The sequence below is a fragment of the Mustela lutreola genome, chromosome 4 (genome assembly GCF_030435805.1).
Source record: "Mustela lutreola isolate mMusLut2 chromosome 4, mMusLut2.pri, whole genome shotgun sequence".
In the NCBI taxonomy this organism is placed as follows: domain Eukaryota; kingdom Metazoa; phylum Chordata; class Mammalia; order Carnivora; family Mustelidae; genus Mustela; species Mustela lutreola.
The window spans coordinates 140,515,115-140,659,293 of record NC_081293.1 but is presented as its reverse complement, the minus strand read 5'-3'; the positions used below and the strand labels follow the sequence as shown (position 1 = coordinate 140,659,293).

Here is a 144,179-nt window from a genome sequence, read left to right as displayed (position 1 = left end):
GAAATTCATAGGCTAAGAATGAAATTAGACTCTCATCTTTAAATACTAAGATGTTAAGACTTGAAACCTTGATAATTCTAGAAGAAAATATAGAAAAGAAGCTCCTTGACATTGGTTTTGGCAATGATTTTTTGAATATGACACAAAAGCATAGTAATAAAAGCAAAAATAAATGAGTGGGACTACATCAAACTAAAAAGCTTCTGTTCAGTTGGTTAAGCACCCAACTCTTCATTTTCTCAGGTCATGATCTAGGGGTTGTAAGATTGGGCCCTAGACTGAGCTCCATGTTGGGCATGGAGCCTACTTTGGCTTTTCTCTCTCTTCCTCTCCTTCTGCCCCTCCCCCCATAAAAAATTCATAAAAAATAAATAAAAGCCTTCTGCACAGCAAATGAAACAATCAACAAAATGAAAAGACAAACTATGGAATAAGAGAAAATATTTGCAAACCATCTACCTGATAACAGATAAATATCGGGTTCATACCCAAAATATATAAGGAATTTATACAACTCAATAGCCATAAATAAGTAAGTAAGTAAGTAAATAAAGAAATAAAATATAAACAAAATCCAATTAAAATGAGCAAAGGATCTGAATAGACATTTTTCCAAAGACACATTAATGGCTAGCTGATATACAAAAGGTTTTCAACATCACTAATCATGAGGGAAATGCAAATCAAAACCACAAGGAGATATCACTTCACACCTGTTAGAATGACTACCATCATGAAGACAAGAGATACCAGTAGAAAGGATGTGAAAAAAAGGAAATTCTTGTCCACTGTTGGTGGCAATGTAAATTGTTGCAACCACTGTGGACAACAATATGGAGGTGTCTCAAAAAATTAAAAAATAGAGCTATTACATGATCCAGCAATAAACTGAAATCACTATCTTGAAGAAATAATCTGCAACCCTGCATTTACTGCAGTTTTCCTCACAATACTGTCTCTTGGTTAATGAATGGATAAAGAAAATGTGTTATATGTATATAATTGAATATTATTCAGCCATGAAAAAAGAAGGAAATTCTGCCAGTTGCAACAGGAATGAACTTGGAGGGCAATATGCTAAGTGAAGTAAGTCAGAGAAAGAAAAATACTCTATGCTATCATTTATCTGTGAATCTTAAAAAGTTGAACATAGAAACAGAATAGAATGGTAGTTGCCAAGGTTTGGCAGGAAGGAGGAATAGGGAGATATTGGTCAGGGGTACAAAGTTCCAGTTACAAGTTCTGAGAATCTAATCCATAGAATGGTGACTCTAGTTAACATACTGTATTGATACCTGAAAGGCGCTAAGAGAGATCTGAAATGTTACCAACACACACACACACACACACACACACACACATAAATGTGTGAGTGTGATGGATATTTTAATCTTATTGTACTCTCATTTCACTTCACAATATATCAAACCATCACACTGTACACATTAAGCTTACACAATGTTACCTGTCAATTACATCCCAATAAAGCTGGGGGGGTGGGGGGAGATAGGCCAGCCAAAGGGTATTTTTCTGAGCCCCAAATGATAAAAGTGGATGCATTTTATGTTTCCAAAGTGTATCAGTATCATTCATGTTATGGTAAATTATTCATGTTTCATAATCTTAGAGTCAGAAAGTTTTTTTGAGCTGGATTCCACTTCAAATTGTCTCTTGAATTCCTCTGCCAAAGACCCAGCATGTTCAAAGCTTCATTATCACTTCATTATCTCTCTTGCTGAACCATGGCCCTGCTCTTTTGGTCCCTGCTTTGGCTGGTGGTAGTTCATTTAATAGCCCCAAGTAGAATCACAGAGCCATTTAAAAAATTCCCTGATGTCCCACTCACAATTAGCTAACCATGTCTCTTTAATCCATTTCTTTCTTTATATTCCATTTCCAGTACTTACAGCTGGTTCTCATAATGTCTCCCCTAACCTAGTTAATTTACCTCCTAACTGATTTCTCAGTTAATAGGCAGTGGTGCTGGGATTTGTCCCCTATATCTGGCACCAGTGTCTGTTTTCTTCTTCATGACACTCTAGGGAGTTCACATTTAGGTAAACTCATTTTCAGCCAGTAAAGCATAAAGCCGAGGTACAATTGGACAAGACTTTACAAAGAAAATGTCAGTATGGAGTATAATCCCAAAGGTACATAGAATGACTCCTAGATAAGAAGTCACCAGTGGGGGGCGCCTGGGTGGCTCAGTAGGTTAAAGCCTCTGCCTTTGGCTCAGGTCATGATCTCAGGGTCCTGGGATCGAGCCCAGCATTGGGCTCTTTGCTCAGTGGGGAGCCTGCTTCCCCCTCTCTGTCTGCCTGCCTCTGTCCCTACTTGTGATCTCTCTCTCTGTCAAATAAATAAAATCTTAAAAAAAAAAAAAAGAATTCACCAGACCTATAAATCCTAAACCCTCCACATGAACTTCTTTTATGGGCAGGTTCAAACTACCTTCTCTGATTTTAAAGTCTCAGGACAATTGGTGCTTTCCTCTGAGAGGGCTGTCATAGGCCTCTGGATACTTGGTCATGCCCAGATGCCAAAAGACACATTGGTGGAAAAGTCTCTCCATACCAAACAAAGTCTACCTTTTTTTCCCCTTCAGTAAGGCAGCAGAAGAGATGATTTGTGTACATGTTACATTCAGCCACAAATAAAAGCAGAATTAGTCCCAGAAGTCACAGGTCCAGAGCAAAGGAGCAAAAGGGACTGTTTTGGTATGAACAAGTCAGGTCTCTCAGAGGTGGTCATTGTGATCTGATGGTGATGGATGGTCTAGATCCATTAAATCAAGCTCTAGAAAGTAGGCATGCAGTCCAAAAATTGGTACCAGTGTCCCTGGTCTCTGGTTTTCCTTATTTCTGCTCTTGTGGCTCCCTGGGTGCCCAAGCCAGTGGTTTACTTGGACCTCGGCCTCATCTTTCTTCTTTTATGCTTCAGTCTGTGCGTTCACTTCTTCCTCCTCATGGTGCAGAGGTTTCCAAGATGGCGGTAAGGCTGAGAACCAAGGTCTACTTTCTATGTCCCTATTTCCTGGCCTTGGGCCTGCCTCTTCATACATGATTGACAGTGAGAATGTTTAGTCCAACAGGACCCCAGTAAGACTATCACATCAGAACAGAAGAGTCCCAATTCTTCTTGTTTTAACAAGAACTGTGTGTTGAGGCACCTGGGTGGCTCAGTTGGTGATGCGTCTGCCTTCAGCTCAGGTCGTGATCCTGCAGGTCCTGTACTTGAGCCCCACAGCAGGGAGTCTGCTTGTCTCCACCGTCCCTCTCATGCTCTCACTCAAATAAATAAAATAAAATAGAAAAACAAGCCAGACCAAAACCAAAACAAAATCAAAACCAAACAAGCACTGTGGGTTATATTTGATTTCAACAGTCCTGTCCTGTCGTGTCCTTTCCAAGTTTCTATCTTCTATCATGAACATTGTAATCTTCCCCATCACGTTCATGTCTTCTCGTTGGAATGCTCCAAAAACCCTTTACTCTCCTAAATTTGTTTCCAAACTGGACCTATTCCCCAAACTCCACAACTAAGATGAATATACATATCTCAAACAATTCCTAAACCTACTCCTCAGACTCAGAATTTCCCATCCTATACATTAGCACCCAATTCACCTACTTACTCAGAGCAGGAACCTGGGAGCCGTCCTCATACACCACATCTAATCCATCCCATGGACACATACATCCACATTGAATTACTTCTTACCACCCTACTGCTGCCTTACCATGCCACACTTCAGTCTGTGTCCAGTGTGCCCCTGGTCCTCTCATGTGGTCTCTCTGCTTTTGGGGGAAAAGGGGAAAGCTTTTCCCTCAGGCTCAAATGTCACTCCTGGGAGAGGCCTTCCTGAACATTTTATCTAAAGTATCTGCCCTACGTCTGGGTGCTCAGTTGGTTAGGTGACTACTTTCAGCTCGGGTCGTGATCCTAGAGACCTGGGATCAAGTCCCCCATCTGGCTCCTTGCTCAGCGGGGAGCCTGCTTCTCCCTCTCCCTCTGCTGCTCCCTCTGTGCTCTCTCTGTCCCTCTCTCTCAAATAAGTATATAAAATCTTTAAAAAAAAATTAAAAAAAAAAGTATCTGCCCTAGGTCACCTGGGTGGCTCAGTCAGATAAAGCCTCACACTCTGGATCTCAGCTCAGGTCTGGATCTCAGGGTTGGGAATTCAACCCCGGTATGGAGCCCACTTAAAAAAAATTAAAAAATAAAGAATCTTCCCTGATCAACCTCCCATCCCCCTCACTACTTTCTATCCCTTACTCTGCTTTATTTCTTCTTCCTAGAATTTGTATTTGTTTATTGTGTGTTATGTCTGTCTCCTTTTCCATTACAGTTCTAGCAGGCAAACAGGATGTCAATGTCATGTGTCTATCCCCCAGTGTCTATGTAGTGTCTGGCACATAGTAGGAGGTCAGAATTTATTGAATGAATGTTTCATATCCTAAGAATAATCGCTCAAACAGGGACCAACTGATGTCCATAGAGACAAGTGATAACTTTAAAGGCGTAATTCTACACAGAGGAAAAAACCAACAAAACAACTTGTACCTGTCTATTACTGAATAGGCAACAGATCCTATAGAAACAGCTTTGAATGCACCATTATGACAAAATAGAATGCTTAGCTTCTCCATGTAAAATATCTTCATTAAGCTTAACTGTTATTTTACTACTCCTCAGGCTAGCCATCAGGTACTTACTGTTTTTTGTAACTAATGGATCCCTTCAAGTGGTTTTCTCCATCCCAAGAGCAGAGGGACCCAAAGCAGTGTTCAGATCTTTACAACTTTTGAGGCAGTAAATAATTATCATTCTAAGACGAAGAATTTCCCCTACCTTCAAACTATCCGTGTTTCCACTCTTTTAGCTCAAGTTTCAGCCTGACTTTTCTGTTTCCAGCTTTTTCATTTCTTTGTTCGCACCCAATATTTGTTGCTTTGTATAGTTAGCGGTAGTTATCCTGTGGTGGGGGTGGGAGCCCAGGTATCAGAGGGTACTCCATTAACACTGTCCACTGTTCCTCTGAGATAAGGGATAAAAAACACTTTTATTTTATTTTATTTATTTATTTGACAGAGAGAGTCAGCGAGAGTCGGAACACAACCAGGGGAAGTGGGAGAGGGAGAAGCAGGCTTCCTGCCGAGCAGGGAGCCTGATGTGGGGCTTGATCCCAGGACTATGCTATCATAATCTGAGCCGAGGGCAGATGCTTAACTTAACGACTGAGCCACCCAGGCACCCCAGGAATAAAAAACATTTTTACCACGAGTCAAGAATGGGCAGAAATTCCCCTTTTCAGTTTCTCTAAATGTGTCCTTACTCTTTAATGTCAAGGATTCATATGTGCCTTGTATAAAATACGTAAATGATGATTTAGAACCACTCTATATAATTGAGGTGCTCCCTCCTTTGTCAAACACAGAATAAAGGATTAGATAACTCATTTCAAATTCTCTAATCTAAACTGAACATCTAGGGGCTCCTGGCTGGCTTAGTCAGTGGACTGTCTGACTCTTGATCTCCGGGTTGTGAGTCTGAGCCCCATGTTGGGTATAGAGATTACTTAAAAATAAGATCTTTAAAAATAAAAAAAGAAATAAACTGAACATTTGTAGAGCTAGTGAGGGGAAATTAGATGTTACCCAAAATAGAATGAATATCATAGCATTTTGGGGTGTTTTAATTAACACAAAACAGCATTCTATGATCTGGTGAAAGGGTATGTAGTCAAAACAGTGCCTCAAATACTCCCCATTATTAAAGAAATCCTAACAGTTTAAGGTATCTTTATTTTTTTAATAAGATTTTTTTTGTTTTTTTTTCTTTGTTTGTTTGTTTGTTTTTGAGAGAGAGAGAGAGAAAGAGAGAGCACAAGCCAGGGAAGGGGCAGAGGGAGAGGGAGGAACAGGCTTTCCACTGAGCAGGGAGCCTGAAGAGGGGCTTGATCCCAGGACCCTGGGTTCACAACCCGAGCCGAAGGCAGACCCTTATCTGATTGAGCCACCCAGGTTCCCTTTAGGGTATCTTTAAATAAGCTTTATAAATATACATGAACAGTAGATTAGTTCTCTTTGCAAAAAACCACTTAGTAAGTAATTTTACTGGGACAATTTAGAAAAACTATGGCCTAATATCCTAGGAAAATAAGAAGAAAAAGTTCTGTTACATTACTCTTTAGCTCATTTTATGGATTTGTTAATTCACTTGCTTAAAAACAAATTTCACAAAGTTTTTGTAGAGCAGTAGCCTAGTCCTGGAACAGATATTTGGAAAACCACAAGTTGATTTTTGTCTTAATGTGTGTGTGTGTGTGTATGTGTGTGTGAGTGTGTGTATCTGTGTGAGTGTGTGTATCTGTGTGAGCGGCATTAGAGTAATTGACCAGGTGAGGCAGGTGATAATCTAGAAGGAAGACAAAGGATAAGTCAAGTAATTGAACATAATTTACTAATCATGATGAAGAAATAACTAGTTTATGATGACAAATAATAAAATAAACTACTTTTTTATTACCTTACATTTAGCATTTAAGAGCAGCTTGAGGTTTGGTTTATTTTAAAATTATAAGTCAAGTAGAATCTTCGCTTCCATTCTATGAGTTCTCATGTACCAATGGAAAACATCTTTTTTTGGGAGAATTGTTCTTGATAGATGAAAAGAAAAGTTTACTTAATCGAGAAAAAGAAGACAATTAAAATACATCACATGTGTTTGGATATCAACATCTCTCTCACTCTATAAATAATATATTTTGGTTGCCTATGGAGAATATTACAAAACCTAGGTGAGCTTTCTGTTGTGATACGGAAGTTATAATTAAACTCTAACCCAAAATAAAAGGGGCCTTCTATACTTTATTTTATTTTAATTTTATTTTATAAGATTTTATTTATTTATTTAACAGAGAGAAAGAGAGAGCACAAGCAAGGGGAGTGGCAGACAGAGGGAGAGGGAGAAACAGGCTTTCTGCTGAGCAGAGAGCCCAACCTGGGGCTCGATTCCAGGACCCCGGGGTCATGACCTGAATTGAAGGCAGACACTTAACCATTGAGCCACCCAGGCACCCCTGTACTTTTTTTTATTTTAAATTTTTACTCCTTACTTTATTTACATTTCAGTTGACATGGAGGAAATCTTTGATCACATCTGAGTGGCATACTGAATGCTTCTGTGCTGCCAAATATATGACATCAGGGACTGTTCATGCTGCTGAGCGTGGAGAACTCTTTTATGGTTAAAAATATAAGTGATGACTGACAAAAGGATATGTGTACAAAATACCATGGTTCCTCCTTTGAGATGATATTTTAATAGTAAGCCAATATAAAATGGTAAAATGATATAAAATGGATGTAAAACTAATATGAAAATTCAATGTCAGAAAAGATCAAGGCTGTAGCAGGGGTCCACATAATGTCATGAAAATGTCCGAAGACTTGGACTTACCTTCAGTCAGGAGGAGCAGGCACCCCTCACTGAGAAGTCGCTGTTGACGCCGAGTCCCACAGGAAGGCTCTGAGCTGCATGTGCTGCAGGAAGGTGGGGCGGAGGAACAGGCCAGGAGAAGGAGCTGTATTCCAGGAAGAAAGAAGGAACAGCATAAGCAAAGGCACTGGAAAGACTCAAAATGTGTTCCAAGGAAAGAGCAGGTAATTTATCAACAAACAAGAGCACAGGGCTCTGTGATATGAGGCAGATTCAGAAAGGGAAAAAAAAAACTGACCTTGATAGTAGAAAGTCTTGAATAATTTTGGTAATTTGGTAATTTTATGGGGATACATTTTTTAAATCTTTACATTAAAAATCTGTTTCGTTAGTAATAAGTGGAATTGTTTTACTGACACTTAATTGAATTTTTTTTTTCCCACCTCTACTGAAATTATTCTTTGGGAGGTCCTCAGTGACCTTCTGCATGGTAAGTAACTTTTGGAAAGTGACCAATGCATCCAAAAGTTTGTTCAGTCCCAGTCCAATATCTTTTTTTAAAAAGATTTTATTTATTATTATTTATTTATTTATAAATAAAATAATTTATTTATTATCACCACAAAGTATTTACAGATAAGGCTGGCTCTTTAAGTCCCCATGGTTATGGCATCATTCAGGCAGAGAGAGGAGGCTCCAGGAGACATATTTTATTTATTTGACAGAGAGAGAGATCACAAGTAGGCAGAGAGGCAGTTAGAGAGAGGGGGGAAGCAAGCTCCCCGCTGAGCAGACAGCCCAATGCATGGCTCGATCCCAGGACCCTGAGATCAGGACCTGAGCCAAAGGCAGAGGCTCAATCCACTGAGCCATGCAGGCACCCCCAGTATCTTTCTTTTATAACATCTTCCGCTCCTTCTTTTTTTTTTTTTTTTTTAAGATTTTATTTATTTATTTGACAGATAGAGATCACAAGTAGGCTGAGAGGCAGGCAGAGAGAGAGAGAAGGAAGCAGGCTCCCTGCTGAGCAGAGAGCCCGATGCGGGACTCGATCCCAGGACCCTGGGATCATGACCGGAGCCGAAGGCAGAGGCCCTAACCCACTGAGCCACACCGGTGCCCCTTCTGCTCCTTTTTTCTTTTTTATTCTTACTTTTTTTTTTTTTTCTCAAAAAGCATAAAATGCTTATAAAAAAGCACAGAAATCTTAAGTGTGTTGCTTGGTAACCTCTAAGAAAGTGAACACATCTTTGTAACAACTATCAAGAAATAGAATAATATCACTTCCCTTTAAGGAGTTACTACTCTGCTCAGGTACTCTACTAAGTCTTGGATGGAGATTTTGGAACTAACTTGGTGTAGGGTAATAATACCACAGAGTCATCAATGGCGGAAGCCCAACTTCCTTGGGGGTGCCTGGGTGGCTCAGTGGATTGAGCCTCTGCCTTCGGCTCAGGTCATGATCTCAGGGTCCTGGGATGGAGCCCTGCGTTGGGCTGTCTGCTCAGCGGGGAGCTTGCTTCCCCCCTCTCTCTAACTGCCTCTCTGCCTACTTGTGATCTTTCTCTCTGTCAAATAAATAAATAAAATCTTTTTTTAAAAAAGATATTGGACTGGGACTGAACAAATTTTTGGATGCATTGGTCACTTTCCAAAAATTACTTACCATGCAGAAGGTCACTGAGGACCTCCCAAAGAATAGTTTCAGTAGAGGGGTGCATGGGTGGCTCAGTAGGTTAAAGCCTCTGCCTTCGGCTCGGGTCATGATCCCAGGGTCCTGGGATCGAGCCCCACATCGGGCTCTCTGCTCCGCAGGGAGCCTGCTTCCTCCTCTCTCTCTCTCTACCTGCCTCTCTGCCTACTTGTGATCTCTGTCTGTCAAATAAATAAATAAAATCTTAAAAAAAAAAAAAAAAGAATAGTATCAGTAGAGGTGGGAAAAAACAAACAAACATTATTTAAGTGTCAATAAAACAACTCCAGTTATTACTAAAGAAACAGATTTTTAGTGTAAAGATTTTAAAAATGTATCCCCATAAAATTACCCTCCTCCGATCAGAAAGTAAAATTAATATTTCAGCAAAATGCACCACATTACACCACAGATTTGAATTCCCTCCGGACACCTCCATGTTTCCCCCAAGTTGTAATACTCCACTTTGTAGAGCTTTGATTACTGATTTTTTGACCCGCTTTCTACCTCATTGGCCACTCTTCCCTCTTCCCCACCTCCCCACCCTCATTCCTGAGCTCCATCCACATGGAGCTCCGACTTCTCTTAGGTATTCTGTAGCATACCACACTCATTCATGCCTCTGTCCTTTTAATACAGTGCCCACAATGTCCCCTGTCCATCCCCCTTCCAGCCCTGCATGAACCCTTGTCCCCTAGTCCCCTTGGAGATCTGTTTACTGTTCAATACAAGGTTCTGGAGCCTGTTCCTTGGTGAGGATTTTCTGTTTCCCAGTCAGAGTAAATCCCTCTTTCCCTTGTGCCACGTCAGTTTCGTGTACCTACCACCCCTTAAGCACCCATCACTTTGAAATTCTGTTTTCATGTCTAATTCTCCTGCTAGACTCTTTGATCTCCAATGCCTTGCACAATGCTGGTACAGAAGTTATCACAGCAAGGTGATTTATTAGGCTGATTATTTTTTTAACCCAGACACATCTGCCATGTAAAAGCTGCCAGCTGCCTCTCTGACTGGGAATGAGTGTAAGTTTCCTTGAGGCGTATCTTTGGTTGTAAAAAAAAAAAAAAGAAAAAAGGCAGTTTAAATGCCCTTTTTAGTGAAATAAATGCAACACAATTAGGTAAAGATTGCCTAGGGAATGAGACAGAATAGGGCCCTTTTTTGTAAACAGTATTGCCACTGCAAATGGAATTGTTACTTAGAGAAAGGTACAAAACAGTCTGAAGCCAAGGAATTTCTTGGGTGGAAAAGGAATAAAAGACCTTGTATGTTTCTGAATCTTCTTTTTTTCAGATTGACATGGTCTCAGTCAAAGGCTATAGCAGGAAGGGGCTTCAAGTGGGAACTTCTGAGAAGTGGGGCAAGGGTCTGCCGTGGGACCTGGACTCAACAGCGGGGTTTGAACGGAGATGGGAGAAAGGCCCAGTTCTGGTGCATGCTGTGGATGAATGCAAAAGTTTGTCCTCATCCTGCCTTCCGAGCAGGGTGGACTTCCTCCAGATGTAAGCTCACTCTTCCAAGACGTCAGAACTACTGCGGGCTGTGCAGAGATCTTGACCAATAATCACATTACGGAGAGTCGGTCTTGTCTGGAACAGTAACACTGCAGTACGGACCAAAACAAAGGGCTGAAAGGCCAATGGGGAGGCCACTCATATTATCCTTGACTCTATCATCACAAAGTATTTACAGATAAGGCTGGCTCTTTAAGTTCCCATGGTTATGGGATCATTCAGGCAGAGAGAGGAGGCCCCAGGAGACAAACAGTGGTCTTCGTGCTAACCTAATATTTGATTCTGAGGCAGTTGTTGAAAAATAAATTCTCTGACCTTCCTGTACCCTCAGCTCTTGAGGTAGGTTCCACCAATTGCAGAATGAATAGTCAAAGTTTTTTTTTTTTTTTTTTTTTTTAATTTGAAGACAACCAATTTCAGATCTGTGTTTTGAGATTACCCTGGCAAAAAATGGTTGAGAATAGCAGGGGGCATGGGGTGCCTGGGTGGCTATTTGGTTAGGCAACTGCCTTTGGCTCAGGTTACGGTCCTGGAGTCCTGGAATCAAGTATCGCATCAGGCTCCCTGCTCTGCAGGGAGTCTGCTTCTCTCTCTCTCTCTCCCATTCTCTCTCTCAAATAAATAAACAAAATCTAAGAAAAAAAAAAAAAATAGAGCAGGTAGGACTAGTCAGGCAGTTTGTTAGGTAACAGAAGTCCTAAATAAGGTAGCAGAGAAATGGCTTGACAGGAAAACAGGAGTTAAAATCATTTGGAGAGGAGACTGACATGTGCTAGAGACTGATACATGAGGTGAGAAGCGTGTCATAGGGCTCTAACGGATTTAGCAGAGCAACTAGACGCATACGACCCAAGCTAGGCTGCCTGAATATTGTGATGTTTGTGTGCAGAACTGAAAGAGGGCGTGGAAGTCCAGGAAGGAATTGCTACTGGTCAGCTACATAGAATCAACACGGATACACTAGTCTTCCTTTCATTTGATGGAAATGTAGGGCACGCCCTGCCGTGGGGCCAAAGTAGAACCAGTTTACAGTGGAGACCAGAGACAGGACTGAAATGGCGCCCTCTGTAGGTGGTACCAGATCGGAGGAAGACCCAAACAACCGTTCTTAAACATTCTTCTAGTCCCACACCTGTCATCTGATCCAGGCCTTAAGAAAATATTGGGAGAGTGAAAAAAATAAGCAAATTAAGTGTGCCTCGGGGTCTTCATTGTGCCTTATTTCCTCCTTGGCTTGTTTTTGGGGGCAATGAATGAAGTTAGTCTATGCATAACACCAACAATGCTAAATAAACTAGTACTTTATTTTATATGATTTCATACCTAAAAATAGTATTTTATTTGAACATGCTTACCTTTATTTTTAGGCTTCCTGAAGATCACAGAACTTATTACCTAAACCATTTTATTTTTTACTTTTAAAAAAATATTTTATTTATTTAACAGGTAACACAAGTAGGCACAGCGGCAAGCAGAGAGAGCGAGGGAGAAGCAGGCTCCCGGCTGAGCAGGGAGCCAGATGCAGGACTCAGTCCCAGGACCCTGGGATCATGATCTCAACTGAAGGCACATGCTTAACTGACTGAGCCACCCAGCAGCCCCTCCTGAAAGCATTTTAGTTATAAGTAATTAGAGTTAAAAATTATTCTAAACTGTTGAGATTTGGGGCATAAAAATGGTAGAATGAGCCAAGATGCAGCATCATGTCTGACCTACTAAAAGAGAGATAAAATTATTGGCTATTAGACACCTGGGTGGCTCAGTCATTAAGCATTTGCCTTCCACTCGGGTCATGATCCCAGGGTCCTGGGATCAAGCCCTGCACTGGGCACCACACTCAGCGGGAAACCTGCTTCTCCTTCTCCCACTCCCCCTGCTTCTGTTCCCTTTCTCGCTATGTCTTTCTGTCAAATAAATAAAATCTTTTAATAAAAATAAATGTTGGCTCAAAAAAAAAGTTACTCACCGGACATGGGGAAATAGAGAGGAGAAGGGAGTTGGGGGAAAATAGAAGGCGAGGTGAACCATGAGAGACTATGGACTCTGAAAAACAACCTGAGGGTTTTGAAGGGGCGGGGGGGGGGTGGGAGGTCGGGGTACCAGGTGGTGGGTATTATAGAGGGCACGGATTGCATGGAGCACTGGGTGTGGTGCAAAAATAATGAATACTGTTATGCTGAAAATAAAAAATAAATTTAAAAAAAGTTACTCACCAATGTGAGTAATTTAATGAACAAACTCTTTAATTTATCAGATTTGATATCTGATAAATTATTAACATTTATAAATATTAATTTGTTAAATAAACACATGAAGAGCAGTTACAGTCTACAAACTTATTTTTAAAAGGGGTTTTCCCCATTCATCAATTATCGTCCAAACTGCCTTATAAGAAAGATCTGTGTGATTTGTCCCAACTTTATAAATGAAGAACTTGAGGGTCTGTGAAGTTAAGTGATTTATTTGCCAAGGGTCACTAAACTAGTGTGTATGTGTTTTGTTTTTAAGATTTATTTACTTATTTTAGAGTGAACTTGCGAGGGAGGAACGGAGGGGCAGAGGGACAGGGGGAGAGAGAGAGAGAAGCAGACTCCCTACTGAGCCCAGAGTCCAACAGGGTTTGATCCTATGACCCTGATATCATAACCTGAGCCAAAATCAAGGGTGGGACTCTTAACTAACTGAGCCACCCAGGCGCTCCACTAAGCTAGTGTTTTGGAGTTGTAACTTAGCTAACTCCAGGTAAGAGCTCTCTCTGTGACCACTTTGCTGACTCAATTCTGGGATGGGGAGAAAATGGAAGGGAAGTTATTTCATAAAGTTTCCAGGGTAGCATATTAGGGCAGCAAAAAAATGAGGAAAGTCAATATGTGCTTGTTTTGAATGTATACTTTCTGTTTTTAGTACATTAATTCTTAGTATGCTTCATTTATCATGAACATAGAGTATTTGAGGATTAATAACTAGCAGTCTGGAATCTATTGAGAGTTGGTAGCAAATTTATGGTGTTCTCAATCCAAAAGGATTATATAGTCTTAAGGCATATCCAGATGTGGTTTCAATGAAATCAGAGGAATGCAATCAAGTTTAAAGGTTAATACTCATAGAGAAACAACTGTTGTTGACGGACTGTCCTGCTATCCTCTATTTTAAGATATAGCAGTCCTTTTAGTAGAAAATTGGGGCTTTCTTGATGCCACATGTATCACCAATTGGTCTTCAAAAGTTCTTTAGACTAATAACTCTCTGTGACATAAATTGAAAGTGTGTTGGATGGCTTATTAAACAGAATCAGGGGCACCTGACTGGCTCAGTCGTTAAGTGTCAGCCTTCAGCTCAGGTCAAGATCCCGGGGTCCTGGAATTGAGTCCTGCATCCTGCTTCCTGCCCAGGGGGAAGCCTGGTTCTCCCTTTTTTACTCCCTCTTATATTCCCTCTCTCCCTGCCTCTCTCTCTCTCTCTCTCTCTGTCAAATAAATAAATAAAACATTAAAAAAAAAAAACCCGAGAGTCAATATTCTTCAACAGAAATCTAAAAATTAAATCATCCTCATAAACTGAGAAATCACTTCTGTTATAACTTAAGACATTACACAGAAATAGTATAGTTCTCAAACATTTCTAAAATGCTGAAATTAAACTTGTCTCCATGATGCCTATATACTAAATTTAGTAGGACAATTCACAAAAGACCTGAAATATTAGAAAGCTGTGCATGTGAATTATTACAAAGATAAATAGTATTCAATTTGAAATCCTGCTTGTAATATAGAACAAAATAGAACCCAATCCTATCCTTTTTGTCTCAAACCAGAAAAAAATTTTTATTTCATTCTGAAACAGAGGTACAGAGAAAGTATAAATGATCCACCAAAATATGTTAACATTTGATTCTAACAATATTTGTCAAACTATTAGTATCAGAAGATCAACTTAAAATGTAATGTTTTGTATCTTAGAGTAAAATTAGACCTATTTTTAGTTCTGTTTATTCATATGTATAAATGGGAAATACACTTGGAAAATAATTTTACATATTCTATTTTATTTTATTTTATTTTATTTTTTTTAAGATTTTATTTATTTATTTGAAAGAGAGAGAGTGAGAGAGAATATGAGCAAGGAGAAGGTCAGAGGGAGAAGCAGACTCCCCATGGAGCTGGGAGCCTGATGTGGGACTCGATCCCAGGACTCCAGGATCATGACCTGAGCTGAAGGCAGTCGTCCAACCAACTGAGCCACCCAGGCGCCCCATATTCTATTTTAAAAGGAAATTATACACAATGAACATGGTTATTATTTTCTAATTTTTTCCTGCTTTTTATCAGTAAGTGGGGTTTCCATTTATTTAGTCAGAGGTTAGTGAAGGGCATTCGATTAGCTTGTAATGAAGGAATGAAAAGTATAATATAATGCAATCTTCTGAAGGTCATACACAACTTGTAAAATTGCAAAGTATAGTTATACATAATATAGCAAAAATACTGTTTCCCTCTTTGAAGAAATGGGTATTAAAATCAGGCTTCTAAAAATCAATTACCATTTAATATTTTGGATTTCAAATAACAATTTCCAATCAATTAAGACATTCTGTTTGCTTTTATTTTACTCAAACATTAAAGATTATATTATTGGATACAGAAGTTGAAAGTTTCAATGAATTCCTAAAATATGTAAATATTTGGAGATTAAAAAGTCATATGCAGCTGCTGCTAGGGACACACGACAGTGCAGCTGCTTTGGAAAACTCTGGCAGTTCCTCAAAAGGTTAAACAGAATATCCATAGGAGCCAGCAGTTCCAGCTCTGGGCAGATTCTCAAGAGAAATGAAAACACGTTCATGCAAAAATTTGTATATGAATGTTCCAAGCAGCCTTATTCATAATAGTCAAAAGGTGGAAACCACCCAAATGTCCATCAAAGGGTGAATGGATGAACTAAATGTAGTGTATCCACACAAAGGGATATTATTTGGCAATAAGAATAAAGAAATCCTGTTGCATACTATGTAACATGGATGAGCCTTGAAAACATGCCAGGTGAGAGAAGTGAGTCACAACACCTATTGTATGATTTCATTTATATGAAATATCCAGTTTGGGCAAATCTGTAGAGACAGAAAGTCTATTTCTGGTTGCCTAGGGGCTGGGAAGAGAGAGGGATGGGAAAAAATGGTATGGGACTGCTAATGGGTCTGGGGCTTCTCTCTATGGTGATAAAAATGTCCTAAAATTGATCTTGATGATGTTGTATAACTGAATATACCAAAAATTATTGAGCAGGTTTTTTAAAAAAGGAGGCCATTAGCAATCTCTCAAAAACTAATCAGCTCATGCAAGTAAATCAATTTCTTTTCTTTCTTTCTTTCTTTCTTTTTTTTTTTTTTTTTTTTTAAGATTTTACTTATTTATTTACCAGAGAGAGAGAGAGAGAAAGCAGGGGGAGTGGCAGGCAGAGGGAAAAGCAGGCTTCCTGCTGAGCAAGGAGCCAGATGTGGAGCTCCATCCCAGGACCTTAGGATCATGACCCCAGCTGAAGGCAGCTGCTTCACTGACTGACCCAGTCGACCCAATCATATTTCTTTTATGAAGATTTTCACACTCACCCATATACAAGGATATAGAAATCTAGCACATTCATAGTAGTAAAAACAAAACCGAAAACTTATACTCCCGCGCTCCAGGATATGCTACAATTCCTGGTGTGTTTGGAAGAACAGACATTTGACTGAATTTTTTACAGTTCTTCTACTTCAAAGGGCAAATACCATCAGGCTCTAACAGATCTTGAGTTTTGGTATCAAGATGTCAGGCCATCTGAAGAGTGATTGGTTGACAAGGAAATAAAGAACATGAGCTAGCTTCAGTTACATACGCAAGGCTCCCCAAAGCAACATGCCTTGTGGGTTTCAGTTTAGGACCGGGTCCACTATGTGTTTTCATCTCACAGATAATTCACTCCAAATAAAGTATAAAAATTGTGCTGCTGCAACATCAAAGAAGAGGACTAAACAAGGATGAAGCAAAGGTATTTGGCAATCCTCTGTGCCAGTAGACGGAGACAGAGATCTCAGTTTGGGCAGCTGTGTTTGTATACATTCTAATCCAGGCTGAAAATTCGGACTCCTTACCAAGCTGAACGCCCCTGTGACTGGTAAAACTTTGGCATAAACACAGACAGTGTTATGTATGTGAATTCCTTTTGCAGCCTGATATTTATGTCTTGGGAATTAAACATGAATGTGTACAAAGGCAGAGTATATCTGCACATATGTACAATATTTATAGAGTCTATTCTTGCCAGCACTGTGCTAGGCTCTGGAGAAATGAGATACATATTGATACCTATTTATAAAATAATGTAGAAAATGCAAAATGTTCTTTACCATTGTTACAATAGATCTCACTGCATGTTATCTTCCTTCATGCGGTGAGTGCTAAACACACTACAAATTATTTAATCAAATACATAGAACACTAAAATTTGAATTTGGTTGGTTTTCCCTGTGCATCTTCTATGCACATAACTTTGAGTGACTAAATGAAACCAGGACACCAGATTTCTCGTGTGCCATCCTGAGGAGCTCTGACAACAAAACATTTCACACATGGAAGGAGGAAACTTTTGGTTCTTTCTTAGATTTTTAAGATATAAGAAATTATCTACTAGAGGAACTCTGGGGATTGTCCTGAGATGATGGAACTTTCTGAGTGATCCACGATGTTCTGGAATCACAGCCCTCGCTGAGGTAAGAATTAAAGGTAATTGCATTAGAAAATCATATTTTTTCTTCCAGGAAACCCTCAATTTCAACACTTTGGTCTGCACATAGCAGTTGAGGTTTGAAGCTGCCAACAAATGAAATAAATCAGTTCCACTTAGTTAAGCAGAAAGGGAACATATAAAATGTCAAATAGCTCTTTGAATCTGCGAGAGAGCCAGAGACCCTGGCTTAGGGGCTGCACAGCCAAAACCCATGCCGAACTTCTTTCAGGAATTTCCTGTACTAGCTCTTTCTATGATGTCACCTCATGCTCCCTCCTCAGCCCCTGAGTTCCCACGGTAACTGCTCTCACAGAAGTCAGCAAAAGACTGTCAGAGCCGCATCTGACAGACAGTGCTTGGATTTTTATCTCCCTTGATCCCTCAGCAGCTGTGAGACTGAAGACTCTTCTTTCCCCCAGGTTTCTTAGATACCACAGTCCAGTCTTGTTTTCCTTTCCCTCCTTCTTTGGCCTTTTCTTCTGAGGGTCCTTGGAAGCTTTTATTTTCCAGTAGGGAAACTTTTTTTTTTTAAGATTTTATTTATTTATTTATTTTTTTGACAGAGAGAGAGAGATCACAAGTAGGCAGAGAGGCAGGCAGAGAGAGAGGGGGAACAGGCTCCCCGCTGAGCAAAGAGCCCGATGCAGGGCTCGATTCCAGGACCCTGGGATCATGACCTGAGCTGAAGGCAGAGGCTTAACCCACTGAGCCACCCAGGCGCCCCAAGTAGGGAAAATTTTTTAAGTGTTATTCTTTTGACCTTGACCTTCACCTTTTCTTTCTCTACAGACCTCTTAGGGCTTCCGCATTTCCTCTTACCATTCCGAATATCATCTCAAATATCATCTCAATGATGACGACTCCCAGATCTATATGGAGACACAGCCTAAGCTCCTGATCTGTGTTGCCAGCACTTAACGTTCGCATGAGCTCATGGACATCACAGACTCAGAACACTCAAAACCAAGCTCATGTTCCTCCCACAGAGCTTGTCTGTTTCCATACTCTCTCTCTCATGAAATGACACTACCGCTCGCTCAGCCGACTAAGCCAGAAAACTGCCATCACCTTTATTCATCTATTTGTCTCACCCTTTATATCCAGCCGTATGCAAAGTCCCTACTTCAGTATCTCTCAGGACTATTCACGTCTCTCCATCCTCGAGGCAGCTACTCTAGTTTTTACTGTTCCTGTCTGGATGGCTGCCAGCTTCAATGGTGGTTCTGCTTCCATTCTTACCCCTTCCAGTGCATTCTCTACCCTGCAGCCAAGGAAACTTTCTATTATGCAAATGTGATGACTGGCTTCTTTCCCTAAAATCTTTTAGTGGTATCCCTAAGGCTCCTAGGATAAAGTCCAAACTCTTTAACAGGTTTTAAGGTCTTCCACTGAACTTGTTTCTGCTTGCTTGTCAGCCTTAATCTTCACACACAATGCACCAAGCGTCTGTATAGATGAGATTACATCCAACTATATGTAACTAGTGACCCCAAATCACTGAAATTGGAGGGAGGGCCCATTATTACTTACCATATCAAGAAATTCAGGGGTAGGGCACCTGGGTGGCTCAGTGGGTTAAAGCCTCTGCCTTCAGCTCAGGTCATGATCTCAGGGTCCTAGGATCGAGTCCCACATCAGGCTCTCTGCTCGGCAGTGAGCCTGCTTCCCCTCCCTCTCTGTCTGCCTCTCTGCCTACTTGTGATCTCTGCCTGTCAAATAAATAAGTAAAATCTTAAAAAAATAAAAAAGAAATCCAGGAGTAGACAGTTCAGGGTTAGAACATTGGCTCATGATATCATCAACCTCCTAGGCTCCTTATTGTGTCTTTCAACCCTACCACCCACAGCTCAGGCTTTTCTCCTTATGGTTACTTCATGGTTTCAAGATGGCTGCTTCATCTCCATATTCCAGGTAGGAATCATACATATTCCAGATAGGCGAGAAAGGAGGAAGCAACAAGGAAAAGAGATAGAATCTGTAGCAGGAGAGTAAAACTTACCCAAATCACCTAAACATCTGCTTACGTCTCCCTGGCCAGAACTCTGCCAAATGGGCCTTAACTGTAAGTCAAGTGTTAGGGCCAATTTAATGTTAAAACCTCTTTAACTGTTAGGGCCTGCTTAGCCAGAGTGACTCCATATTGCCTAGGTAGCCATAGTGTTGTTTACATCTACGGACTTCATTCCGGGAATAAACGCCCCTGTAGTTCTTGGTATGGTTCCAGGTATCGATTCCGGGAGTAAACGCCTTAACAATATAAGCCACATACCTTGGGTCTGCGGTTATGCCCTATAAAACCAGCTTGTGAGATCGGGAGGGGGTCACTCTCTTTGGAGGCGGCCCTGGCCGGTCGGTCTCACTTCTAATGCTTGGTATACAATAAAGCTTCACATAACTTTCACTTAGTCTCAGTCTCGTTCCCCTGGTCGGTCAGTCTAACTTTTAAAGCTTGGCATAGAACAAGGCTTTGCATAACTTTCACTTTGTCTCAGTCTTGTTCCTTTGATAACGGACCCCAACATCAAGCAAAAACATGTAGTATTTTTTGTGTTTGTTTTTTTATCTTTTAACCTAGATGGTTTTCTCCTTTGAATAAAATCAGAATTCTGATTTTAAGAATAAGAAAAAGTAAAAAGAAAAAGTAATTTTTTTTTTTTACTTTTTAAAGTAAAAGTAAGAAAAAGTAAAAATTCCATATGGACTAGGGACACCTGGATGGCTCAGTGGTTCAGCGGCTGCCTTCAGCTCAGGTCATGTTCCCCGGGTCCCTTGCTCAGCGGAGAGCCTGCTTTTCCCTCTTCCTTCTTCTCCCCCTGCTTGTGCTCTCCCTCTCTCTCCTTCTCCCTCTGACAAATAAATAAAAAAAATTTTTTTTAATTACATATGGGCTAAATAATAGCATTTAGCACAGGAGCTTTCTCTGAATTCCTGAAATATGAAACATTTTCTGGAAAGACCTTTTGTCATTACCCCAGTTACTCTTTCCCCTGGAACAGTTTTTCATGACGCTTATTTGCCTGGATAACATCTACTTATTCTTCAGGTCTAGCTTAAATGTTACTTCTTGCAGAGCGTCTTCTGTGAGGCCCGCCTATCCTACTCTCCCTCAGATTTCAGACTAGCTTCCTTACTACTCTCAGTATGATTGACTGTTTGAAATGTGATATAATTTTCCTTTAATGTTCTGGCTTTTCCACTACACTCTGCCTATTTTGATCACCATTGTATGGTTTTTATTTTTATTTTTTTTAAGATTTTACTTATTTATTTGACAGATAGAGATCACAAGTAGGCGGAGAGGCAGGCAGTGGGGGGGGTGGGAAGCAGGCTCCCCGCTGAGCAGAGAGCCTGATGCAGGGCTCGGACTCCATCCAGGCTTTCACTCTGTGCACAGTTATACAAGGAAATTTGAGTTGTAGGGTTCCCTTGTACCTGTGAATGTGATCTCATTTCAAAAAAAAATTCTTGCCGATGTAACTATGGCTCTCGAAATCAGATCATCCTGCGTTAATGGGGCGTGCTCTAAATCCGGTGACAAGTGTCCTTCTAAGAAGAAAAGACAGTGAAGGAGGCCTAGTGAAGGATTGGCGATGAGCCAAGGAAGACCTCGAGCTTCCAGAATCTGAAAGAGCAGGAAAGAGTCTGCCCTCGAGTCTTCAGAGTGAATGTGACCCAGACGACACCTTGATTCTGGCTTTCTGCTTCCAGAGCTGTGAGAGAATAAATTTCTGTTGTTTTAAGCCACCAAGTTTGTGGTAATTTATGATGGCTGCCTTAGGAAACAGACAATTTATGAGAGCAATAAAATAACTACAACTAAATTATCTGATTCGCAATCCTCCGGACTCCCTCACCCTTCTGAGGAGGCAAGGCTCTCCCCTCAGCTCAGCCAGTTATCGCTTGCTTGTTTGCTTCTGTTGCTTTGGGGCTCGATCATGTTGAAGGGTGAAAAGGAGAGTAACAGTAAGAGCAGGAATTGGGCTGGAGGCTGGGAAGAGATGAAGGAGGAAATACAGCAGCTTCTGCGAAGAGGAGGTTTGGGGCAAGGCCTGCTCCGTGTTCTTCTATATTAAACCCCCTTTTGTTGCCTTCTCAAGAGAACTTCAACCAGCCCTGGAACTACTTCAGAGGCTTCCAGGAGCGGGGTCTCTTTCTCTTTAGTTTGCAGTATCAATTGAGATTAATGTGGTGGTGAGGGGCACGTAAATTAGGTTACATATATTTTTTTTTAGGTTTTATTTATTTATTTGACAGAGAGAGATCACAGTAGACAGAGAGGCAGGCAGAGAGAGAGAGAGAGAGAGAGAAGCAGGCTCCCTGCTGAGCAGAGAGCCCGATGCGGGACTCGATCCCAGGACCCTGGGATCATGACCTGAGCCGAAGGCAGCGGCTTAACCCACTGAGCCACCCAGGTGCCCCAGGTTACATTTTTATAACCAGAAAATAAAGGTGATTTCTCCGTGACAAAACAAAATGTGTGTGTGTGTGTGTGTGTGTGTGTGTGTGTGTACACCAAGATACTCTTGATATCTTGTATTCAGAGATGGCTACAGATGTTCAGGAAAAGCAAAGCTTCTTTTCCTTCTGCCCCGACCACATGGGCGCCTCGACCCACCCAGACGGACAGCGCCAGAATCTATGCCTCCAATTGGACAACAGATGTTTTCTGCTGGTCTGGAGAGCTTCTATCTCTGCATGATTTGCCTGGGAAACTGACCCCCCAAAGTATTATTCTCTTATCTAAAAATGGAAATTACGTGTCAAATCTGCCTTCTGGGCTCTGTAAGCACCAATCTAGCCATGATCTGCTGTAGCCTAGAGCACAGGCAGAGAGCCCCCAGACTCCTCCCTCTCTGGCCCCATAGCCTGCACATGTTAGCCTGCAAGTATGCCATGATCTACAGGCAGGGCGTCTCCCCAAAACAACAGCAGCAGCAGCATTAGCAGTCTGATGAAACCCCTTAAATCCCAGCAGCCCATGTAACGATGAGGCCCAAACCCGAGAATACCCCTGCTCTGAACACTTAGCTTTTGTTAATTCCCATCTGATTCTGAACACGTGAGATCATCGTGCATACCACATACTTACATACAGCAGGCTGCATCTATAAAAATTCCAAGGCTAAGTGTGGTGTGACCTGAGTAAAACCAGGGGCTGTATACTTCGCATGCACAGGGCAACCAATGGCCAGGATTTGCCACAGTGCCATTTTAGCCAACCACCGTGTTAAACACATTTAATGTGGTTTAGATTAGGGATAGTGGTTTGTATTGTGTTTACTCATGTTACCTGTCTCCAGGTCAAGTAGTAGTCAAATGGATTATTCAACCATTTTCTTCCCCTGGTGACCACAGAGACATTTCTTCTGGATTTTACTTCCTTCCTTAACACAAAGCTATCATGGTGGTGTTGTGTATTGATACCAAAATGGCCCATGGTCTCTAGCACACCTCTTACCTCCACCCCAGACCTCGCCAGGGAGGGCATCTCCTGACTCCATGGACAGGTCTCGCTATCGGACGTGTGGCTTCCGGTTTTTGAAGGTGGTGCTCCGACATGGTCAAGTCTATATTTGCCTGTCTACTGTTTACCATCCATAGAGAAGTGGGTTCAACCCGTAGACAGATGGGTCAGAAAATGTACTCTCAAAAACCACATGCAGCAGCCCTGAATTGAAAAACACAGCAGCTCCACCCAGAATGGGTCACACTTTCTAGCAACTCGTTCTGTTTTTCATATTCCACGAACTCTCCAACTTCACTGACACCTTGAGGTAATTTGTGTCTGAAAAAAATGATAACATTGATAATAAATACCTCGGGGACTCCTTCCATAGGCAGAGGGCAGGGAGAAGCAGCAAGCTAGAGACAGATCATACGAATGAGCCTTGGCATCAGCTTTCACCACGATCTCCCTTTCCAAGCATCGGATCCTTCTAAGATGAGGGAGACAGTCACAGTCCCCCTCACTTTAATTGCCCGCCTGCCTTTTTCATCTTATTCCCTGAACTCTATCTGACGTGAGCTCCGTGATGCATAATAAACACCCAAAACATTAAGCAAGACTGTTTTCCAGAAGATACAGTTGCTAAAGACTCCTTATTCAGCTGCTATTTCCAGTTCATTGGAAAAGGAAGAGGTCAGGAGGGATTTCCACCTGTTAGCATCTTTGGTGGGTCCATGTTCCAGTGACTACTTGTCCCCACTCATCTCTTCCTTTGACCATTCTAAGGAGCTGAGGGCCATCCCCTGTCTTTCTTGTTCCACTGAATCCAGGGATCATCAGTCCCCTGGGAGGAAAGATCTTATAAAATACATCCCAGCACACACTAATGCCGATGTTGGATAATTAGGAAATCTGAAATGATCTCATTCTTGTTTATTTGTTTACTTGGGAGTTGACATTAGCCAGAATAATTTGGATAACATCAACATTAATCTTAATTCATGAATTATTAAAACAGACTGTGTCACAGCAAATTTGCGGGAATAATATTTTAATTCAGTACTGTTCGTAATCAGTATGGAAATGCATTTTATGATCAAGCATTTTTAATAGTTTCATTTTTATCATAATAACCTTAAAAATAATCCCTCTAAAGAAAATGGACTTTGTCAAAGTAACTACATCAAAAGCCAGTTTTTTTCAGAGGTTCTAGAAAACATTATGACTACTGAATTCTCATGCTGGCATTAGGAAGAAAATGTATTGGAAATCATCATTCCGAAGAGATGAAGACAGGATGAAATATGTGCAAATATCATAGTCCATTCTGTGCTGAAAATGACATCTTAATTCGGGACTGGTGTTGTCAAATAAGTCAGCTGCCATTCACATCATAATGACAGAGAAAAACACAAGTTGCAAAGCACAAAGCAAATAATACCTCCAATTTGCTTTCCACTGATTGCATTATACAAGGAAATTGTAAATCAATATGTTCATTTCTTTGCCAATGCAAAAAAATAAATTTATCACTTAAAAATTGTCATATCTTTTGGTGCACTTTTGTATGCATATCTATTGGGTGTATACCATGGAGTGAAATTTCTGGATCGTGGGGTATGTATGGATGTATTCATTTTAATCAAAAGTGGAAGTTTTTCAAAACCAACCTATCAGTTGCAACTTGAACCAGCACTGGCTGAGACTTCCAGACACACCACACCCTCCCTAGGATTTTTACTTGGTATTGCCAAGTGAAATATTTTATTTTAGCCACTCCCTAAAGAAGACTGGAGTCCAAGCACTTTTTATAGGTGTAATGGCTTCCTTCGTATCATTTTTCATATAAAGTTATAAGCCTCTGGCCCCACCCCAGGTTGTTTTTCTTACTGGGGGACAACAGCCAGCTAGAATGAACGGTCATTCTAGGCTGGACATATGTGCCTTTGAATCCAAACCCTGTTCAAATGCATCAGGCTTAAAGTGCACGTTAGGGTTTTTCCCCTTCTAATTGAAAGTAAGTTTCAGCTTACTGCTTTGTAGTCAAAGAGCTGGTTGCTCTGCACAACAGTATCCATTCGGAGTGTGGAGCTTTGGGAAATGGCTGGTCGAGCTCCCGCGAGGTTGAATGATGAGCCTGTTGGACAGATGCTTAATGTTCAACTCTATAGCAGGCTTCTCACCATTACTGGAGGACAAACATTCCTAAAAATACAGTACAGAGGCCATTCTTTTTACCAGGACTGTTAGAGGAGTAGGTGGTGTGAAGAATAATTCAAGAAGCTACTAAGATAGGAGATAGGAATATCCAGAGTTATGCTGGAGTAAGTACAGTTGATCTCTAAATGGCTCTCCAGAGCACGTGGGTGGCTCACTGGGTTCAGCCTCTGCCTCCGGCTCAGGTCATGATCTCAGGGTCCTGGAATCGAGTCCTGCATCAGGCTCTCTGCTCAGCGGGGAGCCTGCTTCCCCCGTCTCTCTCTGCCTGCTTCTCTGCCTACCTGTGATTTCTCTTTCTGTGTGTCAAATAAGTAAATAAATTCTTTAAATGGCTCTCCAAGGCAGAGCACTTCTGACTGGCTGTATTTTCTTGTAGGGAAGCATATCATATTTTTTTTTCTTTGATGCCTTCTGAGAGCATATGTTACTGCTGTGATGCATTCAGAAATCATATTGCTATGCTTTCTTCTCTTCTCTTTCTTTTGGGCACAACCAAACTGAATAATCATTTTAGGCTTTCGCAAGCTTATAATCTTGCTGCCTATCCTGTCTGAGATTGCCATTCAAGAGAGGTTAACTGAGATCCTTCTATATGCCTAGAAATCAGAGATAAGAAAAAGCCACTAGATGAACTACAGAAACATAGTGAAATACAATTTACACTGAGTCACTAATCTTGCTCATTATTAATTCTATGAAAAAGTACTCTGATTCCTTCTCACCAGCTTTAAACAAAAGCTTGCCTGATCCTGACAAAAAAATTTTTATTATTTTTCATTCCACGATTCCTAGAAATAATGCTTTCCTATATTGTTTAGGTCTAATGTTCAAGTGCCATCTTCATTAGTATCCAGATTAAACTTCTGCAGTAAGAAGATTCCTTTTCAGGTAAACGCCTATTAGGTAAACATTAGTACTGAGTCACGTAGCCATGATGGGCTCCAAGTAAGGCTGAGAAATTTCAGTTTTACCTCATTAGTGACGTATTTGCTAAAATTTTGGTCGATTCTATGATTAGAAGGAATGAAGGGATGCTGAACACTAGGGTACCCTAAGTAGCTTCTACCATGATGTATTTGTATGATAACTCAGTTATCCCCTGTCTCTTTCATCCCACTCACGTCCTTTCCAAGAGTGAGCAACGCAGAGTTGACTGCCGTGCCTCCAGTCGCCAAGTCCCACACACAAATGCAAATATCTTGACATACAGCCAGGAAATAGAATCAGGAAAACCATAAGAAAGATTCCTACTTGGACATGCAAAGAATGGGAAACCTATAGAATCACTTGTCTAGAGCAGCGCTGAGATCTTGCTGGACAAAAAGGGCAAAGAGTATCTTCACTAGAGGTGGAAAAATTTCCTTAATGAAATCCTGCTTTTCTCTCTCTCTCTTTTTCAAAAAGATTTTGTTTATTTATTTATTTGACAGAGAGATACCCAGTGGGAGAGGGAACACAAGCAAGGGGAGTAAGAGACGGAGAAGCAGGCTTCCCTCCCGCAGGGCAGGGAGCCCAATGTGGGACTCGATCCCAGGACCTCTGGGATTATGACCTGAGCCAAAGGTGGATGCTTAACAACTGAGCCACCCAGGTGCCCCATCCTGCATTTTTCTCTGAAAAGCCCCTTGTCATTTTGGTCTCTGGGCTTTGCCCTTTGGGAAACTCTCCTCTTGCCAAAATCCCCAGGGACACAGCTCCTATGCATGTTGGAGAGCATCCCTTCTCTTCCATGCTAGATGGGATGATAGACAAGGAGTTCTATGTTTTGAGCAGAATTTAGCATGAGTTTCTCTCTGCTGAGAGGATCTCAGGCGGTGCTTTATGGCTAAATAATCACAGATATTTGTAGACTAAGTTCTTTAGTGGTATAATTGGCTCAAAATCAGAATTGACTCTTTGTCTACTTGTTCCTGGTAGTTGTATATGAAAGAAACCACAACTGGAGACTTTATCTGGATATCACTGTAACAATCATCCCTCTCTCCCTTAAATTAAGAGCAGCTACGATGAGAGGAAAAACACCCTTAATCTGATTTTGGATTGGCTCACATTCCTGGCTGAGAACACTTAAAGGAAGGCTCCTGAACAAGGTCCTGAGCTACAACTCTATCTACTGTTATTTTGTTTATAGAAACAGTTGGCTTTTCCAAGTTACTAATCTCTTAGTCAATTTAGATTAAAGGCCACCTGCTGAGAAGAGAGCAGCCTTAGATCCCCTTTCATCTTTGCTTTAAACTGATTAATTCCCGCCTGACTTCATCTCTCTCTTAGAGCACATTGCTAAAAGCTGCAAGGAACCCCCAGCACACATTAACATTCTGCACTTTCTCAACCTTAGCAGGCATCTAATCTGCCTTCTTAGTTACCACTGGTAACAGTTTTATTTACTGTTTTACCATATAAAGGATTATGAGTATCTCAGCCTGTAATACCTACTTACTCACTCGTAGCACGCCTGTCACTAAGTCAGGATGCCATATATTAGAACAATTTTAATTTATTTATATTTATTATTATTATTATTATCTTAAGATTTTATTTATTTATTTGAGAGAGAATGAGTGAGAGAGAGCATGAGAAGAAGGTCAGAGGGAGAAGCAGACTCCCCTGGGAGCTGGGAGTATTTCAAATCAGGAAGAGAGTTTCTGGCACTCGGGTTTCTTCCCCATTGCCCCACGCTCACCACCATTATTGTTTTATTGATTCTACTCAATCCTTGAGCTTCTCCCAACACTCCCTCCTCTTCCTGCCAAGGTAGCTATGAGTAGTGAATAATTAATTATGCTTAAAACTCCATTCCTCAGCGTATCCACTTTTTGACACGTCCATGAATTTTGGTTTCGTTCATGCAGTTTATCTTGTCGTCTCGGTATTCTGTACTTTGGAGACTGGCCATGCTCTTGTTCATTGTCTCCTTCTCTTGTCATTTGGCTTAGCCTGGGTGGCCTCCCATGACCTCCCCTGACTTCCGGTGTTTTCCCAGCATCCACACTCCCCAGTGAAAGCTGTCTCGTATGTGGATTGTAAAATGAGCAGGCAAGCAAATGTAGGCTTACCTATTAGAGAACCCGAGGTTAAAAAGTAATTAAGCAATTTACCTAATATCCCCGTCCCAACTAGTAATGATAGAGCCAGGGTCCTCCTGACGTTTCTTTTAGTTAAAGGACCTATGAAGACACCATGCAGTGTTTAGTGGGATGTTGGTGTTAGAACCGACTACACTGCTTTCTGACAAAACAAAGGAAGTCCAATCATCTGTCCATTGCATTTCTATTAGATGCCATCACAGGGATGCCCAGGAGGGACTCTTGTTCTGCTGAGACCAGAGCTGTTTCCTTTCTGTAGGAAAAACCATGCCTGGAATGAAATTACACCCTTTCCTTTTGGACTCAAAAAGTCCATAACTACTAAATACATTAAAAAAATAAAAACCAAGGCAGCTAGAAATTTTAGGATCATAGAATATTTTCACTAACTAAAGAGTACCTGTGATCCTTACCAGGAAATAGAACATAATAACTTTGCTATTGATGTTTTTTCATTAAAAGCTGTGGAATTATTATTCCGTGGCTATTTGTTCTTACACATTCTTCTGAGCTTGTGGCAGTTTGAGCTTGTGGCAGAATATGAAAGGATTTGCTCCTATGTATCATTTATAAAATTCCTTGAGAAATATATGGGTTTTGGCAGCAACTTCTTTTCCTAAGGAATCTCATCACGGGAACATAAAGCAGAGGGTTGTGTGGATTCTGGAGGGATGGTTAGGCTTTATATAAATTTTCTACTTTGAGTAACTGATGACCTCTTGGGGCCTAAAATATTACAAAGGCAAATATAAAATACAGACTTAAATGAGCCGCTGATTCAAGGATTGTAAAACCAGATGTTATCTGTACTGCCCTCATAAAGGTTCATGTAAAATAATACTTGACCGAATAAAAAATATGACCTTTTTTGAAGTACTTTTATATTCAGGAGTCAAAATTTCAAATAATGATTCCTCTCATTCAAACCCGGGTTGAATATTATGTACCATTAGAAGTCTGTTGGCTAACCTCACCGATGACCTGCTGAGACTATTATCATTCTAGTAATGTCTCTACTGTATCTAAAATACAGGCATTCACAGATATCCTGTACCTGAGAATAGAAAAAGGCCACTCTCAAAAACCAAAGCTCAAAAATCTCTTATCAAATTGGATCCTTCAAAATATTGTTGTTCAAAATATTTTCAAATTTTTGTTCAAAATATTTTGGTTTTGGCTAAAGCCCAGTGAAATATTATTGTACCTCCTCCCTTGTCCCCATAATTATCCCATATTTACTTTTGTCTTTTCAAGTAGTGCTACTATAATCGTACAGATAGCAAGGGCCCATGTCCGCCCAGGATGAAGGATTTCCTTCTGCCTCCTTCTCAGGTTGGAGCAAGAACAGCGACTTGGCAAGAACTGGGAAAGAGATGAAGTGCTGACCAGATTTCCCTCTAGCTACAATGATATTTGTCGTCTGTTTCAGAAATGAGGTTTTAAGGCTGAAGGTGGAATAGATGGAAAGAGTTGGAAAATCGTTTCTCAGCTTTCCCCCAATATGCCAACCACTAGAACACGGAGTTCACTATGTGCCTTTTTACCTTGTGTGGTAGGTAGAATTACAAACCCTCAAAGATAACCACAACTTGCCTGGAACCTGTGGGTGCATCACCTTACATGACAACCGTAGGAAGGAGTAGAGGTAGGAAAGCCAGCCAGAGAAGGAGGCATTACTAAGGGTCACACAGCAGAGGTCAGATAGGGAGAGAGAGAAAGATTTTTGAAAAATGCTACACTGCTGGCTTTATATACGGAAGAAGTGGCCACAGGCCAAGAAATGGAGGAGGCCACTAGGAGCTGGGAAAGGCAAGGAGAAGGATTCTTCCCCAAGAAACTCCAGAAAAATCCAATGCTGATAATCCATTTTATAATTCTGAGCTCCAGAACAGGAAGACAATATATTTGTCTTGTTTCAAGCCACTGAATTTAGGATAATCCGTAACAGCAGCAATAGGAAATGAGTATACATCATTGATGGTAAAATTGATCGTAAATTGATTGTAAAATTGATTCAACATCAATTTTAAATATAGCATCTCAAAATTGTAGTGATTAAAACTGAAAAAAAGGCTCCACATACACACACCATATATTTTAATATCTGTTAAATAACTAAGTCTTAGGTATAGGGTCCCTATTTCATGATGATAAGAATATGGCAAATTGAGTTAATCTGAAGATCTCATTTGTCCTTTATGTGAAATATCATGTTAAAAAACACAGCTGTCCTATCATGTGGTAATATCTCATTTTAGCTTCTCTCCTTAAAATTTCTCTGGGGGTAACGCACTACTTTTTTTTCCATTTTGAAATGCAGATCCTCTAGGTTTGGGATTCTTGGACTTGGTGATGTCGACTTGTTGGACGAAATAATCCTATGTCGCAAGGGGCCGTCCTGTGCTGTAGGATGTGACCCGGCATCCCTGGGTTCTACCCACTAGGTGCCAGCAACTCTTGATGTTCCTTAGTGTGGCAACCCAAAATGTCATCAGACATTGCCCAGTGTCCCCTGGGGAGCAAAATTCACTCTGGTGGAAAGTCACTGTTTTAGGGAATGCACAATTTGCTAAGAAATGCCCCTTAAGCATCTACTACAACATTCACAAGAGTATGATTATATTGTGGGAACGTTATCAGAAAGACGCAGGACGACTAAAGGAGGCAGACATCCTCACCGTCATGGATGCCCTTGGACTTCTTGCCTCACTTTGGTCTTTTTCTCATCTTTGCTGCTCCTCCCCACCTCTCGTGCGTCTCCACAGTGAAACATCCTGGGACTCAGTTATCCTGTCAGATGCCTTCTTTATCTACACTCACACCTCATGTCATCACGTCGGCTCGCACGTCTTTAAATGTAGCCATGTGCTGACTCATAGCAAATGTATGTCCCTGGCCATGAATTCTCTATTGAACTTGACTAGTCTACCTGACAACCTCCACTGACAGTCCAGTAGTAGGGTGAGCATCTCAAAAGGGAACATGCTCAACTCCTGTTTCCCAGTCAAACGCCTCCTCCCACAGCATTTCCCAGCTCAGTAAATGGCAATTCTTCTGAGAGTCAATTTCTCTCATTTTCTCACAGCCATTATCAAATCCATTATTCTCTTCCTGGCTTCATATTTCAAACATATCTGAATCCAGTCCCTCCTCACCAGCTCTGGCCTGGATTACTATCCAATCTCTTCACTGGCCTCTCCTTTCAGGTTTGCCATCCTCCGTCTCTTCTTGACTCAGCAGCCAAAGCTATCCTCTCAAAATGTGAGACAAATCATGTCACTTCACCGTATCTTACCCAGAGGAAAAATGAAAATACCACAATTTCTAGGCGATCTATGCTTCTACTACCTTTCTGCCTCATCTCCAGCACTTCTCCATTCCTCTCAATCCTCTCCAGCCACACTGGCCTCCTCACAAAGCCTTGAAAAAAAACCAAGCAGCTTCTTTTCCCTCTGGTTGAAGATTCTGCTAGATCTGTCCAGAGATACATCCAGGGTATTAGTCATTGGTCATGATTCTCCAGAGAAACAAATCCAGTAGGAGCTATGTGTGTGTGTTTGTGTGTGTGTGTTTGTGTATAATTGAGAATTATTTTTAAGAAATTTGCTCATATGATTCTGAAGGCTGAGGAGTCCCACAATACTCTGTCTATGAGCTGGGGACCCAGGAGAACCGGTGGTATAAATTCCCATCTGAGTACCAAGCCCTGAGAACCAAGAGAGCTGATGGTGTACATCACAATCCTAGGGCAGAAAACTGGTATTTCAATTTAAGTGGTTAGACAGAGAGAGCCAATTCAACCCGCCACCACGTTTTTGTTCTATTCAGGCCTTCTACAGATTGGATGAGGCCCACCCATGCCAGGGGGGGGGGGCAACTGCTTTACTCAGTCTACCGATTCAAATGCTAATCCCTGTGAGAAACAGCCCCACCAATAACGCAGAAACTATGTTGAACCAAGTATATGGGCATCTCATGGCTGGGTCAATGGGACACAAAGTTTACCATCACAGACTCAACCCCTTACTTACTTCCTTTCGATCTCTGACCAAATGTCAGCTTAGAGAGGCCTTTCCTGTTCCCTCCATCTAACATGGAATCCTTCATCTCACAAATACTATCCTCTCTGGCCTTAGTATTTTTTTTTTTTAAATTTTTTAATTTATTTGACAGAAAGAGAGAGAGAGAGAGAGAGATCACAAGTAGGCAGAGAGGCAGGCAGAGAGAGAGGAGGAAGCAGGCTCCCTGCTGAGCAGAGATCAGAGGACCTCAGAGATCCCATGACCCTGAGATCATGACCTGAGCTGAAGGCAGGGGCTCAACCCACTGAGCCACCCAAGCGCCCTTCTGGCCTACTCTTTTTATAACACCTATTGCTATACAGCAGAAGACATATTTGAGAATTTGTTTATTTTCTGTCTCTGTCCACTAAACTGTAGCTTCACTGAGGACAGGGCATCCTTAACTGTCTGCTCTCTGCTGTATCACCAGGTCAAGGATATACATGAGGATTGATTTATCTATCTGTATCTATATTATATATTATATTATATATAATAGATTTTATAGATATATATCAATATAGATGTATAGATATAGATAGATATCATACATATATCAGATAGATAGACAGACAGATAAATATGCTAAGATATACATGCCAGGCTATCTTGGCATGTAGCAAATATATTATAAAAATCAATATATGATTGCACTCTGTTGAACCTCAAATTTAGAGGCTAGTATAAAATATTTCTAGAATGAGAACACAGCCACATTTGAGCTGCCTAGAAGCACTATTCTTTTTCAAGCTAAAATAAAATTAAATATGACTATTTTTCAGTGTTTTGACCAACTAGTAAAGTCTGCCTTTATTAACATGGAGGAAGAGTGCCCTCTACTGTACTGTTTAGATATACGCAGTTCTAAAGTCTTAAAAAAAGGTCTTAATTTTTGTTTTAATCAGACAGAACATTGATTTAGATAGATAATGATTTAGATAGATAATAGATAATGTCCATTCTTATTGCTTTAAAATAAAAATCTGTGTCTACAGTAAATGGAGAATAAATCTTATGCTGTGGGCATGCAGATTTCTTGTACTGGGATAATGACTACCTCAAATTTGATTCAAGGCTAGAGTAGAACATGGAAAGAAATTTTAAGTCAAAGGCATGTTTGGCCATTATCAAATACTGTGTTTGAAAGATAAACAACGATCTTTTTTTCTGCTCCTGCATATAAAAATAATATAAGTATGCTCCCTGGTTAATGAAGAGGGCTCCAGAGCCTGAGAGAGCTGTGTTTGATTTGTAAAAGGCTCTACTAGGTCTCTACCCTTGCTGCATATTATAATCACCACGGAGCATTTAAAGGCTATTAATGCCCAGATCGCTTTCTTTTCTTTTCTTTTCTTTTTTTTTTTTAAGATTTTATTTATTTATTTGACAGTGAGAGAGAGATCACAAGTAGGTAGAGAGGCAGACAGACAGAGAGGAGGAAGCAGGCTCCCCGTTGAGCAGAGAACCTGATTCAGAGCTCAATCCCAGGACCCCAGGATCATGAACTGAGCTGAAGGAAGAGGCTTTAACCCACTGAGCCACCCAGGCACCCCCCCCCCCCCAGATCACTTTCACCAAGAATACTTCTTCTTTTTCAATCGTTGAGCTTTTTAGGTCTCTCTCTTATTAGAGTGGTTCTCCATGAAGAGGCCATTGTGCTTCTCTATCTCCCCAGGGACTTTGCAAATGTCAGGGGGCATTTTCAGTTGGTTCACTGTTGGTAGAGGAGAGTGCTACTGGTATGGGGTAAGCAGGGGCCAGGGACTCTACAAATCAACCTGCAATGCTCAACCCCTCCCCCCAACACTTAAAACAAAGGATTACAAAATGTCAATAGTGCCAAGGTTCAGAAGCCCCGCCTTATTACACTACTTATAACCCCCAATAAAATTTGGAAAAGATTAGAACAAACAACCGTATTTTGCTCCAGATCTTACTGAGAAACCTTTGTTTTCCTCTCTCAAATAGGATGTACATTTTTTGCAGATCGAGAAACGCCCATTCTACTCCTACTTCGTTGAGAGCTTTTATTATGAATGGTCATTGGATTTTATTAAATGCTTCACTGCATCTATTCAGATGTTCATATGGTTTTTCCTTTTTAGTCTGTTAATATGGAGGATTCTTGACACAGTCTTAAGTGTTAAGGTGGGTTCCATGACAAGCTTCTTCAATTTTTACATATTGTTGGATCCAATTTGATGTATTTTAAAGGTTTTGGTATCTATGTTTTGAGAAATGCTGGTATGTAGTTTTTCTTTCTTATAATCTGCTTCTTTTGGGTATCAAGATAATATTGGCCTCATCAACGAATCAGGAAGTGCTTTCTCCTTTTTCTTTTTATCATCTTTTAGTGTGTATGTAGAATTGGTTTTTATTGCTTTCTTAAATGTTTGATAGAAGTCACCAGTGAAGCTAAATAAGGCAACCGGAGAAAGACAACTATCATATAATCTCCCTAATATGAGGAAGTGGAGATGTAACATTGGGGGCTTTGGAGGGTAGGAAAAGAATAAATGAAACAAGATGGGATTGGGAGGGAGACAAACCATAAGAGACTCTTAATCTCACAAAACAAACTGAGGGTGGCTGGGGGAAAAGGGGTCGGGAGAGGGTGGTGGGGTTATGGACATTGGGGAAGGTATGTGCTATGGTGAGTGCTGTGAAGTGTGTAAACCTAGAAATTCACAGACCTGTACCCCTGAGGCAAATAATACATTATATGTTTATTAAAAAATAAAAAATTAAAAACAAATAAAAATATGCAAATCTGCAAAAAAAAAAAAAAAAAAAAAGAAGAAGAAGAAGAAGAAGAAGTCACCAGTGAAGTCCAATTAAGCCTAGGCTTTTTTCTGCTAGGAAATGTAACTATGAATTCAATTTCTTTAGCATGCGCACATTTTGCTACATAGGTGGCTGGAATACTTTGAGTTAACCTGACTAGTCTGTCTCCCAAGGAATTTGCCTGTTCATCAATGTCAAATTTATAAGCATGAAATTATGTCTCTCTTTTTTTAGTGTCCATATGTTCTATGGACTCTTTTTGTCTGATATTAGGAATTCATATTTCTTCCCTTTTTCTGGAAGAGTCCATATTAGTCATTCCCATCTCCCTGCTTTCTTTGAGTTTAATTTGCTCTTCTTTCAGTTTCTTAAGATGGAAGCTTACATCATTGACTTAAGGCTTTTCCATTTATGTTACATTAACATTTAATGTTATAAATTTCCTTTTAAATACTGAGTTAGCCAAGAATTTGATAGTCTGCATTCCAATTTTCACTGAAATACAAATAGTTTCTCATTTCCCTTGGGATTTCTCCTTTCATCCAAAGATTTGGAGATAAGCCAGATATCTCCCTGTCATTCACATCCTGTTTAATTCCACTATGGTTAGAGACCATCGTATGATTTTTTCAATTCCTCGTATTTGTGGAAATTTCTTTTATGGTTCAGCGTATTATTTTCTGTCTTGCTGAATATTTTAAATGTCCTTGCAAAGCAAATATGCATGCTGCTATTACTGGTCGCATGTTCAGTACGTATTAATCAGGTTAAGCTAGTTGAGAACGTTGTTTGAGAACTCCATGTTCTTACCGATTCTCCTCTCACTCTAGTAGCTGTTGAGAGATGATTTCCCTATTGAGATGTAATTCCGTGTTTTCTTCTGTTTTTTTTCCCATAGTTTCCTTTTCAGTTTAACTTTTTGAACCATATAGACTTTATCTAGGCACATATATGAAAATGTGGATCCAACTTTACTTTTTATTCTATCAGCATCAAAGTAGCTTATCATTAATATTTTAGGTAATATGGTAAGATGGTATTTGAGAGAAAATTATGCTAGATAATTTGCAAAATACATAGCACAGCTTAAAAATATCTAATGTAAGTCTTTAAAACTAAAAGGGAAGAAATCATAGTGGAGAATAAAGACAGCGAGAAAAGTTTCAATAATACATTTTGAACTACAACATATGCATCCTGTACATATAAAATGAATACTATTATTCTTTATTTTGACTAGAATTCCATCCCTCTGAATAATTTGTCTAATGTGGAGGTTATTTTGAAACCAATTTTCTAGTGGTCTTGCAAAATAAAACAAATGGTAAGATAAAATAGTAGTTCATTTTACATAGGTTCCTCATTTTCCGGCCTTTGGCTCAAAGTTAATGTCGCAGTCTGATTTCTTATTTGAAATTTCTGATATTGGGGTGCCTGGGTGGCTCAGTTGGTTAAGCATCTGTCTTCAGCTCAGATCATGATCCCAAGGTCCTGGGATGGAGCCCCATGTCGGGAGTGGGGGGTCCCCTGCTCAGCAGGGCGTCTGTTTCTCCCTCTCCCTCTGCCCCTTACCCCCTCCTCGGGCTCTCTTGCTCTTTAGCTCTATCAAATAAATAAATAAAATCTTAAAAATCATTAAAATTCCCAAGATGTGCTACTTCTGACTAGAATATTCTTTCTTTCTTTTTTTTTAAAGATTTTATTTATTTATTTGATAGACGGAGATCACAAGTAGGCAGAGAAGCAGGCAGAGAGAGAGAGGGGGAAGCAGGCTCCCCGCTGAGCAGAGATCCCTGGGATCCTGACCTGAGCCGAAGGCAGAGGCTTTAACCCACTGAGCCACCCAGGCGCCCCTTAGAATATTATTTCTGGTTAGCACATGGTTTTCCTGAATTCACTAAATTTTGTTTTCTAGTCACACATTTCATACAAAAAGGAGTGTGTTATATTATTTGAAGTAAGGAAAGGTCTGTAAAAGCACTAGTCACTGAGGACCAGCTATATTTTTTTGTTTTTTCATCCCAAAAATCTTTGAGGAAAATAAAAAAGAAGAAATCTAAAGTTCATTTTAAAAATTAATAAGCAATAACTCCATTCAAGAAAAATAGAAAGTTATGAAACTTCTCTATCTTAAGCTGTATAAAACTGCATTTTAAATCCAGAAGATGAATTTCTGTGAGGATTTACATAAAATCTGAGTTTAAAATGATACAGTATTATGGAATAACCACCCTTCTATAATCCACCAATCGCCTTTTTAGAAGTAGATGGTTCCCCTCCCCTCATAATGATTTTACATGATTTGCAGGTGTTTCTTCAAGCCATAACAGCTTTAGGTATGAAACTCAAAACCAGCAACTGCCTAGCTCACCCTTTCTAGGTAATTTTTATAAATCATCTTATTCCCATCTCCCCACCAGCTGCCCACCACTTTCCTAAATGTCAGGTTTGTAAGTCTTCTTGACACAGAAGCCGTGGTTGCTGGTAATTTCTGCAGCCACCTCCAGTGTTGGAGCTGGGCACCCCTGCTCAAGACATCCATCTTCCCCACAATGCTTGCGCTGACCACCTGGCTGGCTCCTTCGTGGTCACCATCTCTGCCTCTGAGGACTTGGGTTTGGGTTTAGGAAAGCAATCTCTTCATAGCTCAGGCTTAAAACAGCAGTTCTGCTTAAGATGAATTTGTTCTAGTTCAGTGGTGACAGGAAAGAACCCTAAGGGATCTCCCTGCTCCTGCAGAATTCAGGCATGACAAAATGAAGCCATTCTATCACACATGCTCCCAACGCTTGTGTTCTTGGGATTCCCTCAGATTGGCTGCGATCACAAGGTCCATTCCTTCCCTGTCGAGTCCAGGTTTTGTTATCATCTACCCAAAAAGACCTTCTATAACCACTCTATTAAAATTGTACTCTGCCCCACTCTTGCCTAATATTTCCTGTCCTCCCTCCCTACACATCTTTCCTCCATAGAATTTACATTCTGATATATTTTACATTTTAGTCCCCACTTATCCACAGGGGATACATTCCAAGATCCCCAGCGGATGCCTGAAACTAAGGTTAGTACAGAGCCCTATACATGGTATTTTTTCCTATACGTGCATAGCTCTTGTTGAGATTTAATTTACAAATTAGTACTTAGGAGCAATTAACAATAACAACAAAATAGAACGATTATAATATCCTGTAATAGAAGTTGTGTGAATGTGGGCTTTCTCTCTCTCACAAAGTCTTATTGCACAGTCTTATTCTTCCTGGGGTGAAATGCCTGGGGGACGCAACAATAAATGGATGAACCATTGTGTCATAGCGTTAGGTTACTATGGGCCTTCTGAGCTTACCTCAGGAGGATCATCTGCTTCCAGATCACAGTGGACCGAGGTTAACGGAAACCAAGGAAAGCAAGACTGAGGGTAGGTGGGAACAACTGTATCTACTTATTGCCTTTGTTTTTGTTAGCTTCTTCCCTGGATTATAAACTCCATGACAGTTAGGATTTTGTCTGTTTCATTCATGTTGGATCCCAAGTGCTCAGAATAGTGCCCCACACCCAGTAGATGCCCAATAAAAAGATTTACTGACTGAACAGTCTCTAGAAGTGCAGCTTCTCGCGGCTTCCTCACCACTCACACAAGCTGTGGGTCCCCGCATGACCGTTCGCTTTTCTGCCACAATGGTACGGGGCTCGATTCTGCTTGCCAGGACCATGCTGGGACCCCGTGTGGAGCACAGCCATCCTTCATCCCCCAGAGACAGTGTGAGAATTCCTCAGATCGTTCCTTGGCTCTGAGTCCCCTTTCCATGGAAATGTGACTCCTGCTTCTCCACGAGTCACCTCCTAGCCTACTGCCAAAGTTCGTTTCTGCTTTACTAGTGCTCCTCCTTCTGGCCCAACTCCTATCTTCTGGGGTCTGTTAAATTATTTAAACAAGGAGGCCATTAGATTGAGTCATGGCTCTAATACTGCGGAGACCTATGTCGGCAAACCAAAATCTAACCCTACAGATGCCTCAAGGTTACAAAATCAAAACCTGAGGACAACCCTCGCAAACAGCCAACTGGGCGTTCAGCCTAGGCAATCAAGAGTTTCCTTACTTTGGGACGCCTGGGTGGCTCAGTCAGTTAAGTGTCTGCCTTTGGCTCAGGTCATGATCCCAGGATCATGGGACTGAGTCCTGCGTGCAGCTCTCTGTGCAGCAGAGAGCCTACTTCTCCCCTGCCTGCCGCTCCCCCTGCTTGAGTTTGCTTGCACTTTCTCGCTTTCTGACAAATAAATAAATAAAATCTTTAAAAAAAAATTTCCTTACTTTGCTTTTTCTCTAGAAAATTCTTTCCCTGCAGTCCTGCTGGTAGAAGGCTCCTAACTGCTTTTAGTTTGGCACTGCCCAATCCAAATTGATTTTTGTTCAGATAAACTCTTGAAATGTTTAATACACCTCAGTTCATCTTTAACAGGACCCAGATTTCATATGCACTGATATTTAAAATATTTCATAATTATGTAACCTTGGAAAAGTTGTTTAATTTTGACTACTTAATGAGGATGAATTAAGAAATATTAAATTCGTATTTATTTATGCATAAAAGTATTTAACCTTAAAACTAATTGTGTCATTAACTCACATGTCATATTTAAATAAAATGTCACAACAGAAAACCTTTCCAAAAGAGATGCATTTTAATGATGAAAGACAGCATTAATGAATTTTTTCGTATGTAACCTTTGTGGTATTAAACATGTACTGTCAAATACATATATCTAACCAGATGAGACTGTAATTATTTTGTCATGAAAAAGCTGTGATTTCAAAGGCTTTTAAAAAGGCAAAAATGGTAAAGTTACTCTTAGAAGATGATACTTAGGAGTGAATGGTATCAGAGTCACACTGGCAGAAGAAGGCAGATAAACATTTAAACCATCTTAACATAAACCTCATTGCAAATATACAATTCTTTTGAACACAGCACATGGGAAGGAGAATAACCTCCAAGGCATTATGGCTTACATCTCTGGCATATAAAGAACTAGTTTGTTTAAAGTTTCCTGAATTATAAAATTCCCTGATAAACTCCCCTAGACTATGCATAGCTTTTCAAACCTTTAAAAGGTCATATGAAAAGATACAAATGAGTTTTCAGCAGAGCTAATATTGGTCTGTAACAAAAATTACTTTAGGTTATTTCAAAATACTGACATAAGAAAATTCTAGTTTAGAAAGAATTCCAAACCAATACAAGGAATTAAAAAATCGTCATAGGGCTGAGGTTAATTTTCTAAAGTCAAATAAACAAAAAAACCTTTCTTCCCCTCAAAATAGCAATGGGACAGTGGCTCCAAAATATTTGTGGGTTTTTTTTTTCCCTATTAAAAACCTGTTTACCACCTTCTGGAATCCCAGCCCAGGAACCAGCCTGTAAATGTGGGTGGTTCATGGCCCTGTTTTACGATGACTATTGGTGTCCTCTTGTCTCTTCCAGAAGGGTCTGTCTCAAGATACATTTTGGCTATAAAGAATTGAAAGATAAACATATTCAGTTAGTTGTTTTTTTAAAAAAATTATTTAAATTCAGTTTAATTAACATATACTGTATTATTAGTTCCAGAGGTAGAATTCATCAATTGCATTTAAACACCCAGTACCATTACTTCAAATGCCCTCCCTGATGCCCATCAGCCAGTTACCCCACTCCCCACCCACCTCCCCTCCAGCAACCCACTCTTTGTTCCTTATAGTTAAGGGTCTCTTATGGTTTGCTTCCCTCTCTGTTTTCCTCTTATTTTATTTTTCCTTCCTTTCCTCTGTGTTCATCTGTTTTTTTCTTAAATTCCACGTATGACTTAAATCATATGGTATTTGTCTTTCTCTGACTTATTTCAGTCTTAAGTCTTCTGACCTAGAAGAATACACTCTAGCTCTCTTCATGTTGTTGCAAATGGTAAGATTTCATTTTTTGATGGTTGAGTAGTACTCCATTATATATATGCATATATATACATATATAAGTCCCACATCTCCTTTATCCACTCATCTGTCTACGGACATCCGAGCTCTTTGCACGGTTTGGCTATTGCACACATTGTTGCTATAAACATTGAGGTGGTTATGCCCCTTCCAATCTCTATATATGTATCCTTTGGATAAATATCTAGTAGAGCAGTTGCTGGGTCATAGGGTCAGTTAGTTTTGATTAAACTAAAGTAACTATGGAGTGAAAAGTCTCTCAATAAAAATAATGAGTCAAATTTTCATTGCCCTGAAGAGCCAAATACTGTTCCATACGAACAATTCCTTATTGATTTCTCTCAACTGCCATGGATTGCACATAACGTCTAATGATTGCCTAAAAAGATTTCAAACTTTATAGAATTATCCTTATGGCATAATTATTCTTGTACTTTTTAAAAATAAAAAATTGTTCCAGAAAGAGCAGCATTACTCAAAAAGAATTTTTAAAAAAAAATCTAGGTTATCATAGTTACAGAGGTTTTACTAGTTCTATAATAAAGTGTATTTGGAGTTTGTAGAATAAATTGATGTAATTATGTTCTAAATTAGGTAACACAACATTATTCTTATTCTGAAATTCTTCAGTTCAAAAAAATTCCATTACACTTCAGTTCAGAAAGCAAAAGCTTATTAGATTCTGCCTGGTTTTAATATGTGATTTTGAAGAATGTAGGGAAAAGAGCAGTCAGGAACTTCATAATAAGCACTCAGGGTAAATGCCATCATTGTCCGTGGGATCTCGCTTACCAGACTTCAGAGATTCTGTCCTCTCGACTTCATTGGCGTCTTTGCCGATCCAAATAAAAATCTGAAAAACGAAACAATAATACATACTGTTTGGGGAGTGTTGGCTTGGTGCAAGCCCTATACCAAGAGCTTCTCCCACATGGCTCAATTCATCTTCCCAGCAAGCCCCCAAGTTAGGGACGTGGAGAAGGAGGTACAGGGAAGGTGGTCCATCACTTTCCCAATGTTTGCATTTACTGGGAGATACTCGAAACTGATATCCAGCCAGTTTGGCTCCAGAATTCACATCCTGATATTTCAGGTTTATATAGTATTTTCTAGTTCATACACTTGCTCAAAACAATACATTGGCTGTTTTCTGCAGCCGCCCCTTTAAGGTATGTATGTAAGGCAGTCGTTATCCCCATATTATTTTTCTCCTGCAGGGACCTCAGCCTCCCTTGCAAAGCCTCTGCCTTAAGCCTATAATGTACACCTAAAACTGTATCTTCTAACACTTTGGTAAAAGTGCTACAATGTTTAGTATTTAAATATTGAGGTTTTTAAAATTTTTTGAGGTTTTTTTAAAAAACTGATATAATTACGTATTCTGTATGTATCCTTCTTGTCAAATGCATAGGTTGTGAACTTCAATGCTGAAACATTCTTTTGAATTACCTTAATTTATTTTTAAACATTTTATTTATTTGAGAGGTGGGGGAACTGGCACATGAGAGAGCAAGCATACCCAAGAGCTTGGGGAGGGCCAGAAGCAGGCTCCCTGCTGAGCAGAGATTCCTGATTTTGGGGCGGGTGGGGAGGTGCAGCTGCTCAATCCCAGGACCCTGGGATCATGACCTGAGCCAAAGGCAGACACTTAACCAACTAAGCCATCCATGTGCTCCTTATTTTATGATTCTTTTTAAAAAAGATTTATTATTATTACTTTTTTTTAAAGAAGATTTTATTTATTTATTTGTCAGAGAGAGAGAGAGAGAGCACGAGAGCGAGCACAGGTAGACAGAGAGGCAGGCAGAGGCAGAGGGAGAAGCAGGCTCCCCACTGAGCAGAGAGCCCGATGCGGGGCTCGATCCCAGGACCCTGGAATGATGACCTGAGCTGAAGGCAGAGGCTTTAACCCACTGAGCCACCCAAGTGCCCCTATTTTATAATTCCTTTTTTAAAAATTATATATATATATATATATATATATATATATATATATTTTAAGATTTTATTTATTTATTTGACAGAGATCACAAGTAGGCAGAGAGGCAGGCAGAGAGAAAGGGAGAAGCAGGCTCCCTGCTGAGCAGAGAGCCAGATCTGGGGCTCCATCCCAGGACCCTGAGACCATGACCTGAGCCAAAGGCAGAGGCTTAACCCACTGAGCCCCTCAGGCGCCCCCTCTTATAATTCTTAACACACAAAGATGTTTTTATTGACATGATGTTTTAAATTTCATATCTACAACTATGTGATCCATTCACCTGGGGACAATCTGTGACTAGATTCCAAATTCTAACATGTTAATTCTAGACCAAGAAGATAAGGGATAATATAACCAAATGATGTTAGCAATTAAGAACAGACCTAGAAGTCTTTACTTACTGATGTTGACTCTAAGAGTAGGCCTAATTCAGATGCAGGTATCATAGTTGTTCCATACATTTTAGTCCCTAATATATCTATTTTTTCCTTCTATTTTTATCAGTTTACACAAAGGCTAAACAACAACAAAACCCCAACTATCAGATACGGCATCGGCATGCCAAATCCCCATTCATTTCCTCCCAAATAAAGCCACACATAACAGCAACATATTTTCTATATAGAGTCACGACTATTCTGTGTCTGTTTCTTCCCCAGGGGAAAGGTCCCCCAATGATGACTCCTTGTAGGATTTCAAGAAAAACTCTAAATCTTTGACTTTGCCGTGGTACTGTACCCCCAAGGCATTGTACCCACGAATACATTTGCTACTTAAATGAATGGATGAATGCATGAAGAAATTAGGAGTGAATGAATTTTACACATAAATGAAAAATAGAACTTTTATGCCTAAAACTACACAGCCCCAGACGGTAGCATGGAATTTTTTCCACATTTGGAAATCAATTTGCCACAGGTATCAGTTTTATTTTTTGCCAAACTGTGTTGAGTCTTTCTAAAATGTTGCCTAAACTCACAAGTCCATTTATTTTTAGACTTGCCATTTTTCAAAGCTGGTTTTGCCAGCTCCCAAGTATAAACACACCAATTATGATTTTACCTGTTCCCAAGCATCTAGTAACATGACATCATCTTCTGCTAAATCGTCCTGGGTGAACTCTCCTGGAACCTCTTCAATCTGAAATGTTTGAAAAAGCCTTAGGATCAAAGAGTAAAGCAATAATTTTTCTAATATATAGGGAACCAATGCATTATATTATTTTAAAACACCATAAAAATAAAGCTTGGTAGCCATGTTTTTGTTCTTTCTGGGTAATAAATATTTAGGTAATTATTTGTTTGTTTAATCGTCTCTCACAAGCTGACGGAATCTGATCTGGGAAGCACAGTGCTTATGACAAACGTGACACTGGAATGCCTCAGGGAGTCTATAGTCCGTTTGACCACAGTTCCACTGTCAGTCCCTTGTGACAAGCTGCTTCACAGATCTCCGTTGCCTTCCTAGTCCTTAAAGACATTTGAACTTATGGTCTAAGTATTCAGTTGCCTTTTATTTTGTAGGTCAAGATTATTTTAATAAAATCAATAGGTCTGGTCATTTTCAAAATCAACAGTTCTTTTTTTTTTTTTTTTAAGATTTTATTTATGTATTTGACAGAGAGAGAAAGAGAGCCCAAGTAGGGGGAATGCGTGGCAGAGAGAGAGGAAGAAGCAGGTTTCCTGCTGAGCAGAAAGCCTGATGTGGGGCTCCATCCCAGGCCTCCAGGACTATGACCTGAGCTGAAGACAGATGCCCAACCGACTGAGCCGTCCAGGCGCTGCCTAAATCAACAATTTTTGACACAATGATATTCCATATGCAAAGTTTTATTATTATTATTTTAAATGTGTTAAATCATGTTCTCTGTAGTTAATTTTAAAGTTTGCTAGGGAGGGTTAGTTTAATGCACACGCTACCAGTGGGCAGGTATTAATCCAAAGTTCCAAATTTTTAAGGGATTCTGGATAACGAAGCCCCTGACCCTTAGGAAGGTATGGTAGACAGGGCTATAATTCATAACTCTTCCCTCTGCTGTGTGACTCTGTAGTACAGTAGAGTAAGTGGAGATAGTCTTGGCCTTGGCCATGTCTTATCAGCAAATGTGACTCTTCAGGGACCCTCTTGTGCTCCTGGGCTCAGTCATGGGAAAAACAGGCACGGATCCAACCTGTAGTCCAAAGGAGAACCTTCCAGCTGGGCCAGGCCTAGATAAACTTGGTCCCAGGCAACCTGCAGCCTTCTGACCTTAATACATATTTATTGTAACCTGATGAAACTTTGAGACTGTTATATAAAATACAGACAAAAACTATCTTTTTTACAGAATATTTATCAATCACATAATGATTTAAAAAAAAAAACTTTAAATATCATACCATGTCAGGCACTGTTCTAACTCCTTTATATGAACAATTAATTTGATATTCACACAACTATCTGAAGTGGGTACTAGGATTATCCCCATTTTACAGGTGAGAATACCACAGCACAGAGAGGGTAAGTAACCAGACTAAGGTCACACAGGTAGTAAGTAATATCACCAAGTAAGTGATATTGCATAGGCAGATTGGTTCCAAAACCTATGCTTTTAACCCACAGGCTCTGCTATCTTATGTAAATCTATAGGTCTAAGGCCTGCTTTTTTTTTTTTTTTTTAAGATTTTATTTATTTATTTGACAGAGAGAGATCACAAGCAGGCAGAGAGGCAGGCAGAGAGAGAGGAGGAAGCAGGCTCCCTGCTGAGCAGAGAGCCCGATGCGGGCCTTGATCCCAGGACCCTGAGATCATGACCTGAGCCGAAGGCAGCGGCTTAACCCACTGAGCCACCCAGGCGCCCTAAGGCCTGCTTTTTGATGATGATAACTAGATCAAATACTTCAAATCAAATCAGTCACATTTCTTTTCTTTAAATTGTGAAGGGAATAGTCGGAGTTCCAAATATCAAACAAGAAAATGAGTAGGTGTAAAGGAAAAGTATATTTCCCTTAAATATGTCCATGACAAAACCAAAGACTAACGGATTTTTTTAAACCTAATTGAGAACAAAGCCTAGGTATTATTTTTGTAAAATACATCTTCATTGGAGACAAGCTTGTTATTTATAACAATAATAACAAATAATAAGAAATTACAGAAATGTTAGTTGAAAAAAGTTGATTAGATGCCATATCGAATCAACAGTCAAAAGAGTAAAGTAACAGATTTTTTTTCTGGCAAGTTTCTAAAATACATGGATTTCCTAGAAAGTCAGTGAGCAACTGTGGTGCCCAACAACCAAATATTTATCACAATTTGAATCTTTAATTTGAACCTTCAAGTTTTAGGTCAAATCTCTTATAATCTTCAAGTTTGGTTTGAACATGAGCATTTTCTTCCTCAAAGCATTTTATTTCTAGCAAGCAATGTAGCTGGGGAATGATTTAGACAATTCATAGGTATGTGTTGAAAAATAAAGTTTGTATTCACCAGGACATGGTGACCAAATCTTTGTATCAAATTTTACATAAGAAAGAAGTCTGTTCTTTAAGCAAAATATTTGCTCAAAAAGCTAGCATGTCAAACAGAGAAAACAGAATTTTCACACTTCAACTGAGATGAGGGGATGCACCCCAGGTTATTTTAGAGCCTGATATAAAATCAGTCTTGTACATCAGATACTTTGAAATGTCTGCAATTCAAAGCCTGTGAATGACTATAAAATAAAACCTTCTTGCTGATTTCACTCAATTTGCAGGTGCATATGTAGCTTTCTCTGATTCTGCCCAATGATCATAATATTTTCATAATATTTCTAGTCAGTCAACATGGTGAAACTTTTTATTCCCTGGGAAACTGAAGTGTAAAACTGACACAGTTTGATCAGAAACCACCACGGTTTCCCATAGAAAGTGTCAAATTATTAAATTAGTAAATCCAACCATATGCATATTCATAGAGCTACAGCCTCATGCTGACACAGGTGCCAAGTAGTTGATATTTTTAAAAGCGGCTTGATTTATGTAGTACTTTACGGTGTTCCTATGCTTTCAAATCCATTATGTCATGGACTCTTAAAATGAACTTTTGTAGAGCTAAGATGATCACCTGTTTGCAGATAAGCAAGCTAAAACTGAGAATGAGAGCACTGACGTGGCTGAAAAGTGTGAGAGCCCCATGGGAATGCCTCTCCCAATGTTCTTCGGTTCTAACCCCGTGTTTTGCAAGACACTCACGATGAATCGTCCAGTTTTGTTAGAGCAGCCATAAAGCCGAGGTGGATGGTCTTCAGCCTGGGTTTCTAACAGTGGAGAAGTCTGGTAGTGTTTTCTCCCTCCAAGGGAATTCCAAAACTCCTCTGTGAAAAACACAATGAGTTAGCCAATGCACTTCCAGGAGCCCAGAGCCGGTGTTTTCTTTACATTAACAAATGATATTATTTCATCTTGACTTTAATGTTAAGAAGTTACTTAAATATAGCAGGTTCCATCACCCACTTTTACAACTAAGGGAAGGATCTGTAATGCCCTATAACTTTTACAAAAGCCCTATTTATGAAAAAGTTTTAAAATTACATGATTAGCAATTATACCAAATACAAGTCCTGGCTAGTGTCCTTGACCCCACAGTACACACCTGGTTCCTCGCCTTCCTGAATCTTTGTGGTTTTGCATTTGAGGACACTTGCCACATACTCTGCTCCTCTCTCCTCCTCTTGGCTGGCACCTTTTCCTATCCAGATGTAGCCATTGTTTTGTCGCAGTTTCAAGACAAAAACATCATTGGAATTCAAAGACTGTGCATCAACATCTACCTAGAGTATAAAGAAAAATAACAGAGGGATTCAGATTCACCACTACTCCCTCAATAAAGATGTCCGAGAAGCTGTGACAGAAACAAACCATCCGTTACCTTCTGTCCTGATTCCAGGGTGGCACTAGGACACCACTCTGGCATTAGAAACAGCAGTAGTACTTTGCTCTGTATCACTTTTATGTTAAACTGCCCACAGACAGCAGCAGAGGGCTCTAAGAATAAAGTTGGCCAAACTTAAATGAGAAGGAACAAAGATAATATTTAAAGAAACCATAAGAATAGGCATTGACTATAAGTGATGTTTGGAAAGTGGGTGTGATAGATACAAATGACACACATAAAGCAAAGATGTTCAGTTTTGGGGGCACGTGGGTGCCTCAGTGGGTTAAGCCTCTGCCTTCAGCATGGGTCATGATCTCAGGGTCCTGAGATTGAGCCCCACATCGGGCTCTCTGCCCAGCAGGGAGCCTGCTTTCCCCCGTCTCTCTCTCCCTGCTTCTCTGCCTACTTGTGAGCTCTCTGTCAAACAAATAAATAAAAATCTTAAAAAATAAAGATGTTCAGTTTTTCTCTCCCCTATTTATGAGGTTTTCCAAATAATCAAAGGGACACCTACCCAAAGCAATTTACAGATTTAATGCAATCCTTGTGAAAATACCAACAGTATTTTTCCAGAGTTAGAACAAACAACCCTAAAATTTGTATAGAACCACGAAAGATGCTGAAGAGCCAAAGCAATCTTGAAAAAGAAAAACAAGACTAGAGGTTATCACAATTCCAGACTTCCAAGACACATTACAAAACTGTAGTGATCAAAACAGTATGGTACTGGCACAAAAAGACACATAGATCAGTGGAACAGAATAGAAAGCCCTGAAATACAGCCACGCTTATATGATCAATTAATCTTCGACCAAGAGGCAAGAATATGCAATGGGAAAAAAGACTATCTGTTCAACACATGGTGTGGGAAAACCGGACAGCTACATGCAAAAGAATGAAACTGGATCACTTCCGGGAGCCTGGGTGACTCAGTTGGTTATGTATCTGCCTTCAGCTCAGGGCATGATCCTGGGGTCCTGCGATCAAATTCTACATCAGGCTCCCTGCTCCATGGGGAGCCTGCTTGTCCCTTTCCCACTCTTTCTCTCTCTTTCTTTGTCTCTCATGAATAAATAAATAAAGTCTCTTTTAAAAAAAGATAAAAAAAAAAAAGAAATTGGATCACTTTCCTATACCATACACAAAAAGTAACTCTAGATAGATTAAGGCCCTAAATGTGAGAACTATAAAAATTTTAGAAGAGAGCAGAGGCATTGTTTCTCTGATGTTGGCCATAACAAAGTCTTTCTAGATATATCTCCTGAGGCAAGAGGAGCAAAAGCAAAAATAAACTATTGGCACTACATTAAAACACACACACACACACACACACACAAACAAAAATCTTCTGCACAGCAAAGGAAACAACCAACAGAACTAACAGATACCCTACTGAATGGGAGAAAACATCTGCAAGTGACATATCCAATAAAAGGTTAGTATCCAAAATATATAAAGAACTTAAGTAACTCAACACCAAAAGAACAAATAATCCAATCAAAAGCAGGCAGAAGACATGAATAGACATTTCTCCAAAGAAGACATTCGATGGCCAAAAGACACATGAAAAAGATGCTCAACAACGCTCCTCATCAGGGAAATGCAAATCAAAACCACAATGAGGTATCATCTTACACCAGTCAGAATGGCTAAAATCAGAAACACTAATGTTGGTGAGGATGTGGAGAAAAAGGAACCCTGATGCACTGTTGGTGGGAATGGAAACTGGTGCAGCCACTGTGGAAAACAGAATGGAGGTCCCTCAAAAAGTTAAAAATAGAACTATCCCATGATACAGTAATGGTGCTACTGGGTATTTACCAAAAGAATCTGAGAACACAAATTTGAAAGGACATGCACGCCTATGTTTATTGAGCCGTTATTTACAATAGCCAAATTATGGAAGCAGGCCAGGTGTCCACTGATACATGAGTGGATAAAGAAGAAGCAGGATATATAGATTATTCGGCCATAAAAAGCAATGAGATCTTGCCATTTGGAACAACACACGTGGATCTATGGAATATAAGGCTAAGGGAAACAAGCCAGGCAGAGAAAGAAATATAGCAGGTAATTTCACTCATATGTGGAATTTAAGAAAGAAAACAAACAAACAAAGGGAAAAAAGAGAGAAACCGAAAAACAGACCCTTAAATATAGAGAACAAACAGGGTTACCAGAGATGTGGTGGGTGGAGGGATGGGTGCACTGAGTAATATATGGAAGTGTTCAATCACTATATTGCACACCTGAAGCTAATATAACACTGTACATTAACTATATTGAAATAAAACACACACACACCAAAAAAACCCCCACAAAACATAAAAATCATAAAAAATCATAAAATCAAAAAAAAAGAAAAAAAAATTATAAAATCATAAAAAATCATTAAACAGGGACTGAAATCCAATGTTGGCAAAGCGATAACAATGCAAATTCACTAAAGGGTTCTCCAAGCTCAGATAAATTATAACTCAAATTGTAAAAGGCTATAGTAGATTAGTAACAGCACTGACATGACCTTTCCTTTCAAGCAAGAAGCTGTGGCCACTGTCTGGAATCAGGCCAGGAAAGCACAGCTGTGCTCCCTGTGGCCACAGGGGAATGAGGAGGACCCACATGGGCCCAGACTCTGACCTGAGGAGGAGGCAGGGCAAGCTGGTGCAGTCTCAGGCCTGGGAGTGAGCCCGAGGGCCCCACGATGGGCTTGTGCCTTCATGTCTACGGTCTTGGGATTCTGTGACTCTTGTCAGACTCTGTGAGAGCCTCTGACCACATGGCCATGTGACTATAACAGGATGTGTATGACTTTCGGCACCATCGTGGGACTCAAGGTGATGAAGAACCAGTGAGCACGTCTGAGATGGAACAGCCACGAAAGGAAGGAAATACAAGTCTGGTGTTCTGAGAGTATTTCAAGAAGGTGTCAGATGATGGTGTTTGGCCAACTGGGTCGAGGTGCCATCAACTATGCGGACAGCTGAATTTCACCAGGCTCACCAGGACCCTGTTTCCAGAGAGAGCCTTAGAGGAGGAAGGAACAGTTGTTGAAACTTTTATTTTTTATTTATTTATTTATTTTTATTAAAGTACAGTTGACACACAGTCTGTTAGAAATGTTAAGGATGTGTTCCAGGGGTTGCTAACATTCAGGGATGTGGGTATCATCCTTTTGAAGGAGGAACAAGGCCTCTTGGACCCATATTTAAAGGAATCTGCCAGATGGGATGTCGACGACTGATAGGAACCCGCACGGCCAGTTTCTCCTCCGAATGTCTCCTTATTGGCACAGAGGGAAGAGCTTGGAGGATCGACAGACAGAGGACAAGAGACCCACACACAGACTAGTGTGGCTTCGGGGAATTCGTTCCAAAATAGAATATCACAAAGCTTTAGCCTCCCAGGAGATGAAAACAGAAAGCCTTACAATGATTTTGATGAGCACACTTCAGAGAGGCTGGGAACGTGAAGGCCAGTTTGAGAGGTTACAAGCCAACAAAGGAACCAGGTCACAAGCAGCTCACATGCCTCTTAAAGACATGCCTGCGGGAAAGAGACTAGGAAGGCAAGGGTTCTAGACTCTTCCATCTGAAACCAGCTAAGAGTGCCTACAGAGGAAAGCTCAATGGTTACCTTGACAGATTAAAAAAAATTAGTCATAATAGAACATATGAGAATCCATGTACAGAATGTTCTAGATGAGGTCAATATACATGATGGCATTTAAATGATAAGACTGAATGAGATCGCCATGGCGAGGGCCAAGACTGAGCCCTAGGGGTTTTGGAGGACGGGCAGAGGAGAAGCAGAAACTGGACTGGTGCAAGAAACCTCTTCAGAAACTTGGAAGAAATGCTGGTAAGTGTGGTTGCTTCAGAGGCTGAGTGAAAAAAAAAAACAAAAAATAGTGTTTCAAGAAGCTAGGGAAGGGTGACTGTGGCAAAGGCCAGTGGAAGGTTAAGGAAAGGGGTTAGAAAAGATAACTTCTGTCTCCGTGAAACGCAGGTACTCGGTAAATGCTACGCGGTACACAGTACTGGAAAATGCTAGGAGTGGCTGGAAGGACGCCCGAGGAGAGCGGCTTAACAAAGAAGAGGCTTAACCATGTAGGGACGAGGGAGGGAATGAGGCCAATGCTTTTGAGGATCCGTGCTCTCTTAAGGAGGGCAGAGAAAGGATATGGTAGCTGGGAGCGTCGGGGTTAAGAGAGGGGTTTTTAATGGAAAATGGGAGTGTTTTGAAGGCATGCTTGTTATCTGAAGGAAATGATCCAGAAGAGAAGAATACACTGATGACAGAGAAGAGAAAGGTTACTGTCTGCCCTCATGATGCACTGGAGGTGAGGTAAGAACACGGGACAGAGGGGAACTCCGGGAAAGTCCGCAGGAAGTCAAGAGGACTGGGACAGAAGTTGGGGGTAGTGGTAGTGGTAGGAATTTGGTCTCAGGGCAGGAGTCACATTTTATTTATTTACATAATAAATATGTATTAATTTATTTACCGATATATTACTTTTTACAAACATTACTTTGTAATGCTAACTTATGGGTAAGAGTATATTGATATTAATTTATAAAATTATCATTATTTATATCTAAGGAACTATTATAAAATACTTACAAATTATTAAATATAAATAAATTACATTTACTTCATGAAACAGGCAGGAAGGAGAATATATGTGTACAGACAGGAGCACGCTGGTGACACTGGAGGGGAGTAGATGAGGTGACTCTTGTGTGATTACATTTATGTTCTCTGAGAACTCTGACTCCGTGCTCAGTGGACAGCAGGCGTGTTGGAGGTTTGGAGAGGGAAGACATGAAGGGTGTGTTGGATGGAGACGGTTCAGGGACTTAGGTTTGAGACTGGAAATTGCTAGAATGTGCATCCTAGAGTAAAGGGACCAAACGACAGGAGAGGGTTGTCGGAGATTAGATGTTCGAGGTGCTAAAGTTATAGCAAATTTCAGTACAGGACCACATGAGTGTGAGATAAAAGGGGTCAAGGACAAGTCTGTTTGATGAGAGAAGCCAGAGGGATGGAGTCAGTGAGACAATGGCTGAAGTCACCAAAGAATAAGAGGGGAAGGGCTGGCGGCTCCATGGACGACGGCACAGGATGTTGAGGGAGGGAAGTCTGATAAGAGGGACAAAAGTCAAGGAGGCAAGAGTGGGCCAGGAGGGTACCCTACTCGCCCCCATACCTGGTAAGAGGGCACTGAGGAAAAACAACTTGCCCTTGCGAGGGCTATATGGGAATCTGTGTCCTCAGAGGATGCCACAGAGCAAGGAGGTACGGGGGGCGGGGGCTGGTTCAGAGAGGAGATTGCAGGTGGAAGGTATGTCACGGCCCAGCTGGTTTCAAGGGCTCCGCGGAATGGCTTGTGCCAAGGGGAAGGGTTGGCAGGTAGGTCCAGGTGTGGGGATTACAGAATGTGGTGGGCAGTTTAGGGGTGACTGGGGAGACGTGGATTTCAACAGTGATGGAGGTGTCTGGATTATGTAATGTGATGGATGGTCCCAGAGGTCAAAACACTCAGCCATTAGACACCTGGGCCTGCTGGCTGGTCCATGCATGAGGTCTTCTTGTCTTCTGACCTGTGACATGGAGTTTGATTGGTTCCCCAGCTGCAGTCAGAGACAGCTTATTTGGCTGGTTGAGTTATGGCTGCAGACCAATACGGTGAAGCCTGCCTTCCACATTTGTTACACTAGGACAAACAAGGGTTTTCCCTTTTGAATTTCCCCTGTGACCACCCGACCATCACCTGCCATCCATCTTCCTCCAGGCCCTTCTAAAAGATAAAGCTTCAGGCCTTTGACCATTTGATTTGTTACATTCTTAAAATTTTATTTTATTTATTTATTGTTTTTAGTACAATGCAGTTGAAAAGTGTGAGAGGCCTGATATCCAGAGTTCACTTTTTACTTGGTTCTCCTGTTTTTGTTTTGTGGGTTTTTTTGTGTGTGTGTGTGTGTGTGCGTGTGTATGTGTGTTTTTGTTTTGTCTTGGTTTTGGTGAACAATGGATTAATTATTGAAGTAGAGGGAATCTACTTGCCAATTTTTTGAAGACTAATATTTGTTGATGGCTCAGGTCCACCGGGAAGTCCATAAATAGGGCACGTTTGATTGAAAGCATGGCATTACCTCCATGATTCTGGTGATGGATGCCAGGTTTCTCCGGACTTGAAAGAGGCGTGTAGGGGGAGCAGGTGCCTGACCTCCTTTCTTTGATGTTCCATTCTTGTAAATAATGAGCGGTTTGTCTTTGAACAAACTCAGCAGGTGAGCAGGCTCTTTGCCTTGGGAGACTCGGATCTGGGAGCAGAGAGGATAAAAGAAACCTAAGGAAGGATGCAACGAAGGAAGGTTGTATTTCCACACGTGTTATCTTCTCTTTTGAAAACAAAGCAAACAAAAAATAAATAGGAAATTGAGAGCAGGAGGCATGGTGATTAACAGAAAATATAGGTGAATGCTAATGAAGCACGGTTTTCTGGCTGAGTTAAGCGTTTTTGACTCCAGACACAGCACACTGAACTATTTCTTCCAGGGGGAGACAGCACCGTAGGGCACCATGTCCTGCTTCCAGAAAGTCCAAAGCTGTAAGTGTGTTCATGTACATCTCCAAAAGAGAAAAGACAGCAAAGTGCTGATGTACACCATTGTTTGTAAAAATTACTCTTTTTTCAAGAGCATTGACACTTGAAAGTTGTGTAGTGACACACTTGTTTCAGAAATATTTTGGAACTTGTTCAGAAGGTAAGGAGATGTGCATTTAAATGCTTCCAAAAACAAGACGACACCAAAGCATACTCATTATTTCTACATCTCTGTAACCATGAGATGAAAAGATGATGACAATCTGGCTTCCAAACATCAAAATCTGGCAAAAATAAATAGAATTTGTTTTCTACTTTTTATTCATAAGGATGGTAATAGATTTGCTTGATATAAACACTCTAAAAATATGTAATATAAGGACTTTTCAGGACAAGGAAATTAAAGAAAGTAAATGGTAAATTATTTACTTTCACTTGTTAGTTTAACACCAGACATTGGATTAGAAATGAGTTTCTTATTTCTTACATAAATTGTTGATGTAATTTCTTACATAAAGAGTTCAACTTTTGTGTTAGCTCTCTATTTTTAAAATTATTTCAATTTTTCAATTATTTTTTAATTATTATTTTATTTAAAATTGAACTGTCTTATGCACCCTGGTGTGTCTTTTTCTAGAAGCCCAAATAAATGCATACACCATAGCAGGGAGGCCTAGGGAGCACTAAAAATAATTAACGTCACAGGCATCTTTCTTTTTCATTTCATTTAAAAAATTTTTTTGAGTAATTTCTATGCCCAACGTGAAGCTTGAATTCACAACCTCAAGCTTAAGGGTCGCATGACTCATGACTGAGCCAACCAGGGGTCCCCCACAGGGATCTTCCAATTAGTAGGCATTCAAATAAGCAAGTAGCAACTCACAGAAATCTTTTTTAAATCACAGCCCCAAAGCTAGGATTACTTAAAATGTTGCTGCCTTGGCATTTCCCTTAACATTGAGAAAACCTCAATGTTATGTTTTTCTATGTTGCCAACATAGATAAAAAAGGGGGGGAAATAATTAAGATCCATTTTTCCATTGTTAAATTCAAATAAAAGAGATAAAAGTTAAGTTGAAAATGTTTCGCTATTGTTAACATACCCTACAAAGGAATTTAAAACAGAGGCATGGGGGACTGGAGTTGTTTAAACATTACTGTGAACTACTGCCATCTAGTGATAAAACTAAACATTACCATCTCATTGGGAATTTGGGATGCGACAGACTAACAATGGAAATTCATTCACTGGGTGTATCAAATATTTTATTACAAAATACAGAATTTATAAGTCACAATGTATGTCTTCAAAGTCTTTGAATAATTTAAGGAATACTTTAAACGTTAATCAAATGATACTTATGTCAGTTCTTAACTAGAAATATTTCATTCAAAAGTGAATATAATTGTTCAGGGGAAAGTTCAGTGCATTTAAAGAATTCAGTCATCTTGCTAATTTGTAAAAATATTAAAAAGTTAATATGAAACTTCAAATTTTAAGATCTAACTTGCTTTATATATCGACTGTCAAGTACCAAGACAGGAAAAAAACCAGCTAGAAGACCAAATTTGGCGTCCACATTTTAAATTTTATGTACTAAAATATCTGATTTACCTCAATGTTTAATTATTATCTTTTAAGAAGTAATTACACACTTACAAAGATCTGAAAACTGGAAAGTGATCAGCTGGGAGTAATAACTTGGGTAGAACAGTTTTATGTCAAATAACTATCAATTCCTTTGGTTCCTTTGATCTGTTAACTAGTTTTTTGTTTTTGCTTTTGTTTTTCAATTTTGTTTGCTCCCTCTTTTCCAGAATCTGAGAGAAGTAGTATGACATGAAAGCAGGAACATTTAAGTTGCAAAATGAAAAAATGTAATATTTAGGAAAGACCAAATTCCCATCCCAACTGGAGAGATCTTTAAGTAGTCACTGGGCCAGCAAATAACGTGGGTGAGTTGTGGGAGAGAAACTACCCCAACCTGCACAGCCTGTCCTCTGAGGGATCTATCCAACTGAACGGTCAGGAATGCAGATGTTGTCAGCTCATCTCTTGTGGCATCTGCTCCTTGCCTGGAGGAACCAAAGTAAAGAAAATTAGCTTGTATTTAAGGTTTTTTTTTTTTATTTTTAAAGATTTTATTTATTTATTTGACAAAGAATGATCACAAGTAGGCAGAGAGGCAGGCAGAGAGAGAGAGAGAGAGGGAAGCAGGCTCCTTGCTGAGCAGAGAGCCCGATGCAGGACTTGATCCCAGGACCCTGAGATCATGACCTGAGCCGAAGGCAATGGCTTAACCCACTGAGCCACCCAGGCACCCAGCTTGTATTTAAGTTTTAAGACTTTCTAGTGTAGGCATTTCAGAGATTTAAGTCATTAGGAAAGATCAAGATGAAACCATTTTGACAAGATACAGCCAGAGAAGGTATCGTTTTTCTGAAAGTGCTAACCTTGACCCATGAATTGCCCTGCATATTACCTAGACCTCCACATGATAATTATATTTTTTATCCTCATATTATAGGAAAAGAAACTGAGGCTTATCTCCTTACATAACTTAGCTCAGTAATCAGGTCTGTCTCATTTCAAGTGGAGGCTGCCTATTTTGGGAAATTGTCTCCACAGTAAAAATAATCCATCTGAGTAGAATATGAGCCCCATCTATTAGGCTGGATATTAGAAGCATTCTATCTTTACATCAGCATTTGGTGACCATAGTAACAAATGTCTGGACCCAGAAAAATCAAGGAAAGAATCATCAGAAGTACGTGACAGAGTGGCCCCATTTTGTCATGCTAGCAATTCTTTAAAGGTTTTATGCATAAAACCGTAAGAGTGGCTCAGTTACCAGAGACCCAGACAGGGGTCAATAAATCAGTTCGTCCAGTTCATTTGCAATTTCTCTTTCAAAGGTACCTTGTGGCTATAACTCCAACCACTAGCTTAACCTGTACAGCAAACTTTGGGAGATCGGCTTGTTTGATGAGTTTGTGGGGGGAAAGCCGAAGCACTGAGCATGGTTTGTTTCTAGCCAATTATCCCACCTCTGCCTGACTAGGGGTTAGCAGGAAAAATACTAATCCTGGAATCGAATTTCAGAAGCTAACCCTATTAGGGTGTCAGGTTGGCTCAGTCGGTTATGTGTCCGACTCCTGATTTTGGCTCAAGTCATGATCTGGAAGTCATGAGATTGAACCCTGCATCGCATGGAGCTCTCTGCTCAGCAGGGAGTCTGCTGGAGTCTCTCTCTCTCCCTCTCTCCTGCTGCCCCTCCCCCCAACTCACACACACACACTTGTTCTCTTTTTCTAAAATAAATAAATAAATCTTTCAAAAAAAGGAGTCAACCATATCTTTTCTTCTGAAACCTTAAGAGTGATCTACTTGTCCAATACCCAGAATAAATTAGCACTAACTTTCCATCCTGGGCAATACATATATACACGTACACATGCCCCAAAACACTGAGTACAAGAAACAAGTTTTGTTGATTTCAGAATATTTCATTGTACCATAACAGAGTCAAATGTTAGGAAAAAGCTCTAAAAAGTTGGGGGGGAGGGGAGACATGCTCATGTGAGGCACACATTCAAAAGAAAATAAAAAAATGTTTTCCCTAATAAAGCTTACTCATAAAGATAGTCTTTTAATGCCAATAGCTTAAATTTAATGCCAATAGCTTAAATTTTTCAGGAGCTTATAATGTTAACAAACACTTCAGCAAGCCTCTGGGAGCACCGAGTAGGGAGTAACATAGAGGGGTCTGTTACCACCTGTCCTTTCTCTGTCACATCTGCAGTTCCCTGCCTAGTTCTCTATTTCCTTTTTTTAATCTGTAGAAAAACATTCAACTGACTATAGACATTATTACCAAACTTTTGTCTCAATTTCCATTTTTTTTTCCTTGAAGCATTTCATCCAGCAAACCTAGAAACCCTCACCAAACTCCTGCCTTCTGATGCTCTTAATAAATTTTTCACTACTTACCTCCAGCTCCTCTTCCACTTCATGTCAAAGTGACATTTGCTCCTTTCCACACAGATTCAGACTCATTTGCTTTATGGATCTGTGACCCAGGGGGTCAAACACTCCACCACAACTAAGACATAATAAAGTTGCTCCACTCCAGTTTTGAAAACCTACACTTAGGGGTAGTGGGGGTGAGAGCGGACAACTCTACTTTGACATGATTTTTCCTTTATAAATCTTTGGCACCTTGTTACTCATTACAAATAAATGCTGCAGGAAAATAGAATTTACTGCTTTGAGAGATTCATCATTGCCATTGTTCAACGTCTGTTCAATTTCAACTACTTGACATTCCCGAGAAAAGATCACATTTTAGAATACAAGTGGTTTCAGAAATTTTTTAAAAAGCCACAACAATATGTGTATTCAGTAGTTGATTTAATTCTCGTCCTTCATCTTTTACTGTGCCTCAAACTTAACCATTTACATTCCTGCATCAAAATTATCATATAACCTGGGAAGCTGTTTAGTTTGAAAGCTTATATTCAAGAGATCTGCTTATTTTCTAAATGTCTCTACACTGCCTTTACACAAGCTTTTGAAGTCCTGCAAACCACACAATGTTAACAAACTGACATATTTAACATCCGTGAAAATAAGACTCTCAAAAGGACCCTCAAATATCTAACGTATCTTCTTGATATCTCAAAAAATGATAAATTCTTATCCTAGGAACCTTGATCACATAAAATTGGAAAGAACAAATTAAATGACCTCTTCTTCCACCCTAGCCCCGTCCTAAAGAGAGTAATTATTAAGAATATGGCATATTCTCACTTTTTCCCCTCTGATTTTTTTATAGTAAGGGCCAAACCTGCCCTCCTCCTGAGTTTCTTATCTCAGTGAATGAAACACTACCCATGTGTGCATGGACCAGAAATCGGGGGCCACCTGTGATTTGGTCATCTTCCCTGTTTCTCATACCCAGTCTTTCTGATACCAATGCCTTAATACTACAAACTCATCTTATCCGCTCCCTCCCTGTTGCTCTAACACTGAGTTCTGGCCACATTATCCCTTGGCTGAATTACTGCAACACATTCCCAGTGGCTTCCCTGCCACCGGCCTTCTCCCATCAGCCCATTCTCAGAGATGTCAACCAAAAATAACTTCTGTAAGAGGAAAGCCAATCATATTGCTCCCTGAGCAAACTCTTTGACTGGTTCCCAATGCCCTGAAAATAAAGTTCATCCCCCCTAGGATGGTTCCAAGGCTGTTCACAGGTTGGCTCCTTCTGATTTCTCTGATTTTATCTTTTGCTCCCTAACTTTGCTCCAGCCATAAGTCATTACTAGTAAATTAGAGCACATGTCCCCTGTGTTGCTTAGTACAACTTCTCTATTTGCTTGCCTGCCTACCTGCTCCTCTGTTCCCAGTTAGATGTCACTTCCAGGAGGCCTACAGATGGGCTTGGTATCTCGTCTAGAATTCCCCAAAGATTAAGCCTGGTTTTATCTTAAAATCCTTCATACTTCATTGAAATGCCTGTTAATCACCTGCTTCTTTTTAAAGTATCAAATCTTGGGGCTCCCGGGTGACTGAGTGGGTTAAGCATCTGCCTTTGGCGCAGGTCACGATCTCAGGGTCCTGGGATAGAGCCCTACATTGGGCTCTCTGCTCAGCAAGGAGCCTGCTTCCCTTCCTCTCTCTCTGCCTGCCTCTCTGACTACTAGTGATCTCTGACTGTCAAATAAGTAAAATCTTTAAAAAAATAAATAAAGTATCACATCTTGGGACACGAGTCATTTTTTTTTCACCACAGTATCTTTAGTATCTATCTAGCACAGTGCTTGGCGCATAGAAAGTGCTCGGTGAATACTTTCAAATGAGTTGAGAAAAAGTAACTGCATTTAACATTTATCATCCAATTTAGTCTGTCTTCGTTACAGCCACATAGTTGTTTATGTAGATGGTGAATTATCAATTTTTCAAAATGTGCTCTTGAGCTGCTTGTTTCATCTCTCTTGTCTGAGCTAAGTGCCACAATCAATTAGATTTTTTATATGCAAAAGAGAGCAGAGAGAAAGACCAAGAAACAGAATGCAAAAGAAAAGCTGACTGAGAACAACCGATTTGTCCCTGTAAAGGCCATGCTTTCCAGAAACACTTTTCTGAGCTAATATTTTGGAAGAAAAAATTGCAAAAGAAGGACAGAGCTTACACCAGGGTATAGGGCGCTCAACTTTAGACTTAAAAAGAGCTGTTTATCAAAGTGTGAAATGCTCCTTCACCAGGTACAACAGTTGGGAATTTAGGTTAAGTTACTTCATCTTAAGTCTCTCCCCTCCCTTTCTGTCTTTCAAAAATAACCTGGTTGTGAGGAAGAAACATAATAATGAAAACACCTAGCACTTTGCTGGCACAAACATGCTGCTCAAAAAAATGGTTGCTATGAAGATGACATCATAAACAGAGAGTCAAGTAGCTAAATACATTAATGATTGACAGGATGTGATGGGAACCATTGCCTAAGGTGGTGCAGGGCCTGTTAATCAGGAGAGTGTATGTGGATCATCTGGGATCTTGTTCAATTGCATGTTGTGCTTTAGTGGGCCAAAGGTGGGTCCTGGAATTGTACATTTCTTTTTTTTTTTTTCTTAAAGATTTTATTTATTTATTTGACAGACATCACAAGTAGGCAGAGAGGTGGACAGATAGAGGAGGAAGCAGGCTCCCCGCTGAGCAGAGAGCCTGATACAGGACTCATCCCAGGAACCTGAGATCATGACCTGAGCCAAAGGCAGATGCTTAACCCACTGAGCCACCCAGGCAACCCAAATTGAACATTTTTAACCAGCTTCCAGGCAATGCTGATGTTTCTGGTTCCCAGACCATCCTTTGGACACCAAGAGCCTATAGGATAAAGATAATCATCCCATCTCCTGAAGTTGGCTGACCTCAAGGCACCGGTCAGGGTAAGTGGTAAGTGGTTACACTGTCCAGATGGAGGTGACTCTCATCTGGCAGGACCCTCACCACAGAGAAACATCTCCATATCAACAGAGACCCGTGTCCATGTACACTCAATACGCCCACTGAATGTTGCCATCATCATGTAGGCAAAAGTAGGATCCTGCTTCACCCCTGTACCTTTCACCCTGATTTCACTTAATAAAAAGTTGGAGAATCCGACACTATATGATTTGTTGCAGAATCCCCATTCCTTTGGAACAGCCCAGCATGGTATGTATGCTTCACTTACCCGATTGGACATTTCCCACTGATCAGAGCCTTGGCACTAGACTCTAAGTAAACTTAACCTTCAATTAACTCAAATTATTATGGAAAACCACATTAAGAGGTGGGTGTGCTGGCAATTTTTTTTCTCCTTTATTGCCACAAATTTCATGGGGACCAAGAGTAAAAATGCATCAATTTGAGGTCCCTGGGGTATGAAACAGAGCCAAAAATGATATATATCCCCCAGAGGGTTTGCCTCACTGCCACTTTGCAGCTCCAATTACGAAGGACCTCAGTGAATTTTAATAATAAGAACGCATGGTGGTCAGTACTAGCTAGCTGGAGTTAGCTTGCACAGGAGGCGAGATATTTAACCGCATATCTACTAAAAGAACACTACACTTGGATACCAAAATCTTGTTCCTACACTAGAAAGGATGATTTTAAAAGAATTTATTTACTTATCTGAGAGAAAGAGTGAAAGCATGCATGAGTGGGAGGAGGAGCAGAGGGAGAGGAAGAAAGAGAACCTCCAGCAGACTCCCTGCTGAGCTAGGAGCCCCACCTAGGGACTTGATCTCACAACCCTGAGATTGAGACTTGAGCAGAAATTAAGAGTCGGAGGCTTAACCAGCTGAGTCACCCAGGGGCCCCTAGAAAGGATGATTTTTTATCTAACCCTTCTTGCTTGTGGAGAAGAGCTACAAATCAGAGTCAAAAATCATATTGAAAGAAAATACCACATGCATGCTATACAAATCTCACCGGGATAACTATAGGATAATTCTACCCCTTGTCCCATGGAATTTTTTTTTAAAGGTTATTTATTTATTTATTTGACAGACAGAGATCACAAGTTGGCAGAGAGGCAGGCAGAGAGAGGGAGGGGGAAGCAGGCTCCCCACTGAGCAGAGAACCTGGACTTGGGGCTCGATCCCAGGACCCTGGGATCATGATCTTAGCTGAAGGCAGATGCTTTAATCCACTGAGTCACCCAGGTGTCCCATCCTGTGGAATTTGATGAAATGTAAATGGAGTAAAATCTGTCCACCTTGAAACTTGAGATTTTAGGAAAGAGGAGAACTTACCAGGTGTAGATGATCTGTCCTCTGGGATAAGTATAGAGTATAATGTAGCAGTCACCACCATAGAATTCACCATAGGAGTTCTGGTCAATTTCAACCCTACCATTATTTTCTACACGCCATATCTGAAAGGAATGGAATGTCCATAGCAAAATTAAAATTTTCTTGATCTAATAGTACTTCTCAGGAGTTTTTTTTTTTTTTTTTAGATCTATTATTAAACAACTTTTAAATACTTTTCTAACTAGCAAATTAAACAACAGGAAGAGATTTTATCAGTTTGACAATTGGTTCACTGATTTTTTTAAGTGTTTATACATATATTTTTTGCATCCTCCAGAGCACTTACATCAGTTCTGAGCCTATTAATACATACCTACTGTTCGATTGATTAGTGAAAATAACACAAGACTCTGGTGAAATAAGGAACTAAAATATTCGGTTCAGAAATATATCTCGTAACTTGCATAAAATATTTCATTAATTGGGAGACAACCTGTTTGTTTATTAAAATTTTTTTCCCCCAGCACAGTAAAGCATGATTATTTCCTCAGGCAAGAGTGGCAGATAGGGACCAAATAATCAAGATGCCAATTGCTTGACTATTTTCAAGAGGTGCCATTTAGGCATAAGACTGAAAAGATAAAAGTAGGCAGAAACTTTTTTTATTTTTTTCTGGGTTCTCAACCTCATCACAGATTAAAGACACTCCAGGTTGGAGAGATGAGAGCTGTAGATGAACTAGGAAAGCAACACGAAAGCCTGCCAGGCAAAGTGCGCATGCGCACCCTCCGGGGGCCGGGGAGGATACACGCCTCCCCTTGAAATTTGGTGATGGAGGAGCAGCAGTGCTTTCAGAGAGAAGCATGACATCCTGGTGAGCAGGGGAGAAACAACAGCACCCCAGGGCTAAACCTAAAAGCCTAGAGAAATCTCCGAGACTTCCGAAGTCCGGGGCTGACTCAGGAGGACATCTCAGAGTCAACACAAGAGACTGTCCCTGGGACCTGGTGCTGGAAAGCCAAATCTGCCACCAGACCCTCCTGCTGTGCTGAGCTGCAGAAAAGCGCATGTGAGCAGGAGACAGACCCAGACAGCAAGCTGATACCCCTCGGACAATGGCCATGTGGGGCCTTTCTCCCTTTGCAGTTCTTGCAACCCCCAGATAGCTGAGATGCACACCTTCATGTCTTTGAAAAGAGGCAAAACTACTTCTTAAATTTCTTTCCCATATACTTTGCTCCAAACATTGTAGTAAGCCTTGGGAATACAAGGATAAACTATTCAATTCCAGCCCTCAAGGAACTAAGGAGAGGGCCAGGAAGAAAAATAAACTGTTCTGCAGTCCTTAGATGATGGTTCTGTGAGAAATATCACTTATGGTTTGAGCACAAAGGCAGCTGGCAGCTCCAGGACAGAGGGGAGGCTTCTCAAAGAACTTCAGCTTATGACTGAACTGAATTCTGCAGGAAAAGGAATGGAGACTTTAGCCAGAGGGAGGAGGGAAGAGTCCTCAGGCAGTGGTAGAGTGAGGCAGCCAGGAGATCAAGGATCAAATCCTGGAAGAGCCTGCAGGCCCAGCTGAAAACGGAAAGCCATTATAATGTTTTATAATAAGACACAACATTACCCAGTACTCATTAAGTTAGATGACTCAAGAGTAGAGGGTGAAGAGAATTGAATTAGGGATATTTATTAGGGGGTTATGGGCAATTTTTTTTCAGAAAAAGAGAATAAACAACAAACAATTTGAATGCTCTATAAATATCTGTGAGTTTAGCACGTACCCAATTTGCTTTTGTGAGTGCCCGTAAGGTACAAGGAAAGGTCTAACTAATGGTCGCTGGTACATTCAGAGCCACTCGTCCTCACTGGACAATCCCAATTCCAGGAGTGGGAGCAATTCTGGACCAGGAAACAAGATGGCTGGTTTCCACAGCATGTCTAATAGTAATGAGGTGATCTTGCACAGATAGCCTAACTTCTTGGAATCTCAACACACACATTGTAACATAGGATTGAAGGTCAGAAACTGTCTCTTCCAACTTTAAATTCCCTGATTTAATATACAGTCATGGGCCACCTTTATTAATAAGTAAAGTTAAATGACAAAGTTTGTAGTCTTCTGAAGTTACATTTCCAGGTATACTGGCATACATGGGCTTGAGGAAAACAGACACAAACAAAAGCAGCCAATTACCTCCACTTTTCCGGAACCATCATCTACCATATTGTGCTGGGCAGCCATCTGGGGAGAAGTGTGTAGTTTTGAGGCATCAAATGGAATTTGTTTTATTTGAGCCACTTTCTCAGTGACATAGACTTTCCCGAAGCCATCACTCTGATCTTTCTCTCTCCAGTCCTTAAAGAACTGTTTGAAGATTGGTGTTTCCCCTCCTTCTGGAAGAACTTGAATCTAAAATTTAAAACAATGATAATTATTCTAAAAATAAAATAGAGGAAAGACATTCATCTAGGAGTGGAGAAAAAAACTCAGGAAAAGACTGTCTTGGTTTCTGTGGTGACAGATGTAAACCTAGAAGCTGGGATCTGTGAGTGAGTGTGAAATGGAAGATTATCAGATATGAAGGTGAAACAATCCACCTCTGCTTTTTGTCACAACTAAAGTGATTGCCCCTGAATTTGGATGCTTGAAGTAAGAACAGAGCTCTGTCATGTTACCATTACAGTCAAATATGTGTGACTCTTATTCTGCATTAGGTTTATAAGAGATCTGTAACCTGGGAGAAATGATCTCATTGTGTTCCTTGTGTGAAGACATAAACTGAAGAGAAAGGATGAGACTGAAAGACTCAGAAAAGGAAGAGTAACTAATCAGGTGTCTAAGCGGATGTCAGTGAAGCCAAATATTATCTGGCTATTAGCCCAGGTCTGTACAACCTGCTCTAAGGACTAACTGAAAAGTGCTCTCAGTGCATCCAACTGGGGTTGATCATCTCGACTGAAACGCCATGGAGGAAGCAAAGGGGGTCTTTTTTCATAATGCAGCCCATAGAAGGTCTGATCTCCAGTTTCTGCAAAATTCCATCCTCCACAAAACTATGGTTCTAGGGACATGGGACACAGTGACACACACACAAGGGAAGAATGACTTCTATGCATAGGGTAGTTTGATCCAAATTCTCACACAAGTTTTGTGAAGACAGGATGAGCTCCCACATTTTAATTTTTTTTTTCTAGCCAGCTCATTTCCACACACACTTACTTGGGTATTGCTGGAATAATTCATTTGCTTTAGGAATTCTTCAGCTGTCTTCATTGCAGCTTTTCTCTCCTGGGGATTAGCGTCTTTACCTAAATGGAAGATAAATGAAAAGGACAGAATATCAGAGAGGGAAAACATTATATGATTATGAAACATTTGCACACCCCAAGCAATAAACATGATTATAATTTTAATTTAAATATGACACTGAGCATGGCAAAACTGTCCTGGTATGTTAAATATATTTTGTAGTATCCTAATGATTGCCATTATATATAAAAGATTCTTTTTATATTGCCCAATGCTATCTTTAACCCGATCGTTCTTGGCAAATAATACTAGTAGGAAGAAAACACAGTTTTGATATCTGCATTTTATATGAGCTATTTACAGATCAAGTCTCAAAATGATAGGCTTTCTTTTTTAAATCAGAAAAGTTTTCTTTACCTTTTCAAAGAGATAGCCATTAAGTCTGCAGTGCAGCTACTATGTCAAATGGTATTTCTTACCCTTCCATACGAAAATTTGTTTTGCAGAACCATGGTCCAAAATAAAGCATTCTTCGGAAAGCAGCATCGCCATGGAGAAAGGGTTCTCTTCTGCAACCACAGTCACTCTCATGGATCCACTGGCATCTGAAACCTAATATAAAAACCACGAACTTGTTTGCAGATAATAAAAATGTTCTAAAATTACATCATGGTGATGTTTGCACAACTCTGTTATAATAACAACCATTGAATTGCATACTTTTAATGGATATGGTATGTAAATTGTATCTCAACAAAGCTATTAAAACAACAACAACAACAACAAAAATCCATGAGCCAAATTATACCCTAAAAGGCTATTTTGTTTTAATTTTAAAAATTTTTAAAAAGATTTTATTTATTTCTTTGACAGAGAGAGAGTGAGAGAGCACGAGAGGGGACACAAGCAGGGAAGTGGGAGAGAAAGAAGCAGACTCCCCGCTGAGCAGGCAGCCTGATAGGGGACTCAATTCCAGGACTCTGGGATCATGACCTGAGCTGAAGGCAGGCACTTAATGACTGTGCCACCCAGGCACTATACCTAAAAGACTTTTTATTTATTTAAAAATTTTTTTAAAGATTTCATTTATTTGACCAACAGAAATCACAAGTAGACAGAGAGGCAGGCAGAGAGAGAGAGAGAGAGAGAAGCAGGAATCCTGCTGAGCAGAGAGCCCAATGTAGGGCTTGATCCCAGGATCCTGAAGGCAGAGGCTTTAACCCACTGAGCCCCCCAGGTACCTCCCTAAAAGGCTTCTTAAAGGTCCTTTGGACAATCAACAAAACTAAAAGACAATCCACAGAATAGGAGAAGATACTTTTGAATGACATATCTGACAAAGGGTTAGTATCCCAAATATATAAAGAACTTACATCACCCAGCACCAAAAAACCCCCAACGATCCAATTAAAAATGAGTATAAGACATGAACAGACACTCCTCCAAAGAAGACATACAGATGGACAACAGACACATGAAAAGATGCTCATCAACATTTATCATCAGGGAATTAAAAATAAAAACCATAAGGGCACCTGGGTGGCTCAGTAGGTTAAAGCCTCTGCCTTTAGCTCAGGTCATGGTCTCAGGGTCCTGGGATCAAGCCCCACATCGGGCTCTCTGCACAGCAAGGAGCCTGCTTCCCTCTCTCTCTCTGCCTGCCTCTCTGCCTACTTGTGATTTCTGTCTGTCAAATAAATAAATAGAATCTTTAAAAAAAATCAAAACCATAATGTGATATCACTTAAGCCTGTCAGATCGGCTACAATCAAGAACACAAGAAAAAACAAGTGTTGGCAAGAATGAGGAGAAAAAGAAACCCTGATGCACTGTTGGTGGGAATGCAAACTGGTACAGCCACAGCAGAAATAGTATGGAGGTTCTTCAAAAAATTAAAAATAGAACTACCATATGATCCAACAATTCCATTATTGGATATTTAACTCCAAAATGCAAAACACTAATTCAGAGGGACAGATGCATTTCTATGTTTACAGCAGCATCATCTACAATAGCCAAATTATGGAAACAGCTCAATTGTACATTGATTGATGAATGTATAAAGAATATATGGTGTGTCTATAAACAATGGAATATTACTCAGCCATAAAAAGGAATGATGTTTTGCCATTTGCAGCAACATGGATAGATCTAGAGAGTATACTGCTAAGTGAAATAAGTTGGAGAAAGACAAATACCATATGATTTCACTGATATGTGGAATTTAAGAAAACAAAACAGGGGCACCTGGGTGGCTCAGTGGGTTAAGTCGCTGCCTTTGGCTCAGGTCATGATCTCGGGGTCCTGGGATCGAGTCCCGCATCGGGCTCTCTGCTCAGCGGGGAGCCTGCTTCCCTCTCTCTCTCTCTGCCTGCCTCTCTGTCTACTGTGATCTCTCTCTGTCCAATAAATAAATAAAATCTTTAAAACAAAAACAAAAACAAAACAAACGCACAAAGGAAGGAGAAAGAAACCAAGAAACAGACTCTTAACCATAGAGAACAAACTGATGGTTATCAGAGGGGAGGTGGGTGGGGCGATGGGTGAAATACATGAAGGGGTTTAAGAGGACATGTATCATGATGAGCACTGAGTGATGAATAGAATTGTTGAAACACTGTATTATACACCAGAAACCAAGAGAACACTATATGTTAACTATATAAGAATTAAAAAAATTCTTTTGGGGTAAAAAAACCATTAACAGAAAGTTAAGTTTCAACGCTGGAACTAAAGAACCAGAAAATAATAGTGGTAATAGTAATGGCTAAGGTTTGTTGAGATTTCCAAATAATAGGCACCAGGCGATGAACTTTACATGATTAGTTACTAATTTTTATAGCAATCTTTTCAACTAGGTAATAATCTAAGACTCACTGCACCCACATTAAGAAAAACAAAGCTTAAACCTTTATTCATTCAGCATTTATTGAGTGCCTACCATAGGCCAAGCGCTATGCTAAGAAGGCAGTGGCTCATTACAGTCTATACATAGAGACTATTCCCAGATTAGGTCCTGTAATTTAAGTATTCTTTGTGTAAATTGTCCAAGTAATTTTCTTCTGGCACAAATATTTATTTAGACTGTCAAAGTTTGGAAACAACCGCAGAACATTTCTTTTTTTTAGTGGCTCAGTCAGTTACACAACTGCCTTCAGCTCAGGTCATGATCTTGGGGTCCTGAGATTGCTGATGGGGCTCCCCACCCAGCAGGGAGTCTGCTTCTCCTGCTCCCTCGTGTGCGTGCACACACACGCACACTCTCTCTGTCTCAAATAAATAAAATCTAAAAATAAAAAAAAATTTTTAAAAGAACAATTTTTTTAAAGGTGGAGGTGGTATTGCAAAACTGAAAGTGATGTTAGAATTCCCTGTTTTTCAAAGTCCAGCTTGTAGGCTGCAAGGTAATCACCCGGGTACTTGATAAATATGTGGATTCTGGGGCCTTCCCTAAATCAGTAGTCAAGCTGTGCAGCATTATGCTGGGGCTTGAATTCTGTTTTTTTATAAATTGTGTAGGTGACTGTTTCCCAGCTGTGTTCTGCAACTCCAATTAAATTTATTCACAGACCTGGTGTTTTACATATATGCAATACATTTTTTATCCACTAGAGGGAGGAATGATTCAGGATTAACATCTTCCCATTTTAAAACATTTCTTCAGTTGCTAATGCTGTCCAAGTGGGAGAATGGTTTTATTTGGTGATGTGGCATAAAATATATTTGTTAAGCTTTAAATGGGTTTGAGAAGCAGTAGTGAAAAAAAAGGTGCCATGAAATCTTTGTTTTTTAATTTTTATTTATTTATTTGAGAAAGAGAAGAAGAGAAAGCAAGAACACATGTGGGGGGAGGGGGCGGAAAAAGGGAAGACAGGATCCCAAGCAGACTCCGCACTGAGCTTACAGTCTGGTAGTCGTGCCCATCCCTTGACCCCGACCGAGATCATGACCTGAGCCCAAACCAAGAGTCCATGCTAAACTAACTGTGCCACCAAGACACCCCCTCAAAGTCTTTAGAATAACAATTTCTGTGTAGTTTCTATTAAAATCATCAGTACTTAGCAGAAGTCATGACCACATTTTTTCCCTTGCCATCTAAGAAGAAAATAATTCACTTACTCCTTACAAAACACAACTTATTAGACACAAGTTAACAACTTGGTCTTTACTCAAAATCAGTTTCTGAGCTCAAAGTTATCTTAAAGCAGAAAATGTAACTCCTTCCTGTGGTGGCTGATGACTACTTAGTTCTTCAGTGAGATGAATGGTCTGCTCCAAATCATGCACTTGGAAAATTACAAGGGGACGGAACTCTTGCAGGATCCCTTTGACTATTCTCCTTAACTGGTGTATCTGTGGCTTCTGTTACCTCCACCAGCAATAAAATAATAAAATTCTGGAGTTCTAAGGAACCTGAATAATATTCTAAAGGAATCTGTCTCTCTTTTTTACAGATAAGAAAACCGAGACCCAGCATGGTCGTATCTTGCCCAAGGTCATCCAGTGGGCCATCACCAGAGAGGTGACATGGAACTATGTATCCAATGCCCAGGACAGGGTCGTTTTTACCCTGTTTCCTCCCAGCTGTTTGATTTGATAGCTTTGCCCTCCTGTAATAAAGAAAGCCTTCATGATGACTAAATAGGATATTTAAAATAACATGAAGATTTTATAGTTTATCAAAATTTTGGGGTGCCTGGGTGGCTCAGTTGTTAAGTGTCTGCCTTTGGCACAGGTCATGATCCCATGGTCCTGGGATCCAGCCCTGTATCAGGTTCTCTGCTCAGCAGAAAGCCTGCTTCTCCCTCTCCCACTGCTTCTGCTTGTATTCCCTCTCTTGCTGCCTCTCTCTCTCTCTCTGTCAAATAAATAAATAAAATCTTAAAAAAATTTTATAAGAAAATGCTTACTGAGTATTTTTATTCCACGAAGGAAACATTTTAAGAACATCATATATCAAAATCTATCGTTGCAAACTAGCATGGCAACACTATATCATTTTATTGAAGTTGTAGCAATAATTTCACTGATTTGACATTTTTAATAAAAATAACTAAAAATAATAAAAAGAGGAATTTTAATAAACATACTAGAGGAAAGAATGGATTCTACTGACACACTTCTCTTTGAGAGCAAGGAGGATGATCAGCGGTAGCAGAGTCCCATCCAGAATATGTCTCCCGACTGCATCCTGTCTAGTGAAAACAATAGAACTCACTAACAGTGAACTCACCATGTAGAGTTTAGCCATTTTCCTGTTCGTTATGTCTGCTATGGTGTCATCGTCATCATTTCCATCCGGAAGCTCCGGCTTTGTCCCTAAAACCTGGAAAAAAGTGAACAGATAAAAGATAAAGACCTCTCATTAAAGGATGCAGAGTTTTAAAAAAAAAAAAGTAAACTATCTTATATTTCTAAAGACATAAATTATAACATATTTGCAGTTAAAATGACCAGACTCAAACATTTCTCACCAATCATACTGCATCGGCCTTTGCTCATGGACCAAATGAATGAATTGACTGAAGTAAACAAACCCTGAGTTTGCTTATGATGTGAACTTCCAAGAAAGTAAAATCCTACACCTGAAAGCAGAGGTGTTCGTATTACTGAAGACTAACGGGAATCAATTAAAATGTGAATTCTAAATTCACTTCTGTAAGAGATTTCTTCTTGTGACCTCTGCTTCTTAGGAGCAAACTGTAGGTTGAATTACAATAAATCTTGGATCAAATTACTACTTGAGGGGAGAGGACCATTATAATTAGATAAAGGGCAAATTCTGGAGTACATAATGCTACATTTCCTGCTGTATATTTGGCACTTAAAAGTGTCTGGAGCATGAGAGATGCTCATTAAGTAATTGTCAAATGAATAAATGAATGTATTTTTTGCATATATGATACAATGCAAAATTTAAGTATATAAAGCATTAATAAAAAGTACATTTGAACCTGCTTTGATTTTCTACACACTACAAGCACAAAAAAAATAGGTATACAAAGCAACTTTATTATTAAATTAATTGACACAAATATAGACTGTTAAGGACAGGAAAAAAATATAAACTTACTCTAAACAGTGTGACTTTTATAACAACATAAGCATAAATTCAAGTTTAGAAATGCAAAGAAGGTATTCACTTAGACTCAATAAATATTTCATATATAATGGAATTCCTTACAGAATGTGTTTTATTGCTCTCTACAAGACATTGTATGAAAATACATTCTGCCAAATACCAGGCAATAATAAAAATGTATATAAATTCTAATCCTTGTTCAAATAGGGCACTGCCTGGAGTTTCGAAGCACATTAAGGAAGTTATTTTCTCTGGGAACTTGCTCATCTTTTTATTGACACAGTGATCGATAAAACATTTTGATCATTGTACATACTGAATGATTATAGTACAGTTTTTCTTTTTTGCTAAAAGTAGGATCAAGACACAAATTAAAACACTTAGAATCAAAGGTGCTTTTTAAGAACACCTTTACTTAAAAATCTTAAAAAAATAAATAAATAAAACAGCTTTACTGTGTTAGAAGTATGTGAATCTTTGAAGAGCAGGAAAAGCCTTCTTGTGTGCCCTTTTGTGATTCTTCTGTAACCAAGAGAGTAGTTTGGATCGACAATTTGGGTTGAGGACATATCTAGGACTTGGAAGTTTCCCAGGAGGCCAAGTGAGTCTGAGACTTGGAGCACACACTAACTTTTAATTTTCAGACAATTCCCATATGAGCCAAGTTTCTTATTTAGCCTCTCAAAGGGTTGTAGCACAGTTGGGAATTGAACCCATGGTATTTACCAGAAACAGGCTTACCTGCAGGGATAGGGGGATGCTGTATATTGTTAGATATCCCCAAGAATCATTTTAGTTTATTTTTTTAATTTTTTAAAAGATTTTATTTAGTTATTTGACAGAGAAAGATCACAAGTAGGCAGAGAGGCAGGCAGAGAGAGAGGAGGAAGCAGGCTCCCTGCTGAGCAGAGAGCCCGATGTGGGGCTCGATCCCAGGACCCTGAGATCATGACCCGAGCTGAAGGCAGAGGCTTTAACCCACTCACCCACCCAGGCGCCCCCCAAGAATCATTTTAAAATTTAGTACAACAACTAAGCATTTACCAAAAACCTCACTGGGGTATACAAATGAATTTCTAACCATCTTCCCAAATATGAAGGACTTTACATCTTGTTTAGAAAGAGGAAGATAACTAAACATGTTCTCTTTATCATCTATGCTATATATTTTGACCTTTGAAATAAACTACAAATACAGCTGTTCTTTTTTCTTTTTCTTTTTTTTTTTTTTACAAGTGGGATAATACCTAAATTTTAAACAGTCATTTTAGGTTTGTCAAGTGATTAGCATTTACTCATGTAATACTTGGTGTGTGAAAAAACATATATTTTGACAAGTTAAAGAGGAAGGGAGTGGCGCCTGGATGGCTCAGTTGGTTAAGGCGCTGCCTTTGATCCCAGGGTCCTGGGATGGGGCTCCCTGCTTACCAGGGAGCCTAATTCTCCTTCTGCCTCTACCTCTGCTCCTCCCTTGACTTGTGCTGTCTTTCTCTAAAATAAAGAAAATCTTTTTAAAAAATTAAATAAACTTTGGGGCACCTGAGTGGCTCAGTGGGTTAAGCCTCTGCCTTGGGCTCAGGTCATGGTCTCAGGGTCCTGGGATCGAGCCCCGCATCGGGCTCTCTGCTCAGCAGGGAACCTGCTTCCTCTCTCTCTGTCTGCCTGTCTGCCTACTTGTGATCTCTGTCTGTCAAATATAAACCAAAATCTTAAAAAAAAAATAATAATAATAAATAAATAAACTTTGAAGAGGAAGGGAAACAGAGAAGCCTTATCTGAGGATGTTTCTTAAAAATTTCATCTATTGTTCTAGCCAAGACCTGTCACTCAAGCTTGGGAGTCTCCCCACCCCTCCCCTTCCTTCAATTATTTTCTGTAAATTTCCACTTAAAAGTATCATCATCCTTTAACATGCTCCAAACTGAGCTTAACTTTCCATAAAACCAACCATTCTCAATTCTCCATTTGCGTCAGTGAATCTCTGTTCTATTCACCTGGACTTAAAATCAGGTCAGTTCTGAACACTGCCTGTCCTCCATATTGAATCTCCTACCCACTTGGTCATTAAATTCTACTTCTTTGTAATAATGTTTGGAGTCACCTTAACTCCCACCTTAGTGAAGTCCCTCATCACCTGAGCAATGGGTTCCACCTGTTCCTGTCGGCTCCCTCTGCCTTCAGGCTCACCTCATTTTTTCATCCAGAAAGTTATCCTATACACTGGCTGGAAGGCCCCTCATTTTACTTTACTCCCAAATTTCAAGAACATGACTCCAGGAAAAAAGTCTTATGTCCTTTATCTGCACCAGTGACTTAAAAAGCTCTGTGTGCTCAAGCAACATCTGGGTAACCTGATAAAATAAACAATCTCAACAGCCAGCTATTAAGTCATTAGTTTGGGGGTGAGGCCCAGGGAACTGCATTCCAGATGATGCTGAATTGGCTGCTTATCGACAGAGCCAAAACTTGTGTCTGGATTCCAAAGCCCCTTCAGAGCTGGATGTTACCGACACCTGCATTATTTCTCAGCATTCTCTACCATTCTCAGCATTCTCTTACCAAGCTGATGTTTTCAGTGTCCCTTGTGGGAGCCACACGCTTGCCTTCCCCAGGGCTCTCCCAAATGCTGTATGTAACTTCTACCTAGGTTGACTCTGTGTGGTAGAAGCAAAACTGAGCAATTATTCTTTGGTTGGCTCAGCTAATTATAATTAGCCCAGGAATAGTTACTGCTTATTGTGTGTCTGCTGTGAGTCACACACTGTGTCAGGAGCTTTGGGCATGTTTCATCTTAATAAGAGATCCCATGAGCTAGATACTGTTATCCTCATTTTACAGAAAAGCTCACTGATGCTCAAAGAGGAAAAGTGATTGTTCCACAAAACTGCTAAGTGTTGAGGCTTAAGTTATGTCACAGATCCCTTCAATGCCATAATTTCAATAATTTTTTAAAATTTTCCTATTTTTAATTTTTATTTTTTTAGAGAGAGAGAGAACGGGGTGGAGGAGAAGAGGTAGAGGCAGAAACAGAGAGAATCTTAAGCAGGCTCCATGCCCAGCATAGAACCTAACCCAGGTTTCAGTCTCATGACCTTGAGATCATGACCTGAGTTGAAATCAAGAGTTGGACACCTAACCAACTGAGCCACCCAGGCACTCCTCAGTCATTTTCAGAATAATTAGTTGCATACTTCCTTAAATCAAAGGAAACTAGGGAAGTTTTGGAAAGAGACAAAAGGATTCTTTCCAAGGATGGTGTCTAGGGGCTTCTTCTGGTGATCTGATACCATAAAGTTACTTTCTTTCCTTGTCTTTGTTTTCTAATTCAATAGAAGATTGATAGCAGCAAATGATTTTTGTCCACAGAGATGCAAAGGAATTTTGTCTGGTGGAGATGAAACTGATTTCTCCCCTTTGGAAGAGGTCAGCTTTACATTTATCCACAAATTCATCTTAACACTGATCACCCATTCACTTGTTTGTTCTTTGGATTCTTCTTCAAACTAAGTAAAATACCTTACTAGTTCTCTTATTTATTATTATTTTTTTTAAGATTTTACTTATTTGCAAGAAAGAGAGAGAGCACGAGCAGTGGAGATTGGCAGAAGCAGAGGGAGAAGCAGGCTCCCTCTGCAGGGAGCCTGATGTGGGTCTTGATCCCAGGACCCTGGGATCATGACCTGAGCCACCCAGGCTCCTCTTACTAGTTTTCTTATTAATGAATGACTTAAATAAAAATCTTTGATGTGGGTTATTTTATATTTGTATGAGACTCACGATTTTATTGGTTACTACCTTTTAACTAAAACTACCTTTTAACACCTAGTACCTGTCTTGTCTAAACCACATATATTGAAATTTGTTTACACATTTATGGTCTTTTTTAATGTATTACATACCTCCAGCTTACATTTCTCAAGTGCTACTATGTGCCATATTAGGGACTTCATAAATTTTGTTTAAAACATCCTTCCAGGGACACCTGGGTGGCTCAGTCAGTAAGTGTCTGATGCTTGCTTTCAGCTCAGGTCATCATCTCAGGGTCGTGAGATTGAGTGCTACATGGGGTTCTACCCTGAGAGTGGAACCTGCTTTGGGTTCTCTCTCTCCTTCTCCTTCTGCAACCCTCCCCCCTTTGCATGAGCACGCTCTCTCTCAAAAAATTAAAATTAACAAAAATAAAAGATGCTTACATATCCCTGCTTACCAGACACCGGTCTAAGAACATTGGATTTATTAAGTCATTTCATCTTCACATCAGTGGGGCACTGTTATTATCCTATTTTATGCCTCAAGAAACAGACTAAGTAACTTGCCCACTGTCATGCAGGTTACAACAAATGACAAAGTCAGGATTTGAACTCTGGCTCCAGAGTGGGTGCCCTTATCTAGCCTGCTGTGCTGCTTCTGTGGGCACTTCAAAATGGTCTTCACAATTAATTGTTGAGGCCTGGTCTCTGGAGATAAAGCAGGAGGTGTTTTGCAACAACGATTGTAGAAGGACTCTCTTAGGTCTCCTTTTTTTTTTTTTTTTTTCCTTAAGATTTTATTTATTTATTTGAGTGAGAGAGAGAGAGTGTGAGAGAGAGAAAGCACGAGAGCGGAAGGGTCAGAAAGAAGCAGGCTCCCCACTGAGCAGCGAGCCCGATGTGGGATTCGATCCTCGGACTCCAGGATCATGACCTGAGTCAATGGAAGACGTTCGGGACACCTGGGTGGCTCAGTGGGTTAAGCCACTGCCTTCGGCTAGGCTAGGGTCATGATCCCGGTGTCCCGGGATCGAGTCCCGCATCGGGCTCCTTGCTCGGCGGAGAGACTGCCTCTCTCTCTGCTTCTGCCTGCCTCTCTGCCTGTGTGCTTTCTCTCTCTTTCTGACAAATAAATAAATAAAATCTTAAAAAAAAAAAAAAAAAGATGTTCAACTGACCAAGCCACCCAGGCATCCCCAGTTCTCTGTTTCTGGTGAGAGCAATACTAGCATGTCTATGTGCAGCACACATGCTGGTTGATATGGTGATGGCGTTCCTCCCTCCTCCCTCCACTGCTGTTCTCATCTCTCTCCAAATCCTCTCTCCACTCCCGATCCTAGCAGCTCTGCCCATGCTGTGGGCATCAAAGGCTGACAGAAGGAAGTTCTTCCATCACATCAGGTGTTCTGTGAGCAAACAGCCCTTCAAACAAGATACGACAGTGTACAACCAACCTGAGAACGCGACGAAGGAATGTAAAATAAAGCAAAAAATAATTCTTTATCCATAAAATTGTTACAAGTTAGGAGACAATTGACAACATCCGATGCTGGGAAAGATTCTGTATTCTACTAAGAGCTCTCTGGTAAGAAGTAGGTAACAGAAATACAAGAAAGAGACCAATTATTAAACCCAGTAATTCTATTCCAGCGGTTTATTCCAAGGGAATAATTAAAATACATACAAAGAATCAATCTAATAAACACATCACAGCATTTTACAATCCTAAAAAACACAAACCACATAAATGCCCAACATGAAAGGGATTCATTCAATAAATTAGGCTGTATCAATAGAAGGGAAAACTACACAGATATTAAAGTATTATAAAGATTATGTGATGGTCAGGAATTAAATGCTTATAATATCTTAAGTATAAATTTAGCTTGCAAAGCATTATCTACTGTAGGAACTTCTTCTTGTGAAATCACAGAGATACATACACAAAAACAAAGATTAGGAAGGATTTAGTTATTTTTTCCTCAAAGGTGGAAATGTTTTTTTTCTCTATTGTGACTTTGTATATTTTGTAAAATTTCAATAATAACAAACAGGTAGTTGGGGTACCTGGGTGGCTCAATCGTTAAGCATCTGCCTTGTTAAGCGTCTGTCTTCAGCTCAGGTCATGATCCTAGAGTCCTGGGATCGAGACCCTTGGAAAGCTTCCTGCTCAGGGTGTACCTGTTTCTCCCTCTGCCACTCCCCCTGCCATTCTCTCTCTCATTCTCTCTCTCTCTCTCTCTGTCAAATAAATAAATAAAATATTTAGGGAAAAAGAAAGGTATTTATCTTTAATAAATAAAATTGTAAACGTTTGTATTAAACAAAAACTACTATTTATTTTCTCTCCCCAATGGAAGAAACAGTTGGCATTTCATTACTTCAAATGCAGAAATTATAACTCCTTTTTAACTTACAATCTACCTTAGGCTTCTTCCTCAGACTTCCTCATTCGGTTCATCAAAGCATAGTAACTATTCTTGATGGATTCCTAAATGCTCTAGGCATTTTGATCAGAGAAAATTTCCTTAATGTAAAGACCTAGAAATGGCCACCAGTGACAAAGGGACCTTATTTTTTTCAGCTAGAAATTGAGTGATTCCAAAGGTCAGAGGTGTTATTTTGTTACAGGTGTGAAATGAGTAGAAAAATGGGAGCATCTCTTTCTTCTCTGTTTGCCGGTAACATAATGGAAATGTTTAACTACTGAAGATACTACTCTACATTAGAGAGGCTGGAAATTTGTGAAAGTATACTTTTGCTCTATGCCAAAGTAGACCTTCTGCTGTGCCGTTCACTCTTTGCCTTCAACAGTTCAATTCAAAATAATTCAGAAGATACTTATATTAAACCATTATAGCAATTATACCAACTTGCTTTAGATTCACAGTCCCCTAGCTTCAGATTTTCTTGAGTTCTCATGACATGGGTCAAGACCATCTTTAGTGTTCTGTATTTTTTCTCGATGACCCACTGTGACTTTTTCTTTTGAAATGTAAATGGGCCTATGTGTAAATTTGTTTTAGAAAGGGCTGGTAAGTTAAGAAAAAGTTGCTCTCTCTTCAAATCTTTACTTAACTTTCACATTTGCCCCTGCCCTGCCTTTATTTATTTATGTTGAAACTTTTAGCCAGCCCCACCTCTTTGGAAAATGGAACTCCAATATTTACTGTTTTGCTCCCTTAAGATGCACTTTCTCTATTTTAACTTTCTATAGAAAAGTCAGGATGCTTGGACAATTTGCAGTAAGTATTCAGAGTGAATAGGAGGAAAAGAAAGGATAATACGTGTTCCGGAGGAAGGACAATATCCAACTCAAAACTCGAGATCACTGTGGATGAAAATGTTTCAAGTTAGTGACGAGTCCCCAGAGCATTTAATATAGTGGGTCTTAGGATGCCTGGGTGGCTCAGTGGGTTAAGCTTCTGCCTTCAGCTCAGGTCATGATCTCAGGGTCCTGGGATTAGCAGGGAGCCTGCTTCCCCCTCTCTCTCTGCCTACCTCTCTGCCTGCTTGTGATCTCTGTCTGTGAAATAAATAAAATCTTTAAAAAAAAAATAGAGGGTCTTGTATGCTTCTCAACTGTGATTTCAGCTTGACAGATCAGGAAAATGAGAATGAGAGAAGTTAGGAGTTCTGCCTGGGGTCAAAGTTTCATAAAGAGTAAAGCAAGATAATCACGTCAAATAATGGGCAGAAGACATGAACAGACACTTCTCCAAAGAAGACATACAAATGGTTAATAGACACATGAAAAAATGTTCATCATCAGGGAGATTAAAATCAAAACCACATTGAGATACCACCTTATACCAGTTAGAATGGCCAAAATTAACAAGACAGTAAACATGTGTTGGGGAGGATGTGGAGAAAGGGGAACCCTCTTACACTGTTGGTGGGAATGCAAGTTGGTGCAGCCACTTTGGAAAACAGTGTGGAGATTCCTCAAAAAATTAAAAATAGAGCTACCCTGTGACCCTGCAATTGCACTACTGGGTATTTACCTCAAAGATACAGATGTAGTGAAAAAGAAGGGCCATCTGTACCCCAATGTTCATAGCAGCAATGGCCACAGTCGCCAACTGTGGAAAGAGCCAAGATGCCCTTCAATGGATGAATGGATAAAGAAGATGTGGTCCATATATACAATGGAGCATTATGCTTCCATCAGAAAGGATGAATACCCAATCTTTGTATCAACATGGACAGGACTGGAAGAGATTATGCTGAGTGAAATAAGTCAAGCAGAGAGAGTCAAGTATCATGTGGTTTCGCTTACTTGTGGAACATAAGGAATAACATGAAAGACATTGGGAGATGGAGAGGAGAAGGGAGTTGGGGGAAATAGGAGGGGGAGAAGAACCATGAAAGACTATGGACTCTGAGAAACAAACTGAGGGTTTTGGAGGGGAGAGGGTGGGGTGTTGGGTGAGCCTAGTGGTGGGTATTAAGGAGGGCACATATTGCATGGAGCACTGGGTGCATAAACAAGAATGTTGGAACACTGAAAATAAAATAAATGAAATGAAATAAAATAAAGTGGACAAAAAAAAAAAAAAAAAAAAAGAGTAAAGCCAGGATGTAAACTCCAGGCCTCCCAACTCCTACTGAAGTGCTCCTCAAAGCAACGGAGTCACAGTCTTCTTAAGGTCATCACTCTAGTAGGCATGGCTGTTTCTGTTCTCACCAGAAACAAAGGAAGCTCTCAGGTCCTAAGAGTTAACATTTTAATTACCTAGACATTCTCCTGTCTTATTCCTTTCCCTAACTGGAAAAAAAAAAAAAAAAAAAAAAAAAAAAAAAAAAAAAAAGCCCACACAGTTAATTGTTAACATATGGTGAATAGATACAAATTATAAAGGCCAAATATAACCTTGTTATGATATATTTTATTTCTTCCAGGAATTTTATGGTTTAGGTCAGACAAATATTTGATAACAGGAAAGACATACAGAGATATAAAATTACAAGCAATTCTGAGAAAAACTGTGACCCCATTTGGCTCGCTCCACCTAATCTTCCAACATTTGCTCTCCGGATCCCAGTGTGTGCTTCCCTGAGTTTGAAATACTTCTATCCTGTTACTGATAAGTCAAATAAAAAGGGTAATGTGATATATCAAATAGTGGGTAAAGTTATTTTAGACTGAGAGAAAGCATGGGAAGTACATGTTTGGATAAAAGGATAAAGTGAATGACGAGTCTGCAAGAGAGGTTTGGTTATTTAATAATCTGGTCTGCCCAATAGAATCTTCTGTAACTGAAATATTCCTTATCCAATATGGTAGTTATTAGCTACCTCCAACTACTGAGCACCTGAAATGTGGCTACTGTAGCCAGGTAACTGGATTTTTATTTTATTTAATTTTAATTAATTTAAACAGCCATTTGTGTCTGACAATGCTGTGTTTGACAGTGTAGCTCTAACGGACTCAAGGAACGCTGTGACCTTGGAAAACTCACCATGATGCAGGTCTGTTCCTCAGTGTGATAGTAACCTCACAATAGGAGAGATTAGATTTAGAGTGTACAACTCACAAAAGTCAACTCCTGTTATTACAACATGGAGAGCAAATTGATAGTTACAGAGTATACAACTCACAAGAAAGCCAACTCCTAAGTTATTCTTACGTGGAGAGCAAATTGACAAGTTACTATACAATGGAAAGCAAACTTACAAGATACTATAACATGGAAAAAGGTAACTCACAAATTATTAAAATACATAAGCCAGAATGCCAATTTATTAAATTAGAGTAGTTATCTTAAGTAGCTATGTATTAGAACCATCTGGGGAGTTACAATAACAACTACTAAAGTCTGAGCCCAACTACTAAAATCTGAGCCCAAAATTCCAACTGAAGCCCTGGCATGGTGTATTTTCAAAGCCCTCAGCTACACTGTCAAGTTTTTAGTGCATCAGCTTTGTTAATCTAATCTTGTTTCATCTATCTCAACCATCAAGACAAGTCTGCCAAGCATTTCTGATGTTCAAATAGCTTTGCAGGGAAACCTTCCCTGGACAAATGGTCATGGTCTGGGAGTCAGGAGGCTGTCCCAGAGCAAATCTCAGGTAAAGATTTTAGCCCACCTGTTCTTTCTGGAAATCATTAATTTTTCTTTTCCTTCTTTCTTTTTCTCTTTTTTCTTTTTCTTTCTTTTTCTTTTCTTTTTTTTTTTTTTTTTTTTTTGGTAAGACCACAAACCCATTTCGACATTTCTATCTGATTAGTGCTTGAAGAGAGACTCCCATTGTTTGCCTCTGGAGTTTCTAATTAGTATGCTTCACAATGACTATCAATCACCCCTTTCTTTTTGACAATCCTCATTTGGTAGGAACTGGCACTTTGAGTTGGATGGACCCACTCCTGAGTGACTTTGTGACTTTGTTTCTACACTTAAAATGGTCTAATAATTAATGCCATTCACCCATCATGATGATTAAGTGAAATGATGTATATGAAGTGACTATCACCACACCAGACACGCCGTGAGAACGCCACAAAACTCAGGTCTACTCCTTTCTCCACCCATATATACATTGAATGAAACCTGCCTTTCTTAAAGGGTCGTTCTCTCTCCTTGGTGTGACCTTGCCAGTCACCCCTCTGATTCATTGCATGATGATTTTACCACTGAGCTTCCTGCCATACACCTCCCTGTAGGCTTATATTTACTTATTCACTTACTACATATTAAATAAGTTATGACTTGTTTATGTCTTGATCTAATGATGTCATTAAGCAGTCTCTATGTCTTGACCATGTATCCTTGTCAAAGTCTTTTATTTTAGATTTAAAATTACACCTGGAAGACAGATAGAAATATCCCTTTTCAAGAGAAACCAGAAGAATAGTCTCCTGTGCCTCAGCAAGGGAATCATAATGTTGAGAAGGAAAACAAGACAGAGTAATCTCTTCTCTTCTTTGAAGTTTCTCCACAACTGAGGTATGTAGGATACCATTAGTCCTTGGTTATAAGGTGGATTCTCTGGTCTTCCTATGTGTTTCAATTCTCTCCCCCCATTTAGTCCTGTACACATGACCTTATCTTGGGGAGTCAGCACACATTAGCTACAGTTTATTTATCAGTAAGTTTGATGTATGGAGTGTCTATGATATATCAGCACCATAAGAAAGAGTTGGGCTATAATGATGAATAAATTAGCTGTGGCCCCTCTCTCAGTGAGCTAACTTTCAGGGCAGGGATGCTAAATAGGTTTGGCCTGTCCTTGCTAATTGCCGGAAGCTCCTGGAGCAGTCTACAGGGAAAGATTCTGAGGTGGCTTCCAAATTTGGTGAGTAAGTCTAACATGACCCACCAGCTATCACACTCATAGGCAAGTAGAAGTGGCAAGACACACTGCATTTGTTTTCAACCCTAAATACATGAAAATTGCCTGTAAGAATTCTCAAATTCAGAGATGTATAGAAAGTGTATCTTGTCTGGGGAGGATCACCCTCTTCCTCTCAAGACTGGCTCTCTATCATAATGCCTCTGGGCTTCTTCCCTCATCACTTATTGCTTATTTTCACCAACTTTGGTGATTACCAGAGGAAAAACTACTATTGGTTGGTTGAGGGGAGGAATGAAGAAGAAACTGCCTTTCTTCTCCAAATTCTTCTTTAGAGGCAACAAGAAGACAGACCTACACAGAGCATCCGTACTCTGAGAACATGAGCTAAACAAACTTCCGGGAGTATTTTCTCATTGTCCCTTATCACCACATACACATATGCACATATTTACCCATATTTATTCCATTTTATCTCCTCTATCCCTTTAGGGAGAGGTAAATAAACCTGTTTTATATATTCTCTTTAATCAGATTAAGCCAAGTTTTACGGCAAGAGAGTTGTGAAAGCTTCCTCTCCATCTATATAGTTCAGAATATTTCCCAACACCAATATTTAACCAAAAAACTCCAAAAAGCTTTCATATACTCTGAGGTTCTTGAAAAATATTTCCATACTTTTATACACACATTAAAAAATGTATTTTCCTGGGCGCCTGGGTGGCTTAGTGGGTTAAGCCGCTGCCTTCGGCTCAGGTCATGATCTTAGGGTCCTGGGATCGAGTCCCGCATTGGGCTCTCTGCTCAGCAGGGAGCCTGCTTCCCCCTCTCTCTCTCTCTGCCTGCCTCTCCATCTACTTGTGATTTCTCTCTGTCAAATAAATAAATAAAATCTTTAAAAAAAAATGTATTTTCCTTCCAAGAAAATGTCTTCCCAATTACCTGTATTACCCTCCATAGTAAGGGTGAAAGGTTTCATGCTGACAGCAAGAGATGAAACAAAGGGACAAGTCAGGCTACTGAAGACAAACATTATGCCACTAAAGGTATTATGATAAGGAATACATAAAATAATATATAAAATACTACATAAAATACATAAAATAATACATAAAATACTTTGTCAAAAATATGTGGCATAATTTTGGTAGTTCTAAAATAACTTCACAGTGGATGAGATTCCTATCTCTCTGTATGTTTAAGATGGTTCCTCTGTAATGAAGACTGCCCTGTGAATCACCATTCTCCCATTCCCACTTTCCCTTGGGCAAGTTAGGCAGCCTCTCCATGACTTACTTCCTTCATCCATAAAGTAAGGATATAGAGATCCCATGGGTGCTCCACCCATTCCAACTTGTTACCTCAGAGATCATCTGTAAGATAATTTCTTAAAGGTCAAAGACTTTTGCTCTCTGATGGTATTATCTGGCCACTGAGCTATACTGCATCCATACACAAGGAAGACTGGAATTCTGGGAAGTTAACCCCCAATGAGTGACCCTCAACCAATGAAAGATGGGAATTACTGGCTAAATTCTGCAGCAATGTCAAGTGCCTGTGGGCTGATTCTGAAGGGTGATTCATACAGTTTTCACAGGGTCCCTCTGGGACTAAGCCCCAGTGCCCCACAGCAGAAAATTACTTACCAACAATAAGCGTCACTTTACTCCTACTTGCTGCTTCCAGGATCATCTTCCAAAGAACCACCTGCCCCCAAGTCCTTGTATAGAGTTGGCTTTTGGAGGAACACAAACCAATACAGGGGGTAACAGATGTATCCTCTTCCTGGGGCTGTGGTGAGAACTAAATGAGCTCATTTTTGTAAAGCCCACAAAAGAATGCCAGTCACATGGTAGGCACTGGATGTTTGCCATGATGGTGGCAAAAAAAATTAAAAAAAAAAAAAAAGATCTATCACAAATTTTTTCCTAGATGATGAAATTTTGGGGTTAATGACAAGAAGTACTTGTATGGGGGTGCCTGGGTGGCTCAGTGGGTTAAAGCCTCTGCCTGCGGCTCAGGTCGTGATCCCAGGGTCCTGGGATCGAGCCCCACATTGGACTCTCTGCTCAGCAGGGAGCCTGCTTCCCTTCCTCTCTCTGCCTGCCTCTCTGCCTGCTTGTGATCTCTGTCAAATAAATAAATAAAATCTTAAAAAAAAAAGTACTTGCATGATGTAAAGAAAGTGCAGCTAGAAAGATTAAGGAACACATAGAAAATTCAACCTGCCAGGGAGCCACTTGCCTTTAAACCCTGCAGAACAGCAAGATGAGAGAAATTGAGTCATCATGAAGCTACAGAGCTCCATGACAGTGAATATCACAGCAACTGGTATTTAATTGTAGTGCATATGCTCCTTGCTTTGAGGTGGTTTTTGATTAACCTGTTTGTCTTGTCCACATGCACTCTGTCAGTCTTCATTAAAATCTATATTCAGTTTGGTTTGCTTTTCAGTTGCCAGCATTCATTGATATTGAGCACTGATAGTTAATTTCTCCACCATGCCTGGCACAGGACTTCATTTCCCTGTATATTTGCATGGCTCATTTGTTTGTATGCAGGTACTTAAATATTTTAATATTTTGTTAACAGTATGTTAGTACTTTTTTCCCTGATTACTAGAATGTTATACCCAGAGCTGAGGATTGCCTCTGGGTTTCCCCTGGAAATATACTATATTTACCTCAATGAGCCATGCTTTCCTGACAAAGTCACTTTAAAGTCCTTTTTACAGATAAATATGTACATGCATAGTTATACAGATTACATATGTAGTATACATATGTGTGCACATATATAGTGGGATAAGATGAAATTGTCCTAAAATAGCTGAAAGAAAATATACTCTTACTGTTAGTTTTTTATTGTACAGTATCACTAATATTATAAAAAGCTTGAGGAATAATATAAAGAAAATGTAACCTTGCATTCTAGTTTTATATTTTTATTAGTTTATCAAGTCCAGTATGGACTTTGTGGGGACAAAGATCTATCCTTCTATATAGTCCATCTGTCTTAGAACTGTACTATCTTATTTACAAGGCTTATCACACTATTCCCTCACTTCAGGCACAAATTAAAGGAAAAACTGCCTCATTCAGACACAACTGCCAAGTGATATTAATTTAGGCTCATTAAATAAAAGTGATACCTTGATCAATATGGTCGCAAGTCTTTGTGCTGAACTTTGGTATGACAAATTGGAATATTATTTGAAATATTATATTGCAGCATATGGTTAACTATATATACTATTACTGTATTTCTTATCTTTGTTCAGAATATTTCAACTTCCTGGGGCTCCTGGGTGGCTCAGACAGTAGAGCATCCAATTACTGGTTTTGGCTCAGGTCATGATCTCAGGGTCCATATCAAGCCCCACATCAGGCTCCATGCTCAGCTGGGGTCACCTTGAGATTCTCTCTCTCCCTCTCTCCCTCCCCCTTTTCATGCACGCATGTGTGCAGGCTCTCTCTCTCAAATAAATGAATCTTAAAAACAAGAATATTTCAGCTTCCCCCCACCGGATGAACTGGCAAGGAACAAAATGTATACCTGAATGAAATCATGTCCCTTATCTCTATCACTAATATTTTATTTTTTAAAAAGACTTTATTTATTTATTTGACAGAAATCACAAGTAGGCAGAGAGGTAGGCAGAGAGGGGGAAGCAGGCTCCCTACTGAGCAGAGTCAGATGCGGGGCTCGATCCCAAGACCCTGAGATCATGACCTGAACCGAAGGCAGAGGCTTAACCCACTGAGCCAGGTGGGTGGGTCACCCAGGTGACCCTCTATCAATAATATTTTGAAACTGAAGTTATATTTTACAATTTTCTTCTTCATTTGCATTTTCTTTTTAACTTTAACAGTGTAATGTATTAATTAAAGTATTAATTTACTGCTTAATCTTTTTTTCTCTCAAAGCTCTAAATGAAATCCAATAAGCAAGCAAATGTATACACACACAGTTGGGGCCTTCAGGCTGTGCCTTCACTTCCTGGTACAGAATACAGACTCCCTGGCAATTAAACACAGAAACTGCCTAAGAGACAAGGTTGGATCACTGATTGCTGGAAACCAAAGGGACCACAGAAGCCACTCTGTCTAACCCTGCACTTTACAAATGAGGAACCAGAAACAGCAGAGGTTAAGGGACTTCCTGAGGACCCAAGATGACAGAAGAGAAGCTAGTCTGATGCCTACCAGAGCACCCCCTTTACTACTCCACCAGAACGAATCTTGGTCCTGAGTCCACTCTTTGCAAAAGACTCATTATTAAAATGAGACATTATAATCAATTAGAAACACATCTTATTTATAGATTTTTGCTTCCAAATATGAGATCTGGAAGACTTAAATGGTGATTACATATCTAGAACAGAGGTCTTGAAAGAATATTAAAAGTTCAAGAAATTGTTTTGAATAGTTTTCAAAGTCTAATTTATTAGCAGTGTTATTACAACTATTGAAAACTCAGTTAATCCCTGATTTTACTTTTTCTTTTAGTTGGCCTTTTTTTCCTGATCACAAAAGGAAAACATGTGAAACAATAAAAAAAATAATAAAAGGAATACACGTCTATTATAATACATTTTGAAAACGCAAGGACAAATAAAGAAAAAAAGAACAAGGAGCCATATCCCAAGAGTCGAAGACAATATTGGTAATATTGGCAATGTTTCAGCATATCTTTCCCAGGTATATATGTATATACAAATATATAGCTATATACCTAAATATAAACATATATTAAGATATACAGTATAGGGGCGCCTGGGTGGCTCAGTGAGTTAAAGCCTCTGCCTTCGGCTCAGGTCATGATCCCAGGGTGCTGGGATCAAGCCCCACATCGGGCTTTCTGCTCAGCAGGGAGCCTGCTTCCTCCTCTCTCTCTGCCTGCCTCTCTGCCTACTTGTGATCTCTGTCTGTCAAATAAATAAATAAAATTTTAAAAAATGAAAAAAAAAGATATTACAGTATATAAAATTTTATATCCTGCCTTTTCTCTTAGTATTTGACTATGAACATTTTCCCACTGAATAAAAGTCATTTCTAAAACATTACTAACATGAAAGTCTGTGTTTAGTAGTTATTAAAATAATAAAGTTTAAAGACATTATGACAATAAAATTATCCCATATAATTTTTGTTCACTGGACTATGTAGGCTATTACTGCATTAAGTAACTCTAATGCATGGAAATTGCTCTAAATCAAAATTATTAAAAACATGTTTATAAGACAGTTGTTAGAAAAACTTGAGTGCAAGGATGCTTGGGTGGCTTGTTGGTCAAGCATCTGCTTTCAGCTCAGGTCACGATCTTAGGGGTTCTTTGCTCAGCGGGGAGTCTGTTTCTCCCTCTCTCTCTGCCTATACCCAACCTGCTTGTGCACTCTTTCTCTCTCTGTATCTCTAACACATAAATAAAATACTAAAAAAAAAAAAAAAAAAAAAAAGAAAAGAAAAACTGGAGTGTAGATAGCCAAAGTCATTGAGGAAAATGTGTATTCTCCCAAGAAATGAAAACTCACAGATACCACCTGCTACTATTAAACACTGAAAGATTCAAAATGATATTATTATAACAGTAAATCTTCACCGGGTTCTGCAAAGTCATGAGAGAATAAACATTGGTACAAACATTTAGTGCCTGACATACCACTGTAGTTCAGTAAATACTGTGGAATGAACATATGGAAATCAATGTATCAACATGTCAAGACACCTGAATATGATTATGCCCTTAACTCATAATCTTTTTTTTTCTTAACATAATCTTAAGGGAAAATATAAAATATGCACACTGAGGCACTTGCTGCTGTTTTTTTAAAGGGGAAAAACTGGTGGCAACTAAATGTCCAAGAGTGCTATAATTGTTAAGTAAATAACAAAGATATAAAGAGCTGTGAAGATAATTTTCAAATTAATTCAACAAGTATACTAAAATCACAGGGGTCTTGCTGAGAATTGAAATATATAAAATATTGGTGTATTCATTCTCTTAAAATAAGATTTTATTTCATTCTTTTATTAGAGTAATGAATGCTAAAAATTGCATCACAGCATTATCACAGCATTAAGCAATATATATTCAGAATCCCACATGAATAAACTATTATTTTCCTTCCAAAATATATTATTATAGTCAAGGTCAAAGTGTTACCCATCTGACTGCCTACACCACAGAAGATGGAGTCATAGCTTCCTCTGGTGGGCATACCAGTGGTGAAAGAAAAGAGAACTGACTTTCTATTTTCTCTATATCATGACTTTGATAACCTTGATGTTTCCCCTTACCTAATCTTAGCCTAGGCCCAGTATTAGGGAATTTGTTAAAAATAACACACACAGACAGATAGACACAGACAGACACACACACATACACACACACACACCCCACTGACAGTGGTAAACCTTTAAAAAACAGCTCAAGTCACAATACCTTTCTGAGCTCTGATGGCTCACTTCCTTCTTCCACCACAATCAGTTGAGATCTTCCTTTTCTCTCATTGTCCCGAATGCCAATGGCAACCTGGCTTGCCTTCAGACGCTCGTATTTGTTGCAGGAGGAACCACACCACTGGTAAATTTCCTAAAAGAAAGAGACAGATCTTTTGACCCAGAAACATGTGGAGGACAGTTAGTCCTGTTGTAATACTCACTGTTAGTATTAGGGAAAAAACAAAAAGATATAAAAAATAAAATCAAAGTTATCTATTGTTGCGGTACATATAATTTTACATGCGTACACCTCATTCTGTATCGGTTGCTTTCAGTTAGCATTATGAAGTAACCATTTTTTACACATGGAAAATATAATTATATATCTCACCATTCTTTGTGTGTATCCATTAATTACAATTTATGAAAGTATACTTGTATGTTTTACCTAAGTTTAAAATAATAATTTGACCCTATTTCAGAAAGGTAGTAAAGAATCTGTCACAGTAATGTGCTCTCGATGATTATAAAAATTCATCTAATGCTTTTGGCAATTTAATGAATCTTATCAAAAGCCATAAAAAGAATTAAAACCTTTGACCCAGTGATATCACTAACTGGAATTCATTTTAATAAGTTATTCATAAAGATTAGGGAGAAACCACATATACAAGGAGTTTTATTGCTATATAATTATACTAGTGAGACATTGGGAAGATATTAAATATTCTATAATAGGATAATAGTTATATATATTTATGATACAGAGAAAAAAAAGATAATATCAAAGTTATATTTTAACAGACATTTATGACAGTTCAACGTATTCTAAAATCAATAGATTATATTAGCTGTCATTTAGATTAAAATATTGTATATTTTAGACAATATCAGAAGATATAGATACAAATGTAAACTAATAATAAAATATCATTTTCTCCATTTAATGTGGTTTTAATGAAAGAAAGAAAAATGTAATGGCACCTATGCTTGGCAGGGAAATAGGAATGAGCGTTGTCATTTTTTATTTGGGTTGCATAAACTGATACAGGCTTTCTGAGGGAAATTTGGTTTCGTATCAAAAAATTACATGTGCTTTTAGGATCAGGAAATTCAACTTCTGGGAATCTATCCTACGGAGGTATTCAAACATGGTTTATAAAAACAGAGAAAGAGAACAGAAACCCCACAAATGTCCATCAGTAGGGGGATGGCTATGTAAATGTTGTTATATGGAGATTTCAGACTGTTCTTTAAGGCGTAAAAACTGAGAAAAGTGTTTAAATACCAACACAGAAAATCATTCAAGGTATACCCTCAAGAATAAAATAAAGTCAGGATAATACAGTTCCATTTAAGTGGGAGCAGGAACAAAATCTCCGTTTCTGTATTTGCGAAGAAAGAGTTTTAAAGATATATAGTTTCAACAGATGGAGAGAGGCATGTATACGCAGGAAGAAAACCTTCAATTTTTATCTAACTTAATAGTTTTTTTCTCTCTCTTTTTTTAATGTCACATGTATTAAGTGCCTGTGATGAGCTAGACGTTGGGAATAGACAGAGGAATAAGAGAAAGCTGGCAAGGACAGACGACGTGTAGACAACAAATGCTAATAATGTATTTGTACTACACTTGTTTTCAAAATGGTTCCACGTGGAGTTTGTGCACAGTCCATTTTGGAGAGGTGATTAACGCATTGGCTAAGTGTGAAGGAAACAGACCCAGCTGCAACTTACCAGCTATACAACCTTGTGTTTGCAGTACTTAAAAGAGCATGTCATGTCTGTCAAATAAATAAATAATTTTTTTTTTTTTAAAGGGGGCACCTAGGTGTCTAAGTAGGTTAAGCCTCTGCCTTCAGCTCAGGTCATGATCCCGGTGTCCTGGGATGGAGCCCCACAAGGGCGGGGGACTGGTCCCTGCTCAGCGGGGAGCCTGCTTCCTCCTCTCTCCCTCTCTCTCTCTGCCTGCCTCTCTGCCTACTTGTGATCTCTGTCAAATAAATAAATCCTTTAAGAAAACAAAATAAAATAAAAGAGCACATCAATTAGCAAGAGCAAGATAAAAGAGCACCCAGCATCCACAGAAGCCACAGAAGAGAAAATGGCTCTTTTCTCTGAAGCTAAAATATTTCCAGTCCAGAGTCATTACTTTATTCACGAATGTTTACTGATTGCCTAAAATGGGCTCTCTTCCTGGCCCTTGACACCCAGTTTTGAATTACACAGGCCTGGGGGAGACTCTCTGACCCCTCACCCCATCCCTAGGTTCCTGATGCAATTATTCCATATTCCTCTTCAAGAATAAAATATACGTTTTAGCAATTTGAGTCTTTATAAGAAGAAAAATAAAAAAGACTATGCCTTGTAACTCCTTTCACTCTAGACTCTGAACCAGTCTGTGCAGTGAAGGGGTAATATCTTTTCTGTTTTTAAAAGAATGGTGCACTGCTGTTGTTTCCTCTCTAATTTCTTTTTTTACGTCTGGGCATCCGAAGAGGAGACTCACATTTGGAATCCATTTGAATACTATGCCCAGGTCAGCAATTCCAAAGAGTGAAAACAAATGGTGCCCAACCATTCATCCATACCTATCACCATGCATTAAAACCAGGTGGTGGTGTTGGGCGCCTGGGTGGCTCAGCTGGTTAAACAACTGCCTTCGGCTCAGGTCATGATCCTGGAGTCTCGGGGTCATGCTCACCGGGAAGTCTGCTTCTCCCTCTGATCCTCACCCCCTCCCCCTCCACTCTCTCTCTCAAATAAACAAATAGATAAATAAATAAAATCTTAAAAAAAATAATGAAATCAGGTAGTGGCATTGAAAGGTGATTAAAAAAAACAACAACAAAAAAAAAAAACAGGAACCTGAGCACTTGCAAAGGATCTGCAACATCTAATGACCCAGTGCAGCCAAGTGTGCTTCTCTGCTCAGTACCCCTAGGCTCTTGGCTCAGGTTTCTTTCCCATCTTATCCCATGAGATTCTGCCTATGATTCTTTTCTCAGTGGGTCTGAGAAAGCAAACTTCTAATATCTATGTTATAGTGAAATACAGGAACTGGATCAGATTAGATCTCTAGATTTCTCAGACTTACTCGTAACTTACATGACTGATTTGCTGTGCATTTATCTAATCGTCCAACAGATGTCTGTGTTCTCCCTAACCTAGTTGTGTAAGTGACTTCTCATCGACTTCAAAGAGATTATATAAAATCACACTTATATTTTATTAGCTTCTGTTAAGCATTATGCTAGCTTGGTCAAATGCGTTTAGAAGAGAATTGCAGATAATAATTTGATGAACATAATTATTATTTAATGTAGAATTTTACAGTAGTCCATGGATCCCCAAATATTTTCTATGACATGACCTTGGGTTGGGAGTTTTTATGTGCAGTATCAGTTCACAGATAAATTTAGTTATAGAAAATATTCCTCACCATTACAGATGGACCTCAGTTTCTACTTTAAAAATGGCAAAAAGAACAAAGCTGGAGATACCCCAATCCATGATTTCAAGATATACTACTAAGCTACAGTAATCAAAATGAATGAGGTGCAGAAGTAGACACATAGAACAGAACAGAGAGCCCAGAAATAAACTTATGCTTATATAGTCAATTAGTCTATGACAAAAGGGGCAAGAATATGCACGGGGGAAAACATAGTCTCTTCAACATGTTAGGAAAACTGGACCACTGCATGCAAAAGTGTAGAACTGGACAACTTTCTTATACCATACACAAAACTGAACTCAAAATAGATTAGAGACCTAAATGTAAGACCTGAAACCGTTATATTCCTAAAGGAAATCACAGGGGGGATCCTCTTGGACATCAGCCTTAGTAATACTTTTCTAAATATGTCTCTTCAGGCAAGGGGGAGAAAAAGCAAAAATGAACAACTGGGACCACATCAGACTAAATAGCTTCTGCACAGTGAAGAAAACTAGCACAAAATGAAAAGACAAATACATGATTTCACTTAAATTTATCTAAATCTTAAAAAAAAAAAAAAAAAGAAAGAAAAAAATCCAGAACTAAACAAATACCAGAACTACAATCAGAAATACAGAGAACAAATTAGTGGTTGTCAGAGGGGAGAGGCATGGATGAAATAGGTGAAGGAAATTAAGAGGTACAAACGTCCAGGTATAATGAAGTCACAGGAATGAAAAGTACAACATAGGGAATATACTCATTAACATTGTAATACATGTTGTATGGCGACAGAAGGTAACTACACCTATCGTGGTGAGCACTGTACAATGTACGGAGTCCTCAAATCACTATGCTGTACACCTGAAACTAATATAACATTGTATGTCAACTACACTTCAATAACAAAAATTTTTAAATAGCAAAAAACACATCTAGGAAATGCTCATAAAAATAAACTGTTTGGAAGTAAAATTTTCCTTTTTAACTCAAAGATGACCCAGTCACTAAAAAAGGTGTTAAAGAAAGTTTCTTATTGGGGGGTGCCTGGGTGGCTCAGTGGGTTAAGCCTCTGCCTTCGGCTCAGGTCATGATCTCTGGGTCCTAGGATTGAAGCCCCGCATCAGGCTCTCTGCTCAGCAGGGAGCCTGCTTCCTCCTCTCTCTCTGCTTGCCTCTTTGCTTACTTGTGATCTCTGTCTGTCAAATAGATAAAGTCTTAAAAAGAAAGTTTCTTATTGGGCATGAAAATTAATGCTTTGTGCTATGCTTACTCTTTTATTATTTTCAGTTAATTTTGTGTTATTCTTTCTATAAAACTGACATATTATCTTATTTCCTAGACTTAATTTTCAGTGGTGAATTCAGATAAGAAATACAATAAAAAATGGACTTTAATTATAAATTGCCCAAAGCCAGAATTGTTTAAAGATTAATATTAATTTAAAAAACCCTCTTTTTTCAAGGCTACTTAAGTTTTTCTGCAAATATATTTCATTCAATCATGGCAGCAACACATTAAAACGTGCTTTGGATTTTAAATAGAAAATCTGTTTAGATTTTAAACAGAATTTAAGCATGTCAGTTAGGACATCTCATTTTAACAAAGCTCTACTGTGCTAAATAAATGTGTATAGTACTATTAATAAGCTGCACTACCAACACTTACTCTATTCAGAGGTAGCTGGGTAAGACCACTTCTTTGCTCTGTGCACAAGGAAACTCTGTGCTCCATTGGCCCTGTGCTTGAAAAACGCTCCCATAATTCAACTTACCCTGTTTTTTGGAGGGAGTGAACTAAAAAAAAACCAAGAACACGACACAGAGCTAAAAAAAAAAAATACCCGAATTGGTGTAACAGGTGATGCATACTATTACAACAACAAGAAAAAAAGTAAAATTTAAAATAGTAAAACATAAGTTGTTTTATTTATGATACTTTGATGGAATTAGATAAAAATTCTTTGGTAAAGCTGATTTAAGCAGTTAAGACCCTGAAAATGATAAAACAAACATGGTTTCAGAGGCAACTATTTACACTCTAAGATTCTAAAGAATTTAACAATTCAACACTAAATGTTATACTTCTTTGGGGGAAGGGACATAAAACCCCCTGTCAATATGGAAGGATCGATTCAATTCAGAATGAAATGCACTTAAATTTTGGCCAAAATTTGCTGATGTGCAAATTGCCCATGAACAACTTGTAGTTGAAGTTTGTCCAATTATAATTAACTCTGAATACACAAACTAGGAAAGGAAAACAAAATTACTCTGGATAACTGGAAAAGTAAATGAGGGAGTAAAGACAACAGTTACGGGCAATCTGTTTGGACCACCAATAAGGGAGTGAGTGGTATTTATGGAAACAACCATACTGGGGACAGACTAGAGGTTTCTAAAATTTCCTTTAAACTACATGGTCAGAGTTAACAAGTAAAACATCAAAGTGCAGCCAAACCTCCTTTGGGGGCAGGAAATAAGAGGAGAAATAAAACAATGCTCAACGATGCCCTTGAAGGGAAGCAAGATTTCAGAAGCTGAGTTTAAAGGAACAGTCAGAACAGCCCATGTGATGTTGACTCATAACACGTGCAAAGAATTCAGCATAAACTTGTTACTCTTTTGTCCTTTGCTCAGTTGTTTATTCTAAATACATCTACAGTTTTATGAAAGCATAAGAGAGGCCAGACCTCTTGCTCTCCCTTGCCTCTGCTGGCTTTATTTTTACTGTGCTTACTTTTCCCTTAGATCGAGTTAACAAAATATAAAAAAAAGCTCGTTCAGATATCCTCTTTGCCTGAGGCTCTCTAATCATAACTTAAACACCATAAATGACTTGTGAGATACCTCTAGGAATCTACCTTTTCCTATTTATAAGCTTTAAACCATGACTTTTTTGGGGTGTTTTTAGATGAACAAGTGTTTATTTACATCCTATCTTGTTGTTCAAAGCCAAGGCAACTCAACATCATTCCATGATGCATATATGTATTTTTAAAACACCTCTGACTGAAGAATGGGAGATGAATGGAGTGGTTGTGCATGGCCACTAAGGGCTTGGTGAACGGAAAGGAAGAGATTGCCTGTGAACTAGGGCAGAGCAGTGGCTATGGAAAAAAGAAGAACCAAGGGATAGCTAGAAGGTTAAAGCCTACAGGATTGGTCAACAACGCCCTTTGAGTGTAAACTGGAGGACAAGGAGAGAGCGCCATGACTTGGACCCCTCTAGCTTGGCTGCTGATAGTGGTGTCACTTTCTGAGACCAGATGACAGCTTCTGGAGCATTGTTTTTGTAGTGATAAGGAGAGTTGGTGAAATTATGTTCTCCATACTCTTCCGAGTATTTGGCGAAACAAAGAAGTTTTACAGTCACACTTCATCAAAAATAACTTCTGGCAGCCACACAAATTGGTGACTTAACTATTTTTAACTGATCTGGTTTCTTCAGACACGTAATTAACCCTGAATTTTCCAGCACCTTTAGACTTTTCCCATATTGAAATGGTTCTTAATTTTAACTGAAAAAGGACTTACACAAAGTCCCATCCCAAAACTTTAAAATCAGAATCTTTAGGGGTCACATTACACAGTATTTTAAAAACCTCTCCCTAAGGATTCTAATGTGAGCTTGTAAGAATGAAAACATAAATCCTAATACCTTGAGAGCAGTCTTTCCTAGTATCCTCATCCATTCTCTAATAGTAATGTGTGCGTCTCCGTTCCAGTCCCTCCTTCTACCTCATCACACTCCAAGCTGTGTATGTGTCTGTGCCTCTCACCATTTGACAGCACCTGCCAGTCAATGACTATCTGGTTTCCATCTTTATACTGTAGCATCCAGCACACACCAACTGCACAGTAAATACCATTCATCCCTACTTCTGTTGAAGGGTAAATTTTAGAGATTTAACACTAGATTTATTTTTCCCATTATCTTTTCTTATTGCCTCAAGGCTTTCTCCTTATAAAACTAGTAAAATGGATTACTTTCAGATAATGACAAATTTACCCAGAACAAAGAAGACTTTGCTCATTTTGTTGTTGTTGTTGTTCTTAAATGAACATTTTTAAGTCTGTAAATTTTTAAGTCTGTACATTTTTAAGTTTGTAAACAATTTACAGAAAATTGGTTTTGCATATCAGGAACCAGAGTCTTGGCCTTAGGGGTTAACACCGTGAAATAGTATGAGATTGGTTGGTCAGGTCCAAGAAGAGAAGAGTATGGGGATTACAAGAGAACTAGGAAACTTGATCAGATGCAGTGAATTTCTGACAAGAGCTTAGTGCATTCCCCTCCAACCCATTTGTGATATATTCATCCATGACCTTGAACATTAGAGTAGAAACAACTGCAGACAGTGTCCACGCAGTCAGACCAATGAACACGGGTACAATGTGGGTACAGTATCCCCACAAAAGCATGTGGTATGGGAAAAATAAGGCAGACTTCCAGAGGGGCTACTATAATGGCTGACGGAACCAGAAAGGGTAAGATAACAAAAGACCAAAGTAAGGCCATAGATATTTTCCAGGAACCATCTTGGGACAGAGGCCAAAGTTCAAAGCCCAGAGCTCAAGAACGAATGAAATGGCAAAGTCTCAATGAATGTTAGAGAGGAATGAGGGCTAAACACTGCAAACCAGACTCACTTCCAGTCTCAACCCGGTCCCCCATCCCCAGGCCATAATATCACACATACACACCCTCTATACCTGGGGGATAGGAAAGGGGGTGGGTAGATAGGTCTGATTTGCTTTCATGAGAAACAAGGTTCACCTTATAGGACAAGACTATTTTATTTTTAATGCTTCTGTGGAAATAGAAGCTTGACACTGAAAAAATAAAATAAAATAAAAATAAAAAAGAAACAGAAGCTTAACTATGAACTCAGGTTGAGGTAAAGGTGAAAAAAAAGAAAATTATATCTCTATCCACATGACTGCATGAGACTGTACATTTGTTGAGTGACTCTAAGTTCTGGGCTTTCTAATAAGGACAAAGTGAGTGAGTGAGGTTGATAAATGAAGGGACAGGAAATGTGGAAAATGGCAAGACAAGTCTGCAAGCTGATAAGAAATAGGAGATAGAGGCTTGTTTAATTTTCCAGGGGTGTGAGGTGGGACAGGGGAAAGAGGGAGGAAGAGGCCAAGAAATACATCATAAACGGAGCAATATCAGAGTTGAATATTTAAGGATGAGATGATATCAGACACTTACCAGAAAAGTGATGCAGAGCAAGAGTGGATCTTAGGCAAAGGAAACAATGTGTGCAAAGCAAAAGCATGGTGACTTGAGGGAAAGTGTCATGTGCAAGGACAATGAGATAGTATCACAGTGATAAAGAGTATGGGAAGGATTCAGGAGACACTCAAGAGGTAGAAGAGAGTAGGTCCAGTGAGCAATTGAATGTAAAGCCCCTGAGAGAAGTCATCTCAATGACTTTAAGATTTGAAGTTTGAGGTCTGAAAGATGGGTAGCTCCATTCAACAAGGTAAGAACAGTAAGAGGAGAAACCATTTTGGAATGAGATGGTGAAGTTAATGAGTTCCATTTTTAGACTTGTTGAGTTTGAGGTTCTTGTGATACACACGAGAAATATCTGGGAGATAGTCTGAAATGCTGACATAGATCTCAGGTAAGAGTTTGAGTGAGACTATAAAATTGAGATTTACCAGTGGATGAATAGTTGAAGCTTTGGGTGAGGGCAAGTTTGCTCAGGAAGAATGTATAAAGAGACAATGATCAAAAGTGAAATCCTTAAAAACAAACAAACAAACAAACATGAGGGGGTGGGCAGACCCTGTGAAGAAGAATGAGAAAGAATAGCTTGAAAGGGAGGAAAAGCAGGAAGCCAGGGGTGGGAGGGAGTGAGGCTGAAATAAAAGGGAGTAATCAACAGTGTCAGTTGGAGTAGATAAGGAACAAAGTGTCCCCTGGATTTAGCAGAAGCCATTGCTCCAATAGGATGAACATTTCAAAGAAATGGTGGGAGTGAAAGTCAGAAAAAGAGGGCTGTGGACCCAACGGTAAATGCGGAAGTGCAGACTGCTGTTTCAGAGCAGCAGGAGGGAACAGTGAAAGAGGGGGCAATAGGTTATAAAGAACAAGGCGAGTGGGGCAAGGCTGCATAACTGACCAAACAAGTTAACAAGGAAATGGAACATGCCCTGTAACAGCACAATTAGTAACTCAACCGCAGAAATTCCTCCTCCTGTGAAATCCAACTCTCCCCTAGTGGTTGGCTCTGACACATATTTCTAAAAGAGTTAGTTCCAGATCCCAACTTTGAAATTATGGATTCTTTCCATTATCATCCACATTCTGTAGTTACTGATGGTTTTGTTGTAATATATTTAGATATGATTGTGTTAGCCATTTCTACAACTACTTCAACCACCTCATAGCCTTAAAAATAGTGGGAAAATGATGATTGATAAATTCACCAACATTAAAATTCACAGTTCAAAGATTCAGTAAATTCCAAATTGCTAAGATCTAGCCATGTCCCATATTATTTTCTGTGAATATACTAAATATAAGATAGCTCATCCAAATCATCCTTTACAATGTTGATAATTTCTTAACATTCAAAGTGATTAAATAGGGAATTTTATAATCTTGTGCTTTTGATGGAGGTGGTTACATGGTCATATCAAGAAATACTTACAGTAGTCTCAAATCCTCTAATAGCATATGTTTCAAAGGTATATGGCATATCATATTAACAATAGTGATTGCTGATCAAAAAACTTGACTTCCTAAAATCAAATCAAAATATAGGATTTGGTTATGTCTATAACCTTAGTTTTGGCCAGCTGGCTCTAGATGGATGAGAACTTTAGAGGTCCAACCTACTTTTTTCATACCTGGATAATGCAACAAACTTGAAGAAATTACACTGGCTTCTTTTTGTACTGTCTAATGAAGAAGGTAATTTTGAAATCATGAAACCATTAAGATTTTATTGGTAGAGAAAATTTTGGTCCCATGTCCTTCTTTGTTTACTGTGACATATCCCAAAAATACAGTCTCCGAGGTAATTGCAAGATCTTATCGCCATTCAGAAATCATTAACAACATACCAACTGGTTAAAGATTAGTAACATAAAAAGAGATCATGCAAATAAATGAGAGTATATGTAGTACTGCTTGATTCCTACCAGGGTATCTCTCTGGGGTATGGTGTACTTCTACAACATAAGAGACAATCAACTATCTCTGAAACAAAATCATTCAAAATGTCTCTAATCAGGCATGAGAGCAGGAGACAACCTGAAAGTCATTAAAGGTAATTAACTCTATAAAATAAAGATAATTTACTATTAAACAGATAATTTCCTTGAATCTCATAATAGAGGCTCTGTCCTCATAATAGAGGCTCTGTCTGAGCCTGTACTTATGGGCCATACTCCCATAGCAGATATTACCCATGGGAAGACAGAATATGTCACTGGAACTACCATTCGCCTGCCACAGCACCCAACTATCTAACCCATGTAGAAGCTCCATACTTGTTCAACAAAATAATAAATGATTTCATTAACAATACAACTTTGAGAAGATTCTAAACTAGATTAGACATAATTCTGAATTGAGCAGATTCGGAAACTGTTGCAAGATACTCTGCTGTAGAACCATACCATCGGATATCCCACCAAGTTAGCTTAGAGTAGTGAAAAGAATGTAAATTAAGAACAGAAAACCTGGGCACCTGGGTGGCTCAGTGGTTTAAAGCCTCTGCCTTTGGCTCAGGTCATGATCTCAGGGTCTTGGGATCGAGGCCTGCATCGGGCTCTCTGCTCAGTAGGGAGCCTGCTTCCCCCTCTCTCTCTATCTGCCTCTCTGTCTACTTGTGATCTTTGTCTGTCAAATAAATAAATAAAATCTTTAAAAAAAAAAAAAAAAGAAGAGAAAACCCCAGGTTACCACTCAGCCTGCATTATTGTAAGTGACTTGCTCCCACCCTCTACGGCTTTTTGTCTCTTGTGGAAACCATGATGACAACTTTCATTTCCAGATGTGACTCTGTGTCAGGGGAGACTGAATCATAGTCAGCCAAGGTTAGAAGTACCATCAGAAATCAGAGTCAAGATGAAAACAATAAATGAGGAAGTTAAGGCTTCAGAGCAGTTAATGACTACTCAAGGTTAAAGATTAGATAGTTAGAAAGATGAACTGGAAGCTATTCGTGGTAATTAAAAAGATGATTGCATATGTGAAGCAATTACATTACACATGAAAGTTATTTTAAGAAAGAATTATGTTCACGTAACGGCAGTAGGGAATTACATGACCAATTAGAAGGGTCTCTTCTGTTTAGGGGCCCCAGAGATCATCTAATCAAATATCCAACTTTTATAGGTTGATTAAGCTCAGCTTGGATGAAAACTGAGGTCTCTTTTTAATATGAAAAAAGCTATCTTATATGTCAAAACACTTCCTAAATTATCAAGGGACAAAGAGCTATAAAAATGTTAGGAGAAGCCAGTTAGGAGAATGGATTACCGATTAAAATTGAAAAGGGCTCTTCCAAGAAATTCACAGTGAGGTTCAGGGCAGTGGTACTGCCATCTGGGGTGCAGATGTGTAAGTGTGACACTGAGAAATGTACTTTGGACGTTATTAATAGAATGATGGCGACTGTGCACACAAGCTGGTGTGATCCAAGATAGTCAAATTATACACTAGCAGTAATAAAACTACAGGTATATCCTAACTGAGGGAAACCCATTAAGTTTATAGCTTGGGTCCATTTTCCAAATGATTTATAACCTTGCACACTTAATCTCTGTGTTATCTCTAAGTTAATCTCTAAATTAATATTGCCTTTACAGAACCTTGACTGTGTGGCTTCATTTTCAAAATCCTTAGTGTTCCTTCTCCATGCAGGTGGTATAAACTCTTTTGGCTTCCCCCCAAATATTGTCCATGAAGAGGCAGTAAAATAAAATGCTCAGGTAGGAATCAGATATCCTCAGGGCTGAATCCTGGCTTCACCGTTCACTGGCTCTGCACTGGGAGGAAATTCCACAGACTGTGCAAGCCTCAGGCTAACTGAAGCATCACAGGTCAGAGCAGGTCTCTGTACAATGCTGAGTGCAGAAAGGTTTGTGATGATGAGGAGGATGCTGATGTATATGGCTTAATAAGAAGGGGATCATAAATGCTCAGGGCTCTCCTGCCTTCTCTGCTTTGCCCATGGGTTTGCAATGGTAGAAAATGCCTTTTATTCTTTATACAAAGTTTAAAAGACCCAACTTAATCCCACCTTCTAAAGTCTAGCACAAGACCTTGCAATACTTCTTTTCAAGATAATAATGATTCGGGGTGCCTGGGTGGCTCAGTTGGTTAAGCGTCTGCCTTCAGCTCACATTATGATCTCAGGGTCCTGGGATGGAGCCCTGTATCCAGCTCCCTGCTCAGCAGGGAGTCTGCTTCTTTGTCTGCCCCTCCCCCTTGTACTCTCTCCCTCTCTCTCTCAAAATAAATAAATAAAATCTTTAAAAAATAATTATTAATAAGTATACCTGAACTTAGAGGGGCCTCTTATCCTGAAAAAATAAAAACCTAAGTCAGATAATGCCCATCCCTTTAAGATGATACTTGATATTCATACTTGTCTTTTAATATTCTAAAATAGTTAAAAACTATGAAATAGTATGGTGTAGTATATGTGTGATATGTGTCCCAAAATATCCCCTAAAATCTCCTCAGGGAGGCTGTTTAGACTCATCCTATCGCCATCTGAAATCCTAGAAACTTTGCTTTCTGGGGGAATTAATTTGTCCCTGAAAAAATGTTTTCCCACACCCAATTAAGGACAAAAATAATTAGTGGAAGCTCTGTTCAGACAGAAGGGTAGATATATTAAAAATGATTCAATGTGTGTTCTATGGTAGGAAGAACTAAATCACTACTCCATTCTAAACCTATCAAAGAGAATAAAAACTTTGAAGTCTCACTTTGTATGATTTCAGTACTTGCCAGTTCGTCATATGATATGATTGCCTCTCACATAAACATGACCTCCTCCCCATGTGCAGAAAACGGGATTATCTTCCCCAGCACATACGTCTGATTTTATCTGAAGACAAATCGCTCTCCTTTAGACGTCTGCCGTGTGTGTAACACTTACTGTGCCAAGGTCAATGATGAAGCAGTCGCCCTTGTTGAAACTGTCCCAGCTAAGGGGAACTTCCGTAGCCCTGACCACTCTCCGACCCTTCACATGCAGGAGCCTCTTAGCGGTCAAGTCATTTGTGAGAACATGATTCAGTCCAGACGCCACGCCTCCAGCCTGGTCAGTGGGGGGGTTAGACAGAAAACAAAGCAAAAACAGATGAGGTTTCTAACGAGATACAAAAACATATAAAACCACAGGTGTACATGCCTACACTGCGTGTCAGGCCAAGACAAAATAGCCACCTAATGGCATGTGAAACATTAAGTATGCAGAAGAGAAGACCTTGGAAAATTAACACTTTTTTTTTTTTTCTTTTAAGGCCTTTTGCTCTTCCTGTTTTAGTCATTCAATTTAACATCGGAAGTATTTACTAAGAACCTTCAGTGGACAAAACCTGGGACATAACTGAAAAGAAGCAGTAGCTCGTGTTCTTGGGGAATGAATGATTCTAAAACCAGTTAAGTGAGAGGCGGACAAGATTTCTAGGAAGAAAAAGACAGGAGAGTAGAGGAGAGTCAGAGGTAACAAGAGCAAGTGAGGAGAGAACTAGCCACCCCCAAACCCCCATGGCCCACACAGGGTTAGGACACAGAAGTGGAGTTGAGTCCTGGCCAGGGATGGGTGGATCCCATTGATGATCTTTGTTTTAACATTACAAAAATTGTTTTTCCTTATTTCTGTCCCTTCTTTCTTTCTCTCCCTCTCTCTTTTTTCTTTCTATGCCAGGCCCGAGTATTTATACCCTAAATTTGGTTGCATATCCGAAAACAAAACAAAACTATATGCAATTTAAAAATACTAAGGAAAATAATGAACCATATCAAGTACATCTTCCTGTCTTCTTTGAAACCAGCTTTTACCTTTTCACTTTTTCCTTTAATTAAATGCTAGAAATTATAAACTTTATTTATTTCCACAATTAATTATGAGGTAACGTGCATAATAAAGATGCAGTGTTAGCAAATCACTTTTATTGCTCAAAGGCCTCCTATATTAATATGATAAGAAAATTAGCAGTATAAGAAACCTATAAAATGATTAAGCATATGACTCTTCCTTTTAGCCCAGGTCATGGTCTTAGGGTCATGAAACTGAGCCCCAAATCGGGCTCCATGCTCAGCGTGGGGGTCTGCTTGTCCCTCTCCCTCTGCTCCTCTCCCTGTGCATGCTCTCTCTCTCAAACAAGTAAAATATTCTTAAAAAGTTTATTCATAAACGTACATAATAAATCCAAAGAAAGACATTAAGCTGCCTATGTAATCATTAGGACATGTTTGAAATTTCCACTGACTTTTTTTTTTTTTAAGTTATTTACTTATTTGTCAGAGAGAGCACACAAGCAATGGCAGGCAGAGGGAGAAGCTGGCTCCCCACTGAGCAAGAAGCCCAATGCAGAAATCAATCCCAGGACCCTAGCATCACCACCAAAGTTGAAGGCAGACACAACCAGCTCAGCCACTCAGATGTCCCAAAATTTCCACTGACTTTAAATTACCACCATTCTCCAGAAAAAAGACCTTCATGAATAGAAAGGCTTTATTACTATAAGCTAAAAGTTGACTTCAGGACAATTGTAACCACAAATTTTATGTAATATATAATAATTTCTCAGTCCATAATTTTATCAAGGTTGCCATAAATAAACAAAATATTATACAATAAAAATAAACACAAGTTTTCATCCACATATTACTGTTTTTGGCCATTTCACTTTTTAAAAAAATAAGTACCTTGTGATCTGATAAACAGTGTAAGAACATTGTGATCTGAAAAATGTTACAAAATATAAAACAGACTGAGGATACTTATATAACATTTAAGCTACTGCCATATAGTGATATACATATCACAGAGTGATATATTTAACATTTAACACTATTTTTAAAAAATTTTATTTATTTGACAGACAGAGATCACAATTAGGCAGAGAAGCAGGCAGAGAGAGAGGGGGACTGATCCCCACTGATTCCTACTGAGCAGAGAGCTCAATGCGGACTCGATCCCAGGACCCTGGGATCATGACCTGAGCCAAAGGCAGAAGCTTTAACCCACTGAGGCACCCAGGTGCCTCTTTAACAGTATTTTAAAAATTAATTTTGTCTTAATAAAATTTGATGTAAAAAGGCAAAAAGAAAAACTGTAAGCTTCATATATGTTGGTATTTCATAGTAAGTATTTCTGGAATAGTGTTTGAATTAACCCTAGAAACTCCCAGTCTCTTTCTACCTTCGCACAGCAGAATGAAAGCAAAGTGGATGATCCTTTAAATCATTGACACTATTAACACAGTTTTGCTGGCTGATGGATGTTTGACAGTTGCTATTTACAATCATGGCTGAGAGCCAGGTCTTACTGAGCTTGGGAAAGAGATTTAATATAAGGAAGTAGTGGTAAGCGACACCTGGGTGGCTCAGTTGGTTAAGTGTCTGCCTTTGGCTCAGGTCATTACCTCAGGGTCCTGGAATAGAACCCCAAGTCGGACTCCCTGCTCAGTGGGAAGCCTGCTTCTTCCTCTCCCTCTGCCTGCCGCTCTCTCTCTCTCTGAGAAGTAAATAAATAAGATCTTTAAAAAGAAAAAGAAAAAAAAAAGGAAGTAGTGGTAAATATTACTCCTCTAGAACTCCCCCAGCCTAAAAAGCCTCATAAAAAGAAACCTCGGGGGTGCCTGGGTGACTCAGTGGGTTAAGCCGCTGCCTTCGGCTCAGGTCATGATCTCAGCGTCCTGGGATCGAGTCCCGAATCGGGCTCTCTGCTCGGCAGGGAGCCTGCTTCCTCCTCTCTCTCTCTGCCTGCCTCTCTGCCTACTTGTGATCTCTCTCTGTCAAGTAAATAAATAAAATCTTTTTAAAAAAAAGAAAAGAAAAGAAAAGAAACCTCGGGTCAATTAAATGACATGAGAAGATGGTCTTAATGTTGCCTCGCTGAATCTTTACCTTAAACACAGCAACCTAATATGGCTGTTGCTGTCTTGGTAATGGTAGGCTTTGTCAAATTGTGTCCATCCCAAACAGACACGATACCCTGTTTCATAGAGTAATCTTAAATAAAACAATTCACCTTGATATTTGAGCCATTTATTTAGACTGAGAGCATCATAGTATAGTGATTACCAGTTTAGGCACTGAAGTTAGATGGTCATCCAGTCACATATCCACTATTAGACCTTGTTAAGTTACATAATTTCTCAAAGCTTTTGTTCACTTATCTTAATAGGGTGACAATGATAGAAACTGCACCACCAGTGTTATTTAGATGAAATGAGATAATATACATGAAGTGCTTAGCACATTCTTGTAAGTATGAAATTAAGTACAACATAATAGTCTTTGCCATTCTGGGGTACCTGGGTAGATTAGTTGGTTAAGCATGTGACTCTTGATTTCAGCTCAGGTCATGATCTCAGGGTCGTGAGATTGAGCCTGGTGTCAGGCTCTGAGCTCAACATGGAGTTTGGTTGAGATTCTCTCTCTCCCTCTGTCTCTGCCCCTCCCCCCAGTTGTATTCTCTCTCTCTACTTCTCTCTCAAAATTAATAAATAATATCTTTAAATAAATAGTCTTTGCTATTCTGGGTGGAAAATTATCTTTGCTTCCACATTTCTTATCAAGTATTTTGCAACTGCACACATTGTCATCTGCTCAATGTCACTAATGATAAGACAGTGAGCAGATTTTTTTGCTGATAAATTTGACCTTCATTTGCACATATCCTCTTACCAAAAAATGCTGATTTTTAAATAATTTTGATCTTGATAATTAGAAGATACTTACTTTATAACTGTAAAATTTCTTGTTCATGTTCACTTTTAAATATATATTTGGAAGTTTGATTTCAGAGGTCCTGCTGATAGCCAGAAGGATTAATAATATCACAAGTTCCTACTAACTGTATATGCACTATATACGTATTTTATTATTTACTTTGATCCTAATCCTTATAAAACCTATATGAGGAAGCTGTTGTTATATCCACTATATATTTGAGGAAACTAAGCACAGAAAGCTTACATACTTGCCTGAGGTAAACAAGTCATATGGAACAGAAATGGGTTCATAACCGAGATGACGTCCTATTACATGCTTTGAGTAACTGTAAGACCCAGCTTATTCAAAATGTTGTTTCATTGGCATAAAGGAAGTTTGAGAATCATTTGACATAAACTGTAGGAACTCACATGCATTAAATAAAATGAGAAGTCACACATTATTTCCTATTTAGGGTTGTTTATAACCTAGAGTGAAAAAAAATCACTTCAAGAGAGAAGGGGACTTATGAGTGTTTATCCTCATCTCAACAGACATCACAAAATATTCGCTAAGGCTCTGATTAGGCAAAAGTATAAATAAACCCTACTATTGTAGTAGATAAATTTAATATATATTCAGAATTCTAGTTTAGCTCTGAGGTCTTAGGTCTTCAGTAAGCTAACAGGCTCAAAGGTTAAGGTGGTGGAGTCTGCAGAAGACCCACTGGAGTGTGTCTGGTTTTGAAAAGGATTGCTACCAAAAAGTTTGTCAAGGGAGGTATTTCTCACATGGTAACTGAACATTCTTGGAGGCAGGGGAGATCATGAAGGGTGGCCAGTTCCATAAAGGGTCTATTACCATAGAAGGTAATATATTTTGTTGAAGGTTGCCTTAAAAGAAGGGAGCTACTTACCTTGTTTTCACTTCTTTTTCTCCCAGAAGGAAAGCCAGTTAATGATTAGTGTTTCAGGCCAAAATACATAAATTGTGTGCACGTGTATATAGCAGTGTAGGTATACTTGACTTGGTGAGGCTGAACCACACATATATTTAACTCAATGGTTCACTTTATTTGCATCATTTCCAAGACCAAACCACATGATTTGGAAGATGTGTATATAGTCTTTTCTAGTAACTGGAATTATAAATGTTACAAATATTGCATCACGATATTCTAGAACAATTGAGATTCCCAAGTCTTGGGTCAAATGCAGCAACTTCAGAGGTTCTCTAGAATGGCATTAACAAAAATTGCGAATACCCAAGTTCCCAATATTTAATTATTGAAAGAATTCCACAAAATTTTAAAGGGCTTTCTTGTGACAACATTACTGAAAGTTCTTAACTTTATTAAAAATTAACATATTAAATGAAATCAACCCAGAACGTTTCACATTTTACATCCATGTTCCATAAACACATATTGAGCACCTACTCTGTATCCAGCAGGTTCTGAAATATATCATCAGTAAACAAAACAGATTGATACAAAAATAAAACAAAAAACCCTGTCCTTAATGAACTTTCCTTCTCTGAAGACATGGATAGGAAGAGAAAGGGCGTCATAATGGAAATAGTTCAAATGTAATACCTTGTATTTCAGACCTCCTTTGAAATAGCCAACAAAGTCAGTAGATTCATAGCCTTGAAGTTCTCTACTCTGCACTGGCTTGCCACCCAAATAGTCATCCATCTGAACAGTAAAGATGGCAGCTGCTGTGCTTTCATCCTGAGTACACTCCTTTCCTGAAACAGCAAAAGACAGCAATTCATTATCAAGCAAGGAAAATGACTAAGACAGAATTTTTTATATGAAAAGCTCTGAAATTTTCCTTGAATTTCTTGAATTATATCTACATCAACACAATAAATCATTTTCAGCAGAACAATCTTTTGACAGAAATGTTGTAATATAAAATATTATTGTGTTAATAGCTACAAGAATTGCTTTGTTCTTATTTTTCAATTCTTTTTTTAAAGATTATTTATTTATTTATTTATTTGACAGACAGAGATCACAAGTAGGCAGAGAGGCAGGCAGAGAGAGAGAGAAGAGGAAGCAGGCTCCCCGATAAGCAGAGAGCCTGATGTGGGGCTCGATCCCAGGACCCTGGGATCATGACCTGAGCCAAAGGCAGAGCCACCCAGGTGCCCCTTGCTTTTCAATTCTTTTAAAAGAACTGTTTAAAAGAAGCACCTCTGGGGGCGCCTGGGGGCGCAGTCGGTTAAGCGTATGACTTGGTTTCCCTCAGGTCATGATTTCAGGGTCATGGGATGGAACCCCATATTGGGCTCCATGTTCCATGCAGAGTCTGCTTGGGCCCATCTCTCTCCCTCCTTCTATCTCTCTCTAAAATAAATAAATAAATAAATAAATCTTTAAAAAAAATCCACACACACACAACACTGATGTCTGTATATGTTCGAGAAGATATAGCACTATATTCTAGTAGGATGCAGATTCATTTGTTAATCAGAGCAGACTATGAGAATGTTTTCCAATTGTTTTAGCCTTTATTAGCATCAGTCTGCTAATATGTTAATATCTGTAAGGAATATGAACATCATAGGCCACAGATAAATAGCTTTAGAAAAGCAAGTGGTTTTTAGAATGGGAAAATGAACATCACTTGACCTTATCCCTATTTTTAAGTCTTAGGGCCCTCACTTCATTAGCTTATTGGTTGTAAGATTATATTCTCTAAGTGGAAAAGGCAGGGTAAGAGAAAGATCCTAACATCCGTTGAATGTGAATGTAGGTATTATTAACCCAAGAATTTAACACACAACACACATTTAATTTTCACAATTCTAGAATAAATCCCATTCGGGCAACCTCACTCAGGTAAAAAAAGCAATCCTCCAGAACTGGCATCTTCTGCATACACAGGGACCTGAGCCAGCCCTGACAAAACTCAAATTTTAGAAAGCACACTTCAAAACCCTTACTGCGTCTGAGCTGTGTAAAAATCATAAATTATTCTAGAAATAATAACAGCCAACATTTATACATTTATAATATCCTTGATATGGGCCACATACTGTGCTAGTGGTTTACATGGATGATCTCATTTAATCTTCGCAAACGCATGCAGCAAAAATATTTTCTACCATCTACAATAGAAGCAGTAAAGGCTTCGACAGGCCAAGTAACTTCATAAAGTTGACCTTTGGTAGAACATGACACAGAGGCAGGTTTCTGTGATTCTGGAGCATAGGTTCTTAGAAACTACAACACGAATCAATAGTTTTTTAATACTCAGACTCTAATCAGCAGTAACATGTTGTGGTGATTAGGTTATGCTATTTTCTTCCACGAGTAACTGATGTAGAAAATTTAGAAGTCGTAATAAAACTACAGTTCACAGGAAACTCCAACTGAGAGCACTAACCAAAGCTGAAGAAAGGGAAATAGCTATATTAATGAAAGAATTGGATTTCTTTACATTCCTCTCTTACTCTCAAAGAGAACCTGTGTAGCAATTTATTGTCTCAGCAAAAAAAAGTCCACTAGCTGTAGGAGTATTTGACATAGTATCAATTTTGCAAACTTGTTGTGGTCAAAGGAAAAAAAAACACAACACCTATACAACTTTGCAGTCGGAAAGAACATTCTGCCCACTTTCCCATCTATAAATGAAAATACAAATAAGGATACAGATGTAGATTTGCACAGAGATGTTTTAAGAGGGAACTTTAAATCAAGGTTAATATCAAAAGCATTAAGCATAATGTGTTTGACATAAACATTCTTACTTGAGCACAAGTTGAAACACAGATTTCTTTAGATGGATGTAAATGGACAGGCATGCAATTAATGAGCGAACTGGAATTAAGTTAATTAAATTATGCTATCATCTTTTGATGCTTGTGTACTGAGCTGGACTAAGGAATATCAGCTTGAATAAGCCAGAATCCTTGTTCTAAAGAAGTTGAAAGATCCTAAAGAAGTCAATACCAGCTTTTGAATGTGAAAACTAGAATGCAATTCAGTATCATGATGCAATTTAGCAATGTTCAGACTCATATGCATTTGCTCTATGAATTCTGCTTATGACTTCATTTATTTTCCCTTTTCTGATATCTTGTACTAATGTCTTTCAAGTTATGATATGTTCTTTTGTGTTATGTTATTTTATATTTTGTTGCTTTACATTTTATTTGTACATATGTGGAAAATTTTCCAAAGTTGTTTTACGGATGTGATGACAGGTACATGATCTACATGCTAAAAGTTATAGAATGTTAATTAAAAAAAAAAGCAAAGACCTTAATAAATATAAAGACACAGTGTTCAAAAAAAATAAAAGGTATAATTTTCATGGACTGTAAGAAACAATATAATAAAGATGTCAATTTTCCCCGAGTTGATCCACAAGTTTAACACTATTCCTATAAAAATCATAGGAAGGTTTATTATGGGTTATTTGTTTATTGTAAAATTTATATGAAAAGGCACAGTCCCCGAAAAAGTTAAAACATCTTGATAAAGAAAAATAAGATCACAGGAATAACTCTATCTGATATTAAGGTTTACTATATAGATATAGTAATTACCACAGAGTTGTATTGGTAGAAGGAGAGACATAGATCGATGAACCAAATTTCCTCCAATGATCACATTTTTCAAACTAGAGTATAGTCTGGTATATCACAATATACTAAAGCAAGAGCATGGATGCACAGTGCAGCACAGAATGCAAAAACCAGTATATTGACATTGACACAATCCACTTACATTTCTCATATTCCCCCAATTTTCCTTGTATTCATCAATGTGCAGTTAGTTCTCTAAATCACCTATAAACTCACATATTCATTATCCCAGTCAAGATACTATATAGTTATATCATCAAAAAAATCCCTTATGTTGCTTTTTTATAACTACCCCATCTCCCCCTCCCCACCCCATCCTTAACCTCTGATAACAACAAGTTTAAACTTGTTATTTCAAAAATGTTATATAAATGGGATCATACAGTATGAAACCTTTTGGCATTGGTCTTTTTCACTCAGAATAATTTACTGGGGATTCATCTGAGTTGTATGGATCAATAGTTTGTTCCTTTTTCTTGCTGAGTAATAGTCTCTGTTACAGATATGCCACAACTTGATTAATCAGTCACTTGTGGAAGGAAATCTGGACCAAATCAAGTTTTCACTTATTCAGATAAGGCTTCTATGGACATGTATAAGATTTTACATGAATATAAATTTTCATTTCTCTGGAATAATGCCCATGAATGCGATTGCTGGGTCATATGGTAGTCGCAAGTTTAGTTTTGTAAAAAAACTGTCAAACTCTTCTTCATAATGGTTGTACCACTTTATATTCTCCCCCAAGCAATGTATAAAAATCCAGTTTCTCAGCGTCCTCAGCAGCCCTATTTATATATTATAAGTTCCTTAAATTGTACACTGTATATTGTAACCCAATTCTTTGGATTCTCAGTGTCTTGCATAGAACCTAGCACAGACTAGATATACCACAAATGTTTACTGCTCTCAAATACATTTATGTAAAATTTAAAACTGGAAAAGAGAGATGAGGAGGGAGGGTGTTTGTAGCTTACGTCCAGGATGTGACTGAGTAGCTTTATCATCCATCTGTGCTCAGAGACAGGAGGCTCTAAGTAACGAGAAGCAGAAGTGGGTACATCTAAACTGCTCCGTACAGAACTGAAATGGCTTTTACGGAAGGGCCAGTGCAACACCTTTTAAGTTATATGCAACAAATTCTTACTTTGTAAAATAAATAAAGGAAAAAATAGTAAAAGGAAATCATCTGAGATATGCAAGGGTATCATAGAAAGCCTCTGAGAGAGAGGGCAGGAAAGATGACTCTTCCTCTCTTCTATTTTCTGTTCTGCTGCTTCTTGCTTCCCCTTTCCTCCTCTTACATGGCCTGCTTCTTGATTTTCATCCAGGTACTTCTCCAACCCAGTCTGAGTCTAACCTCATTCCCCTCCATCTTCCTTCCAACTGACTTCCTTTAGTTGACTTCCTTTCCCCTGAACTTTCAGCTCTCCCTCTTGGAACTTTTCCTCAATCTGCCTCTCTGATTAATTCTCATGAACTCATCCAAATATAGGTCTTAGGGTAGAAGATTTTGGATGAAATCCAGCTTGCTTCAGGGAACTAAAGTAGGAAGAGCTGTCGAACAATTCCATCTAAAGGCCGAGTGGACCATTTTACTCTAAACTTTTCCATGCTCCCCATGATTCTCTCTTAGACAAAATCCTTCCAATTACTATCATTTTCCTCTTTTCTGTCAAAGCTTCTCTCCTTCCCTGCTTCCCCATAAATACAGACACTGTGTCTTTCACAGCGTTTAGCTGTTCTGTGTTATATCGCTTGTCTTATCGTATCTTTGAGATTATAAACTTTCAGAGAAAGTCCATAAATTATTCACATGCAAAAATGCCTTATACAATGATAGGCACATTGAATAACTACTGAATGAATTAACTTATTAATTAACACACTATTAAGTTCAGTTTTAGGAGACCTTTAAAAGCCTGAAGTGTTTCTGCCCAAAGCATTTCCTATTATAGTTTTCGAAACTGGTGAGCACTAAATGAATAATGGAGTTAATGTGCATCTGTAAACCATAAAAAAAAATTTAAAGAGTGAGTTTCTTTGAGTAAGAAAGAACCTACAGAATAACCACCCCCCAAAAACAAACAAACAAAACCCACAAACTGTGTCCAAAGCCTCTTGCAGTCCTCTGACAAACTTAACTGCTGTCTACAACAAGATACGCAGTGCTTCCGCTTCTTAATTCACCAAAATTACAAATGTGGCATTTGAGAGATACTTTTATTCATTCTAGATCCAAATTCCAAATAGAGAGACCAAGATGAGGACACTACTATTCTATCTGGCATCATTCATTCATGAACATGGTTTTACATTAAGCTTTCAGTGATTTCTGGTATAAAATGTAAATAGATCACTATTTATCATAAGAATAGTGACACTACACTGGGAAACCAAAATGTGTTTGGAACTCTGCTTGACTTTGGTCAAGCAAGCACAAAATTTTAACTTCAAATGCTATAATAAAAACAATCCATCTCCCTCTTTGTATTTCTCACTGGGAGTGTCTCTTTCAGGTATTCACCACCATTGAGAACAACCCTTCTTAATGGTTTCTGCCATTTCATTTCTTAAAATCTTCAAAAGTTAGAAATAAAAATGATGGCTTTTCAATGACTTCCAAATGCATATATATATGTGTGGTTTTGTGTGGTCTCCCGGCAGGCTCAGGAATAAAGCTAAAAATAACAAACTCAAAGTCCAGGAGAGGCAAACAGTTTGAAAAGAAGGCCGTAGGTCTCGGATAATCGGCGTGTTGTTAGACCGGGTGTGCCCACTGGCACAGGATCTTACAGGGAGAGGCTGGACATTCAGGATGTTGACGAGTAAAAGTAGAAGGTGGAAAAGTAGAACACACAAGGCCCAGTATTCTGACAACCTGGCACAAGTGCTGCCCAAAATAATTACTACTGCTGGAGAAGCTGTTTAGTTTTACACTGTGTCCTTGTTCAAATAGATAAGTAGTAATAATAAAAATAACTACTAGAATAAAGCAACTCATTTAATTAATACATAAACCATATAAAGCTATTTATTTATATTAACAAGATCTGCATTTTTTTTTTCTCTTTTCTATCCAGGGTCGCCAACATCCTGACCAGCAGGAATTTCTTTTAGCCAGCTGTGTGAGCAGTGTGGAGCAAGTGGATTCTGATTCAAAGTCGCACAGAGCATTAACTGCCTCAATGTGGGGAGAAATATAAACTGGAGCCCAAGGGCAAAAAATAAAAACAAATTAACCAGAGAAAAGGGCGGCGGGGGTGTGTATGGGGTGGAGGAGTACTTCTCGCCAGCTGCGGAGGATGCCTACAAACTTGTTTGACTTCATCTCCTCCCTGACAGGGAGATCAGGACTGAACTTGTCGAAGGTGAGCGGGACTTGGCCAGAGCCAGGGTGCGCTAAGCAGCGACCCTGGGCAGGAGCGGGGTTTCCAACTGGAAGGTGCAACGGACAGAAGCTGAAGAAACCAGCCTCCAAGGCCGTGAGACCGCCCTAACAGAGGTCTAAGCCCGTGGGGTAAGATTGCTCCCGACAGCTCTGCGCCCCGCGTTTGCAGCGGTGTTTGCAACAGTGGACTCTGGCGTGGGGAAGGTGGCCTTCCCAAAGACGGCCGCCCGGAGGGGACACGACAGACTCGACGGGTCCCCAGGCCCTTCCCGTTTGCGGTTCCCCTCTCCCCGGACCCCACTCGCCCTCCAGCCTGCCAGTCTCAGCCTCCTGCGGCCTCGCCCCTCCCCGCCCTGCCTGCGCTCCCTTACCCAGCCAGAAGTGCAGGCGATAGGTGAAGCCCTGGCCCGCCTTGACGGTGTGCAGCACCAGGTAGGCATCCCCGACGTAGAAGTCGCCGTAAGCGTTCTGGGGCACCGGCACGAGCTCGAGCTTCTCGACCCGCCAGACCTGCAGCCCCGCCTGCTTGCCAGCTCGGGCGAACTCCTCGTGGTACAGCCCCTGGGACATGGCTCGGACAGGCTCTGCTCCGGCAAAGGGGCGTGCGATCCAGTCGATCTGGAAGTCGGACTAATCCGAGACGTGCAGTAGGGACCCTGTGGACCATGGTTTTATAGGATTCGCCCCGCGGGGAGGCGGGGCTCGGAAGAAGGAGGGGCTAAGTGCCCGAGCCTCAGTCACTCCGGGAGTTGGGGATCCCTTCCCATTTTCATTGCTACGCAGGGTACCGAACTCCTGCGCCCCAATCCGAGTGAGCAGGAGAACCAGAATCTCAGAAATCCAGAGATGCAGAGGGAATTTAAAGAAATTCCTGAAAATGCCTACTGGTCTAAGGAAGGACATTTCTTTCTGGTAACACGTGGAGGAGATCAACAATTTAAATTCCAGGGGGTGCATACTTCTTTAAAAAAACAGAAAAATTAAAGAAAAAGTCTGTCCAGGCAACAGTCATCTTCATCACGAGCTCCTTCATTTCACTAGCCAGTCTCTCCATTCCTGATAGCCAAAATTTCTGTCTTGATCATTCTGATTTGAAAATGCTGTGAAAAGTAAAAATGTCAGCTTTCTTGGAAAGGATGAAGAGCTGGAAGGCTGATTGTCCTGTGCAGGGGACACAGCTCTTGTACATCCCCTGGGGTTCAGGAGCTGTGTTAAAGCTCTGCCACCTGCTACCTTTGGCTGTGCGGTATTATGTGCAGTTTGCCTTGTGAGTTACCTGGTACCTGGCTTCAACGGGCCGATTTCTCATCATTTACCTTACAATTTTTGCTTTTGCAGCACTGTATCATACATGTTGATGTTTACTCCTTATTTTGTATTCTTTTAACCACAGCTGGCATGGCAAAGGATTTTGTTATTGAAAAAGCAAATCGCCCAGAATCTGAAGATTTAAGAAAACTGATTTTTTTTTAAAGATTTTATTTATTTATTTGACAGACAGAGATCATAAGCAGGCAGAGAGGCAGGCAGAGAGAGAGGAGGAAGCAGGCTCCCTGCTGAGCAGAGAGCCCAATGCAGGGCTCGATCCCAGGACCCTGGGACCATGACCTGAGCGGAAGGCAGAGGCTTTAACCCACTGAGCCACCCAGGCGCCCTAAGAAAACTGATTTTTATGCATTTTCATTTTCTTTCACTATTTTCCAAATTACGAAAGTCCCCAGAAGATCCCTAATCATGTACAATTCAATTTTTCCTTAATTAATTTATGTTTTTATGTAGGTATTACATGACTTCAGGAAAAAAATGTACAAAAGTACAAAGTTGTGAATTAAAAAATTAACTTAATTTCACCCGCTACCCAATTGCTTTCCCCAGAGGCAGCTAAGTTACCAGTTTCTTATGTATTTTTCCAAAAATACTCTTTAGCTACAAGAATATAAGTAATATTTCTATTTTCTAATATAAATGGCATTATAACACTGTTCTTAAAGAATATATCAACACATATTATTACACAGTGCTCCTAGAGCTGCCTTTTTTGCTACTGTGGTAAACAGAAATATCATCTTATAAATGTACTGTCCACGTTCAGAGACATTTAAATTTTTTCTGTCTTTTGCTAATACAATGTTGTAAACAACATTTTTGAACATACTTTTTTATACACATCCATTATTATAACTGAGTTAAATTCCTAGAAATATAATTGCTGGAGGGGTTGGAATTAAATGGATGGTAATGATAATTATGAAACCAGTCACTACAATTTATTGTTCTGCAGTGATGGGCTATGGCACATCAATTCCTGCCTCCATCTCTTGGTTCTGAGGCTTTTGGCAAGTTAGCAAAGCGTAGTAAGTCTCAGGCTCCTCATCTAAAAAATGGGAAAAGTAGTATTTACCATAAAGATTGTTATTTGGATGAAATGAGATGACACAGTAAAGCATGCGTCTGTTACATAGAAAATGCTCAGTCATCAAAAGCTATTATTTTTGTGGCAGTCAGCTTTCTGTTGCTCCTCTAGGTACCTTCACCATTCTGCAGCCTGCAGTCTTCCCTCAGGGCTGACTTGCATGGACCAAAGCAACTAGTCTTTGATAACCTCAAGCTTAGGGTTCGGTTGGAAATCAAAGGGAGAAAGAAGAGTGAGGTCAGAATATTTGACGTGGTCCCTTCTACCAAAAGTCACGGTAACTCTATGTCGCTTTTTCTCTCTTTTTAGTTTCCAGCAACCAGGTGCATTATCCTTCTTGGTTTTTCTGTCCCTCAACTTCTATGTAGAGCCTACTAAAACAAAACAAAACCCCCCAAACTTCTGACATTTTCCTATTTTGTGAGTATCATATGCTTATAGGTTGAGATGCTGATTGATAAATATCATTAGCTATATTCTCTTTTTTCCCCCTCCTAACCAAAACAATAAAAGGTCGGTATAATGAGGCTCATTTTATAGATGAGAAAACTGAGTAAGGCTCTGGAACTTGTCAAAGTTCGCCCCACTGTAAATGGCTGAGGAAGAATTCACAAAGGCCACTATGTCTCATTCAGAAGCACATGCTGTTTACCAAAAGTCATTCTTTCAGTCAAATTATTTAGTTAAGATTTGCTCACATAAGTAGACTTCATATTTTTGTTTCTTCCAGTTTATCCCCAGAGAATCTTCTGATCTAGTATGCCTCATGTAGCACCAAGTTTACTTTTAACTTTGTCACTGAGTCATTATATGTCTTGGTTTCCTTATCTGTAAAGGAAAAATTGTTTGTTCTCATCTTTCTTCTTGTGAAAAATTATGAGAACTGGTGGTCTGGACACAAGATAACTTAAGATCAGAGTATCACTTAAGTTCAGTTTCAGTTTTAGTAATAATTTCTTTCCTGCCAGTGAAGGAATTCCTTTTAATGAGGAAATTTTTTTTTTAAAAAAAGGGAATAATTTATTTTTAGTAAAGAAATAAAAAAGAACTTTGGTAAAGATAAGTGGAATTTCCTCTTTCTTAGGCCAAGACTAGGGTAAGACAAATGTAGCACCTGCCTGGGATGCAAAATTTAGGGATGCAACAAAAAGGCTTGGGAATCAAGATCAAATTTCAGTCTCTCTCTCTCTCTCCCTCTCCTCCCCCTCTCTTCTCTTTTTTGAGAGGAGAGGGAGAGAGAGAATCTTAAGCAGACTCCATGCCCAGTGTGGAGCTCAGCACTGAGCTCAATATCACAACCCTGAGATCATGATCTGAGCTGAAATCAACAGTCGGACACTTAACTGACTGAGCCACCCAGGCACCCCAAGATCAATTCTCTTTTAAGACAGTATTTTAACAAATCAAAATTGATGCAAAAATCATGATAAAAAATAAAGATTTTCAAATAAAGGTAGAATTGTTCATAATGCTCTCTGGGGCCATATTGGAGACTAAGGGAAAGGAAAAATACTGATCTTTCCTTACTTAAAATTTCGATATTTGGGTTGTCATTTTTTTTTTGCATTAATTTTGATATTTTTACAAGTATCACATTGAAATATTATTGATCTTAATCACTTTTTTCCCACTCCCCTTCAATTTGTGCCTGAGGCAAGTAAATCACTTCTGTCACACCAGTTCTATCCTGGCTAAGCAGCCTCCAGACTTAAATCTGCAGCTTCCTGCTAGCAGACCTCCCTAAAATGATCCTGCCAATTTCAAGTTAGCATGTTCAAAACAATCTCATCATTCCCTCCAAACATGCTTCTCCTCCTCTCCCTAATTTCATTAACATGATGTAATTTTGACTCAGCATTCTGTCTCCACCTTTAATCAACTGGGGTATCCAAAATGTTTCTCAGTCCATCCCAGCTGCCCACATTCTTGCTCTAACTCTGAGTCCCATCTTTGGGAGAGGCCTGCCTCAAAGTGAAGGGCCTAGTGTATAGTAAGGCCTTGATGGGGGCCGAATAATGGCTCTTGGACTTTTCAACTGACTGAGCTTGGACAAGTTACCTAACGCTGCTGTGTCTCATTTTTCTCACCTGTGGAATGGGAATACCAATTAAGAAAATACCTCATAGGATTGTCGTGAATATCAAATGGATAAGTAGACACAAACCTAGAATAGGACCTGGCATATAAGAAGTGACAATAAATTCAAATGAAATTGATAGTGGCTAATCCATCTCTCCAAATCCACTCCTATCAGAATAATGTCTCAAAGTCTAATGAGATAAGGACTGGCCATTTTCCATACAAAAAAGTTTCCTAAAACCAGATAACAAATTCCTTCCCATGCCTGTATTTTCTCTCTTTCATATCCTAGGTCCTTAAAAGTGGATTCTTTTCTCCCCTTTGTGTTATAGCCCCTCTTCTATATCTCTCTTAGCAATTCTTTAATATTTAATTAAAGATGCCCAGACTCAACAACATCGTTACCCTGGCTCCACTGAATTTCAGAATCCTGCATGCTCCCAGTGCTGTAGATACACAGTTACCACATGGGAAAGTATGTTTTTTCTCACAAGACTGTAGGCTCACTAAGTGACTTGTGTTTCATCATTTTCTTCTCTGGCCTTATGGTAATACACACTGAATCAGTGTGGTTGAATAGTTGATTTTGGATTAAATTACTTTTTATTTTTTTAATCAATTTCCAATACTCACTTAGTCCATGTCTAAACAGGCAAGATAATTAAGTCTTTCACCGAGAATTAGGAGGTTTGAGGTATGAGGACTGTGGTTAAATTCAAGACAGGTGTTCTTCTAGAAGTCTAGTACTCAAGGGGAAATGTGGCACAATTTAATTCTTGGAATAGGGGCACCTGGGTGGCTCAGTGGGTTAAGCCGCTGCCTTCGGCTCAGTTCATGATCTCAGAGTCCTGGGATCGAGCTCCGCATCCGGCTCTCTGCTCAGCTGGGGGCCTGCTTCCTCCTCTCTCTCTGCCTGCCTCTCTGCCTGCTTGTGATCTCTGTCAAATAAATAAATAAAATCTTAAAAAAAAAATTCTTGGAATAAATAACAATGGTAAAGAATATAATTGATTCATTGTGCAATTAACTGGAATCAGTTGATAAAAAATAAAGACATACAAACAACAAAAAATTGTTTCCAAGTGATCTTCATTCCTCAAGTTGCAGAACCTCAGAGCTCAGATGATCTTATTTTATTTCCATCACTGAATTGTGACCACAGAATTATTGAAATCAAATACATGCAGAAGACAGAAGTGTATAGTGTGTGTGTGTGTATAAATTTCTTTTTTCAAGAGAAGAAAAAGCTTCAAAATTGGCATTTATTTGCTTTCTTTTGTCTATCAGTAATGAAATAATGTAATTAAAAATACATTTGTTTTATTGGTAGTCCTGCTATAAAGCAATCACTTTTGTTTGATTTACCAAATGATTTGAGAGTTTAAGTATGAAAACTAGAGTCAGAAGTGTTGAGTGTTGTGAGGATTAAAAGTGATAATGTGCCACAACTGTGAGAGCACAATCAATAAACACAGTTAATAATTAGCAAGGGCCCTTAGCCCTAGTACCTATCAAAGCTGTGTGGTTATTAAAAGTGAAAATGCACTCTAGGGAAGTCATATTTAAATTTTTCATGACCGTACTAGACAAACTAGAACTTAGAACTTCAAAAAAAAAAAAAAAAAAAGTTCACCTTTTTCTTTTAGCTTCGGTCAGAATCTATGATTTTCTCTTTCATTAATTAATTTATTCAAAATTACACATACACTATGAAAACATGGTCCTGGCTCAGTATTATGGTGATGGTTTTACTGGTCTTGAAAGTCTGCTGTTTTCATAAATAATTCATTTCTTGTAAACCTACTTATTACAGCAGTTTGATTCAGTAATTTTCTTTTGACTATCTTCATTATATATATAAAAAAGTTTATTATTTTAATTATATAGGAAATAGCTAACTCCTGTAAGAGTACTGAGAGAAAACACCATCATTATTTTAGGGGTTCACATATTAGAGAATGCTTATGGCAAAAGGGAAGTTTGAGGATCCAAATTCCCATGGAGATTTATGATTTATGATCATTTTTGCTTTAAGTTTGTGTTTATGCAGATAGAGATCTAAAGACAATTCTGCTTTTAAAATATAAAATTGAGGCTAAAGTGCTTGAGATAATAGCAGCTTTTTTTTGCCTTATTTTTCTAAATGCATCTATTTTCTAATTATCACAATTAACATTTCATTCAGTTTTGTTTGTGTGTTGCCCTAACTTTACCAACCTCTGAGAAAAAACTTCAGATTTTCAACAACTACTTAAATATTTGAACGTCAGAACTCTAAGACCATAGAGAATGACAGAAGTCAAATAAAACCAGATCATCATTTTGTGTCAGGTACAAAATAAGGCTAATTAATTCACCTAAATCATTTTGTGTCAGGTACAAAATAAGGTTAATTAATTCACCTAAATCAAATGGCAGATTGTTTAAAAAAGTCAAGACGTGCAGACCTGGGAGGGGAGGAGCAAGATGGCAGAGCAATGGGAGACCTGAATTTTGTTTGGTCCCAGAAACTCAGCTAGATAGTTACCAAACCATTCTGAACACCTACAGACTCAACAGGAGATCAAAGGAAAAAAAACAAAACAAAACAAACAAACAAACAAACAGGAATTCTAGAAACAGAAAAGCGACCAGTATCTGGAAGGTAGGACGTCCAGAGAAATGAATCTGAGACAACATAGGGGAAGATAGACTGTGGGGGAGGGGCTGGCTCCCCGCAAGCAGTGGAGCAGTGGAGCCCAAAATTGGAAGTCGGCTCCACCGAGGGACATCGCTCCAGAGGGTAAGCACGGGGTGGAGCCCTCATGGGGACAGCGTGGTCTCAGGGGTGTCTGAGTGAGGCAGAGTTTCCAGATATCAGAGCGGGGAAGCCGGCTGCAGAGATGGAGCTGAGGAGTAGGGGCTCAGCTCGGGGTTGCCTTAAACCGTGATCCAAAGAGGAGGGACCCAACAAGCAGCAGATCTGGGGAGACTCACCTTCTTCTCTGGGAGGAGAGGCACGGAGTGTGGCAGGAATCAGCTGGGTTTGGAGACTCCAAAGCCGGCCATGCCTCAGAGACAGAAACGCTCGGTCACAGGCCGGGTGAGCAGAGAGTGCAGGCAGAGACCAGGGAGACAGGAGGGATTGACTACTTTTCTCTGAGGGTGCACTGAGGAGTGAGTACCGGAGCTCTCCGCTCCTCCAGGCCAGAGATTGGGAGGCCGCCATCTTCATTCTCCTCCTCCAAAGCTCTACTGAAAGCATTCAGGGAACAAAAGCTCCTGAAAACAGGGGCGCCTGGGTGGCTCAGTGGGTTAAAGCCTCTGCGGCTCAGGTAATGATCCCAGAGTTCTGGGATCGAGCCCCGCATTGGGCTCTCTGCCCCTCAGGGAGCCTGTTTCCTCTTCTTTGTCTGCCTGCCTCTCTGCCTACTTGTGATCTCTGTCTGTCAAATAAATAAAATCTTTAAAAAAAAAAAAAAAAAAAAAAGCTCCCAAAAAGCAAACCTGAGCAGATTGCTTACCCTGGCCCTTGGCAAGGGTGGTACAATTCTGCTTCGGGCAAAGACATTTGAGAATCCTGGCAACAGGCCCCTGTCCCAGAAGATCAGCAAGAACATCCAGCCAAGACCAAGATCACCAATGAGAACTGCAAAACTTCAGAGCAACAGGAATACAGCACATAAAATTCATGGCTTTTTTCCCATGATTCTTTAGTCTTTCAAAGTTAAATTTAAAAAATGTTTTTCTTATTCTATTTTTTAAATTTTTCCTCTTTCTTACTTCAACCTCTTTAAACTATTTTATGTTATCAATACCTTTTTAAGTCTTTTAAAATTTTCATTGTTATAGCCATGTTCTATCCCTGCATTGTATTTAACCTATTTTTATATACATATAAATTTTTCTTTCTTCAACTTTTGGGATACAGTTTCTTCTAACGGATCAAAATATACATTAGATCTACCATATGACTTTTTTCTCATCTCCAGAATGACCGCATTCTCTCCTTTTTTTTCTTTCTTTTTTCCAGCAACTTCTTATCTTATCAATTCCTTTTTTAGAATCTTTTAAAATTTTCATCTTTGTAGTCATATTCCATCCCCTTCATCTTCTTTACCCTTATTTTTGTATATATATAAGTTTTTCTTTCATTAAAATTTGAGGAATGTTGAGACAGTTTCTTCTAACAGACCAAAATACACCCAAAATCAAGTGTGTGGTTCTGTTCTAATCATGTATTTTTTTTCTCTTTTTTTCTTTCTCCTATCTTCTCCCCCTGGTTTTGGGTCTCTTCTAATTTGGTTAGTGTATATTTTTCTGGGGTCATTGCTACCCTTTTAGTACTTTGCTCTCTCACTCATCTATTCTTATCTGGATAAAATGACAAGGTGGAAAACCTCACCCCCCCCCCCCAAAAAAAAAGAACAAGAGGCAGTACCAAAGGCTAGGGACCTAATCAATACAGACATTAGTAAGATGTCAGAACCAGAGTTTAGAATGATGATTATGAAGATGCTAGCCAGGCTTGAAAAAAGCATGGAAGATACTAGAGAGTCCCTTTCTGGAGAAATTAAACCCCTTTCTGGAGAAATAAAAGAACAAAAATCTAATCAAGTTGAAATTTAAAAAGCTATTAATGAGGTACAATAAAAAAAAATGGAGGGACACATGGGTGGCTCAGTGGGTAAAAGCCTCTGCCTTCAGCTCAGGTCATGATCCCAGAGTCCTGGGATCGAGCCCCACATTAGGCTCTCTGCTCATCAGGGAGCCTGCTTCCTCCTCTCTCTCTGCCTGCCTCTCTGCCTGCTTGTCATCTCTGTCTGTTAAATAAATAAATAAATATTTTTTAAAAATGGAGCCTCTTACTGCTAGATTAAATGAGGCAGAAGAGAGAATTAGTGATATAGAAGACCAAATGACAGAGAATAAAGATGCTGAATAAAAGAGAGACAAAGAACTACTGGACCATGAGAGGAAAATTTGAGAGATAAGTGATACCATAAGTTGAAACAATATTAGAATAATTGGGATCCCAGAAGAAGAAGAAAGATAATGGGGTTTGGGAAGAAGATATATTGGAGCAAATTATAGCAGAAAATTTTCCTAATTTGGGGAAGGGAACAAGCATCAAAATCCAGGAGGCACAGAGAACCTCCCTCAAAATCAATAAAAATATGTCAACACCCCATGATCTAATAGTAAAACATACAAGTCTCAGTGACAAGAGAAAATCCTGAAAGCAGCTTGGGACTAGAGATCTGTAACAAACAATGGTAGAAATATGAGATTTGCAGCAGACCTATACAGAGACCTGGCAGGCCAGAAAGGACTGGTATGATGTATTCAAAGCACTAAATGAGAAAAATATGCAGCCAAGAATACTGTATCCAGCGAGGCTATCATTGAAAATATAAGTAGAGATTAAAAGTTTTCAGGAAAACAAAAACTAAAAGAATTTGCAAACACCAAGCCAGCCCTATAGGAAATATTGAAAGGGATCCTCTAAGCAAAGAGAGAGCTTAAAACTAATAGACCAGAAGGAACAGAGACAATATACATAACAGTCACCTTACAGACCAAAAAATGGCACTAAGTTCACATCTTTCAATAGTTACCCTGAATGTAAATGGGCTAAATGCCCCAGTCAAAAGACACAGGGTATCAGAATGGATTAAAAAAAAAAAAACCCAAAACCAAAAAAACAAGACCCATTAATATGCTGCCTGCAAGAAACTCATTTTAGACCCAAAGACACCTCCAGATTGTGAGAGGGTGGAAAACAATTTACCATGATAATGGACATCAAAAGAAAGCTGGAATGGCAATCTTTATATCAGATAAATTAGATTTTAACCCAAAAACTATAATAAGAGATGAGGCAGGACACTATATCACACTTAAAGGGTCTATCCAGCAACAAGAGCTAACAATTTTAAATATCTATGCCCCTAACATAGGAGGAGCCAATTATATAAACCAACTAATAACAAAATCAAAGAAATAGATTGACCATAATACAATAATAGTAGGGGACCTTAACACCCACCCCCCACTGAAATGGACAGATCATCTAGCTCATTTTCACACCAAAATGCTTTGAAACTAGAACTCAACACAAGAGGAAAGTTGGAAAGAACTCAAATACATGAAGACTAAAGAACATCCTATTAAGGAATGAATGGGTTAACCAGGAAATTAAAGAAGAATTGAAAAGATTTATGGAAACAAATGAAAATAAAAGCACAACTGTTCAAAATCTTTGGGATACAGCAAAGGTTGTCCTGTATATAGCAGTACTAGCCTTTCTCAAGAAACAAGAAAGGTCTCACAAAAACTTACCCTACACCTAAAAAATCTGGAGGAAAAACAGCAAAGAAAGCCTAAACCCACCAGAAGAAGAGAAATCATAAAGATCAGAGCAGAAATCGATGAAATAGGAACCAAAAGAACAGTAGAACAGATCAATGAAACTAGGAGATGGTTCTTTGAAAGAATTAATAAGATTGATAAATCCTTGCCCAGGCTTATCAAAAAGAAAAGAGAAAGGACCCAAATTATCAAAATCATGAATGAAAGAGGAGAGATCACAACCAACATGAAGGAAATACAATTATAAGAACATACTATGAGCAACTATACACCAGCAAATTTGACAGTCTGAAAGAAATGGATGCATTCCTAGAGACATATAAACTACCAAAACTGAACCTGGAAGAAATATAAACCTGAACAAACCCATAACCAGTAAGGAGATTGAAGCAGTCATCAAAAATCTCCCAACTAACAAGAGCACAGGGCCAGACACCTTCCTAGGGGAATTCTACCAAACATTTAAAGAAGAATTAATGCTTATTCTCCTGAAACCATTCCAAAACATAGAAACGGAAGGAAAACTTCCAAACTCATTCTATGAGGCCAGTATTACCTTGATCCCAAAACCAGACAAAGACCCCATCAAAAAGGAGAATTATAGACCAATATCCTTCATGAACATGAACATGGATGCAAAAATTCTCACCAAAATACTAGCCAATAGGATCCAACAGTACATTAAAAGGTTTATTCACCATGACCAAGTGGGATTTATTCCCGGACTGCAAGGTTCATTCAACATCTGAAAATCAATCAATGTGATACAATACATTAATAAAAGAAAGAACAAGAACCGTATGATACTCTCAATAGATGCTTTAAAAAAAAATTTGACAAAGTACAGCATCCTTTCTTGATCAAAACTCTTCAGAGTGTAGGGATAGAGAGTACATACCTCAATATCATCAAAGCCATCTATGAAAACCCCACAGAAAATATCATTCTCAATGGGGAGAAACTGAGAGCTTTTCTCCTAAGGTCAGGAATATGGCAGGGATGTCCACTATCACCACTGCTATTCAACATAGTACTAGAAGTCCTAACCTCAGCAATCAGACAACAAAGATAAAAGACATCCGAATTGGCAAAGAAGTCAAACTGTCACTCTTTGCAGATGATATGATACTTTATGTGGAAAACCCAAAAGATTCCAATCCAAAACTTCTAGAACTCATATAGGAATTCCGTAAAGTGTCAGGATACAAAATCAAGGCACAGAAATCAGTTGCATTTCTATACACCAAAGCAAGAAAGAAGAAAGTGAAATTAATGAGTTTATCCCACTTACAATGGCACCTAAAACCATAAGATACCTAGGAATAAACCTAACCAAAGAGACAAAGAATCTTTATTCAGAAAACTATAAAGTACTCATAAGAGAAATTGATGAAGGCACAAAGAAATAGAAAAATGTTCCATGCTTATGGATTGGAAGAATAAATACTGTGAAAATCTCTATGCTACCTAGAGCAATCTACACATTTAAGGCAATCCTAATCAAAATGCCATCAACTTTTTTTCAAAGATATGGAACTAATAATCCTAAAATTTCTATGGAACTAGAAATGACCCCAAATAGCCAGAGGAAAAAAAAAGCCAAAGTTGGGGGCAGCACAATGCCAGACTTTAAGCTCTATTACAAAGCTGTCATCATCAAGACAGTATGGTACTAGCACAAAAACAAACACATAGATCAATGGAACAGAATAGAGAGCCCAGAAACAGACTCTCAAGCCTGTGGTCAACTAATCTTTGACAAAGCAGGAAAGAAAGTCCAGAGGGAAAAAGACAGTCTCTTCCAACAAATGGTGTTGGGAACATTGGACAGCCACATGCAGAAGAATGAAACTGGACCACTTCCTTACACCACACACAAAAATAGACTCAAAATGAATGAAAGACCTCTATGTGAGACAGGAATCCATCGAAATCCTTGAGGAGAACACAGGCAACAACCTCTTAGACCTCAGCTGCAACAACTTCTTCCTAGAAACATCACCAAAGGTAAGGGAGGCAAGGGCAAAAATGAACAATTGGGACTTCATCAAGATAAAAGGTTTTTGCACAGCAAAGGAAAGTGTCAACAAAACCAAATGACAACTGACAGAATGGAAGAAGGTATTTGCAAATGACCTATCAGATAAAGAGCTAGTATCCAAAATCTATAAAGAACTTAGCAAACTCAACACCCAAAGAACAAATAATCCAATTGAGAAATGGGCAGAGGACATAAACAGACATTTCTGCAAAGACATCCAGATGGCCAACAGACACATGAAAAAGTGCTCCACATCACTCGGCATCAGGGAAATACAAATCAAAACCACAGTGATATACCACCTCACACCAGTCAGAATGGCTTAAATTAACCAGTCAGGAAATGACAGGTGTTGACGTGGTTGCAGGGAAAAGAGAACTCTCCTACATACACTGTTGGTGGGAATGCAAGCTGGTGTAGCCACTTTGGAAAAAAGTATGAAGGTTCCTCAAAAAGTTGAAAAATAGAGCTACCTTATGACCCAGCAATTGCACTACTGGGTATTTACCCTAAAGATACAAATGTAGTGATCTGAAGGGGCACATACACCTGAATGTTTATAGCAGCAAATGTCCACAATAGCCAAACTACAGAAAGAACCTAGATGTCCATCAACAGATGAATGGATAAAGACGTACACAACAGAATACTATGCAGCCATCAAAAAACACAAAATCTTGCCATTTGCAATGATGTGGATGGAACTAGCGGGTATTACGCTAAGTGAAATAAGTCAGTTAGAGAAAGACAGCTATCGTGTGATCTCTCTGATATGAGGAATTTGAGCGGCAGGGTGAGGGTTCATGGTGGGAAGGGAGAGAAAAATGAAACAAAATGGGATGGGGGAGGGAGACAAACCATAAGAGACTCTTAATCTCAGGAAATAAACTGCAGGCTGCTGAGCAGGGGGAGAGATAAGGTTGCTGGGTGATGGACTTTGGGGAGGGTATGTGCTATGCTGACTGCTATGAATTGTATAAGCCTGTTGATTCACAGACCTGAACCCCTGAAATAAATAATGCATTATATGTTAATTTTAAAAAGAAAGACATGCAGATCTGCTTCTCATTTACCAAGAATCACTTCCTTTAGCAAATTCTCTTCTTAACTCCGGATTCTTTATATGAGTTTAAATGAAGCAATTGGGCATTCCTTTTACTCTTAGCTTCCTCTTACCTCAATATTTTGAGGTTTTCTTAAAATCATAGGCTTCTATGGACTATTCAAATTGACTGGAAGGATTTTTGAAGAGTTTTTATTTTGTTTTGTTCTTTATATATTTCAGAGAACACTGTTATGAACTTGGAAAAGGGAGCCTCATCACTTCCAGATATACTCAGTCCCTCTCCTGAAGTGACAAAGATCAAAAGTAAGCCATTCAATACTTATCCCTTAGACAACTGGTGCTCATTTTTCCAACTGAAGTCCACTAAAGAGAAAATGGTAGGCAGTTTGTTTCATCAAAGAAATTGTGGGGCACTGAGATACTTGGGAGACGTTTGAAGGCAAAAATCTTTTTTTCATTTTTCCCACTATTTTTTTATTTTAATATTTATTGTGAATTTTTCTGCTAACAATGGTTACATTTACTGAAGATGATTTTTAAAGTAACAACTATGAATAAGTTTCAAATTAGCTCTAATCACAGATATCTTTTGATTTGTAATTTGTTTTGTCACCTATAGTACACAGGTCTTTTCACTGGTTGGGAGTGCTGTACACAGTGTAGAATTTCCAAAATTCCCATCCTCTCCTCTGGGAAACCCTGACTTGTTAGGCATGAACAAATCACAAGTCATTTTAGAATTTTTAAAAGAATGTCATAATTTAAAACTTTATTTTTATTTGAAAAATTGTAAGAGGATTATACTCCCACGTAACTGTATCTCTCTTGCTCCCCATTTTGACAAACATTTTATTAGTTAAGTATTTAATGTCTATCTTTGGCCCATAAAGTCTACCTCTCAGAGCTTGCAACATTTAACAATTTGATTCATATCCTTTTCAAATGTTTGAGTAGGTACAGACATATTCATGCATTATCTTTCTGTCTTTCCATCTGTCTACCTCTGTTCATCTGTCCATCCAACTCTCTCTATGTTGGTGCTTAAGAGTGCAGGCTTTGGAGCCAACTGTCCTGGGTTCAGTTTCCTGCTCTGCCAGTTCTAGCTGGGTATCCTGTGGCAGGTCCCTGGGATGTTCAGTTTTCTTGTCTCTCAAGGGAGATGTTTGATTCAATAGAACTGTTGTGTTGCTTAAACAAGTTAATAAGATAAAGTGCTTGGAAGAATTCTTGCCAGAGAGTAAAATTGTCAGTAAATGCATATTAAAATTCACACACAAATACATACGTACATACTTACACACATTTCAAACTAAATGGAGAGCACATTCATATGCAGCTTGCTTTTATTTTTTTTTAATGAAGATATTTATTTATTTAATTGAGAGAGAGCAAGAGAGAGAGTGCATGGGCTAGAGGGTGGTAGAGGGGGTGAGAGAGGGAGAGAATCTCAAGCACACCATGCCAGTCATGGAACCCATCCTGGGACTTGATCTCCAGACCCTGAGATCATGACCTGAGCCAAAACCAAGAGTCAGACATCTAACAGTCTAAGCCACCGAGGCACTCCTCATACATGTCTTGCTTTTCAAAAAAATTAGTAGATGATGAACAACTTTCAGGTAAGTATGCATAGATTTACCTCATTAAAAATAATACTAACCTCATTTTATTAATATACAATTTTTCTAATTAAATAATTTTAGTTCTTATAACAATAAAAATTTTTGATCATTTAAAATGTACAATGTCCCTGTTCTATAGAATTCTAAAAGTGGAATTTCTATGTCAAAGGATTTCTATTATTTTAAAAAATGTTAAAATATTACAAATTACATTCTCTAAAACAGTATATAAGAATATCCCTTTCCCCAGTTGGCAAAACCAAAAGACAACCAAATGGGAGAATGGGAGAGGATATTTGCAAATGACATATCAGATAAACGGCTAGTATCCAAAATCTATAAAGAACTTATTAAACTCAACACCCAAAGAACAAATAATCCAGTCAAGAAATGGGCAGAAGACATGAACAGACATTTCTATAAAGAAGACATCCAGATGGCCAATAGACATGTGAGAAAATGCTCAACATCACTTGGTGTCAGGGAAATACAAATCAAAACCACAGAGAGATAGCACCTCACACCAGTCAGAATGGCTAAAATTAACAACACAGGAAATGACAGATGTTGGTGAGGATACAGAGAAAAGGGAACCCTCCTACATTGTTGGTGGGAATGCAAGCTTGTGCAGCCACTCTGGAAAACAGTATGGAGGTTCCTCAAAAAGTTCAAAATAAAGCTATCTTATGACCCAACAATTGGACTACTGGGTATTTACCCAAAGATACAAATGCAGTCATCCAAAAGGACACCTGCACCCCAATGTTTATAGCATCAATGTCCATAATAGCCACACTATGGAAAGAACCCAGGTGTCCTTCAACGAATGAATGGATAAAGATGTGGTATATACATATACAATGGAATACTATGCAGCCTTCAGAAAAATGAAGTCTTGCCATTTACAATGATGTGGCTAGAACTAGAGAGTATTATGCTAAGCAAAATAAGTCAATCAGAGTAAGACAATTATCATACTATATCACTGATTTGTGGAATTTAAGAAAAAAACAGAGGATCATAGGGGAAGAGAGGGAAAAATAAAACTAGATGAAAACAGAGAAGGAAACAAACCATAAGAAACTCTTAATCATAGGAAACAAACTGAAGGTTGCTGGAGGAGAGGGGGTGGAGGGATGGGGTGGCTGGGTAATGGACATTAAGGAGGACATGTGATATAATGAGCACTGGGTATTCTGTAAGACTGATGAATCACAGGCTTGTACCTCTGAAACCAATAACACGTATTATGTTAATTAATTGGATTTAAATTTTTAAATGTTTAAAAAAATGACCACCATAAAAAAGAAAGAATATCTGTTTCCCATACCTTAGCATTAGATGTTAACCTTTCATTGAAAAACAAATTGTTTCCAATCTGATGCATGAAAATCTCATCTAATTTTTTGAAGATTTGTATATTTGTGATTATTAGTGAGGTCATGCACTTTTCTATATATTTGTAACCTATTTATGTACCTTATAGGAATTTCATATTTATTTATTTTTTTAAAAGATTGTTTATTTATTTATTTATTTGACAGAGAGAGATCACAAGTAGGCAGAGAGGCAGGCAGAGAGAGAGAGAGAGAGAGAGAGAGAGAGAGGGAGAGAAGGAAGCAGGCTCTCCACTAAGCAGAGAGCCCAATGTGGGGCTCGATCCCAAGACTCTGGGATCATGACCTGAGCCAAAGGCAGAGGCTTTAACCTACTGAGCCATCCAGGTGCCCCAGGAATTTCATATTTTTACTATTTGTATATGTATCTGTTGAATTACACATTTTTAATAGTTTGTAAGTAAAGACTATTTTTACTCTCACATGGTTTCAAATATCTCATTTATTTTCCTCCTTTATTTCCCCCCTAGGAAGTTCTTTCTAACTTGATATTAAATATCATTCACATATAGTGTACTGTATGGTGGTTTTGTATTTTGTATTGTAATACGGCAATTTTGTATTTTCCCTTTAGATCTTGTTAATCCATTTGAAATATAATTAGTGTTACCATATGATGTAGAATACAAATTTTTTCTTCCAAAGTGATAACTACATTTCCTAATATGATTTGTTCTATAACCCATAAATAGGTATTGATTCAAAATATTGTATTTATCATACGTAAAATTCATATTTCTTAGCTCTCTATCTAATCTATTTATTTATTCATTTATCTGTAGTATGCTTCTTTTATCACCATAATTATTTTTTCCCTTTAACTTCTGCTATGGCAGGTCTTCACTAAATATATTTTTTCAAAATTTTCTCATCAATTCTTACATAATTTTCCATGTGAAATTAAAAATCAGTTGAACATTAAAGTTTAACGTAAGTTTAATTTACTGTTCTGGGAACATAATGTACTCTTGGCATTTAGTTATGTCTTGGTTTATGTAAGTCAATAATATTTCAGAATTTTAAAAAATTCTTATTCCTGGGGACTCCTGGGTGGCTCAGTGGGTTAAGCCTCTGCCTTCAGCTCGGGTTGTGATCTCAGGGTCCTGGTTTCAAGCCCTGCATCAGGCTCTCTGCTCAGCAGGGAGCCTCCTTCCCCCTCCCCCTCTGCCTGCCTCTCTGCCTACTTGTGATCTTTCTCTGTCAAATTAATAAACAAAATATTTTAAAAATTCTTATTTTTGGACTTTTTATAATTGAATATATAATACATTTGTGTTTCCCTATGTGTGTTTGCATGTGTGTGCATATAACTATATATATAACTTATATAGGTATATAACACTACATACAGTTTTATTTTCATATATTTCTATTCCAATAATAGGCTCATCTTCAAATTTAAAGGAGTGAAAACTACACAGTTACATCAATAGTTGGTAAAAAAAATCTGATAATGGTTGGAAGTTACTAGAAGTTATATTTTAGAATAATATGAGTTACTGGAAAGTTTTTGTAACAACATTGAATGAAGGGAAAAATGCAAGATACAAAGTGATATATTCACATTTGGTTAAATTGTAAATAAACAGATTACTTTTGAATATTTTGTATGTGCCATATACTGTGTACGTTTTTTCATACATACTACCAGTACACAGCAATCATGTCAGGTGGACACAGCTATTATCATCTCCATTTTCAAGAAGGGAAAACTGAGGTAGAGAAGGGATAAGAAACTTGCACAAAGTTATGTGGATACTCAGTGCTGAGCTGGTATCTGAACCCAGGCAATCTGAGTCATGAGCTCACCATCTGAACCATAGGGACCATCTGAACATCTCGAGACTTCAGGATTAACCTATTTAGGCCCCTACCAGGTGAGGTAGCCTAATGTATGAGGAACAGTAAATTGATTTAACATGTATTTAGATTGATCTCAGCCAGACTGTTGTTCTTTAATCTGAGAAGCAAAGACAGAGACTGAGGGTTGATGGGACCCTAGGGATTTGATTCTAGCAATTACATAAATATTTTAAAAATCAAATAAAATATTCTAAATAAATAAATGCCAATAAATTTGAAATTCAAAGCAAACAGATATATTTCTAGAGAATGTCAAATGCCAAAATTAACACAAGGAAAAATAGAAAATCTTAATGACCAATATATTTTAAATAAACAACATTGCTTTAAAACACTTTCCTTCTAGAAGTTTTTGCACGTGAGTTTTACCATGTATGTTTCTATTGTATACTAGTTTGTCTAGAAAACAGAAAAAAAAAAGAACAGCTGCTAAAATTATTTTACTTAGGCTATTTTTAGCATAAAAATCCCAATAAAGATAGTTCAAGAAAATAAAATGATGGTTCCATTTCATTTATAAACATCAACATTAATATTATAAATAAAATTTTGTCCAACCAACTAAAAAAGTGTTTTGTTTAAAATAATAAAAAAATAATAATAATTTCAATAGATTAAAAAGAGATTAAATCCCCACATGTTCAACATTCATTAAAAAATTAGGTAGAAAGGGAATTTTCTTACTCTAATGACAACATACTACAGTATAGCAATAACATATCAAATGAAAAATTTTAGAAGGATTTCATTTAAGGTTGGGAAAAAAAATAGAAAACCAAGTATTTCACTATACTTCAACAGGACACAGAAAGTCTTAGGTAATGGGAGAAGACAAAAAAATAAATAAATAAAAGGGATTAGGAATTGTTAGGAAGAATTAAAACTCATTACTTCCTGATGATAATCTGAGAATCAAAAGTCTAAAGAATCTGCTGACAAACCAATAGAACCAATAAGAGAATCCAAAGATTATCACATGATTAGAAGAATGTGATTGATATAAAATGAAATATAAATTCAAAAGAATTAAAATGATGTAATTATTATAAATAATTTTTATAAGTATTTTTATAAATTTATAATAATAAAATTGGATGTGTCTATGATTTCAGAATAGAGATTTTTTAAACACTATTAAAAAATAACATGAAATATAAAGGAAAAAATTGATAACTTTACTACATTGAATTAAAGATGTGCTCTCAAAATCGGACCACAAATACAAAATCAAATCATCAACAGTAGACTCTGTGAAAATCTTTCAATTTCTATAAAAACCAAGAATGTTAAGAATGTATACAAAGGAAAAGGACTCAGCAAGAACAATGTCAAAGAGCCTTATAGAAAGGTAATTTAAAGCTGTGGAGTAATTTGAGTGGCCGCTAAATACACGAGGGGTGCTCACTGAATTGGGCCTTATGTTCACTGGAGGAACCATGTTAACAACCAATATTTGAGCACCTACGATGTCCAGCCACTATTCTAAGTGCTCTTAAAATATAAGATTATTACAGCAACTCTATGAACTAGATATTATTATGATCTCATTTTACAGATTAGGAATCAGGAACAGAACATTACACAAGTTTTTCATGGTAAGAGCTAGAATCTGAATGCAACCAGGATGGCCTTGAGCCCACGCACCTAATCTCTATAATAACTGTGATTCTTGCTGGGGCTGTTACGTAATGCTGAAGCAATCAGCTCACTAAAAATTTGGGATATAACATTAGAGGCTGCTAAAGGTGTGGGGAAATGAAAAATATCATATAGTATTGAGAGGCACAGCTCTAAAACAATGTAGCCATTTAGAAAACAATCTGGCAATATTTAGTGAAAATTGTAGGCACATACTTTGTGCTCCAAACCTCTCACTTATGGGTCTACACTCTGGAGATGCTCTTCACAGACGCACCAGAAGACATGGACAGTGATGGCCTCCCAACCATTTTGTGGTAGACAGCAGTTGAAAGGCAACCCAGGAGTTCACAAATAGGCATCTGTTCACGTAAAATATGGCATTTGGATATGCGTGAGAGGAATACTGTACAGTGTCAGAGCCAACAAGCAACATGGAAGAAATAGCTGTGTAACCCCACAGGAAAACTATACGATCAAAAAATAATAAGAAACAGGGGCGCCTGGGTGGCTCAGTGGGTTAAGCCACTGCCTTTGGCTCAGGTCATGATCCCACGGTCCTGGGATCGAGCCCCGCATCGGGCTCTCTGCTCAGCAGGGAGCCTGCTTCCTCCTCTCCCTCTCTGCCTGCCTCTCTGCCTGCTTGTTATCTCTCTCTGTCAAATAAATAAATAAAAAATCTTAAAAAAAAAAATAAGAAGAAACAAAATGTGACACCATTGATGCCATCAAAAGCATACCTATATTAGAAATAAATTCCAGGGCCGCTGGGGTGGTGCATTCGATGAGTAGACTGACTCTTTTTTTCAGCTCAGGTCATGATCTCATAGTCGTGAGACTGTGCTCCTCGTGGGGCTCTGTACTCAGCGCAAAGTCGGCTTGAGATTCTCTCTCTCCCTTTGCCCCTCCAGTTTGTGTCCCACCCCCTGATTAAAGGAAAAAAAGGAAGGTAGGAAGGTAGGAAGGAAGGAAGGAAGGAAGGAAGGAAGGAAGGAAGGAAAGAAATTTCAAGGATGCACATATTTCCCAATTGCCACAAACTGTGTGGATTTTTGCTTGAAAAAGTACAAATTAACTGTCTGTAAGTTGTTGCCAGGTGAATGTGGGAAGGAGATTGATGATGGAGGAAAGGATGGGAACAATCATGAAATAAAATACTGATTGACAATAAAAATTTGCCATGACCCAAGGTGTTCAGTTCTGTGTACCTGAGATTCAAAATCCCAAGGCAAATAAATAAATAAAATCGAAATAGCAACAAAAATTTCAGAATCTATCTTTCTGATAAATATATATATGTTTAATAACATAAAAGTTATTTAGAACTTAGACTTATAATAAAAGTTATTTAGGGATTTAGAGTCCTATAGAATAGCACAGAGAGAATTATTGGAGATGAATATAGTGATTCTAATTCCTTTTATCTCTGCATACTCTTTTAGCTGTTTGATAAAAAGGAACACCTTTAATTCAGGAAGTGTTTCACATGAACTGTAAAACCTGGGTTACTAATTTACTATTTTATTACTACCTGGTTTAAGAACGCATAGAAAAATACCTGTTTTTGTGACCTGAAATCTTGCAGCTTTACAAACTATCATTACAAAAACATCCAGTGACTGTTAAGGAAAATATGCCTTATGTAGCCTTTCTTTTGGCCTAGATGCAAAACTTATAATGACCCCAAAATGTATTTACCTATTGAATCAAGGAAACAAGAAAGAGAAAGAAGCTTAGTACTTAAAGTAAGAAAAGGCACACAGAAATGGAAAATATTTCTTCTCTTTCAGCAATATTCTAATGGTCTTAATTACTATCCTCTTATATAAATGACCTTTACTATGTGACTGTAGTATTTATTTAAACAATGGCAAAAATGCAATGTATATATTCCTTAAAGACAAAAGGTAAAAAGGGTAAAAACATCCCATTATCATTTGAAGATATAGTAAAATATTTATGACTAAAATGACACAATGTCACTTTAAAATCCTCCAGGAAAGAAGCTGGGGAAAGAGAGAGAAAAATGAAATTGGTAAAGTGATAATAGTTGTTGATATTGTGTGATGGGCATATAGGGGTCCCCTATTCTCTTAGGCCAACTTTCTGTCAGATTACAATTCTCCATTATAAACATTTTTCTTAAAAACATAATAAACTTGGGCTTTGTGGGGTTTTAAAAATGATTTTGCAATAAAGACCTGAAATATTTATGAGATGAATAAAGCTTCTAGAGCTGCAGGGCAGGATACATTTGGGAGAGTTTATGATGCCATCCAGGAGGCCAGCCACATTTAGGATGAGGTATGGCCTGACACATCCCTCATTATCAGAACAACTGGCAGGTGTGGGCTGCTTTTTCTTATGGGTGGTGATCACTGGTGAGTTTTCTTCCTCTCCAAATGAGTGGGGCCAATTCCTGTCCACAGACATTGCTTTCCCTCTCACCGAGCAATTTCCAAATTAAACCGGAGGTGATGAATATTTATTATAATCAAGTAACCTTGTAAAGGAAGAGAAAGGGTTTTGTTGTTGTTTGGTTCGGTTTGGTTTGGGTTTGTTTGTTTGCAGTTTCCCAAACACACTGTGGAGAACAATTGCTCAAAAAAAAGATTGGTGAGGGAAATTGTTAAAGTTATTGACAAGTTTAAACCCAGTTGTTTGTTTTAAGGAGGATTTTCTATATTAAAATACTAGTTGGAAATTAGTAACATGTAATTTTACGGTTTGTGACAATTAAAACATTTCAAGCTAGGAGTACTAAAAACAGGGAGGATGAGGAGGACCGCTCTGGAGGTCTGTGCCAAGCAGGCTTCCCAATAGAACGATGGAACCAGCTGGCCTCCTCCTCTTGTCATGTCAAGTAAACCAAACTCATTCTTTAGGGAAAGGTCACATCTTTCAAAAGGTCATCAAGAGGTTAACTTTCTTGTGTCATTTGGATGGCCAAGACAGGTTTTCCATTTTTACAGCTTTCAACTTTCCCTCTTGGGATTATGCAACCATAAAAAGTGAATCTTTTCTACAGAATGTGCGTGCTCAGCCCATCTGCTAAGAGAAGTTGAAGAGTTTTATGATGAAATTGGAATTCAAAAGTGTTAAGTTCTACTTCACTAGAAGGAAAATAATTTGACTTTTGAGTATTTTTACTTTGTATTTCAACCAAAGGAAAAAATAGGATGTTCCTCAACAGTTGTTAAAAAATATGGCAGTTATCTTGGCTTGACCTTTTATCTCCCATCCTAGAAAATGTGGAAAAGATATTCTTCAAACTACAGAGAAAAATAAAAAGCCACCTTTTTTAAAGATTTTTTAAAAAATTTATTTATTTGACAGGCAGAGATCACAAGTAGGCAGAGAGGCAGGCAGAGAGAGAGGGAGAAAGCAGGCTCCCTGCCGAGCAGAGAGCCCAATGCGGGGCTCGATCCCAGGACCCTGGAATCATGACCTGAACCAAAGGCAGAGGCTTTAACCCACTGAGCCACCCAGGGGCCCCTAAAAAGCCACTTTTGTGCCCGTATCAATTTTATAGACAGACAAATATGTCCAATAGTTAGTAGATTAGGAGATACGGCTTAGCAAAGTGGGTTTTCCAGTGATAAAGTTAGAGATAAAAAGATACTTGAAGGCTGTTTCCTGCCTCCTGCATGGTTTTAACTCTTAGAGGCACTGAGTATAATAATTAAGAATCTGGACTTTGCATTACAAAAGAAACAAAGCTACTTATATTTTATTTCCAGATACTTCACTTACGAGCAATGTGGCCTTTGGCAGATTAGTAACCTCCTCAGCATCTCCATCTGTAAAATGGTGGTGATGAACGCACTGGGCACATACATATGAAAACCCATGCACACTGTTGTACAGGTAAAATCAGATCGCATATAAAAAGTACGTAACAAGTAACTAGCACGTTTATAGAATGTGCCCTGTAAACATTCATTATTATTGGCTCTGGGCTAGCATTTACATTTACTGTAAAATACACAGCAATAGGTATGTATGACTGGCAAAAATAATTGCTTTGAAAAGAAGTTTAAAAAACACATTTGTGGTGTAGAATGAGGCAAAATGCAGCATGTATGGGCACAGTTGAATGATTCTGAATTGCCCTGAAATTCCCTGAAAGAGACTGTTTTCTTGCTGGAAAATACTTTGGGTTTCAAACTGCATCTGGTTTGAATTAGCTTTGGAAATCACTGCTCTTTTTTTCTAAGATAAGTGCTTGACAACTCCACATAATCCTGACAAAAATATCATTTAGGGTGGGTTCCTTTTCTTTTGGGATAGTCTCTTGATTGCTCAGAACTTTCACAAGCAGCTGGTTATGCACCTGGACCTTCATCGATTGTTAATGCAATTGTCTGACTGTAAGAATGTGAAAGGGCTCATCTCTGGCTGTACACTGTTGTTGTACAACTGTACTCAATCTAGAACATGTCTCCTCATCGCTGGCAGTTCTTAATTATTAATATTCTCAAATCGATATTGTTGTGGCTCCAATAAAAAGCTTCTCACCCAATGGGTGCCAATATTTTCCCCCAAAACTATTCCTTATCTAATAGGACCTTAGTATATTACATTCATTAACCTTCCATTTTATTCCCTTGAGAGAGTAATGGAGACATCAAAGATAGAATCCAGCTGCTTATTGTTGGAGATGAAAAGGAGCCCAGAAAATCTTATGATTTTCTTTTAAAAAAAAGAAATCATAAGAGCTTTCCAAATGTTCCTGCCTGGCTCAGCGGAGAATCTAACCTCCGTGAGACTCTGAGAGCTTGACCACACTAACCAGGCTTCCACTATCCTGTTTCACGCGGGACCTGTTCAGAGCATTTCAATGAAAGGTTTAAGAGATCACACTTTCTGGAGACAAACTGTTGAAATCAGTTCCAGTTCTGTCACCTACTTTGTCTTAGGTAATTGTTTGTGGTCTTTGAAAAGGGAGAAAACGAATTCCTAGCTGGTGGGATAGTTTTGAGGATCAGTTGAGTCATTTCATGTAGAGTGCTTAGAATACGGCTTAGCACAAGGTGACGGCCAGTATATATTAGCTATATCATCGTCAATATCAACATAATCATCATCATTATCATAAGCCCCAGATAAATATACATATATACACATACATATAAACATGCATACATGAACCAAAATGGTATACCTTTCGGTTTTACTTTGCAATTTTTACTTACCATGCACTACTTTTTTCGGGAAGTACATAAAGATTTATCACACTTAAAAACTGCTATCTTGGGGCACCTGGGTGGCTCAGTGGGTTAAGCCGCTGCCTTCGGCTCAGGTCGTGATCTCGGGGTCCTGGGATCGAGTCCCATGTCGGGCTTTCTGCTCAGGAGGGAGCCTGCTTCCCTCTCTCTCTCTCTCTGCCTGCCTCTCTGCCTACTTGTGATCTCTCTCTGGCAAATAAATAAATAAAATCTTTAAAAAAAAAAACAAAAAACAAAACAACAACAACAAAAAAACTGCTGTCTTCTGGCACATTATTCTGATGCTCTAATCTTACATTGGTGTCCCTTTAGCTTTCTTTCTGGGTTTTTTGCTTTACATATAATACTTAAACCCACAGGATTTAAATGTAACTTTGCATGTGAATACCACTCTCTCTTAAGGATGGATTTGTAGACGTGAAGCTAATGGATAAATTATATTTCTATTTTAAAAATTTGATAGATACTTCTATTCTCCAAGTATTCTAAAGTATTCTCCAACTATATCATGCCCATTTCATTCTTCTAAAAACCGTATAAGTTGGTTCATTTAAAATACTTCGGCAGGGACGCCTGGGTGGCTCAGTGGGTTAAGTGTGGGCCTTCAGCTCAGGTCATGAGCCCAGGTCCTGGGATGAGTCCTACATCGGGCTCTTTGCTCAGTGGGGCATCTGTTTCTTCTTCTGCTTGCCGCTCCCACTGCTCGTGTGTGCGCTCTCTCTCTCACACACAAATAAATAAAATCTTTTTTAAAAATGAAAAATAAAATACTTTGGCATAGGGTGGCTCATATGTGTGTGTGTGTGTGTGTATGTAGGCATATACGTGTACATATATATACACACACATATATATGTATATATGTGTATACACACACACACACACGCATGCACATATAGTAGTCACTTTCCTCAGAGTGAAATACATGTGAAGTCAGAGCTAGAAATTGAGAGTTGGATAAGACTTTAAATATTATTTGGCCCACAGTCCCATCTTGCTATTCAGATGACTAAGTCCCCCCCAAAAAACCAAATTGCTTACCCCAGCCTAGGGGAATTTGATTTGAATGTTAAAGCCTGATGGTTGATCTGAAATTGCATCAGCTGGCTAGACCATCTCTTTACATGACGTTTCCTGCCACATGGGCCTGTATTAAGCAATTTGACTGGTACTGTTTTCATGTTAAACTTCCTCTTCTAGATATTTTTACCCTTCCCTGAAATCAGAGGTTTTACAGTATTGTTTCAGATAGATAGAAATTATTTTTGCACCTCTTATCTTTAAAAATATGGGCTCTTTGCTCAGCAGGGAGCCTGCTTCTCCCTCTGCCTGCCTTTCCCCTTGCTTGTGCCTGTACTCTCTCCCGCCCACTCTCTCTCTGACAAATAAATAATTAAAATCTTTAAAAAATAGCTCTTAAAAACACTTTTAGTATACTAAATAAGGTAATACTGTAGAAAAATTCTATTTGCTATCACTTAATGTCCTAGGAGCCAAAGACTGTAATTCCTATAATTCCTAATTGGAAATGTTATGTATAGTGACTCAAAACTCGGAAATAAGGTGAAAGAAGTACAGCACAACCTTTCAACATCATCTTGAGGCACTGTTTAACAAGTCCATCCAATGATTATTTAATCATCTCAAACTACACTAACATGGTTACCACCCACCCTTTGTAATCATTGAACACTTGCAATATGGCTAGTCAGCACCGAGATGTGCTAGAAGTATAAAATGGACACCAAATTTTGAAGACATAGTAAGAAAAAAGAATGTAAAATATCCTATTAATAATTTCTTATATTACGTGTTAAATTGATCATAGTTTTCATATAATAGTTTACATAAAGTTATTATTAAAAACATTTTTTACTTTTTCTTTTTATTCAATGTGCTTACTGGAAATTTTTTAATTACTTGTGTGGCTGGTTATTTTATTTCTGTTGGATGGTGCTGATCTAGAGAATATAGCCTTGTGTGATTCACTATTTACAATTAACTAAGTCCTGGACTCTGTAAAGGTACACAGGAACTGGTAGATTTAGTTGCAATAGGAATGCAAATGATTTCTCTCTGGTAGAAAACATAACCCCACATGTTATGACTTTATTGCCCTGAAGGACAGCAAACAGTTTTGTAAATAATCTGGGAATCTTATTACAACATTTTTAAAACATGTGTATAAGTACCCAGAATCTTAAAATGATCTTTTAGCCAACTTCATCATCTTCTTGACTCCTTTATTAATGAATTAGTAAACGTCTAATGATTTAATAGATATGGTTGAGAAGAGATCATTCCAATTAACATTATATGTGAAAGAAAGTCTTTTTCAACTTTCCAAAAATGACACTTTGATAGGAAAAAAGTTCTTTGAATTATTTTAGATTATTTTATTTTAATTCAATCTTTGAATTAGTTTAGCTTTATAGGATATATCTTTACGATCTGTCTTTTGTAAATTAATTGCACTGTTTTTCTTAAAATTTGGCTATGACACAATTTAACATTGTTCTGGAAGTCACTTTACAGTTCACAATTCACAAATAACGTGCAAAGAGAAATATAACCAGGAGTTTATGGCGTGACCTTTATCCATTGTCTGCAAGGATGTGAACCCCCTATCATAGAGATTTATGTTAATTAGACCACTTCTCTCCTGCATCTTTGAGCAGTTAATCATTAACCTTCCCAGCAAGCCTTCATGCTCAGCCTGTGTTTGCCTGGCAATGATGAAAAGACTTAGCAATCATTGAAGTGCACGCATTTTCCCTAAAAGCTTCCTTTCTTACCTCAAGGGATAGTATTTCCATTTCAAATACAATGAATAAGAATCTTAAAATTTCAACATTCCTGACAGATGCAAAGCAATGTAAGTGCATACTGCTCTGCAAAGATATTAATTTAGAAATTGGTTCATTTCCACCTATTGTAACCTAGAAAAGAAAGGTACATGGAATATATACATACTCCAGTTCTCTACAACTACTGGTGGATAACTTCAGCTTCATTGGCTCCTTAATCAACAACTAGGTCATCTATGTCTTATGCAGCTCTCAGATTATTCCAGTAAAGCTAGTCATTCAACAAAGCTTTCATGGGCACCTACTATACATCAGGTACTGTACTTGGCACTGGGGCACAGCAGTGAACACTGACAAAATCCTGGCCTTTCCTAATAGTACAGGGACCCTAATGGCTGAAGAAGAGGAAACGAAGGCAGAAGTGGATGATTTCAGTCAAGTAACCAGGACAAAATAGCAAAAGACCATGTAGGATATTGAAAGAACTTTGGCTTAAGATGTGAAAGATACTGGAAAGTTTTAAGCAGAAAAATGACATGTTAGGGATTGCATTTTACAAGAGTCAAACAAATCCAATGCTCTGTTGAGAACAGATTAAGGTAAGGGTGAGCCTCTGGGAGGCCCCCAGACAGGCTATGGTGATAATTCAGGCAAGGGATAATGGGGGATTTTGCCGTGTATTTACTCGAGATGGTGCAGTATAACTGAGGTATAGTATAATGTGAAGTAGAAA

At 38.9% G+C, this 144,179-nt stretch overlaps 1 protein-coding gene across 1 annotated transcript; it reads right to left on the bottom strand.

Moving 5' to 3' along the window:
* Positions 1–39,666: 39,666 nt before the first annotated feature.
* SCIN (scinderin) lies at positions 39,667–115,613 on the bottom strand. The gene is made up of 16 exons (XM_059171248.1): positions 115,313–115,613; positions 108,546–108,700; positions 103,161–103,322; positions 89,585–89,734; positions 71,250–71,342; positions 66,496–66,628; positions 65,987–66,075; positions 64,961–65,176; positions 62,764–62,885; positions 56,448–56,538; positions 54,008–54,178; positions 47,571–47,748; positions 47,171–47,292; positions 44,018–44,095; positions 41,767–41,827; positions 39,667–40,516 (listed from the first exon to the last, which is right to left on the bottom strand). The coding sequence occupies exons 1-16, from the start codon at positions 115,509–115,511 to the stop codon at positions 40,389–40,391; spliced, it is 2,148 nt and encodes a 715-aa protein (XP_059027231.1). The 5' UTR covers positions 115,512–115,613; the 3' UTR covers positions 39,667–40,388.
* Positions 115,614–144,179: the final 28,566 nt, after the last annotated feature.

Coding starts and splice junctions, on each gene's coding strand:
- SCIN (XM_059171248.1), bottom strand. CDS start 115,511: ATGTCCCAGGGGCTGTACCACGAGGAGTTCGCCCGAGCTGGCAAGCAG. Junction 54,179..56,447: donor TCAGAGGACAGGCTGTGCAG/GTTGGGGTAGTT, acceptor CTCTGCTCCCAG/ATCCGAGTCTCCCAAGGCAA. Junction 41,828..44,017: donor TACTAGATGCTTGGGAACAG/GTAAAATCATAA, acceptor TTCGTTTTTCAG/ATTTTTATTTGGATCGGCAA.